At 37.8% G+C, this 144,179-nt stretch overlaps 3 protein-coding genes across 5 annotated transcripts; all 3 read left to right on the top strand.

Moving 5' to 3' along the window:
- Nucleotides 1-22,186: 22,186 nt before the first annotated feature.
- On the top strand, nucleotides 22,187-30,265 carry EXOC1L (exocyst complex component 1 like). Its single transcript, XM_082281523.1, has 3 exons — nucleotides 22,187-22,425; nucleotides 26,016-26,146; nucleotides 27,951-30,265. The coding sequence occupies exons 1-3, from the start codon at nucleotides 22,305-22,307 to the stop codon at nucleotides 28,212-28,214; spliced, it is 516 nt and encodes a 171-aa protein (XP_082137649.1). The 5' UTR covers nucleotides 22,187-22,304; the 3' UTR covers nucleotides 28,215-30,265.
- A 3,554-nt stretch (nucleotides 30,266-33,819) lies between these two features.
- Nucleotides 33,820-61,355, top strand: EXOC1 (exocyst complex component 1). Of its 3 annotated transcripts, none has more exons than XM_082281224.1 (19): nucleotides 33,820-34,104; nucleotides 35,813-35,946; nucleotides 36,779-36,909; nucleotides 38,878-39,037; nucleotides 40,678-40,865; nucleotides 41,485-41,712; nucleotides 41,946-42,078; nucleotides 42,256-42,365; nucleotides 42,900-42,953; nucleotides 47,170-47,319; nucleotides 48,411-48,516; nucleotides 52,503-52,666; nucleotides 54,370-54,477; nucleotides 54,954-55,030; nucleotides 55,510-55,738; nucleotides 56,738-56,921; nucleotides 58,041-58,240; nucleotides 59,732-59,926; nucleotides 60,689-61,355. In XM_082281224.1, the coding sequence occupies exons 2-19, from the start codon at nucleotides 35,823-35,825 to the stop codon at nucleotides 60,839-60,841; spliced, it is 2,694 nt and encodes an 897-aa protein (XP_082137350.1). In that variant the 5' UTR covers nucleotides 33,820-34,104; nucleotides 35,813-35,822; the 3' UTR covers nucleotides 60,842-61,355. The 3 variants fall into 3 exon arrangements, with proteins under 3 accessions (XP_082137350.1, XP_082137351.1, XP_082137352.1); XM_082281225.1 differs by having other exon boundaries at nucleotides 33,820-34,108; XM_082281226.1 differs by lacking the exon at nucleotides 42,900-42,953.
- Nucleotides 61,356-66,412: 5,057 nt separating this feature from the next.
- CEP135 (centrosomal protein 135) lies at nucleotides 66,413-98,426 on the top strand (the record flags this gene model as incomplete). Its single annotated transcript, XM_082281491.1, has 26 exons — nucleotides 66,413-66,544; nucleotides 67,795-67,959; nucleotides 68,992-69,182; nucleotides 69,693-69,860; nucleotides 71,249-71,390; nucleotides 71,806-71,890; nucleotides 72,853-72,981; nucleotides 74,107-74,322; nucleotides 74,891-74,956; nucleotides 75,937-76,087; nucleotides 77,075-77,268; nucleotides 77,742-77,885; nucleotides 78,385-78,528; nucleotides 80,862-80,939; nucleotides 81,098-81,249; nucleotides 83,053-83,168; nucleotides 83,239-83,393; nucleotides 83,865-83,920; nucleotides 84,870-85,038; nucleotides 88,293-88,403; nucleotides 90,114-90,299; nucleotides 91,201-91,410; nucleotides 92,343-92,545; nucleotides 96,034-96,138; nucleotides 96,526-96,672; nucleotides 98,405-98,426. The coding sequence occupies exons 2-26, from the start codon at nucleotides 67,847-67,849 to the stop codon at nucleotides 98,424-98,426; spliced, it is 3,453 nt and encodes a 1,150-aa protein (XP_082137617.1). The 5' UTR covers nucleotides 66,413-66,544; nucleotides 67,795-67,846.
- Nucleotides 98,427-144,179: the final 45,753 nt, after the last annotated feature.

Below are 144,179 nucleotides of genomic sequence, written 5' to 3'. Positions count from 1 at the left end.
CTTTTAAATTTAGGACAAAATTACACTGCAGTCTGACTGCCAATCAGTTACATGCGTAACTCCATTTCCCTTCATAGCCTTATTAGCAAAAAGGTGAGACAGGCACCTTACAAGCAAGATTTAGATTTTGTTCACGAGGATACTCCAATCAAACCACAGAATTCAGTTTGAACTCTGCTGGTGAAAACTCTTGTGTGGTCGTTAATTCTCAAAATGGAAGAGAACCTATTCCAGACAGGAGGGTGTATCCATCCTGACCAGGAGACCACTCTACATCAAGGAGTTATTGACCCACACTATCTTATTGACCTGAGCTGGCAGCTGAGGTGCTTCACACCTCGCGTGGCCTTAAGGCTGGGCTGTGCTGAGCCTCGTTCCTTGGCTGCAGGACAGCCTCAGCCACCTCACTGCAATACTGGAGCCTGTGGGCAGCACCCATTCAGTACCAGCAATTAGATCACCTGCATGACCTTGACTTTATCGAAAAGCATGGGAAGAAGTGCTCACCTGAATATCCTTTATGTCTTATTTTCTGGTAAGAAAAGTATGTAATAGCTCATATGTATGGAAAGAATGGGCCTCTGTCCATGGAGGGGATATGGAGTGCCATGGGAATTTCCATCTGGGGTCTTTCTGATGCTGAAAGAATGCTGTGTGCTCAGCATCTGAAGGGAATTTACTCACCATCTATAATCTTTTTTTATGATGTCTAATTAAAGTGCTATTTTATTAAGTAATTTTTATCAGTCTTTTCTTCAGAAAGAGCCCCCCTCCATCTCTTTCTCACCTCATGAACTCTGCTGCTGGTGAAGAACAGTTTTAAATATGAGTTTGCACTTATTTAAGTAAAATTATAAATTAATACATAACTTCAGTTTCAACTTTTGCCAGGAATTCTTTAACTCAAAGTTTACCTCTAAATCTAGCACCTGAGTGCACCTTTCACTGCCCATGTTTTTTTTAATCTCTCAAAAGGAACACCCAGCTACCTTCCTAAAAAGGTGCTGTTTTAAAAATAGGAAGCACAAAACATTGTCATTGAAAATTCTTGGTAGGCATACATCAATCTGGAAACTGTTGCTCAATAACCTCGTGAAGCCATAACAGAGCTTCATGCTGCCTTCTGAAGCAACTTCCCAGGCTTGGAAAGACCCCTCAAGCCCTTCATGCTTGGTTTGCTCCTCCAATTACAAACTTCTTCCAATTACAAACTTCTTCAAAGACTACCTAGCCTGGAGGTGACAGCAATGCACCAAGTAATTAAAGAACAAAACCTGAGAAACAAATCTTTAATTTAAGGAGTGGGTGGAAGCTCCACATTTCCCTCTGCTAGTGTGCCCAGCAGCAGGGCATGCCTTCAGTAAGACAGAACCTTCTTTACTTTAAAAATGTGCCATCAGGTCTATTAGGGAAAGCATCAATAATTAAAGTTAATGCCTGGAAACTGGCATCAGCTACGGGCATGATGACTCAAGCTCTTGGAGATCCATTCATTACATTCAACTACAAAAGCTAGAAGTTATAAAAAATGCATGAATAAATTCTTTAAGTATTAACACGCTACTTCTTTAAATGTTTGCTCTGACCCAGGTGGCGCTGCTCTGACTTTTTCTGCAGCTTCTTTTCACTTAAATGACCTTAGATTATTGTAGCTGTCTCGCAGGATTAAACAAATTACTCCCTTTAAAATGTATTATTGAAGGATCCTACTTAGTAAGAAATAGAAAATGGTCTTTGGCATCCTCTCCTCCAACTCATTATAACATGATAGATTTCACAGCAAGGTTTATAATCTTAAATTTAAGTATTTTGAGCTAGATAATGCCATTTGCTAAATTCCCTTCTGGGCTTGGCAAAATTAAGTAAAAACAAGCTAAATACTCCAGAATTTTATATGGACCAAGGTAAAGCAGTAGACACAGTGGCACAGTATAACTTTTGGTCACAGGTGGTAGCTCTCAAGTGTCTTTCACATTAAATCAACAGCAATAAAAAACAAAAACAACTTTGTGGAAGTTTGGGCATTTCTGATATGGTGGAGTGAAAACTTTTTTTTCTGTGATTTTTGGGTTTAAGTTTCTAGATGGCATTAATTTCCTGTTTTGATTATGTTTGCTTGTAGGATGGTATTTCAAAATTCTTCACTGATGGGTTAATTTTGGCATTTTTTTCTTCCCTGGTAGGGTTTGGCTGAAGTTTCTAAATTCACAGATTCACAGAGTGTTTTCCACTTCTTTCTGTACTTGAAGCTTTCTTTTCAGAGAAAGAGGAGTCAGTAGTATTTTCCGGATGAAAGAAGAGCCAGATGTTTCAAAGAAAGGGTTTGAACCTTTCTGTTTCTGTCTCTGCAGCCAAATATCCAGAAGTTGCAAGCTACCCATCATTCTTTCTCAAAAAGGTAATCTAAAAAGAATCCAAAATTCCAAAGGGATTACTTAGCATCTGGGTAAAAAGTAACTGAAGTAGTTTCAGCTGTATTATATTACTTTATCCAAGACAGAAAGAGAAATCTGGACATTATAGGAAAGAGATGTCTTGATTTAGAAGGCATATAGTGAAAATTTCACTTTTTAAAATAATCACCATGTTTAAACACTGCTACCAAGTTTCAGAAAGAGCCGGTCCTTAGCTCACATACCTATGTGCTTGTTCTAGGTTTTATGGACCACCTTACACATCTCAAGTGCAGACTTGACTATTATTGACCATTGGCCTACTACCTAAATGTTACAACATCTTTTTTGTAATCCTATTGTATATCCATGAATCAATTGCTGCTGAAACAGTGCAGTACCTTCCTTTTTTTCAAGTACGCATACAGTGGGTTTGATTTTTAAATCCTGTTTACACCCTACACTGCAAAATTATGGGGTTTAATCCTACGATAATTTGAGATAATTTTTTGGTTCTGTAATGCACTGAACTCTCAGTTCCCACAGAAATTAATGATGGTTGAAAGACACAGTGCTCATCCCTACCTCACAGAATTGGGCCCAAAAAAGCAGTGCAGGGGGATTTCCTTCTCCTCAAAACAGCTGAGAATATAACCAAAAGGCTTCCTATAATGACTTAACAATTCACTTCTGGTAACAGCAGCAAGGATCTCGTGTCAGAGTTAATTTTGACGAAGGCAAATGTAGTGAAGTGCTCCCTAATGCAAAGCCCCTTGATGAAAGCACATTAGGTCAGCATTATCAGCAACTGGAGAACTGCATAAAGAGGGGCTGTGTCCAGAAAAGTGGCCCTGTAGGAATGACACCTTTACATCACACAATACTGATCTTACATACTGGTGTAAGCTGCTACATCACATTTGTTCACCTTTTCTGGTAAAAATGCAAAGGCACCATGTCTTGACTATTGTTACTACCACAGAATGAATCCAGTTACAGAATATAAAGGATTCATTTTTGAGAAAACCTCTTCATCTTTTAAAATAACTTCCAGACACATTTATGTATATGTATTTAAACAACACCAAAAAAGTAAATTTATGTGCAGCTTTCCATGGAAACTTTCGAGACTGACAGTAAAATACAAAACATTTTCATTCAGAAACAGAGGTAAATGCTGATGTTTCTTATCAACACCAAAACTGAACAGCCTAGTTACGTCATTTGTTATCTAGTTTCTAACCTAACCAGCAGGTAAGTAACAGTTATTGTATGTAAAGGTGACAGTGTGGCCCAGAAATGTCTTAACAGATGAGGCTAAAAAGATGAGAGTTACAAATTCCATGGTTGTAATACTTCTGTAAAACAGAACTACATTTTAACTCAGTATGATAATTTTACTTTACTGGATCTCCTAAGACTTCTGAATTTTTTTCATTGAATTCCTAAAGAATTCACATCAGCAATCTACACAGCTGAATAATAAACTCTTAGGACATTTGTTGCAGTAACTAACTGTTTATTAAATCTAATTATACTACATACCTTATTTGTTTAAAAGCAATAAAAATGATAAGCCAAGTAAAATTACAGAGGATTGGTATTTAGCATTAAAAACAGACACTGTCTGACCTTCATGTGACTAATAATAGGAAAACTCAGAGCCTAAGCTAGGCATATAATTTCTTTAAAGAACATTTAGAGATGAAATTGATTAAGATATCTTCTATTTTGACCTCAAAGGCATTTTATACGTGGCTTGAAATCCCTTTAATTGACTCTACTACACTCGTAGTGACTGCTTTGTCCAAGAGTAAAAGGGCTGCCTTTGGGAGTGGGTGGGTCTGACATGATTTAGGGACCAGTACTTTGGTACCTAGAATTATGAAAGATACAGCACGTCTGAGTTTTGGCCCAGAGGGCAGAAAATTATCACATTATCATAATGTGTTCAGTATCACAACTCTGAGAACAAATTAACTGCCCATCCTGATGAAAAAATATCCAATTAACATGGTTCTAAAAACCTTTCTACAATCATGTTCCTGTTTCACTCTCTTTACAAAGAGTTTTTGAGTATTAGTGGACATCTTCTTGCTCCACATTTTGTTTTGATCATTATAGGTACGACATAACAATTTCATCACCCTTCCCTTCACAGAAAGCTTCTATACAGCGATAGTTTTATTTAGCCTGTGGAGGAAAAACAATGAGAAGGTGAAGCAAATTTTCTCCCCAACAATTTGATTTTCTAAATCTCTGATGATAATTTCATGGACCCTTAGTATTCCTCTTTCCCGTGGATCCCAAAATATGTAGTGTGCTACAGGCACAGGTAATCTCCAGGAATGCTTCAGGACTTGAATACCACAACTGCAGAAAGGATATTCCTGCAGTGCTTATAGTAGACAATGAGCCAGCAGTGTGCCCTTGCTGCAGAGAAGGTAAGTGGTGTCCCGGGCTGTGTCAGAGAAAGCATTGCCTAAAGATCGAGAGTGGCAATTCCTTACCCTCTTCTGAACACTGGGGAGGCTGCCTGCATACTGTGTCCAGTACTGGGATGCTCAGGACAAAAGAGATATGAGCATACTGGAGAGAGTCCAGTGAAGGGCCATGAAGAAGATTAAGGGACTGGAGCGTTTCTCCTATTAGAAAAGGACTATTTAGCTGGAGAGGAGAAAGCTCAGGGGCATCTTATTAACATACATAAATGCCTGAAAGGAGGCCGCAAAGAGGACAGAGCCAGGCTCCTTTCAGGAGTGCCCAGTGACAGGACCAGAGGCATTGGTCACAAACTGAAATGCAGGACTACCCCTCTGAAAGGAAACACTTTTTTACTGTGAGGGTGACCAAGCACTGGAACGTGTTGCCCAGAGGTGTTGTGAAGTTTCCTCCTCTGCAGTTGTTCAGAAGCTGTCTGGGCATGGCTGGCTCTAGGTGGCTGCGACTGGCGAGGTGGTGGCTCTGCACTGGACAAGATGACATCCAGAGGCACCCCCCATCCTCAACTGTTCTGTGATTCTGTGATAACAATCTTTATATGCTTCATGGGGACTTAGTATAAAAGAACAAAAATATCGATCTTTGCCTGAATATTACAGAATCTTCATTGCAATTTGCATCAGCTGTTACTGGACAGTGCTGACCACTATGTAGCAATATTGCAAAAGGGGGAGTTTACAGCAGATGCTGCTGCTTTGAGATCTCTTCAATATATTTGCTGACTGTAATTGCCATTGCTAAAATGCTGAAGAAGTTTGTCCATGCTTTTTATTTCTTCTACATCAGTTTATTCATGCAAGGGGTGGAAACCTCCATACTGTACCTCCAAATCCCAAGAGCTGAGCAAGCTTTTAAACTCTTTTTCTGTATTCCATTACTTAGTTCACCTTAAGTAGACCAATTCTTACAGAGTTTAAACTTCAATCTCTTTCCCTATAAAACAAAGAACCACAAGCCCTTGCTGACTCTATGACATTAATAATGCATAAAAATGTAGATGGACATCTACCATGTGAGTGGAAGATATTCTCTCTGCTTTGGAGGGCATTTCCCCATCAAAATATGCATAATGAAATTCCTAAGGAGCAAAGAGAAGCGGAAGGAACATTCCTTTAAAAGGGCTAGACTACCACTGTTGGGCCATGGATATATTAAATACCTGTAAATGCAACAAAAACGTTATTGTAAAAAGTTACATTTTTCTCAAGGCCACTTAAACTTTTAAAATGTATCTGTCATCATAAAGAGAGTAGCAAAGCAGCTAGAGGGCTTAGCAGTTGTGGAAGACAGTCACTATCCCTGTATGGACCACTCAAAGCACAGACACCTTTTAGACCCAGATAGGAAACGAGTGGCTGCGTGGTAGCAGATGGAAGAGATGGGTTTTCCTCCTGGATGTATCAAGCAAAGAACAGAGATCTGCAGACATGAAATCGAACCTATCTTCCACACATACAGACCTAGTTTGTCTTTTGTGGAAAGTGATTTACACTGCTATGTGGGTCAATACCTGGCTTTTGAGCTATTACGAGCCTTTCAAAGTAACCAAAGCAGCTTCCCTCCAGGAGCCACAGTATTAGAAGACAGGAGAAAGACTGAAGTTGCCTGGCGGAGAAGATGAGCTACTAGGCATTTTCAGTGTTGCCTGTGGTGCAGTAATTGAGACCAGACCTATTTCATCTGCAAAGGAAAGTTGTGCAAGTACCGTTTTCTGGATTAGCTTCTCCTTTACTACTCAGTTTTCCAAGGCATATGAGATGCTTCTTTCAGTACACAAAGATTTTGGCATTCAGGTTATAGAATCAGAAAAGTTATCTGTCTTGGAAACAGTTAATACTAAGGGAGTGAATTATTAAAAGTATGATCTTTTTGTCTCAGGACACAGGATGATCTCCCACGCTCATTCCTATCTCATGATGAAATGGGATGATTCTCATCCTCTGCTCCTTTGAGCAGCTGTGTCTCAAACAGCACTTTCAAATCTGAAATTAATCCAAAAACCTTGAATCTTAGAGCAAAATACCAGAAAACTTCCTCTGATTTAGTAAGTATGATATTCTTCAAAATTAAAATTAACGTCTTTTTTGGTTAAAAAAACCACAAAACAATAAACAAGAGGGGGAAGGAAAAAGACATTTTTCTTGTTCTGTGCCTCAAGGGCTCCACTGATCTCTTTTGGGTTTTCCTCAGGCTCTTCCAGTTCCTGGATGCAGCTTACTCTTCAGGCTCCCCAGGGATATGGTCACAGTACCAAGCCTTACAGAGTTCAAGAAGCATTTGGACAATGTTTTCAGGCACATAGTGTGACTCTTGGGGTGCCCTGTGCATGACCAGGAGTTGGACCCAATGATCCTGATGGGTCCCTTCTAACTCAGGATATTCTGTGATTCTTTCTCCATTCCTCTCTACAATATTTACACATGGAACAATATAATTTCTTAAACAGCATATTTTGCAGCACAGGAGATTATTATAACACATGTATTACTTTCACAGTTTTTGAAGAACAAGAAAATAGTTTTTGATATTTTGGTTAAATTTTTTTTTTTTTTAAATCCACAAAACCATGACCATCATGAACCAATACACTTTGCCAAAACTTACAAGATATTGCCATTGACAATCCCAGATTGAGTTACATTATTGTAGAGTAGCTTGACGATTATTCAAAGCTCGACTTCTCTCTGAGAATATTAAATATTGACTTTTATTTGCTTAGCATTGACAAAAGAGTCCAATTATAAATACTGAACCTTTTATACCCATCTAGAACCATTATTTGATTTCATTAAATAATTCTGTGAAGTCTCTCCTTGCTTTCCAGTGTATCTTGTTAAACGCACCAATAAGCAAAAGCACTTTTGGGTTATCACTGAAGACCACAAAGTATCCTACAGATACACTGCAGTGTTCTAATAGGGCCAGTAAATTCCCTCATTTCTCCATTCTCAATGGAGATAAATCAAGTTTCTTACCTCAATGTTTCCTACAGAGAACATAATCAATTAACTCCAGTACCTGGCACATCTTGCTATAAAACCTACTGCTTTCGTTAGAACAGGAATACACTGGGTGAATAGAGTTAGAAAACTACTTAGAGAGAATTCTAGCCTCAGGGACTCATCATTTGAATAACAACCAGGACACTTGAAAATGCCTTTAGTAAATAGATTAGAAATGCAAAAAAGAATCCTAGAATGGGCAACAAAAACTTTTGCTTATTTGTAATCTTAAAAAGAAAAAGAAATCTTCAGCTTTATATCTAAAAGGACTTCTATGTTAAATTGTAGTGCAAAGTTTTCCCCAGCTTGCCATTTCTTCCTGTACAGATGTTCTTTCTGTAGAAGTAGAACAAATCTTGCTGTCCAAGGGTCTGCAATGCCATCTACCTGAGTTTTCCCATTCACCAACGGAATTGAAGCTGTGCACACCAAAATTATCAGATACCACTCATCAATACACATTCATGTGTGCAAAAGTGCAGATTTCACTATTCTCACAGGATTAATATTATTCCATTATTAATAAAAAGTATAGAAAGTAATTGTTAAGGCACTGACAAAACTTCTTTGCTTTTGAAAATAAAACCTCAAAGATTTTAAGGGCTTCTTAATTAATTTTTTAAAATTTGAATGTACATATATAAAATCTCCCTCTTCAGCTTTCAGAGGCAAAAGTCTGAGCTTTGAAATTTTCACTTTTTCTGAATTTTCTGAACAGTATTAAATAGCATTCACCTGGTGCATGTCCTTGTCTTATATTAATGGTTCCAATTTCACAGCTAAAGGACACATATATAAAAGCAAAAAACTAAACATGGTGAAATATCATCAGTAAAAAATTATAAAATATTGGCAGCAAAATGTAGACTTTGGAACATTTCTTAGAAAACCAAGTATAAGATTCCTTCACTGAGACTTTATTAAGGGCTGTATGGCTAGCAAGATTACGTCATACCAGGGTCAGAACAGTCCACAAAGTCACTGATACATGCACCTCTCCTGTACAATTACTGTCAAATAAAACAACACCAAAACACTTGATTAGTAGCTTGCAGTCATATTTCCTTCAGCTGTTCTCCAAAACATCAATCACACTTTTACATTAAACACATAAATACCAATTTTCACATAAAGCCTTAGGACACAGCATTCTAAAAGCCTGATTTTTTATTTTTTCCCTGAGGTATTGATCTTCAAGGTCTTTCAAAGACCTAAAAAAGGAAACAGCAAAGTAATTGCAAAAATTCGTTTACGCTGTCTTGAGACATGTCACACATGCAGGCCGTCCTTACAGAAATGTTTACAAAGGAGGAAATTTTCCAGTGTAGCGGGTCCCCCAAACCACAGAGGCATCACAGTTTTCCAGAGGAGTTGAGTGCCTTAATTACCTTTGTTCTCATCAGTAGACAGGTATATGTGCATCTTTTAAAAGTGTATACCTATATATTTGTTTTCACAATAAATCCTGGAATGGCAGATATAGGCTGAGTCAATAACATTAATCACATGATTGTAAGGGCTTATGATAAAAGAGGTCTTAATAGCAGTCATTTGTTAATAGCTGGTGTGCTGGGTGCTGCTCAGCAATCCAGCTGGGATCCACCTGGATGCAGAATAGAGTGGAGATACAAAGTGATTTTTTTGCAGCAAGAGCAAGTATGTGCCTCCCACCTCTCTCCCTGCAATGCCTTGGGTCACAAAATGTCCTATTCAAAATGTCATATATTAAATAACTTCCTAGGCCCAAACATATGATGAGTTTCATACTGCTAAGCCCAGATTCATACAGTCTTCATCCACCTTCACCACAGTTAGGCATAAACAAGTTCAGTTATCCTACAGGGCAAGAGAAAGAAGCACGGAGGAGATCTGAAGACTTGCAGGCACGCTCCCAGGGCTTATCAATACAGCAGTTTTGCACTGCAAGACCTGCTTTTCCCTGTATTCACAGGTTTTTGTCCACATCATAAGCCTTGAACAAGGCAACCCCCTGGAAATTAGAGAGTTTTGCAGGGAAGTGGGAGATGGATAGGATAGGATAGGATAGGATAGGATAGGATAGGATAGGATAGGATAGGATAGGATAGGATAGGAAGCTAAGCAATCTCTTGAATAGTTTGAAGGATTTTAAATTTTAATCATCATCTTTAGCATTTTTAAGAGAGTCCTCTGTAGCACACTAGTTTTACTATGCAGCATAGCATTGATTTTGCTACAGTGGACATTTTTTTCTTAACTACTTTGAACACAGTTTGGGGAGGCTGTGGCTTAATTTGCAAAATATCAGAAAGATAATTGTCAACATTTTACTTTGCAAGGTCGAGAGCCTGAGGTATAATTAACATTTTTTGATGAGACTTTGGGTATGGTTTTATTTGAAAATACTGCCTGTTTGGCAAGTTGTGCAATGTTCTTTCCTCTACATTTGATAAATTATAGCTTGAAGGTGTGTTTTACTAGATTAATACTGAAATGTTCTGCTTTTCTTCGGAATTATTTGTAAAAAAATTCCATGTTTTTATTTTTAAAAGGCTCTTTGAAATTTAAGAAATATTAAGAAATATTTGGTAGAACAGAACACTGATTATACTGCCAGTTCTGTGAACTGACCAAAGAAAAATAAACCAGCTTGCAATAATTTGGAACTGTAAGCATTAGAAAGTGACATCTACTTTTAACAGTCACCTTCGTGATAAGTGAGACAGATGATGTTGCAGCCTCTTAAAGGAGGCAATATTTGTCAATATTTGACAAATGCTATAGACCAAGTCTCATGCTTACAGAAAAGGTTTAGCCTATTCATGTAACTAAACAAAAATCTATTAACTCTAAAAAGCCTATTTATTTTGTATCCACTAAAAAATTGGAATCAAAATTTCTTCTCTCCTTATTTTAATAAAAAAGGATTACTCTATTTACAGAAGTATATTAAAATTTAGACTGCAGAAAAACATCTTGTCCCTCTATGTGTTTCTTGTCCTGCTTAATTGTGAGAAAAAACTTGACAACCCTATAGAGAATGTCTTTGAACTAGTTTGAAAGTCTAAAAAAACTCCCCCACAAGCAAATCTCCTATCTTGAATATTCATTGCCCTGGTATCAAAGAACTGTTTTCACACATCCTTAATTATCTTATTTCACCCTTGTTCTCTCTCTTTACCCTCTCCAGAATGTTTCCCCCAGTAAAATAACAGCAAAGACTCAACCCAAATTGCTGCTTCAATATGACAAATAGCCACAGTTCTCTCAAAGCACTGGCATATTTTAGTACTCTAGTATTTATGTCTAATAATATATACTGAAAGGCCAAGTTTCCCCAGAGTATACACACTGCCAGTGTTCAATACTGTCATCTGCTCTTCTTTCATACCACACCAAAGGCTGCCAAGTGCAGCTCCCTCAAGACTGAGAAACTGATATCAGCTAGATTAGCACTCTCAAACTCAAGGCAGGAGTGACAGCTCCAAGTGAAATAGTCTAAAACATCAGGACTATCAGTAATGTTGCACACTCCAAGCAAATGCTCTTTCTCCTTCTAAATTATATTTGCATAAATACAATGGTTATGTATATGGGGCAGCAGCATTACTGGATTAATTATTTATCAGCAGAAATCTATTTTCCTTACCTGCCTGCAATCTTGCTGGCTTCTTTGCTTGGAGCAATTATTTAGTAAATACTTAAGCTTTTCAAAATCTGTGCTCTGAAACAATAGAATATGCAAACCTTGGGCTCTGCAAACACGTGGGTTGCATCCCACTTTCCCCACAGACACTTAAAATATTTTAATTATAGAAGTTTCTACAGTAGTGATGGGGAAGTATCCGAGACACAAATTTTTGGTTTCTTCAGAAAAAGTCCTGAAGTACATCTTAGTCTATAAAACATATTCTTTACAAAATACAACAACATACAGGTTGTGAAATACTTAATATTAATACTTACTATTTGAATGTTTTCTTCTACACAAACAAAAACTCAACCAAGAGCTACCGCCTTCTGAGTTTCAGCTTTTACACAGCAGCTGATTTTTCACCTGCTCTGTCCGCTACAGAGTCTGTGTCTGAAATGTGTTGAGCTTTCTGGTGTGCTTTTTTTTCTTACTACTGCTTCAACAATATAGGGAAAAGGTAGAATTTGTTGTGATCTGTCCAGGCAGACCTCTACTCCTGGCCACATCTCCTTTAAATGAAGGAGCCTTTATGCAGCGTCAACCAGATCTACAGCAAAGTTGGGGACTGAATGGGTAAAATGGGGAATAAGTCTCCTTGAGTAGACAACATTTGACAACATTTTGTGTCTGACATTGCATACCACAAAAATGGGTAGAAACTATAATATTTCTATACAGGATAAAAAGTAACTTGTGAAACAACCTATCACAGAAGAAACCTTTTTTCTTTGCAGAGGTAAGTCATGGTTGTACATGTTTTAAACTATCCAGAAAAGCAGACAAACCTATGCTCACATTGTCCAGTTGAAGGAGTACACACGGGTTTCTGAGAGATTTCTCTGAAGAGAACAGGAAATAAAGAGACTGACATAAGTAAGGCTGGCATGGGGTAAAAAGGAAATTCCTCCCATGAACCCGTGAAAATAGACGAAACAGAAGGCAGAAACAAATGGTTAGTTTTCACTAAAAAACCACTTACTTCAGGTCTTTCAGAGACCATTGGAACTTAAACTGCCCAATATATAGACAAGCAAACTGGAAAAAAAGGTAGTAAATAATGAGGTAACAAAGTTTATTAAGAATACAAACTTTTTCAGGTTGGCCAAATCTAGAGCTGACAGTGAGTGACAAATAGGTGTCATTTTGATGGGCTGCTACATTTGACAGTGAGATATTCTTCAACAATAGAACAAGCTTGAGGCAAATGTAGGAAGACTGATCAGAGATATAAGGAGAGTGTAAACAGCTTAGGGTCGTCCAGTTTGCAAATTAAATGACTAAGAGCAAGGATATGATATAAGCTACAAAATCACAAACCATTTGAAAACAGAAAGTAACCCTTCACTTCTTCTTAAAAAACAAGCATGAGATGTCCAATGATATTTTCAGATAGTAGGTTTAAAATGAAAAAAAAAAGGAATACATTTTTTTATCCAACATATTAACAGAATTATGGAACACACTGCCAAAGGATGCTAAGGAGGACAAAAGTATAAATAATTTAAAAATTAAGTTAGATAATTTCATAGAAGATTGGTCTACTGATGTTTACTAAACATAATGGACTGAACACAATCTCAGGGTTTGAATGCCGCTAAGGCACTGATTACCAGGACCCAGCTGAGTTTGGGAAAGACCACTTGCATGGGTCCAGCTTGGATTCTTTCTGTACCAATACTCCACTTTCTGTACCACTACTCCAGAGTCAAGGCAGGATATTTAGAAGCAGGGAAAATCTCCCTTTTGGCTTAGTATGACTGCTTTATCTTCTTGGTATCAGAGCTACTCTTCCTGTGTGCTCTTACTATGGAGAATAAATAGACAACAAAAATATTAACCAGGTTATCTGTAAAATAATCACTGGCTTTGAGTAACAGAGTTCTTCCAACATGAGACAGCCTAAGCTGAACACCGCTCAGGGCACTCCTGTCAATGTATCTAGTAAAAACAAAAGTACAAAAAGTTATTACTTGAATGAAAGAAAAATACTTCAAAACATATTTATGTATTATCTTTGTTTTAAATGAGAACAGTTAATCCAATGAGATTATTCATTTGCTTCAAGGGTAAGCAGCTGGAGAGGAGAGGAGCAAAGCAAAGCAATGAAAAAACAGTATACACCAAGGAAAACAGTGGCACACGTGTTGCTATGTGTACATTATTTAAAATGTACATTTATAATTTAAACCATCATAATCATCTGCAACATTCTAGCCTAGAAAACATTTTTACAAAAGGCAGTTGTACAAAAGGCACACATGCAAGTGCATGCAACCATTATTGCCACACACCCAGTTTCCCCATCTCTTGGTTAATGTTACTGACAGACATTTAAAAAGCCACACAAGAGAGAGCACACCCAGATCAGTATGTGCTTCAGCAGGAGTCCGTGCTCTATCAGGGCCCTCACTCCAGAGAAACTGAAACGAGGGTGATGTGGATTCTCTGGTGTCCAATAAGGCATTAATTATGATCAAAACTTCTTCTGTGGTTAGGGATTCACAGCAGGCCTCACCAGCTTGGTCTGATGTCCAAGCAGGGAGTAGGTCTCCTACAGCCATAGTGCAACTCTGCTACAAAATCAACCAGGCAGTAGGCAGAAATTCTTTGGAAACCAGGTTTAATTAGTTGCAGAATAAATTAATTATTTAATTAGTTCAGTAAAAGGGCTTGATTCTGAAATATTTTTATGTTTGGCAAGCATAATGAAAATTCATTAACCTGTTGCAATATGCTTGAATCATTGGGGTGGGAGGACGGATGGATTTGATACTTTTATTCGGTATTGTTTCCAGGCTATTGGAAAAATTTACCAAAATATGAAAATAAAATCAACAGTCTCTAGCTGGATTCACTGAACAGTGCAATTGAATGAATCTTCTCATCAAAACAACACAATGGGTATTTTATACTTTATAACCAATGTAAGCAATGATTTTTTTTTCATGGAAACTGCTTCTGTCTGCTCCAGAAGTACTATGCTGGAATGAAAGATATTGTTTATTCTTTTTTTTCTGTTATTCTAACGTGAAAACATTTTTAAAGGCAAAAATAATTGAACAATTTTGAATTCCTACAGGTGAAGTAGTAGAAAAATTTTATTTGTGTGTTTAATGCATTGTGGATATAAATTTTACCAGACTTCTCTATCAATCACCCACACGGTCTCAGTGTGCAAACTTCACACTACTGCTTCAGGATTCAATCCGGGTTTTTTTTGTACAATAAAATATTGGCCATTTATTTACAATTTTCATATAATATTTTGCTGTGGCACTTTGCACAGCCTATTTGCAACTTCAGAGACCACTAGTAATTCCCCTGAAATGTTTACATAACAGCTAATTCAAAAAAGCCATATAAACTGGTGTTTAGTAAAGATTTTCCCATCAATCTAGATTCTTTCAGCACATACTGCTTGTGATAGAAGTAAAGGTGTCATTGCACTTCTGTAGCACAGTAGCATTGACATTATAATCAATATAAGCCTATGCTTATTTCAGTATTCAGTGTACAAATGAGTGAATGGAAAAGCACAGAACCTTTTCAAACTTTCATTCTCCAGTAGCTGGATGGGGACCACTTGAATTAACCACACATGGGAAGTCTGCAACATAAAAAAGGACTTTGCAGGTATTGTTCTGTGTGACTGGCTTTAAGCAAGAAACAAAAGTGATATTAGCAACTATATTAAGGAACTGAATTTGAATAAGTTAAAATAAAGCATCAAATGAGTCTTGTGCTAGAAAACCTGACACAGTTGTTCAGACTAATAAGGCAAACAAGTATGCATCCATCTATAACAACTTGAATATACTTAAAATAAAGACTAGAGACTGAGATAATTATTTAATGACCAAACAGGAATTTCAAGCTTCTTACACAAAAGATGGCCTTATCTGTGAGCGTTTTCTAATTTTAATCAATAAAGATGCACTTGTTCAGTGGAAGACAAGTAATTACAGCACAATTGACAACTTCCATGTTGATCCTAGATGAAACTAGCTGGCTGGGGTTTTTTAAGACAGCTCTTAGCAAAAAACAAATGGTTTCAAAGGTCTTTGCCAAAGAAATTAGAGCTGTGACCCTAGCTCCTTGGAGTGGTTCCTGAAGGCCAAATCTCTCTGAAATTCTGTGTCTCGTCAACTGCAGCACCTTTTGCAACTGCAGTATAAAATATGTTTGGAGAAAAGATTAATAAAATAAATTAATAGAATTAACAATAATAATTATACAGATAGATCTACTTCACACAGCAAATGCTGGAAGTGGAACAGATCTTTCAGTGGACAAGACTGATAATTTTCTAATTATACAGTCCCAGACCGTCCATGTGCTGTTGGCCGATTTGGGTCAGTGCCATCAGCAGTGTCCACTCAAGGGCAGAGATCAGCCATGCCAAACTAGGTGCAGGCTCCTGGTCTACACTTCCACAGATCTTTCTTTGTCTTCACCCAGTCCTTTACTCAGATGCTAATAGACTATATATATTATATGTCTGTCTACAAAAAGGAGAGAAAAGGGAGGCTAAGAAGTGCAATTACAGGAAAATACTAACCATATGTGCAACAAGAGCTTCTGAAAAGCATCACTTAGACGGTCAAGACCTTTTCCTACGACTAGAAGGCAATGGGGAACTGATGATGTTAAGTGCAATCCAGCTTGTGAACTGAGGCCTGATGCACACTCTTTCCCATCATTATGCAATATTCTCTAGTTCTAACTCAAATTTCAGACAAGAAAAAATTATGAATCACCCTGTAGTTTTATTTTATTCATCTTACACCAATATGTAATTTTAATTTTTTATTTCCAGTTCTTCAGTGAAATGTAAGAATTGAATGAAGACCAAGAAAAAAACCATAATGAATCCAAGTTTTCCACACCAAATGTTAAGGAGTTATCAAGTCCGAAAAAGAAGAAGTTTGCCCTGGACACCTACTCTGTTTTTCAAATGCCCTGCATCAAATCTTTCTCAGTCTATGTACCCAGAGAGTTCCAAGAGCACCTGCTGGGTAAAACAAACAGAGGGTTAGAAATCTTTAAGTACTACAGTTTGGTATGCAAGAAATGAGACTTTATGACCACTACAGAAGTTGTGGCTCAGATTAGGAGTAGACCAGATCAACAAGCAAGATCAAGTTGATGCTGCTGTGAGAAAGGTAAATGATCTACTAGTCCTGTGAATACTTTCATCTGCGAGTAGTTTCTTCCATGTGCAGGACTCCACTAAACTGGACAATGCAGAATAACCATTTGGCTTCAATTCAGCACTCCAGGAAGAGGAAGGTAGAAACTTGTTTAAAGTCAGATCACACAATTTGCAAATGCTGGGTCATTACATTTGTGGTAATTATCCTTGTACTGAACTCTGTACTTTATAATTGACCATTTGAGCTTTTTGACAACAGCAGCCACCTTTGAAAGCATTTGGAGATGTGTCCACCATTCCCTTATCAACATTTTCCCATGACGAGTTAAATTTACTCTCAACATTTTTGTATTTTATTTCTTCTCTTGATGTATTTGACTTTTTGAGTAACTGGCCAGATAAGAACTTACAAAGATCTATACAGAATAAAACATATTTTAAGCCACACAACTGTCAACTATGCGCTCATGCCCTAAATACAATATCCATACAAATTACGCAGTTGTATAGATTCCCGACTCTATGAATTTTTAAAAAATGGATTAGATATCCATCAGAAGTTTATAGTGTTTTAAGAGTGCTTTGCATCACGTTGATGTATTGATTTAAAATATAAATCCACATTAATCTGAAGTAATTGACTATCTACATTAATAATAATGTTCAATTTTCATGAGGGAAGAGAATGTTTCTTGTGCCAAGACAAATGAAATTTATTACTTGCAACTACAGCTGTAGAGATGAAAATCATTATTAAAAAGTATAAAGAGGCTTTTGACAGAATATCTGTTAAAGTTGCTCTGGGTAACTCTGGAAGAAAAAATCCATTTATTAAAAAAATTACAAGAAAATGAGAACATAAAAAGGCACTTTGATTGGTTGACATCACAACCTAATTTACTTCTAATGTATTATCAAGATACTTCTTAACTTCTTGATCAATGTAACTCACTACTACGTGTTCTTCTCTGTATTTTTAGAAAACATGTCACCAAGAAGTACTGTTTTAAACACAGCTGTCAAAATTCTGAGCTAAAATTTCAAAAGCTTTCAGCTGTCAGAAGATTAATGGTCATTTGTATGCATAGAAACTCATAGGATTTAACTTGACTTTTTTTTTTCCCAAACTTTATTCCTATCTTTATAGTTTTACCTCCACAAAGAAAACTGTATAATATTGAATGGGTTATATTTGAATAACAAAGTGCTGAATCCATCCTGCCAGGATTTCATGCTGTTAATCAAATGTGGCTCCAATCCATCAGTGTTATTAGATGCTCTGCAGAACAGGAACTGAAAGTCTTATTATTTAAGTTAATTTACTTACACCCTTAATTTTTAGTTCATAGATGTGTAAAATTCAACGTGTAAATTCTTCATAGAAGAATTGGTTACTTCTTCTTTTGCGCTATGTTCCAAAATATGCTTTCAAACTCCATCCATGACACAGCATCTGGTTACTATTCTGTGAAGAACATGTATGTATTTTCTATTGAAAGGAAAATTTTGGGTTGGATGTTGGTGTGGTATGGGACCATTTATCCCAATGACACTCGTGACTATATTTTGAAAATGATAAACCAGTATAAAGTCAAAGCAAACTTGAGAAATTTGAGCTACATTTGAATAAAATCAAGAATAAAATCTTTTACCTCATTTCTTCCAAGAAAAGTGTACAGTACTGCTTTTTAAAACCAAGTAATTACATCATGCCATTAAAGACATCAGCCACACTTGGAGTTTAGAGTTCTTTACCAGAACTGATGAAATCTTGAGTCACTGTCTGTTTGAGCACCCAAATACCCTGGTGTTGGAACTAGACTCTTTCAATGGGCCCCCCAAAACACTCAGGAGAAAAGCAGTTCTGCAAGAAAATTTTAACCAACTGATGTCTTCTACTTCATGCTTCTATTTTAAAACTGAGTGTCTCAAGCTGTTGTTATCTGAATAGCACTTCTGCACGAAACACTGCTATCTGTGCTGCTTCAAAGAGCTTTCAGGACAACTTAGTTAGGTTTATGCTTCACTGGACAGAGATCTAAGTTTATTGGCACAGCTACAAAAACATGGGAATAACTAGTCATAATTAGGAGCCAGATCATCTATAAATGTCAGTGGGGAAACAGACCTGAGAAAAGTGAATCATTAGTAAATTACAGGGAAAAAATGATGATTGTTCAGAATTAGTTTTCTGAAGTCAGCTTTGGAAAGTACTCTGTACAGCTAGGTCACTGTAGAATGTCATTCACAGCTTCTAGTTTACACTCTAAAATCTCATCTATGATGTTGAAAAAGTGGTCTGGAGACTCCAAGTCGTGAAGAATATTTACAGATAATAAACTAATTGTTAAGAGAAAAAAACGTACCCGGCTGAAACCTCAAAGAGAAACAGCAGCTATTGGAAAGTAAAGCCTATTATAAATTATATTTTTCAGTCTATAGGGATTCTTTGCAGCTTTGAGAAATTATTTTTCATTATGTATTTTCCTTTTCATTATTTCATGACATTGTCAAACAAGGAGCAATGGGAAAGATGTTTCCAGCAAACACTACTTTGTAAGGGTGTGCCAGGGACTGAGAGAAAGGTCAAATGTACATCTTCTGGAGGGCTTCAACATGCAGATGACAGTGAAGTCCCACCTAAACACAGGAGCTATTCTACTGTGCCAGTAATGACTACTCTTAAGCCCACCACAATTAAAGACGATTTTGCTATTGACTTACTGCATTTTGGATCAGGCCTCAAATAATCAAGTTACATGCATATACTAATGCCCACTGGTAGATGCAAAGAAGTAGTGGGACCCATCATAAATATTGTTTCTAAAGCTGGCAAATAGATTTTTACCATAACAGTGTGACTGACAAACAATAAAGATTAAAGAGATTTATCCTTTTAGGACCTGTTGCTACATCTGTTGAAGTTAATATTCTGGGTACAGTAAAGAAAACTCTACTTGGATGTGGGAAAAAATTGTGGGGGAAAGATGGGGAAAGAAGGTACAGAAGTAATTAATATTTAGCAGAAAGGACTACTTCTCCCTTTGTACACCACTGGCTGGGTTAAAGGTCGTGTGGCTTTTACAATCATCTCTAATTCATCTATCTGGACAGTTACATGCCAACCCCAGTTAAATTTGGATGCAAATTTCTTTGCGGCTCTTGTAACACTTAGTTCAGTTTGTTCTGATTTATGTCTATAAGACCCTCATTCAGGTGTGGAATTATCTCAGGAAGTGATGGCTGGCTGGGATGTTGGGTCTCAGTTGATAAGTTGATCCTGGTCCATGTGTATCCTTGTTGGCCACGTGAGTTATAGCCCAGCTGTTGCCTTCCAGACTGCTGGGAACTGGGCTTACACTATGGCAGCTAAGGTGCATCTGAAATCTACTGTGTTGTAACAGAGGATGCGTGAATAAAGAATTGACAGTATCAAGAGCAATAGTGAATTACAAATTTTTATGTTTCCTGTTGAAACATTACCCATTAAAATCATTATTGCACCTTTCTACCTATATACTCAGAGGGGTTGTTTAATGCAGCATTTGAGAATACAATAAAGGATATTGCAGAAGAATATTAATATATCAAGACTCAAAACACTCTTGTGGAAACTTACAGCATGATCAAACTGTGAAAAATGGAAATCTTATTTAAAGAGATCAGATATATCCACCACTTCTCTCTTAGCTCCATCACTTCCAAGATGCCAGTGATGCCGCACTTGCCACCTAGGTAGTTTCTCGGATACCAGCAGAACCTTTAACAAGAGAAAAACTGATTGAAAATTCTTCCAGAGCTGCAAGTATTTTTTGGAAGGTATTTTTGTCTGTACTTTTGTTGCTCCAGAACTGAAAAAAAATATTGAAGAATCTGAGATGCAACATGAGCTACACATTGGCAGAGCCAAAATCAGCTTCCTAATGAGGAGTCTGGCACTGAGTATGAGCACTGAAACCTCCAGCCATGGCACTAGTAACACTGGTGGTGATGAACTGAAGCCTTGGCAGTTCTGCTAAGGTCTGGCTGACAGAGACGGACAGTGAAGTGCAAGCCTGTTTGTATACCAGTCCCATATTCAAGGCATGACCAAATCCCCAGAGTGGGCAGGAACCTGGGCATCCCTGTGCCTCAGATATCTTCTGGACAGTCTCCATAAAAAGGCATTATCCTGATATGCAGATGTCTTGATTTGGAAATGAGCATCTTGCTTGTTTCCTAAAATAAGACTATAAAGGTAACAGATTAAATGTGTCACTAAACCCCATACTTATAAAACCTGAAGCTTAGAGTAACTTTACTCTCCCAAATCAGAGATGGAAATTAATCTATACATCTAAAAATCACAACTGTGTTTCCAAACACATGGGACCAAAAGAAAGCATAAAAAATCAAAACCTAGTTTCTTTTCAATCCTTTCCCACCTGTCAACCCAATATGCTTAGTTCCTATAGCAGAGGATGATTCTCCCTAATTTTATGTCATTTTAACTTGATTCCATTTCATTTCACATCACCAAAGCACCATGTAGACCTCTGTCACTAAATAATTCTAATATTGCCAATTTTTAAAAAATCCTCAGAATCTAAATGTTGTCTTCACTTTAGCACTCAGTTTCATTCCAAGGTACAATTCTTTCCATTTTGCATTGAGATCGTTAAGAATGAAAAACTCAGTAAGGTATTCAGATATACTAAGCTTGAGGATAAGAATTAGAAGAGAATATCCAAACTTTTATAAGCAGCCAGAAACGAGTCCAAAGGGAAGAACTCTAACACAGGCTGCCATGGATACTGGAATTAGAAGAGCACCCAACTCCAGGAACTTTACCCTCACAACTGCAGAGTGGCAGAAACAACCAAAATTTCTGCAAATACACTCATCTCTGATATGAAAGAGCTCTCATATGCGTAAGAGAGCGCCATTCTGGGGATAGCGCCCAGGCTGCACCTGCCCTCTGACGACTCCTCCAGAGGTGAGTTCACCTTCCGTTTATAAGGAGTAGCATAAGATAATTTTCTCCTTAACACTATTAATAGCCAAAAAGCTATTACTGGAGGAACAGTGGTGACAGCCATAAGGCTATCTAATCCTTTATAAATTCTCAGCTCTTTCATCTACTGATGAAACGAATTGCGTTGACAGCTCTCTCTTTTTTGGTAAATCGCCTCTAGTGTGATTACTTTGCATCCTTCCCCGCTCGCTCTCTCCTCCCGTCGGCCGGGGGACAGCCCGGGCGGGAGCCCCGACGGCCCCTCCGGGACTTGTCTCCGACGGCGGCGGGGCCGCGCAGCCGGTCCGGTCCCTGCGCCGGGAGCGCCCCGCTGGCGCACGGAGCGCGGGCGGGAGGGAGCGGGGCGGGGCGGGGGGAGCCGCGGCCCGGCCTCTCCCGGCGCCGGGGCTTTTAGGCGGCTGCCCGGGGGCGGGGGGAAGTGGCCGGGAGGGAGCGGGTCGGTGTCGGCCATGCCTCCCCCGCGCCCCGCGGCCCCGCGCGGCCGGGGCGCAGCCTCCGCCGCGGTGCCCCGTGGCGGCTGCGGGGCGCGGGGGGCCGGCGCCCGGCGCTGAGCAGCTCCGCGGGTGCGATGTCCTCGCTGGTGAAGGAGGACCTGGAGAAGAGGCTGTTCGGACCCCGGCGGCAGAGGCTGCACGAGTTCATCGAGGTGGAGGGCGCGGGCGCCCAGCGCTACTACCTGTGCGCCGCAGGTACGGGGAAGCCGCCGGGCGGGGCCGGGCTCCAGCGGCTCTGCCAGGGGAGGCGGGCGCGGGTGGGAGCGGGGGGACGCGAGGGAACGGGCCGGGGCTCAGCGTCCCCCGGGCCGGAGCGGAGCAGCGCCTCGGCGCGGGGCGGCTGCCGGCCCGTCCCGCTCCGCCGCTCCCCGGCAGGGCACGGAGCCCGGCTCGCTGCTCCCGCTCCGCCAGCAGCCCCCGAAGCGGCGGTCTCCGATTTCTGATTCACACCCGCTCCAGTTTTGACACTAGCGGAGGAACACGACATCTGCCCAGCAGCTGCGGGCAATGCTCTGGCCGTGGCAGTGCTGTGAGCGCCTGAACTGCTCTGAAAAGAGCAAACCCTTACAGTAGTTCTAATCAGGTTTTCCATAGAAAAGTGTAACAATGCATTAACATTGCAGGAAACATTTGTACTTTTTTTGCACTATCCCTCGTCTTTGTCTAATGTCCTGCATATTGTCTCTATGACATTTTGAACAACAAATTTTGGTTTAAATAAATACACATTGAGTGAGTAATTAGCACAAACTTCGAGTAAAACAAGATTGCTTTAAGTGGTAATTATCTGGCTACTTTCTAAATTTCTTTTCAAGTGAATAATCTGTTTCATAGGGGTTTTAGATCAAGGTTTCAGAAAAGCTGGCTTGTTGGGGTTTTAAAATTATTATTATTTCAAACCACTGGAAGATACTAAAAAGAGAAATGTCATCTGTAAGTAGTTAGGTTGAAGTGAATGATTCTTTCAGTCTGTTTCCTCTTTATAACAGGTAGAAATAATATGTGTGCTTCAGACATAAATTAGGTTGGCATCCAATATTCTACGTTCATTATCTTTCTAAATATCTGAAGTCCTTAGAATACATGAGCTGTTTTGCAGATTATTGGAAACCCCGACCCAGCTATGTTCCCTGTACTCCTATAATTTTGGTAGAACAGGCTTTGTATTTTAGAACTATAAGAACAATTTTAAGGAATTAATTCCTGAATATCATAAGGCTTCTAAACATACAGAAATACCAATCTCATTCATAGTTTATGAAACTGTCCAGTAGAAGTATGATTAGTTGCATGTGGTAGATCTATAAGCAGTTCACTCTTGTGGAACATCCAAAAAGGAGAAATAACATCATGCACCTTTAAAATCTTTACTAAAAATTTCTCTTTCAGGTAGAGGAGAATAAACCATTAAAGAAAGCCTCTAGTCAGATTTACTGTTTGGAACTCTCTAAAGATATAAAGGAAAATTCACGTAGAGTACTAAGAGTAGGATCTCTCCCATATCTAATATTAAACTCTCTTAATATACTCAGGCACAGTCGAGTAAGTGGTGAGTAGAGTGGAAATCTGATTCTGAAAGATGGGTTGCTTCCAGCTGCCAGCAAATACTGTGCTCTGCAGTGATTCTGTAGGATCAAAACACATTATCTAAAATCTTATCCCTGCAATGCAACCTCTGTGTATTTCTGTTGATTTCAAATTACCACAACAAAAAAACAGGGAAAAAAACCAAACAAAAAACCCCAAACAACCAACCAAAAAAACCAACCAACCAACCGAAAAAAACCCAGTCAAATTGTAGGCAAAACTTCAGTGGTCTATGCCTTTTGAAATGTGTGTTACAACAAAATCCTGGTGTGGGTAACTGAACCATCTTATTTTTGTGCCATATGGGCAACACTATTTCCTTTCCTTTTCACAGTAGCAAGTCCCAGTCCTTGCATGAAGGCAACAGTATTCTTTCACGAAACAGATTATAAACCCTAGAAGAATGTAGAGCTGAAATGCAACCCCATTCAGGGGTTATCACAATCTGGTATTGGTATACCCAAGAAAAAATGGTGGGGATAACATTTTATTGTCCTACAGACACTGAAAAAGGTGTTTAGTCCATGAAAGTCCTTAGGAAATACTTTGTGCTCTATGAAGGTATTGCTATAGCTGTACCCTCCTCGAGCAAAGCTTTTAGAGCTTAATAGAATGACATGGTAGATCTGAACTCATGCTCTATATAAAAAAAAAAAATTCTCTTTGGCTCTTTTAGCTGAGAGCAAGATCAAGCAGTATGTAAAATGCAGGAAAATGATTTTTTTTTTTTTCTTAACTGAAAATAGCACACCTAAGTTTCACCACTAGGTTCATTATGCCTTACATCTGTGCTCTGTCCTTACGTCACAGGATTTCTGTTGTCGGAGGGGTAGAGCAGTGGCCGTGTGGGGTCCTGGGGGCCCCTACAACATCCCTTTGTATTTTTGAGAGGACTTGGGGCTTGGGCTTGCTTCCTTTTGTTATAACTCCGAGGGAGACAACATATTCCCTTATAAGCTAGCAAACCAACAAACAAAATGGGTGAAACTGAAAGTATGAAGAGAACTTCCTAAGATTACTCTGCTAGATTTGCTTGCAAATGAAAACCATTGTAATTTCTCCATGGAAGATAACACAGTAGTGGTCTTTTGGTTAAAAATGACGGAGCAACTGTGATTGATAGGACTAGGAAAAAAAAAAAGTGATTTGTATTTCCCAGGCAGGGAAGCCATAGGCTGAGAGAAACTATGATCAATTAATATATTTTTCCACTGTTTTTCTTTGCAATGGAAAAAACCACATATGCCTTACATATATACTTTGTTGTTACTTAACCATTTTCTTATAAGAAGGTGAAAAGTAAGAGATTTTTTAACAGAAGGAAGGTAAAACCAACAAAGTTTCAAAACAGGGTAGTATTTAGAAATAAAAGAATTTTGCTCCTGTGTTCCTAGCCTCATGCTATGGTGTCAAAATGCTCCTGCCAGGTGTAGGTGACTTCTTGACCATAACTTGGGCTACCAGATAGCTTGGGAATGTTGCCTGCCCTGCAGCCATCAGCAACTGGATGTGAAGGAGATTGTTCAGGCTCTGGTAGTTTTCACACTCATAATTGTCTGTTACAGAAATCCAGTCTCCTACTCAGCACTCAAGGTAATCAATTAATAATGGTAGCTATTGCAAAAAGCATCTTCATTTTCTTTTTAATCTTGTTTCCTGCCTAAGTTGGAAAATAGTAATTTCTATAAATTTAGCACTGGACAACTGGAAGCCTGAAGAAAATTTTCAATGTTAATTTCATTAAGTGGCCTAATTACATATTATATAGGGAAATAAGAGGTTTGCTTTTAAAAAGTAATGGCTTCATAAGAGAACTTCCTTCAAAGAATGGAAAATAGAGCACAAGTCATGCAAATACAGAACCTTGGCAGAAGTTTTGCAATCTTCTAACTGTAGCACATCAAAAAGACTCCCTCTTGAAGTAAGTAGGATAATGCAGACCCAGTGCCAGAATGAGGCTTTCATTGCACTGCTAGTGAATTCACATGAAAGGCTTTTGAATAGACAAGACTCCATCTTCACAGGGTGGGTAAGGTAAATCATAAATCTACCTAAAGCTGACTGGTTTCTTTCTGTTGTCATGACTGACAACATTGCACTATTCCTACTACCTAGGCAAAATAAAACTATCAAGTCCAGTATCATCATAACTTTAGGAAGTACTTGCTTGCATATCTAAACTATTTTTTTTCTTGCAGTAAATAAAAGTAAAGAAGTAGAAATATGTATGGTTAAACACTGGCGAGTGGACCGAGAGGAGAAATATGAAATAGTTGAAAAGTGGTTTTTGAAAGATCTGGAGATGATTGACGGAAAAGAAGCAGATACTGTAAGTGTTACATTATGCATTATGTACATAGAGAATAACTTTCTTCTTTTGCAATTTGGGATACGAGTATTAAAATGCATTATCTGAAAAATAAAGTTATGTTACCAAGGAATTTTGGCTTTATTGCATGTGAGAGTCTCCACATCACATTGCACTGTTGCAGGGGAAGAGGAAGGCAAGATATTTTTGTTGATTTGTTTATTATAATAGTCTTCATCTCTCTGGTTGAGACCTGAGGCAGAAGCTGGGTGTTTTCTAAATTGGTCATCCTATCTGGTAATAAAAGTTCTCTATCTGCAGCTTCCAGTGTAAACTGCAGTTAACGTAATAGATTTTAGAGTGTATCTCAAAACAAAATTTCATTTAAAAATTTTATGGAGACTGTGACCCTGTCATTTGAATGTATGAACCTATTCTCTATGTGACAAAATCAATCTATAAAATATCATGCAAGTGCATGATAGCTCACAAAATTGTGTCTTCCACATAGCTTAATCTCACATTACTTGCATCAATTCAGTATTTGCCTATTTGTGTGTAAATATGAAACAGCTTTGGCTAGATCTGGCTGACCTTGCTGCTAAAAAAGCACTGATCTCTCAGATACAATTTCAGAGGGTAAAATGAGGCTGCAGTAGTGCAATACGGAACAACACCAAAACTAGAATTAAATCCTATTCTACAAAATCTAGAAGAATATGTTGAGGATAGTATCTTACTGCATGTATGATAAGACGTTTTAATAGCTGTCTCTGTATAATAAATGTAGTCCAGAAGTACTTTTATTCCCTTTGAAAGTGTTTTCACTAGCATATGTAATCTGAACTCTATTTTATGTTCACTTGAAAGAGAAACCAAGAGTCCATGAGAAATGTTTCAGAGCCTTGTTTCAAGGAAAATGACAAACTGGGGTTGTTCTTGCTCTGTCCTGTGCACATAGCCCTCAAGGTCAAAACTAGGAATGAAGGAGACAGAGTGGGTGAACTCAGCTCCAGAGTACCCCTTCACCCTGTGAGCTCTTAGCAGTTTAGGCCCGAGGGGGGAAAAAAAGACAAAACTAATAGGTCTTTACATCCCTTCTCCAAGTTAACTATCTTCTGGAGACACTCCTGTCTCTTCCCCAGACAAGGAAGCCAAAGGATTTCCTTATCACTTGCTGCATGAATTTAACATTCTTCTGAAGCGTTGTGCTAAAACAGTCTTCAGAAATTATTCAGCCTTTCACAACCGGGATGATCAAAATCTGTCTCATTTTTGATTAAAGAAAAGCCTAAATGAACCTCAAACTCATGGGGTAATTAACACTGCTATAAATATTCATAATAGGTATTCATATCCATAGAATTTAAAATAATTTATCTGCTGGTAGGATTAATTGTGTCAAAGAGCCAGAAAGCACTAAGAAATACAACTAAGGCAGGAAGGGCAATCAATATTCTTCTTCTCCCACAGTCATAGACAGTTATAGTCCAAGTCAAGACCTTTTCATATACTGTGTTTTAGGCAACACAACAAATTGATTCAGTTCAAAACAAGACTGTACAATCCCAATAAAGTACAGCATATTGCTTGACCAAACTTGGAGAATTTTACTCAGAAAAACTCCCAATGACAAAGAATTACAGCTGCTACTTTTTAAAATTTTAAAAGACCCTTTAAGATGAATAGCAGAAGTATGTGAAGTCCTTTAGAGCCCATCATACAGAGAAAAGCCCTGCAGGTAGCTGGGCAGAGAACAACAAATTGCAATGCTAACACTGTAATATGTGTAGTACTTTCATTCTCTCTCAATTTTTTTTTTTAGGATAATCCATATTTTGATATGCATTTCCACAAAGTCTACAATATGGAAGCATATAGTTGTGCATCTAAATACACCTTTGCTCGAACACTAAGCAACCTGAATGCGATGTACCTTAAGAAGGACTTCAAGATTGTCAACTTTGATGACACCTACCTAAATGATGATTCAATCTGGTCATCCAGCAATAGAGATTTTGTAGTAGTTATGAAGGTTTGCTTCTATGCTTTCAGCCTTTTATGTCTCTCCCTCTGTCGTTTGTCCTAAAGATGTGTTTTCTAACATTGAGGTGACTGGTTGACTTTCACTGACCAGCATTTCATAAACCATCTGATCAAAAAGTTAGTAAGTGATATGCAGTGTCTCCTTTTTAATGCTACATGTAAGTAAGAAGTGGAGCATACTTTTTACATAAATAGTTGATAATTCATTTATATATGTTAGGAGGTCTTCACTCTAGCAAATACTTATATATACAAGAGACTGGAAACATAGAACCAGTAATTTTCATGGTCAGTGGTGATTGCTTATGTAAGCAGAGTTCAGCATTTGCTTATATGTTCATGGAGGTATAAATTATCTTTCACTAATAACTCAAAATACTTTTACAGCATTAGGAGCATTAACAGTTAGTTTATATCCTGGAAGTAGAAAAAAGAAAGCAATCAATTGAGTTCTGTATGAGAATGATATACATTTCTATTTCCAAATGTGTTGAAACACAGAACTCCGTTAAAGAGATCACACCTACATCCCTACAAGAATCCAATTCTCATCCTGATGGATAGGAGTACTGCAGTCAGGTACCATGGGACCAACTTTTCACCTATGCAGCTATACTATTTTTCCCACAGAACATTTAGTACTTCCTCTGGCCTTCACGTTATTTGTGATACTGTCTTAGAAAACAAATGTTCTTAAGCAGCATTGCTTTATTTGTCAGACCTTTCAGAACTTCCATGTCATTAATGTCTCCTTTCTTGCCCTTCATTGCTTATGAACAGGCGTGGTTAGGGAACAGAAATTGTCTCTATCTCTGAACCAAAAGATAAGAAAATACTATGTAAACAGTAGTAGCTGGCTACTAAAGGTACTTTGTAGGCAAGTGATAGACTTTTCAAAATTCATAGAATTACGAGAATTATTTTCACTAGTTTCTAGCTAAGTGTAAGCATATTCAGTGCACTGCCTAAAGTCACACTAGTACTTAGAGCTACATTTATCAGGGGGTGGAGTCTAGTTTGGAATGTCTCACAAAAAGTAACATCTGGACTTGTGATAGCAGTATACTACAGTAGAAACAGAGGATAAGTTGCAGCTGTGTTGAACAGAAGCTGAAGAGAACAATGTTAATGATAAGAAGCATAGTGTTCCTGCCCAGTGCCAGTCAGCTATATTAGCTGGCTGTTCATCCCATAGTCAATAAAGAAGTGCCAACCCAAAGAAGCTCATTCAGAGAAGCTTCTGATCAGAATGTCCTGCAGGGGAAAACTAGCTTTCTCCTTTGGCAGCCAAGAGAGTACAGGAAGGCAGGCTGTTGACGGAACTGGGTGTGGGCTTGGAGCTGAGTGATGTCAGCTCCTAGTAAATCAGAGGCTGATTAACCAGCACCTGCCATCTCTAAAACGGGATAGTTGTGCAAGGGTACTGTGCTATACTGTGGCTTGTACTTAGCTTTTGTCTTTCATGTGAACTCCCATCCTTAAAAACATTTCTGTAAATGTAGTTTGGATTCAAAATTGAAATAACATCAAGTAAGTGAGAATATATTTGAAAACCTGTAAAATGTACAGCTTTCTACTCTTTAAATGTTATCCTATTGTGTGTATATAGGAAAGCCCATACCTTCGGTTACTTAATATTTGGAAGTTAGATATTTATTCTAGTCATATATTGTAAATTACATTTGTTCTAACAAAGATCTTAGTAATTATTACTGTATAGTAAGACAGCTGTGAGGGCTGTTTATGTGGGCAACACAAATCCTCTGGAAATTTTAAGGACTTAAGTCTTAAATTTGCCACCTAAATACTGTTAGAGAGAAGGATTGTAATTTTAGTGATTGTTTGCATGATACAGTTGCTCTTTAGAGAATGTCTTTGGGATAATCCAGTGCAAGTAGGCGTGCTGTGACATTTGAGTATTAGCTACAAGAAGTATTTGCCCAACATCCAGCTTCCACAAAATCATCTAATATAGAAAATATAATTCATGCTACTGCTATCTATGATACATTGTCTTGTTTGAATTGTGTATTGATTGTTGAGGTCACAATGTTTTCCATAATATTTACAAATTCTTTGCTTAATAGGCACAAGGAAATGTTTTCTGGGTGGAAAAGCTTTCATCATTCATCTTGTAATAAAAACATAGAGCTCTAAAAACGAGCACTTCAGAACATTCTTTTGAAATAAAGTACATGTATACTGAATTCTTGCCCAATAATTGTCTGTATCATTTTAGAAACTGATGACAGGTAAAAGTAACTATAATGTTCAACCATATTTAATGGACTTTCACCGGTAGTTTATACATTTTTATTCTTGTGCTATATAAACATTTGATAGACTATATTGGAAGACACAAACCTGCATTTTATGTGGAAGAATATGCAATTAAAATCTCTCTGGCATTTCTTCTGTCTGATAACATAGTATTTCAGACATTCTTCACTGAGCAATCGACTGAGCAAAAGGAATGGAAAAAACAGGGACATTTATTGTCCATGTCAATTATTTCAGTTACTATCAAAAGGAAGAGCACTATAAAAGATCTTTGTGGACCTAATCTAGGGACTCTTTAGTTTCACAGTTCACTTACAGTTCTCTATAAGATGTCAACTACCAAGTGTAATTGCCTGATTGTGCTAGTCTGAGGGACACTGTCACTTTGTGGTGAGCATAGCACAGCTGTACCACAGGACACAGAGAATATGCTAAATTATAAATGGAAAAGACACAACAGGATAAATAGCCCATCTTTCAGTTAATGCAGAATTATTTCCTACATCACATTTCCTGACCTTGGATAAATGGAATGTAGTTTGAAATACAGTATCTGGGGATTCATCTAGTTCTCCTGGAAGCATTCTCCAAAATTGAATAGGAAGAAACTTAAAGGAGTAAAGGATTAACACAAATGCATCTGTAGCATTCCTATAAAAGGTTTCAACTACACGATGGAATGAATTAATATGTGAGATTGTGGATATAATGCAGATTTTCTTCAGAAGACGGTATCCCGTCAGTTCCAGAGTGAAGAAAATACATGGCAGCCTGAAAAATGAAGAAGAGTGATCATAAGCAAACAGAAATTCATGCTCACATAAGAGGCAGAAAGAGAACAGAAGTTGTCATAAAAGACAGGTGATTTTTAAAATATATATATATATTTAAACACTTTAACCAACATCAGAATTATGAATACAGGGAAACCTATGACAATAGAATTTATTTAAATATTGTATTTATTTAAAGTAGAAGTACGCCTCTCCTGTGGGTTCATTTTTCGTGGATAACTAATCTTTTCTTGCATCTTAAATTAAGCAACTACAGATCAGTGCAGAATTTTAAAAATAGTTTTGGAAGTGAAACAGAACAGGGAGCCTGTGCCTTTTAGGTTATTTTTCATACTTCTTCTCCTTTGTGTTTTGGAGTCACACACATACCAACATACTTCTTTCCAACACAAGCCTATGTTGTTTTCCCTGTCATTTACCTATTTCCCAATACCTTCAGCATATAAATCTTTTTCTAGTAAAGTGAGTGATTGTATTATGTAATTTTTAGTATGTAATTTAAGACTATTTTGTCATGCCTTAAAGTCAGTATTTGAATATCACACGTCCTTTGTACAGAGCATCTGTGGAAAGCTGAATTAGGAGGGGAGAGGATGGCACTGTGCATATTGGAAGATGATCTCATGTCAGTTTTAATGTGTAAACACATTTTAGCTGTAAAAAGTGCATTTTGGTGTGGTTTCTTTTTTCTTTTAGCGTAATTAAAGCTGAAAGATAGGAAACTAGAGGGTTCCGTCTAATTACAACAGCTTTATGAAATCTTGTCCAATATTTTTTGGCTGCCTTGTCCAGTCTTTATAGATCTAGACAGAGACAGTCACATTTTGTGGCTAAATTGAGAAATTACCAAACTATAACTTCTGTTTTAACCATGGCCCTCATAAATGATATATTATAGAATTATATAGCCTGTTGTTTTGTAAGTCAGAAAATAAAAGTACATTCAGCAAGACTTAATTGGTCAGTCATATTTAATCACTGAATATTCTGGGAAGGGACATGCAAGGATTATCAAATCCAGCTCTTAAGTGAATGGCCCATATGGGGCTCAAACCCACAACACTGCTGTTAGCACCATGCTGTAATCAACTAAGCTCATCTAAATTAGTACTTTCAATCAAGTGGAAATATGATACAGGAATTACAGAATCACAGTTTTACCTGTTAAAAATCCACTGTTGGCAATTTACAACAATCTCTTGGAAAAGATGTTTTCTGCTGTTCTTTATTGGTCATGGCCTGACGGATACATTTTATCAGCTACACACTAATGTGAATACATCATATACAATTCAAGTAATCTGGAATGATTTCAGTCTGTCCTTAACTCTGCACTAAATTACACCAACAATCCTAAAAATTAGGTAAGTGTATTGATCCTGTGGAGAACCTCTATCACAACGAAGTTTGAACTGGAAGGTCGTTCCAGTTTTCACAGAATTCAGCAGTGGCTACAAGTAGCTATAGCCAATTTGGACATCAGTTCTCATGGTTAGATGCCAAATCCTAAATATAGTCCCAGCATAATTTTTCCATCTGGATTATCACTGACACTGAAGACTGTTAATTAGTCCAGGCCTTTCTACCTAGGAGCAAAGCAAAAATCTGAATGCTGTTCACATTCTGTGAATATGAGCTGAACGTGAGGCAGGGTGTGCCCAGGTGGCCAAGAAGGCCAAAGGCATCCTGGCCTATATCAGAAATAGTGTGGCCAGCAGGAGCAGGACAGTGACTGTCCCCCTGTACTCGGCACTGGTGAAGTCTCACCTTGAGTATTGCATGCAGTTTTGGGCCCCTCACTTTAAAAAGGAAATTGAGGTGCTGGAGTGAGTCCAGTGGAGGGCAACAAGGCTCATGAAGGGTCTAGAAAACATGTCCCGTGAGGAACAGCTGAGGGAGCTGGGTTTGTTTACCCTGGAGAAGGCTCAGGGAGGACCTCACTGCTCTCTTCAACTCGCTGAAAGGAGGCTGTAGTGAGGAGGGCTTCGGTCTCTCCTGCTGTGCCTGCAGTGAGAGGACCAGAGGAAACGGCCTAAAGCTCAGACGGGGAGATTCGGGTCAGATGCTAGAATTTCTTTCTCATTTAGCGTTGTCACGCATTGGAATAGGTTGCCCAGGGAGGTGGTGGAGCCAGCATCCCTGGATCTGGTACTGGGTGACAAGGTTTAGTGGTTTAGGGGTTGCAGTGATAGTGCTGGGTGATTAGCTGACTCGACGATCTTAAAGGTCTCTTCCAACCTGGCTGATTCTATGAAGTTACGTTAATCCTCATGCTGTTGCCAAACGGAATTACAGCATGTAGTCAGAGATGGAAATTGTAATTCGAAATTGAGATGGTGCGACACTGTAATGCACCTTTCAGCGCCAGGTTTACCTGCATTTCTTTTGCGGACACGTTCGCCCCCGGGCAGCCCCCGCCCCTCGGCACCGCGGCCGCGCCGCCCCTGCAGAGCGCTGACGCCGCTTCCGCTTCGGCGGAGCCGCCTCCCCTCCTCCCCGCCAGGGGGCGCTGCGCCGACAGCCCGCCCCGAGCCGCGCGCCGCCGTCACGTGGGCGGAAGCAGCGGCGGGAGGAGCCGCGTCCCCGCCCGGCGCTCCCGTTCCCGGCGCTTCGCTTCCAGCGCTTCCCGGCCCTGTCGCGGCGCCGCGGTGAGAGCGAGGCGGTCCCGGCACCCTCCGCCCCTTCCCCCGTCCGGGTGGGGGGCTGCCGCTGTGCTCCTCGGGCCGGCTCGGCCGTGGCCGTGCCGCCGAGCTTGGCGCGGGGCGGTGGCGGCAGCGGGTCGGGGGCGGCTTGTGCGGGACTCGCAGGTGGGAGGCGGTGAAGCGGTGTCGGGCGGGCCCTCGGGAGGCCGCCGCTGCTGTAGGTAGCACTTCTGAGTTTTCCTGTTCTGATTGATCTTTTGATTGATTGCTGGGGGTGCTGTGGTTGGGCTGCGCCCTTGTGTCACGTTCTAACCCGGTAGGATGCAGGGGTAGCGTGTTTTCCTGTTTGCATCCTGAGAGAGGCCAAGCAGTGCTGAGCAGCCTTATCACATTGCTGTGCCACATCTGGCGTGTCTTTCCTGGGCAGGCCGCGTCTGTGATGTGATGTCTCTGACAGATTTCACGTAGCCTTTGCCTGGAACATTACAGGAAAAAACGCAGCAATGTCTAAAGGGATTTATCTGAGTCTGGTGTGGTCTCTGCTTTCTTGAAACTTTTTTTCCTGAGGAAGTAGCTTTATTTCCAGCTCCTTAGGCTAAATTCTGTGCTCCTTGAAGACAGTAGAATTCAAGTGTGAAAAGCTTAATTTTGTGCTTGGTCCTGGCATACTGTGAAGGTTTTGGTGGCTGTGACTAAAGGGACTGAGTTTGTAATAGAAGTTGAACTGTACGTGAGAGCTGGTCTTGGATCTTGGATTTATCATGTTATGCTTTATGGGAAAGGGGTATTCTGCCTAACCTGGACAACTTGTGTTAGCACTGAAATGGGAGAGTTAGCAATTTGTAGCAGTTTGATTGTGACTTAGAGCAGAAAATAAAAATCCTAAATGAGGAAGGAAAGAGGCATCTGAATCTGAAATGCAGCAGATTTTCGGTATTTTGTGTGTTCATCTTATGCATCTATTGAAGAGTAACAGGAATGTCAACCTGGTACAATTTGGGAAACAAAAGGTGGGCCCAGCATTGGATGAAGAGAAGGAAAGTTATTAGCAGCTATGGAGTGGTACATTGCCATCATATAAACAGTGTGCCCTGAGCTCTGTGCACTTGACAATACTGCTTCCACTTTGGCATAGTGGCCCTTGTTTTCCCAAGTTCTTGAGTTACTAATCTTTAAAATTACTGTAGTGCCCAAGATTTTATCTTTCCCATATCATAGAAAGCAACTCAGGCATCTTCAAGAGAACAAGCCAACCTGAAATTTATCTCCATATATTGTCTTGACATCAAGCAGTATAGCGTGTCATGTGTACTAATGCTTTTAATGCATTGTAGAATTTTAAGGCTTAGTTAATATTGAAGCTTCTGTATTTAAATAAAAACACTGAAATGTGATGTCTGATGTGTTTCTCTGTTCAGTCTAGATAGAATCTTTATGTAGTGTGAGGAACTTTTCTGAATCAAGTGAATATTGCTAACTCCTTAATTTTCTGGAGCTTGGTGGGGTTTTTTGGTTTTGTTTGTTGTTTTTTGTGCTTTCTTATGTGATTGAATTCTACAAGCTTGAGTATTGGATGGCCCTTTTGTTGTGATTCCAGTTTCAACTTTTTTTATGTTAATGCGTAATATTTCCCTTTACTACAAAGAAGCTTTTTGTACTCCATTAAATTAAGCTGAAGGATCATCCCAGTGTTAATAAATTACAGTTGTCTAATTGAAATAAGAGAGTAAGCCTCTTTTGGATTTTTTCATAAAGTGGTCTGGTTTTCTACCCAAGTCATGCCTGTCTAGATTATGATTCATTAAGTTACTTGTAAAATTGAATTTTAAAATTCTGTAGTTGCTGTAGGTACATGACTGGTTCTTTTTTGTGTGTGTGTCTGTTAAATGTGCTTGAGTTTATTTTTACTTCCTAAAATCTTTCAGCTGAGAGAAAATGACTGCTATCAAGCATGCTTTACAGAGGGATATTTTCACTCCCAATGATGAACGTTTATTGAGCATTGTGAACGTGTGCAAAGCAGGCAAAAAGAAGAGGAACTGCTTTTTGTGTGCCACAGGTACATAGGAATACCACACTGTATTTCTTGTCTTCACCTTTGTTTTTTATTTGGTTGCATTTGTTTTAGCTTTATGTACAATCCTTTTTCTTGACCTGTATAAAACAGGTGCTTTCCATTCCTAACGGAGAAAATTAGCTATAGCTTGTACTTTCATTATTGCTTCTACTAAAAAAAGAAACAAAGTCCACTACTTTTATTTACAGATCTCATTGTAATTTGTAATGAAAGAATCAAAATTATTCTTTTGGGTCTGGTGGGCTTTTGAAGCAGGCTTAATGTAGTGCTTAAAACAGGGTTTAGTAATGATCTGGCCTGATAAGCCTAAATAAAATGCTTTAAAGAATATTGGTTAGAGTCCAAGGAAAGGCACAGCAACTGAATTGAGTTCTAATGTTCCTTTAAGTGTATGTTTATTACATTTTATCTCTTCAAAAAAATTAGGTGCTTTGGGTTGATCTGTCAATAAATTAGCTTGCTAGAATATTTTTTTGACTAAAAAATGCCTGAAAATGTTCTTATTCTGACTATACTCTCCATTTGTGTCTGTGCTTGTCAGTTAAATGGTCATGGTCCAAGATGTGCTGTATCAAAGAAACAGCTGTAAATTGGGTTCATTACCTCACAAGATAGAGATGTATACCTGTTTGACTGAGACTTAAACTGAGCTATGGTTATTGTGGATGAAAATGTTTCAAAGGGTCTCTTTCCCTCAAATAAATACTGTGAAATCTCCCCCACAGATAATTTGTTTCAGAAGTTGAAGTACAGCACAAACAGATGTGAAAGTAGCACGTGTGTTTTGAAATTACTCTCTTACTTCATTTAATAGTGACAACGGAACGACCAGTCCAAGTAAACGTGGTAAAAGTGAAAAAATCTGACAAGGGAGATTTTTACAAAAGGCAGACTGCATGGGCACTTCGAGACCTTGCTGTTGTTGATGCCAAAGATGCTGTTAAAGTATGTGTCACTTTTTTGTTTAGTCCTCTGCTCATAGCATCCTCTTGGTTCCAAATTAGACTTAATTTCTTTGATATAGGCTGCTTTAGAAATTAGACTGATAACAGGTTAATTAAGATGATACATTTCTGTGCTGCCTGTACCTGCATTTTCTTTTAGCCTTTGCAAAAATACAACCCTGGTAAATTGAGTAAGAGTAGTCTAGATATGCTTGAATAGCAGTAGTCTCATTATCTGCCCTGTTAGTTGTAGTGATCTCTCAGTGACTGTAGAGAACATCTGTTTCAAGTCTTACATAAATTTTTTCTCCCAAGCTTAATTTCCAGTAGGAAAATTTATGACTGTTCTGCTAATGATAGTCATAAGTTTGTCAAAATGTCAAAAATGTTCTGCTACATGTAATGTTTTTTTTTTACTGGGACACTTAAAATGTTCTTAATGAGCAATAAATAAGCTTGAGGGTGAGCTGGAAGCACACAGTCCTGATATGGTGGACTTTTCCACTGAACAACAGGAGCAACCTATTTTTGACCACTTAAATTCATTTGTTGTCATAAACTAAGATTTACAAGCAGGAGGGGAAAAGCCTTCATCCCACAATGTTTGGTTTTATGTTCTGGTAACTGGTTATTTGGAAGAATAGCACAGAAAACTGCAAAGTTGAAAAATCTTTGATTTCCCCCTCGCCAAGTATAGGTTTGTTATTCCAGTAATGGTTGGCTAGATTTTAGATGTTCCTAAATACCATGTTGGAGTATTGCTTCCGTCAGGTTAAAATTTTACTGTCTTTCAGGGCTTTTTATTGCAAAACAGAATTTCGCAACAGTTTTCATAAATATGCTGTGATGTGTATACCACTGTAATGACAGATTTTGAAATTTTCATTTAAAAACCAAATGTGGAATGCCAAACTCCTGCATTAAAAAATGGTAGAATTAAAGTTGATAGGTACATTGTGTGTTTTGCTTTCCAAACACGGACCTATGCAACTGTGTTGATGCAGGCATCTCCTGTGCTAGTTGTGAGACAAGTCAAATTTTACAAAAGAATACTGTTTCTTTAGAAATACATGGTACTTGTATTTATCAATATGAGCTACAAAAAAAAGAACTGTTTTTATTGTAGTATACAGAAAATAAAATTTCCCATCGTGTGGTTTCTTGCGCTGCCTGCTTCTACAGATAGTAGTGACTATAGAATAAGTAGGAGCAGTGGCAGATTTTACAAACTATATGTAAGTAAGAATTTAACATGTAATTGAGGCAGTAACATTTTTCATCAAAAGGACCATGTAAAATGCTTGTAATTTGATATTTTAAACAGGCTATTACTAGTTACAGTCCATACTGAGTTCATAAGTGATTGTTGAAAGTATAGTACTTTATTCAGTTGTTTTCAAAATAATGTTCTTGTCAAGCAGTAAATCTATTTGAAAATACGTCTATAATTGTTTTTTGCTATTAAAATGCCATTTTTTTCTATCCTGTTCAGTCCTATTGAATACTGTCATACCTCTAAAATGTGTAAGGTGCTCATATTTTTTTTTTTCTTCTTGCCTATCTTCTTAAGTATCCTTGAATTGTGGTTTATATGGTGTCAGTCCAGTTAACTCCAGTTACCATTTTTATATTTAGAAGGCATTAGTCATTCTGAGGATGGTGTTTCAGGGCAGACAGCACTGTCAAATGTTTGTTGAAAATCTTACACATCTCTGTATTGTGTTATTTTCATCTTACCTGGCTTGACAAAATGCTTCCGTCGTAGCCTGGATTCTGGTTTTTCACTATCACTATTTGAGCACCTTTATTAAGGTGCATGAGGGCCCTAAAATTGCTGTATGAGCTTAAGGCTGGCATCTGTGTAATTTCATTTTTATCCTGTCATCTCAATAATTAAATGCGTGGACAATCTCTGCTACTTAGAGAATCATTTGACTGCGGAGCCTGTAACACATCTCATCTTTTGCAGGAGAGTCCTGAATTTGATTTGCATTTTGACAAAGTGTACAAATGGGTTGCAAGCAGCACAGTGGAAAAGAACACCTTCATTTCATGTATCTGGAAACTCAATCAGAGATACCTTAGAAAGAAAATTGACTTTATTAATGTTAGTTCACAGCTGTTGGAAGGTAAATTTCTACAACTGTATTTGAAGTACGAAGTTTAGTAATTAATGATGTAAAACAGATATACTAACAAAAAAAATCTTAATCCTGATGGGTTTTTTCTTTTTAACTTTATATTTTCTAAGTCTTCAGATAAGCAAGACGACTATATAGCAGATTTTCTGTTAGAAAACTGAGAACCAAGGCAAAATACTTCATTAACAAAGTTCTAAATATTGATAAACTTACTGTATTTCTAAGACATTCTGTTTCTTGAACAAAATAAAATCTACCTCCAAGATCTGTTAGGTCTAAATGTGTAACAAATCTGCTTTTGTTTTCATTTTCATTTCCCCGTGAATTAGAAAAATGCTTTAAAAAGTGAGCATCTATAGCATTCTAGGAATTAGTGAGGTTTTATCTGAGATTTCTAGTTCATTAGCTGTGAGGCATGTGCTAAGTTCTGCTGGACCCTATTACAATTTATGTGACTGATTGGTTGCAAGGAGGGCTTTGCATCTTGTTTGCTTATCCTGTAGTTAGTATTTTTACGGTCACGTTATCTTTCCATAGTTGTATTTTATAGTAAAGCCTAGTAAGTAAGAGTATATCACATGGAGTCTGTCAGAAGTGGTGAAACTACTGGTATTAAATACTAGACTGGTGTGTGCAGAAAAATTTGACTTAGAAATGTGAAACAGGAAGGATAACGTTACTGTGTTTTGGTGTTGACCAGAATTTGTTTTAAACCAACATCTAACATTTGAAGTTTGTGCAGTAATAAAACATTCAAACTTAGTGCCACTTGAAAGTGTACACACTGTTCGTGCTTTGTCTAGCTAACATTCTCTGCTTCCTTTCCTCTGCTTTTCCATACCTTTTAATTCTTCAGAACTTCCTAAAGTTGCAGAAGGTGCGTAACACCTTTTTCCTTTATTTTGCCTTGTAAGCAATTTTCTTAAATAATATTCTTTTTGTTTGTTTGTTTTTTTAGTGCTTTGGTTAGCTTATCAAGTTTCTAGAGATAAGAGAGATATTTCAAATGTCCTGAACACTTTCTGTCTGGACTGTGTTAATATTCATTTGTCAGCCTTTTGAGTGGCTTGTTAAATTAATTGAGCACTGCTGTGAGAAATCATAGTTAATAAAAGCATTGTTTGTTTGATTTGCACTTACCTCAGTACTGATTTTCCTGCTGTGAAACTCATCTTGAGCATCAAGATAACATTTATTGAGTGATATACATCTTAATCAACATCTGTGTTTCCCTTATGCTCTGTCTACCAAAAGAGAGAATCTAACTTGCACTGATTTTCCACTAACAAATCAGTGTAACACTAATGTATTCTGATCCTGAGTACCAGTGTAAGAGGTGAATAAACTGAGACTAGATTTGTTCTTTGCAATAAAGGAAGGTGGGTATTTGTATTTTGCTTATGTTGCAATTTGGAAAACATTGCTGTTTGGAATCAGTTCTGGAAATCGTAATGAAGCTTGTGGAAGACTGAGACTTGAAAAAAGTGTTCATAGGCAGCAGGTGCTTGTTGGGAGAGTTGTTTAATGGATTAATTTACTTACAGATAATTAAACATACTTAAGTACTCTTGAAATGCTTGTGACTTTCTGGACTTGATAACGTGTTTTATTTTCCTTCTCCGCCTAAGAATCTGTTCCAAGTGGAGAGAATCAAAGTGTAGCAGGAGGTGATGAAGAAGCTGTGGATGAATACCAGGAGTTAAATGCAAGAGAGGAACAGGATATTGAAATAATGATGGAAGGGTGTGAATATGCTATTTCTAATGCTGAAGCCTTTGCAGAGAAGTTGTCAAGAGAGCTACAAGTGCTAGATGGGGTAAGCATTCCTTCTAAGGTACAGTGTGCCAGCATGTTCAACTGCTCTCTTTGATACTGACCACATAGCATTCTTTGAAAAGGTAGTTAATGTGATCTGTCACATATTTAAATGTAAATGTTTCTTAGACAACCCAACATTCTAGAGGTTATTTGGAAAACTTAGGAGATGCAGGGGGTATAGATGTAAGGGAACCATCAACAACCTGCTCAAATTATCAAGTTGTGTGTTTCTTGTATATTTGGAAAATGGCTGCTGTCATGGAGACAGCTCATCTTGCAACAGAAAATCTGACCTTATCACCTACCCTGGTTTTTTTGGAAGTAAAAATGTTCTGGTATAGTAGGGATTACTGTTGGGCTTTTTGTTTTTCTGCAGATCAATACTTCAGCTCTAAGAACTTGAACAAAGTTTTGGGTTTATATGTTATCTTTTTGAAATAAGGAAGTGTCATAGATTAAGGAACTTCTGTGTTCAGTAACACTATGGCTTATCTTACTTTGTTGATTTCATCAAGAGTTTTGGAAACTATTTGACAGTAATAGAGGGAGAAGGAGATATCAGAATGCTTTTGAGATATAAAAATGTCTTCTAAAATGTGGCTTTATTTTCTGTACAGGCAAATATTCAGTCCATTATGGCCTCGGAGAAACAGGTGAATATCTTGATGAAGTTGTTGGATGAAGCTCTAAAGGAAGTTGACCAAATCGAACTAAAGCTGAGCAGTTATGAAGAAATGCTTCAGAGCGTAAAAGAGCAGATGGATCAAATTTCAGAAAGCAACCACTTAATTCATCTCAGCAACACAAATAATGTTAAACTACTGTCAGAGATAGAGTTCTTAGTGGTAAGCATTTTTATTATGTTTACTATGGTTGTTCTCTTAAGGTATAAAATTCTTTTGGGTTGCTACCCTCTTTAGTATGAGGTTCCTTTAAATAATGAGCTTATTTTTCTGTTTCATTGTTGCACTAATTTCAGTAGTTATGATGATGAAATTGTATTTATCCTTCTTGGTTCACTGGCATAGCAAACCAACTTTTTTCCAGCTTATGGACAATACTATCCATTATTTTGTAGAATCACATGGATCTGGCTAAGGGCCATATAAAGGCCCTTCAGGAGGGAGATCTGACATCTTCTCGAGGCATTGAGGCCTGCACTAATGCAGCAGATGCCCTTCTTCAGTGTATGAATGTAGCTCTTCGTCCAGGTAATGTTTTTGTTAGACTACCATCTGACAAACAAAATTTATTATGGTAGTGCCTTTCCAATTAGTAGCAAGTTTTGTTCTGTTGACTGAAGGAATTGTGACCTCTGGTCTTCTTGGTTCCCATATAGAATATATTACTTTATATTTTGCACACTCTAAAGTCCTTTTTGTTTGTAGGACATGATATGCTTCATGCAGTGAAGCAGCAGCAGCAGCGGTTTAGTGACTTGCGTGAGCAGTTTGCACGGAGACTCGCCAGTCATTTGAACAGCGTATTTGTTCAGCAGGTATTATTTCTTACTATTGAATATGAAATTTTGGGTCACAAGCTTTCCTGGAGAAAAAAAACAGTCTATCTAAAATTGTCCGTGTTCTGTGCTGTAATCAGTAAATGCTAGAAGCTCTTCAGGCAGAGATGTTGCTAAGCATACCAAACTATAATTGCCTACAGAAGTGTCTTACATTTGAGAAAACCCCCAAACATCTCTTTTTAATGGGATTGCTATCTGAATTAAAAGCATTTTGTGATATATAAGGATTTATTTTAATTGTAGAGCTTGATTATTGATGAGAAAAAGCACTGACCTTTTTTTAAGGATGTTAGAGGCTGAAAACATGGAAGGTCTTGCTGTCTGAAACTCAAGGACTATAAAAAAAACCCCCAAAACAAAACCAAACATACAAAATAAAATGTCTGAACCCTGGTTTTGTTCCTTAACTTAAGTTGTTCACAAAACACTGTCCTGACACTTGTTTCTTAAAGTCTGGGTGGTTTTTTTAGCTTCAGTTTTTTAATTAATGTGTTTTTTATCTTCAATTAGTTTACTCAGACCCTCCTTCAGCTCTATAACAGGTCCTCCTATCATTCAGTTCCAGTGAGTACATTGAGTTTGGTACAAGATTTTCTAACTAATTTTTTTTCCTGAGCTTGAATTATCTAACTAGCAGCTGCATTTTTGACTTTGCAAAAAGAAATGTGTCCTTACTGATTACAGAGCATCAGACTTGCATCCCTTTTCACTTCTGTTATTTTTGTCAGCCCTTAAGCTTTATTTATCTGTTTATGAGCTAACATTCCTCTGATCTGATCCCCAGAGATTGCTGAGAGACAGATGGAGATGCATGGAGGAAAAATATTTTCAGTAGTAATATGTGTACAACAGTACAGATACTGCTATTGTGTGAAATTGCAATACTTGTAAATAAAAAGCAGTAATTCTGGTTTTATACATATTAGCACAATAGAAGTTGAACCGTTCTAAATTTAATGTATTAGACTGTGTGCAGAAAATGGAATAGAGTAACACTGGATAATTGTATGGAAAATGGCATTTAGAGCCTGGCTTTTTATGGCAGAGATAACTGCTTCCTACATTTTCTTCACTTCGCAGAAGAATTCCAGCTCCACAGCATATTAATTTTTTTTGCCTTTAGCTTCTTTTCTTAAGAAGGTATTTTTCCTCTGTCACTTTTCATATTTTGAATACCTGAGTATAGACTATGTGTCCCAGCCCTTAAATGAGCAAGTAGAAGCTATGTTGTGTAAGTCCTGTGTAAATGCATCCACAAAGTTTGAATATTGGACTTGTGTATGGAAGTGGCTGTTTAGCAGAATGTCCTTCTGATGTTCTCTTCTGAGGATTTTATTTTTTAAAAATGGTAAGCGATTATTATTACTGTGTAATATTATGTGTATTAGATGAAATTCTTATTCTTAAGACACAGTTCAGTGCTCTCTTAAGGTATATTGAGAATGCTATTACCAACGGGCAGTTTACATTTTTGAAATTCTGATACTAGCAGTGGCCTCACATTGTTTTTCATACAAACTTGCCCTTGAAAAGTTTTGCCTTGCTGTTAGCTGTGAGGTATTAATCAACAGATAAAACTTAACGACTTTGCTGTTAAGTTTAAGCAGGAAGAGTTCATTAACTGCAAGAGATGAGACTCTGCAAAGCTTTTTCATTGTTGTAAAAGAGGAAAAACAAAGGTTTTGTACTTCATTTTGAGATACAGGTTCAAGTGTTGGAGGTACAGCAATGTTTGTGTTCTATTACTAAAATGGGCTTGTTTTGTTAGTTTGAGGAATATAGCAATTTCTTAGTCTGATGATGTTGAAAACTCCCAGCTCCAATACTTTACCTTTAATATCTGAAGAGTTGCATTATTTGTTTATAATGTTTCTTAAAAAAATAATTTAAAGCACTTCAGAAAAAACTAAGATAAAGGTAAAGAATTCAAAATTAAAAAGACAAAAGAAAACATGATGATGTCTAGGTGGCTGTTAATATTAGCAAGACATTCTGATTTGGAAATCATTAGATGGAAAAACATAGTTATGTTTACCTTTGGGCCTAAATATATTTCCTTGAAAGTATGAAATTGCTCTTTATTTTTTGAAAAGCAAAATAACTCAATGCTTGATTCAAACTCCTCTTGTAAGGTACTAAAGTCCTTTACCTCCTTTACATTGAAAGGAGAATAAATATTAAAAATTTTAAACAGAAATGCAACTTCAGATTGCCATTTGCTGCAGTGTTAAAGACTGTTTACTAACATTTAATGTCTTTGTGTTTATTGTGTAATACTAATAATTGATTAAGCTGTGTGTCTGTTACTTTAAAGATTTTTTAACAACCAAGTTCAGCATTAAAAGGCAACTGGGCTTTTTGCCTTTGAGATATGAAGTAGGTTGAAGCTTTGAAACTGTGAAATAGTTGAATAGCAAATTTGAGGTTTCATTTGGTAATGATTTACATTATGCATAATGAGAGAAAGCCTGTTAATTAGGTGGGAAAGGTACATCAAGAAGCTCCATAAGCTTTTAGAGAAGGCTTGAACAGGACATAATTTACTGTAACCAGAATGATGAGTCCTGTGGAAAAGTTGGCCTGGAGAGAGAAATTTACCCTGTCAGGGAATTTGTCATCTAGCTTTATGAAGAAAGCAACTACTAACCAGAAAAGTTGTGTGCAATAAAGGGACATGAATAAAATGTTTGCATGAAAGAAGCAATAAAAATTTAGATAGCTGAGTATTTCTTAGCAGTAATATGAACAAGCATTTGGACCGATGTAGTTGATGAAAGCTGCGAAAGCCACCAGGTAAATTACAGTAAACCATAATGGACTTGAACATTAAAAATGCATGCTGTAGGAATGTAACAAACCAGGGGTAAGCGAGTTTCTCTAATTTCTTCTTCGTAGAAGCATATCAAACATTTGTTGAAAATATTTACTATATGTATGCCCAGAAGCATGCCCACAGTATCAAGAATGACCTCAGTAATCACAACAGCAGCTGTGTTGCTAATGCTGGCTGGATTCCAATTCCAAATTATATGTTCCAATAATTACACTATGTTAGCTTTTTGTTGAAGTCAGACTACATGATTGGTTTTATAAGTGAGATTTATAGTGTCACCCTTCCTCATTTTCTATGAGAATAAATTAGTGAAGTTGGCCAGGACTTGTTTCTTTGGGTCTATTTGTGAGTCAGTTTATGTAGTTAAAAGGACAGGGGTCAAAGTAAGTTCATGCTCATGTTAGATACAATAAAGTCCTGAAACAGGTTGCCAAAGAACTTGTGGGTGCCCCATCACTGGAAGTGTTAAAGTCCAGTTGTTCAAGGGTAGCCTGGTCTAGTGAAGGTGTCCCTGCCTGTCATAGGGGAGCTGGAACTAAATGGTATTTAAGGTCCCTTCCAACTCAAACCGGTCTATGATTGTATCTAGTAGTTCAGCTTTATCCACAAGATGGCAGTGTTCAGGTCGCATTACTTAGTAAAAGTTAGTATTTTGCAAATTAAATAATAGAAATTTTTTTAAAACAAGTCTGTGAATGTATTGTGGAAGAGCTTTCTCTAACCAAAGGCTTGAACTGATTCGTACCTGGTAGAACAGAAAAAGGGTAAGACAGAGTTGCTTTAGTTTTGATCCAGACTGGCTTCTGTTCCAACTTAGAAACATGCAAAGGCATTTTAAATGGTATGGCTTATTCTGCTAACTTGTCATATCCAAGATGGAACTATCAGGAATGCTCTCAGGGACTGACATTGACTAACCTGCATAAACCTCCTGCATGTGATCCAGGAATTGGAGACCAATTAGTACAATCTTTGTGTGCTGCCATAGCACAAACTATACTTAATGTAAGTTCTGTTGCTGTATTTACTGCAAGCCCAGTAAAAAAAGACTTTACAGAAAATATTAAAGCCATTTGGAAATTAAGTCTTGCCCTCCATTCTTTTAACTTAGGGATAGTGGTTGTGTGTTCTGCTGTGTGGCTGCACAGAGGTGTTGCCTTGCTTGCTCTTCCTGAATTGCTCGGGAAGCTTGAGTTGCTTAGTAAGCAAGTGAAAGCTTAAAAAAGCTAAATCATATGTTCTAGCAATATGATGGGATCTTTGCTTAATGGAGGAGCATGAAGTTAATAGCTTGTGTTAAATAGATTGGTTTATGCTGCACGTTGTAAACCGTTTAGTAATGTTCACTGACAGTGGTTGTGTGTGTTTGTTTGTGTGGAGAGAGAGAGAATGTGTGTGCACTGATGTCTTTAAGATTTGATCAAGGAAAGCTTGCCCAAAATGAACTAAAGTATGTTGAATTGGAGCAGGCTTTCAGAGGAGAGGTGTAATGCTCATCATTAACACCTGTTTACTGGGAACTTGAAATTTGTATATGAGAAAAGCATCTTTAAACAGAAGCAGCTATTTTTTTAATTTAGAGGAATAAAGTGATAATCTCTTAAAATTTTTCAGGAACAATTGAATGCTGGTCATTAAATTTTCATTCAGGTGTACATTGCATTCTTGTCCAAAAAGTGGCAAAGCGACTCACCCTGAAGGCAAAGAGCCTTAAAATGAACAAGCTTATTAGGATGTACTACCTGCCATGGCTGTAATATCTTGGTGTGTGTATTATGTTTGGTGTCCTTTTCAGTCTGCATCTCTAGACCTTGCTTCTATGCAAGGTATTTTGAGGCTTTCCTGTTTGTCTGAAGGAGATACTGTCTTTATATTAAGTTTTTCAGGAAACTTCTAGTACATCTGTGTAGTGCTTCCGGATTTACTTTAATACTTTTTCTTGTCAAGGGTCACGATCAGAGTTCCACTCTTGCCCAGCACTCTGCTGAATTGACATTACCCAATCATCATCCATTTCACAGAGATTTACTTCGATATGCTAAACTGATGGAGTGGCTCAAGAACACGGATTATGGAAAATATGAAGGGCTAACAAAGGTATGTGAAGTGCTCAAATGATGCTAGAGAATAGACATCATAGATGGGGCTTGAGAGTCAAAAGAATTGCCTGTATGTACATGTCATTCTAATATTGCTATCTATTAAATATAACTCACTGCTCCTCTTTTCTTTTATTCCTTTTTAGAATAGGAAACTTCATTTTTTAGTGTTTGTGGTATCCTGCTCTGTTTGTTTTTTTCTCAAACATCCTATTCTGAAGTATCATAAGATACTTGTCTTAATATTTATGTAAAACAAGTTTGTCGTTGTACGGCCTAGTAAGAAAAATAATTAAGCTAATTCCAAATTTGTGTGCTTATTGCCTGTGTAACATCTCTATTTCAAGAGATCTTCATTTCACTTGGGAGTGTCAAAAACTTCAGAGGTCTCTTGTACAGTAGATTAAATAGAAATATTTTTCCCTTGTATGTAGGTAACTTTTAACTACCTTGTTTAAAACTAACCTGCAGTAAAAAAATTGCTACAAAAGTATACAAAATGTTCAGGTAGAAGTAAAGGAAGAGTTAGTCCTTACAAAACAAGTCTTTTTCTTTTTCATTTAAGGTACTGTCATTCTTAAATTGAAAGATTTTAATTAGACTTTGAAAATGACTTTGAAATAGTTATTAATTTGCCTTCAGTGTAAGCCAGATAGTGAATGGTTGACATCTTTGTGATCTTCTAATAAAAAAATGTGAGAATTGCATATATATGTATGCTTTTGGGGGCACAGTAAGAGTCTGATAAAAGAGATTTTAGAGAATGGTGCTGAATTCTTACCATTCTACCTGTGAATTGAATTCTGTGATGCTCTACCACTAGTAATCCTATTTACATGTACTACATTACATATTTTTCCTTGTGGAGAGGAAGTAGAAGTTTCTGATTAATGCTCAATGAATATAAGCTGCTTAAATATCACTACTATAATTTTGTGCATGCTGCATAAATATATAGACTTACGTAGTTCAAACCAGTTTGTTATTTAGTAGGACTTGAAAACTCACAGGTTTTTAAGAATTATTTACCTATAATAGAAGAAAATCGGCATGAATACCTCTTAACTAAATATACATTTTTCTTTTAAGAATTATATGGATTATTTATCACGACTTTATGAAAGGGAAATAAAAGATTTCTTTGAAGTTGCCAAGATCAAGATGACAGGCACAACCAGAGAAGGAAAAAAGTTTGGTAAGTTTCCAGAAGGCACATATCTTGCTTTGAAATCTTATTATTTGCATATAAAACACTCACTACGACACCTAGGGCTAATTTTGTAATGGTGTAAAATTCTTTACTTTTGGCAAAATGGAAGAAGTTGGATGAAAAATATGATTGGTAAAACTTCTGACTTCCACAAGGCCAAAGTAGCACAACTGAAATCCTGTAAAATTGGTCAAAATAAAAGTATAAAATACAATATTTCTCTCAGTGTTCAAATCTACACTCACTTTTTATTACTTGAACTATCCCACTTTATTACCTGAACAAATTTGAAAAATCAGCTCTTGTAGTTAACAGAAGTTTGGGCAGCGTTTTTTTGTGTTCCTTCTGCTGTTATTTCTGCTTTTGAAAAATCTTGGGTGGATTGTAAGAAGTGGTTTTAATGCTGATTCTGCCTAATAAAACTTACGTATTTTAATGTGTTTTTTCAGGGGGATTTACCTATGTAGCCGGAGACTAGAAATCATAATTTGTTAATGTGTAGGTATTTATATTTAAGGGAGTATGTATTCCTGCTAGGATTAGTCTAGCATGAATATGGAAGTGAAGCTTAAACACAATAACCTGGATACTTAAAAAGCAACAGTGGTATAGGCATTTTTATGTATTGTCTGTGTTTCAAAGCTTTTAAAAATATTTATACTTGCCACGGTTCACCGGTTTGCAAATTCTGAATTCCAAAATTATGTGCAGTAAGTAGTAAGTTCTGTCAGCCTCTTTTGGCTTTGAAGTTTGATGGTAAGAACCAGAAAAATGTAATGAAAGGAAGAAAGCAGGAAGGTGGTAAGGCTTGTTTGAGAGAGGGAAAACTGGAAAGATAAGTTTTGGCAAGCTGTTGGACATGGAAAGCAAGAGGCACCATAAGATGTCATTGTCAGAACATTTAAAATCATAAATCTTAAAAAGCAATCTTACTGCAAGAAAAAAAAACCTTTAGTCTAATACAAATTGATTTCTGAAACATTCTAAACACTTTGTCTTGACACTTGTTTTGTGATTTGTATTTGTGAAGAGACAGTTTTCGTGGCCGTTCCCTAACTTGTGTAAATGTTACCAGCATATCAGCAATCAGGCATTTTGGAGAAAGAGGTCCTTCAATTCACCAGAGTAAAAGCTGCACTTTGAGAAGACCTCTGTCATGTATTTGTGCAAATTTATTTATCTTGTAATGCCTCGTAAGGGTGTACAATTTTGAAGGCTTCTGTGTTCATTGTAGTGATTGTACTACTTCAAAATACCTCACTTCTAAACTTTTTTAAGGAGTAGTGTAGGTGCATAATGCTCCAGTTGTACTCAGATACGAAAGATGACGTGTTTCCAAGCTGTGTTGGTGTGTGTTCTTGCCTTTTTTTTTGTGCTTTGGGAATAGCACTGCTGTTTGAATGCCTCAAATGCAGAGGGGATGCTGGGAGAACTCTGGCATTCTGTGCTAGCGCAAGGTTCTTTGTCTGCATTTTTATGGCAAAAAAACCCAGTCTGGGTCATGAGCATTCACACTCGTCTTAAGTAGTCTTTTTTCTTTTTTTTTTTTCTTTTCTGATGAAGCCAAGACTTTGATACTTAAATACCATAAAGTCAGTGTTGGAAAGAGTGCTACTACTGTCATATGTTATATGATGTAGCTTGCCAAAAGCCACTAAGGCTCCTTTGATTGTCCAGGGCCTGATCTTTGTAGTTCATCACATTCTGTAATAGGTCCCATGTGTTTAGAAATTGGGGATGATGAAGAACTGGGACCAATGCATGACAGTTGCATATGCCAAATATATCATACCTAAACCTTTTCTTATTCAAAATCTGCCAAAATCCCCAAGATCTAAAAACCAGACTGGAATTAAATTTGAATTTGATGTTACAATTATCAGTAGTATTGCCTACTTGAGAACATCTGGTATTTAAGACATGTTTGTGGCATTTAGAAGTATCTACTCATTCTATTACAGTAGGTTCTGCTTGCCTGCTCCATTTTGGGGGGCTTGTAGCATCCATCCTCATCAAGATCTTTTTAATACCACATACTGCTTTTAGTGTATGTATGCAAATGCCTTTTACTCTAGGGATTCTATATTTTCTAAAATGCCCATTTACTTTAAATTTTACGTTGAAGTCCACTTGAGGAAACTTCAATTCTGAAAACAAACAGGAAAAATATAAAAACCTCTTCATAAATTTTTTTACTGTACGTTTATTATTTTCATCCTCTCCAAATTTGCAGTCATCTGGTTTTGTGCAGCATGAATGCAAAAGATGTATTCTCTATGTAAACACCCTGATTTGCAACAACTATGAAAAGGTTAGCCAGCTTACTGTCAATATGAATTACTTTGCAGTAATGGTACATGTTTTAAATTGAAAAGATGGACGATATCTCCGACTCAGTAAAAAAATTCCATAAGTACATTTTAATTTCTTCAAGTCTGTTATTGATATGATTTATCTTGGAAACTGAGTCTGACAAATAATTTAATGGACTTCTCAATTTGGGAGAACTCAGAATGTGTTATCAAAAATGTTTTTCAAACATACTATATAAGAAAAAGCAAATTTTAATACCTGGAAACTTGCTCTATTTTCCGTGTAGTTTAGATACTGAATTTCTAGCATAGTACCTCTCCAACTAAATGTGTTTGCAATGTAGTTACTTGCTGCTTATAGTTCTCTGCATGTTTCTTTCCAGTTAGAGCTTAACTTGCATCTTGTGCATGGTTTGTGCAAACTGCATTTTAACTTGTCTTTGTCTTTGATGCTTGCAACCTAATCCATCCCAGCTACACTGCCTCGAAAAGAAAGTGCTGTCAAACAGGAAACTGAGAGTGAGTATAACTAGTTGCATTAGTTGGTATTGTCAATGCATGTGTGTCAATGTTACGATGTAGTGCTGCATCAGGGAGAATCTACCTAACACTGAAGCACTCTGTTCAGAATGAAATAAACATTAGCAGAATCACCAGGCTTGCAAGGCAAAAAGAAAGCACAGCTGTAATTCCCAACATAGAATTTGAGAAGGTTTGCACATAAAGGCAGTATCTTTTGGTTTTCCCATGCTACTGGTTGATAGCAAAATATGTTTGTGCCTGAGAGCTTGTCATAGTTTTCCACTCTACCAGTAGGTTGAAGTGACAATTTAGATTAGATCTATAGACTTTGTCTTGTGTCCCTAGACTAGATACCAACACAGCAATTAAATGAAGCTTGCAGGATTGCTTTTAAGTTTCTTTGTGGCTTAGATATGACAAGTTTACTTGGAGATCAAATATTGATAATTTTTTGGTCTTTTTTTGTTATTAGCTTTCTCTGTCCTGGTCCAACATTTCTGAAAAAATTGGGGGAAAAAGAAATAAAAAAGAAAATACATGCTTCTAGGAGAAGGCCCAGCAGTATCATGAAGAAATGATTGAATGTTAATTAGGATCAAAAGGAAGGGAGAGCATTAGCAGCAGAGTTACTATGGGATTGTAGATCCAGCAAAATAGCTGGAACAAACTGTGTAGATAAAAGGATGTTAACAGCAGAAAGATCAAGTTCAAGATGAAAAAGTGTCTGTGTATATAAAACTTCTTAATATTTTTCCCTCCTGTGGTTCAGTTCTTCTGCTTCTGGCAACCTTTGCCTAAAATACATTCACAAAGATCATAACTGGTCTTAGCTTTCCAATCTTCAATCCCCATGTTACTGTATTTTAGAGTTTTGTTCCTTTTATACCTTTTTTCCATACTTTACAATGAGAGTTTAAATAGTTTTATTGTACTTTGAAAATTGCTGAAGAATCTCAGTTACCTTACATTGAGAAAATAATAACGTTTACAGCAAAAGCATTATAGCTTAGACAAAAGTTGTTTCATTTAATATAGGACTACTAGCAGCTCTTGATCTCCTATGTTCTGTAACAAACCTATTCTTGAGTACTTTATTCTGCCTTCACTTTCCTCCTTCATAGTGTCTTTATTTCACAGGTCTTCATGGAAGTTCTGGGAAATTGACTGGGTCTACTTCTAGTCTAAATAAACTCTCTGTTCAGAGTTCAGGAAACCGTAGGTCTCAGTCATCCTCACTGTTAGACATGGGAAACATGTCTGCCTCTGACCTGGATGTGGCTGACAGAACAAAATTTGATAAGGTAAAGCCAAAATATCACATAGAATTCCTGCTTAGTTTTGTATTAGAAGTATCTTACATATCCTTCTTGTATAGTTCAAAAATCTGTACTTTTTAAATCTTAAAACATGTCAATTTCAAAATTTGTGTGTACCATACATCTAATAAAGGCAGTTCCTAAGAAATACGTAGATCACAGTATTATCATCAGATTATACGATTCTGTTTAGTTCCTTTATATGCTGTGTATGATCTTTAAAGAATATCAAGGATAAAAAATGGTCTGTTAAGTTTAAGCCAAATATGAGTTTTTAAGCAAATAGGAATGGAACTGGTGGATTCTCAACTGATTTTATTTTTCTCAATTCATTCAGTGTTCTAGGACATTTTGCCAGTATGTAAGCAAAAGTGAAAGACAGGGAAGATAAGAATTTTAACCAGGACTTGGGAGTGACCCTAAAATTTTATTTATACTGGTTTCACATTAGTTACCATCAATTTTAAACTTTAACCAATAGCACGAAGTTATTATTGGGGTGTCCTTATCCTGTTTTAAAACCTGCTGTCCTCAGCATCTGTTGACTTTTTTTTTTTAAAAGTGACAGTGCTCACCATTTCTTGCGGAATTAACTCCTCAGTGCTGTGGAAGAAAAACGAGCAGTTACCAGTCGGAGATAAAAAAAATTTTGTTGTTCTCTACTGAATTACTTCATGGAGATGAATGTTTTTCTTCTGACCTCTTCAAATCGTTGCTCAGTCTTTTTCTGGGAGGAAATAAATGCCTGAAACAGTATTAACTGTGAAGTTACTACAAACCGGTAGCAGCAACATGTCTAGAATTAAAAAACTAACTTGTTAAAACAGGTTTATACGATTATTGTGCTATTATCTTCAATTTCTCACTTGTATCTCACACCCATTGGGGATATGTGAATGTGACAGTATACATGGAGTTGCAAGCAATTGAGCTGACCTACTAGGTTGTTGGGGGTTTGTTTCCTATGGGAATTTTCATCAGCATGGATTTCCTATGTGCCTAGATTGCTTCAATTTATGTAAATTATTGCATGTCTTAATCTTTAAGTACTTGCAGAGAAATTTCTAATAGACTAGTATGTCTAACATCTGACTTAGAATTTCCTTATTTTGTATTTATAGAATTAAATTACTGTAATTAATTATTGCCAAAATACTGTTTCATTTTAGTTTAAATCTAAAAATTGTGTTGCATACTTCAGTACAAAACCTACTTGTTTGTTTCTGTAGCAGCTATGTGGAAACTTTTTCTACTTTTTCTACACAGCAGTTAACTTCTACATACACAGTTGACCTGTTTTTCTTCCCTGAGGATTTTGTCTTCCTCCACTCAGCAACCCAGGCAGAAAAGATGGTGGCAGACCCCATGACTTACTATGAAAATGTGAATGTTTCCAATACAGCACAAAAGTGCTTCCTCAGGCTGTGACTAGAAAACTTCTAGTTATGGAAGAACATAGATTGTTCTTTTCTTCACAGTATTACATGGATAAGAAAGGACTGTGTTGAAGATGCAGCTATTGCTTTTAAAGATCTAAGTACAAGCTGTTTCCATTTCTGTTAAGTAGTAGTAAGCCTAGTAGTAAAGCTTAGTGAAGATAAAAGGTCTATGCAACAAACAATTAAAGTTAGTATTGCTAACTGTCCATAGTATTTGGTGTGTTGATAAAATATTTTGACTTTCTTTAGATTTTTGAGCAAGTATTAAGTGAACTAGAGCCTCTGTGTCTGGCGGAACAGGACTTCATTAGTAAATTTTTCAAACTGCAGCAACATCAGAGCACATCTGGAACAACGGTAGGACTTACATTCTCTTGTCACTGAAGTAGAAAGTATTGACCAGGCCTCAAAAGAGACCTGTTTAAAAGAGAACTTTGGTATTTATTGGCGATTATGTGGTCCAGGTGATAAGTAATTTCTTTTTCTTCAGGAACTGGCAGGATCTTTAATTTTGGCTGATCAATACAAAATCTGTGAAAGAAGGACTGGCATGTTTCCTTTGCTATGGCTTTGTCTTCTCATAAGATCTCAAGAAACACTTCATCATGCATTGTAGGAAGACAGTAGGGAGTAATTGTAGATAGTATTGTATTCAGTGGAACATGACTGGAAAATTACCAGAACCTTGCAAACCGCTCAGTTTTCCACTCTGGAGGCAGGGGGTGGTGGGGGTATGGAGCTAGTACCTACAGTGGTTTTGTCAGATACAGTAACTGCTTAGATATAGAATTGGAGACAAACCTTATCATTATATACATTCCTTGTTCTTACAGAATGAAGTGGAGGAAATGGATGGAGTAGCTTTCTCTCGTTCGTACACTTCTGGTGTTCCACAAACAGTATCATCTGAGTATGTGCTGCTGTTTATTATTGATTCTTAAGCCTATGTTTGAGTTTATCTGGCATATAAAACTTTTTTCTCTAAAATCAGAAACTACTCCCTTTCAGTGAAAATGAACAGTGAACTTTTAATTTTTACCTAGACACTGAGTGTCAGTAAAAAGAATTTTGTTTTATATAGGATGGGTGTTCCTGTATATAGTTGTTTAATTCTCTTAATAGTTTGCAAATTGAAATTAGGCACTATAATATAGAAAATATGCTTAGCAAAGTTCTGAGAGTGTGTGGCAGCTTCCACAGAGAAAATACTTTTTGGAATATTTTATACCTGTGACTATTGATTTTTACTGTGTGGTATTGACTTTCTGAAAATCATGAGACTTGTTGAATGCAAATAAGACTACTATATCAAATAAATATATCAAAAACCATGTAAAATAGCCTAGTAAACTGTCAGAGTAATATTTTCCTCTTATGCATTTTTAATAGGAAGGACATGATCCGACAAATGATGACAAAAATATTTCGTTGTATTGAACCTGAGCTGAATAACCTTATAGCACTGGGAGACAAGATTGATAGCTTTAATTCCCTTTATATGTTAGTTAAGATGAGTCATCATGTATGGACAGCACAAAATGTGGACCCTGCGTCCTTTCTCAGCACAACACTTGGAAATGTTTTGGTGACTGTCAAAAGGAACTTTGATAAGTGCATTGTAAGTTCTTTAGTTATTCTAATTAAGCTAACGGTAATATTATAGGAAGCCCACTCCTACCCAGTTTGATTTTACACTTCTGTATACTTAAATTCTTGCTTTAAATTTGAAGTGAAAATTAGTAACCTTATTGCTTTTCTACTTGCCAAGCCTTCGAATAAAGGGTGGTTGTGTTTCTTCTTTCCTCTCTGTTCCAGTTTTCTTCAATAAGTAGCTATTTGTAACAAATAAGACCACTCAGTCACGGTTCTGAGCTAGTTGACATTTTTAGTTGTTTGTTTAAACTTGTACTCCGACAGAGATTACTGAAGTCCATTAGGTAAAATATAGCTCTCTGCCTTTTTACTTGCCAAAACCAAACCTTGGGGACTTACGAGGGTGTGAAGTCTTTTGGCAGTAGCAGAGACAGCCTCTACTGTCTGAAACTTCCTTTTGCTAATAAGGTTACGACCATTATATTGAATGTGGCAGGTTTACTGAAAACAAAACTTTGTTTTATTGTCATAAATGTAATTTGACTCTAGGCAAACATCATAAAACTGACCATTCTTGATCAGTTTAATACTTAAAATATTTTGAAACAGATTTTTTTATTACACTCATAAATAAAATTTCAATAGAAGACTAAAGAAACTTCCTGCAGCAAAAGGAATTGTTGGCTTGGCCAAACCAGAAAAGTGAAGTTCCTTGTTAGATTATAAAATGAAAATTGTTAATTGCTTCTGGTGCATAAATTTGGTGTTTTTTTCATTGGGTGTTTTTTTGGTAATACTAAGTAAATAAAGGAGAATAAAAGACCATCTTTCCTTTTTCTGTTCAATTATTTTATTTAACAAAAGTTTTTAAGCGTAAAAAGGGTGAAAGGCTGAATAGATGTACTAATTGAAAGAACTATTTCTGTGTTTGGATACATGTCAATTTTTCAGTATGTCTGCATTTTTCTTTTGATACTTCTTACATGATCTGGAGCCTAACACTTGTTCTTCTTTTAAATTAAAGAGTAATCAGATGAAGCAGATGGATGAAGTAAAAATTTCAAAGAAGAGTAAAGTTGGGATCCTTCCATTTGTTGCTGAATTTGAAGAGTTTGCAGCCCTTGCTGAATCAATTTTCAAAAATGCAGAACGACGAGGAGATCTAGATAAAGCCTACATAAAACTTATTAGAGCTGTCTTTGACAGTGGTAGGTCTTCCAAGGCTGTCATAGTTTCTAAAATAATTGTTTCCACCTGCTTACATATAATTTTGCCCCAAGTAACTGGTGATTTTTTTAAGACTGTGCTGAAATTTTGGTTGTCTCTGTTATTGTAAGTGAGCAAGTGTAATCCTTTTGATCGTAGTATACTTTTTAGATACTTCCCTTTGTACGTACCTGTAAAGTAACTTTGAGTTGTGTCAGAGGCAAGTGGTTAAGACTCTGAAGAGGGAGAGGAGATGGCAGCAACATGGCATGCTCAATTTGAAGCAGCTTCTTGTCTTTTTTCCCCCCCTGTAAAAAGTCATATAGGAAGAACAAATCTGGCAGTAGCAGATCTTTCCTAGTTGGTAGTTCAGTGTTCTGACTGGAATGAATCTGTGGTCATTACTGATACTCTGGTGCCCTGGATCACTTTCATGATGGGCATCCCGGTAGTCTCAGCAAAATGATTAATGGATGAACAGGCACAGAAACTTAATTGCTCTTGGTTGAAGCTATCCTCTTTCAGCCCACTTTTAGGTGCAGTAAGGGAGGGATAGGCAGAATTTTTTTTTTTTTTTTTTTTTAGGGGAAGGGGAAAATAAAAAATCTGTGTGCAGGATTATCCATTTTTTTTGACCATAAAGCTAATGAGCAAAAGCTGAGATTAAGAAGTACATTTAAAAAAACCCCTCTATTTTATTGAAGATTTTTGTCCTAGTGAAGATGGGAATCAATTTTGCTGTGACTTTTCTTAAAAAGGTCTATCACATGAAACTTACTAGGGATACTGAAAGCATGCCTGTAAGCCTCCCCAGAATGTGACTTGTTCCTCACATCTGTAAATGAGACCATACATACTCACTATTTTGTACCTTTTTATAAGTGACTTTTTTGCCATATAAATTTCATGGTCTTAGAGCCTGTATGAATTTGTTTCTTTTTTTGAAGGCTCTTAGGTAGCGTTTTATTTAGTGGCAATTCTGACAACTACTCATACAAATGTTAATCAGTTACATGAAATTCAAAATTTCTTTTTTGATAGTATTATGGTTATTGGTTATGTTTTTCTGAATTTGGTTGTCCTTTTGGTATTTTAAGTATTTTGCTTCCTGTTTCTTTCAGTTGAGAAAGTAGCTAATGAAAGCCAGAAGACACCCAGGGATGTGGTCATGATGGAGAACTTTCATCATATTTTTGCAACACTTTCTCGCTTGAAAATTTCTTGTCTGGAGGCTGAGAAAAAAGAAGCCAAACAGAAATACACTGATCATCTTCAGTCTTATGTAATCTACTCACTTGGACAGCCTCTTGAGAAATTAAATGTGAGTATATCTGAGCATTCATTTAAATGGTACAGAATAGTTTTTGAATGTTTAGTTTGCACTATTTGATCTCTTTATCACTGCATTTATCATAATCTCTTATTTTATTATTTTGGACTGGAGCATGTCTGGCAAGAGTACTCATGAGGGTAACAGTCTTGGATGAAAATAACCAAATTTTTCATGGCAATTAATAGTACTGGCTAAACATCAGTGTCTTAAGCAAATGGTTTTGAGGAAGAAGAAAGTGAGGGGGAAAGTAATCGGGAGTTTTGGGATAATCTTCCTCATCTCAACTGCAGAGAAATTTGCTGTAGTTTCTGAGCAGTTAAACAAGAAGAAAAGTTATAGGAAAATTCTGTATGTCTGAAGTTGAACTAAATGTTAAACTGAGTGGTGATTTAGGTTCAGACTCAGTTCTGTCCTCTTGAATGTCTCCCACTGTTCATGGCTTTTTCTATAAACAGGATTTCAGGCATCCATTTTCTGAGACATTTAAGATCTCTTTTTGAAAATTAAAATGCTTTGTTGCTGTTTCCCACTTTTGGGTTGACTGACCAGCACCTAAGCTGTCACGTAACTAACTGCTGCTCAGTCCCCCCTCTCCAGGGGAGACAATAGGAACAGCAAAAGAGAAAAAACTTGGAGGTGGAGATAAAGACAGTTTAATCAGAGAAGGGGAGAGAGGGAGACGGGAAAAAAAATAAAGTAAGTGATGCAAAAGCAGTCATTGACTACCTCCCACAAGCAGACTGATGCCTGGGCAGTTTCTGAGCAACAGCCACCTTGAAGCCAAATACCAACCCTAATTTTTATAGCTGAACATGATGTTATGTGCTATGATTTGGTCAGGTTTGACCTGTTCATCAATAACCAAAACATTGGTATCAGCCCTGTTTTAGCCACAAATCCAAAACACAGCATTATAGGCTGCTGTGGAGAAAATTAATTAGAGTTAACTCTGTCCTAGCCAGACCTGATGCACTGTTGAGGCTGAACCTGCATGTTCACAGAAATACTTCCCTCTACTAAAATATTTTATATTTACTATGTTGAGAAAACCAGTCAATGGCAATGAGAAGGGAGGGCAATTGTGAACAAATATGCTCGTGTGTAATTACGGTTTAAATAAAGATGCTCAGGTGCTTAGTGAGTTTATCCAAAAGATCCAGTATTTGGATCCCTGGCTATTAGCTCATGGAGTGAGGTTCTTAAGGCCGATTGGTTATTAGTTACAAGGTTGCAAAGAAAAGCTTGATTGCTTCTTGAAATGATTGGTTTCAGTTTTATGCTAGTTCTTGGAGTGCTGTATTGTTGGTCTGTGTTTTAATTTTTATAGCTGAGCAGTACTTCATGCCCAATTAAAAAACAAAAATTGGGAGAACACAACAGTCATGAAGCAGAATCAAGATTTAACCACACATATCCTTGTCAAATTAAATTAATTAGCTCAGATTTATGATAGTGACTAATGCTGTTACTTGTTGTTAGCATTTTTTTGAAGGTGTTGAAGCTCGTGTGGCACAAGGTATACGAGAAGAGGAAGTAAGCTATCAGCTGGCTTTCAATAAACAAGAGCTTCGTAAAGTTATAAAGGAATATCCCGGTAAAGAAGTGAAGAAGGGCTTGGATAATCTCTACAAGAAGGTAGATAAACATCTCTGTGAAGAAGAAAACTTACTTCAGGTAAACTAAATCATGTCTTAAAAACCCTATAATGTTACAGGGAGGCTTTTTATTATGGCTTTTGCACATGTATTCTGTGAGAATTTCAGCATAACTCTGAAAACACAAATTTTGAGTGCAGCTTTTTGGTTTTTTTATAATCCCGCTCTGTTTCTATTTCTTTAATATTCATTTGAACCAGAGTGGTGGAGATAAAGTTCAGAAGGAAACTTCCTTTATTATTTCCTAGCTGACCATTAATGGGTGACGTCTTCTCTGAAAAATATACTGGAAATGTTTATTTAAATGAATGAGTAACCTGATGTGAAATTTAGCTGGTGCACTATAGCAGAATACTTTCAGTTATATATATTTTCTGATAGTTGTATTATCTAATGTTTTTCTTACATTCCATAAACTTTCTCACTGGAGTAAATGATAAATAGACTTGAGTTAAGCTTGTTTAAACAGCTTTTTAAAGTCTGAAACATGGATTGTTGCACTCTTCTGGTTCAGGGTGTTTTCCTGAAAGACAAAGCAGTGCCTCTGTTAGGAAAACCTCCCTGTCTTCTTTACTATTTTGTGCTTTGCACGTTTATTACAGGTCATGTCAACATTACCAATCTTAATGGGTAAAAACATCCGTCTTTTTTTAATGCAGCAACCCCATGTATTGAACTTTATTAGCAGTCTTCGACTGTAAAATGACACCTGAACTGAGAATTGATTAATGTAGTGTATTGTGCCAGTTGACTTTTTCCTAAAGTTTTCTCTCTTTGGCAGGTTGTGTGGCATTCCATGCAAGATGAATTTATACGACAATACAAGCACTTTGAAGGGCTGATAGCTCGCTGCTATCCTGGATCAGGAATTACTATGGAGTTCACTATACAGGATATTTTAGACTACTGCTCCAGTATTGCACAGTCCCATTAAGTTCTAGAAAGGGAAAGAGAAGCTAGCAAAGTGTGTGCCTGTGTACAAGGGAATCAAACACTATAAATGTTACTGGGTTTTAAAAGGTGGATTTCCACATGTGTGTAGTTAACTGCCCTATATGTTGAGTTACACTCCTGCTTCAAATGCCTTTCAGGGCAAAATGAAACCTTCGGGGATTTGTTGTGCTTCTCTTGGACTGAAGTACTGTTTGAAAGCATTAATTCTGTGAAACACTTTGGATACAGTTTTTCCCTTCTGTAATATTCAAATACTTTTATTTATAATCCCTTCTCTTGCTAAAAGCAGTAAGCACTACCTTCAGAGTATGCCAAAAGAATACTACTGTTTTCACTAATATTTTGCATCTTAGAAATTATGTAAGCATTGAAGACTGTAAGATATTTTCCCTTCCTTGTTCTAAGAAGTATGGATGTAGAACTTTATGCAGTGGGAAGACTGAATTGATGTTGAGATGTAATGTGACTACGGCTAGAATTCTTAATTAAACTATGTTCATCATATTCTTTATTTCTGTGGAGTGTTATTTCAAAAAGGTGAAAATGCCTGAAGGAGTGAATGCCATTGTTTTGCTTCTGGCCATTGAAGAGTTGCTTCATTTCTGCACGTGTGTTTTTCTTGCTTTTAGTAAGTATGATGTAGTATCAGTATACTCCCATGTCATGTAAGCCCTTCCTCCTTTTGGAGCTTCAGCTGCCAGGAATTCAGGACCTAGGTTTTCTGTACAGCTTGATGAAATTGCCAAGATGTTGGATAGAGGTGGGGTGTATATAGGATAGAAACAGGCACATTAAACATGCTGACAGAGGTAAAATGTTTTTTGAGATGTAGATGCAAAAATAAAACACCGGGATGAATGAGTTTTTCTGCTGAGTTTTGTAACAACAGTTACAAACTGTAACTGTTTGTAACAGTTCCACCTGCTCGGTGGAACTCAGGACCACTGGGACCTGGATTTCACAGATTCATAGAATTGCTTTTGTTGGAAGGGACCTTAAAGATCCTCTAGTTCCAACCGCCTTCCATGGGCACGGACACCTCCCAGTAGACCAGGTTGCTCAAAGCCCCATTCAGCCTGGCCATGAACACTTCCAGGGATGGGGTTTCCACAACTTCTCTGGGCAGCCTGTTCCAATGTCTCACCACCCTTACAGTAAAGAGCTTCCTCCTACTCTCTTTCAGTCTGAATCCTTTGCCCCTTCTCCTGCCACTACATCCCCACGCAAAACGTCCCTCTCCATCTTTCTCGCAGGCTCCGGGGGCTGGGCTGGGCCCTGTGCGCAGAGGCGAAGCCTGTTGTCCCGGGTCTACCGGAGCCCAGGAGCCCGCGGGACAGCCGCTCCTCATCCCGCTGCTGGGCCCACGGCAGTAGGAAGCGCTCCGCCCGCCGCGCGAGGGCTGCCGGGCCGGGAAGGGGCGGGCCGGGCCGGGCCGGGCCGGGGCGGGCGCTCGGCGGCGCGGGCGCGTCCCCCCCGTTGCTGCGGTGACGGGCCGGAAGCGGCCGCTGCTCCGCGCGCCATTTTCAAAGGTTCCCCAGCGCCCGGACATCGCGGCCGCTCCGCAGCGGCCCCGGCTGCCGGCGCCTGCTCTTAGTGGTAAGTGTGGTGAGGGCGGGACAAGTGGCGTAAACCTGTTTGGAAAGGGGCCGACCGCCCCTCTGTAGGTACAGACTGGGGTTGCTGGAAGGTCTGCAAGTCTTCCCTTTTAGGGAAACGGGTGATGAGCAGGCTCATAATCGGAAGAGTTTTCTTGTGCTCCGGTGTGAACTTACAGGTTATGGTGACAGGCTGCCCAGGAAGGTCGTGGAGTCTCCCTCTCTGTAGACATTCTAAACACGCCTGGACGCGTTCCTGTCACCTGCTCCAGGTGACTCTGGCTTGGCTGGATAATCTCCAGAGGTGCCCTCCAACCCTAACCGTTCTGGCATTCCATGACATTTTAGCGAAGAAATCTTTTTTCAGAACAAGTATTTTCTTCCCATTGGCAAGGTGCTGAGACTTCACAGCAAACGTATTGTACGAATATCTTAGAAATGAACTCCCAGCAAACCCAGTTGGAAGCAAACTTTCCTAAAGCAGGTGCTGGCTCACTGGGTGTATCTTGAACGTGTTGTTAGAGCAGCTGCGGGTCACGGCACAGCCCTCAGCTGTACAGACTGTACACGTATTAAGGCGCTGCAGTAGTCAAATGTTTGGTACCACTGCCTTTGGTACCTGAGCGAACAGGATGTGAACAAAAAGGAAAAAAAAACCTTTAACGTGTAAGTTCTGTTGAATGAAAAACTGCATTCGTCCATGGCCAAGATCCATCTTTGCTCTGCTTTTGTATTGTTACATTTTCTTGCTGAAAACACAAGTGTTGCATCTGCAGCAGTTAGTAACCTTTACTCACCATCAATTTTGCTGCATTGTTCTCAGAATGAAAGGAGGGCTTAGTCTGCTAAACATTTTCTGTTTTGCATTCTACCTTTAATAGCTAATCTAATACTTATAAGCATTGCTTCTTTCACACAATTTTATGCCAGCTGATTCTCTACTTAAAGCCTAGAGCAGTTGGCTCCACTATTGCCCATCTTTCACCTCAAGGTTCAATTTTAGACATTGGTGACTTAAAACAATAAGAAACAGTTCTTAGGTGCTACATATGTCTATTTCATAAACATCTGTATCTTCAAAAGACTGCTCACAGCCATCCAGGCATGTCATAAAATGCAGCATGTGAATGTTGTCACCTCTAGCAGTCTTCATGAGCAAAGGGAGAACAAAAAATGAGGCTGTTGGCTCTGAATAATCTTCAGCGAGCAACTGAGAGATTTAGACATATTAATAAATCCGGTTTAGGAAATGCCTCATTTAAAGTACCATTCAATTTTCTCTTTTCTATTTTTCATTGAAAATGGAAATTTGATTTTCTTCACAGCAGCACTAAATTGCAGGAAATATTTAGATGATGAATGGTGTGAACTAGTTATGCAGCTAATGTAGCCTATCTCATGGGAAATACCAAAGTTGTTGAGAGTGCTTTCCAGTACTTTGCAAACTTAAAGACATCTAGTACATGTGACATACCTTTCATCAGGACTCAGTTGTCATTCACAAGGCTATTAAGCTTCTTTAAAGAAAAGCATATTCTGAATTGAATTGAATTGACTGGGTGCAAATAATATAAAAAACTTGGATTTCCAAAAAGCTTTTTGAGAAGGTTCTTTACTAAACACTTAAGAAAGCAGGTTTCTGTCAGAAATGGAGAAAAGAAGCTAGTGATTAAAAAAGAGAGTAGAAAAGTACTACCTTACAGTGAATGTGCAGAAGATTGTCTGCTGTTTAATACTGACTAGTGATCTGAAAGAATGGGTTAAAGAGGAAGGGACAAAATTTGCTCATTATATGGATGTGTTAAGTGCAATCCAAGGATTGCAGAGGAGTTTCACTGGACTGAGTAATAAAATTAAAGAGTAGTGTTAATAAAGGCAAAGTGATACATGCTGTGGTCTCTAAAGTGGCAGTAACTGCTCAGAAAGTTGTGTCACTGTGAATGCATCTAATCTATGCTTTAGAGCAAACAGACAAAGTGTCCTGGTTTCAGCTGGGATAAAATTAGTTTTCTTCCTATTAGCTGGTGCAATGTTGTGTTTTGGATTCAGCATGAGAATAATGTTGATAGCAGTGTGGTGTTTTGGTTGTTGCTAAGTAGTGCTTGCTCACAGCAAAGGACTTCTCAGTGCCATTGAGGAACTGCACAGAAAGCTGTGGGGGAACATAGCCAGGACAGCTGATCTGAGCTGGCCAGAGTGGCATTGCACACCACAGAACTTCATGGCCAATATATAAACTGGGGGAGTTACCCAGAGTGGGGCTGACTGTGGTTCGGGGGCAGGCTGGGCGTCAGTCATCGGGTGGTGAGCAATTGTATTCTGCATCTCTTGTATCTCTTGGGTTTTATCAATCTCTCTCTCTCTCCTTTTTATTCCAATTATTATGATTATGTTTTGTTTCAAGTATTAAACTGTTCTTATGGCAATCTACAAGCTTTGCTTTTTTTTCTCCCTGAATCTTCTCTCCATCCCTGTGGCAGTGGGGGGAGTAAGCAAGCCGTGTAGTGCTTGGTTGGAAGCTGGGGTTAAGCCATGACAAACACTGATCAGTAATGTGAAAGAATGGGTTAAACAGCGGGGGACAAAATTTGCTCATTATGTGGACATGCTAAGTGCAGTCCAAGGGTGCCAGAAGACTGGACTGAGTAATGATGCAGGAATTAAGGAGCTGTGTTAATAAAGGCAAAGTGATACATGCTGTGGTCTCTAAAGTGGTAGCAACCACTCAGAGAGATGTGTCACTGAATGCATCTAATCGATGCTTTAGAGCGATCAAAAAGGCAAATGGTAAGTTAGGAATCAATATGAATAGTGAAGGCTGCAGCCAAGAATCTCTATGGCTGCTCAGAGGAAGGTCTATCAGGTACTGTTATAATTATTTCAGTTCAACTTTAGGCCCTTCAAGTCCCTGCATTATAGGCTTATATAAAGCAAATGTGTGTAGGAGTAAGATTTGACTCATGTTTTTTAGGTTTTTATACTCTTGCTGTGGCAATGGTCAAGAGACACAGGATATTGTGTCAGACAGGACTTGGATTCAACTGAATCAATGCATCCGTTCATATATTAATTTTGTATTTCCAGAAAAACAAATTTTCCTGATGTAGAAGTTATTAGATACTTTTTCATGTCATGGTAAGACTAGTGATAGACTAAGTTTAGGATACGAGATTTAAATTTTGGTAGTCTGTAATGACAGAAGTCTGAAATTACTGACACATAATTTCTTTCCAACAAAGGGTGTATGACAATTATTGTCTTTGAAGACTTTAATATCTATGTTAAGCTTTCTGAAGGGAGATGCCTTTTGGACTTATACTACTACAGCTATTAATTTCCTGGGATTATTGTGGATCAGATGTAGCTTTGATATAAAATAATGTAAGATAATACCCTTTATGGTTTGATTCCAGTGGCAATAATGATAAATAAATGAAATAAATTTCAGGTTTTAGGAAGGAGAGTGATTCAACCAGCAGTTTGTCAGCACCTCCCAATATTAGATCATGTTTAGGTAACTGTACCTTAAATGCCCGTTGCAGGGGTTTAGTTAAATTATGTATGTACTTCCTAGCCACAGTTACTGGAGTGCTAACATATATCCATTTATTTTTCTTTGCAGTTACTGCAGAAAAACTCTATTCCCGTACAAGCTGTGACAGTTTTGTTCTTGATATTTCTTCTGTAAAATTTTCTCAATTTGATTAGTAAAACAATCTTTGCTCTTTCTAAAACACAAGATTTCAAACAAATCTAATGAACAATTTTAAGGTAATCTAATCTTTTTAACTGATACAAGCCTTCTTAAAGAGAAGATGGGCTCAGGAGTTACCAGTTTTCTTCTGTAGTAATATAAGATGTATTCCTGAGACTCAGTCTAGACACAGTAACACAGTCACACTTTCCCTGAATTCAACACAGAATCTTCAACTTTAATGCAGGAATACCAAGAACTTGTCACTTTAATCTCTAATCTTTGGCTGTCAGAGGAGTATGAAGAGCATTTACTACACATCAGGACACTGACTTCCACTTAGCACACTGGTGGAAAGTGTGGCACCACCTCCTCCTTCAGCCATCCCAGCACGGTATGTAAGGGGTCGTTGTCCGTGCCATTGCTTAGTTAATATCCCAACATTCTGAATCTCTTCAAGCAAATATTTTTGGTAGTACCCAGAACAGATGCTGGGCTTATAGGGCTGGTGATTTTCTCTCATCTACAGAGCAGTACCTGGTTACCACAGGCCTGTTGGTAGACTTCTTTGTAGTGTTTTAATAAAACGAGATGAAATCTTAACTTTCCAGCATTAGATATGAGAGAAACACACACTTTTTCCTCACTTTATTGTTAATAGTTAATTTCAAATACCTGCATGTATTTATTTCTTTTTAAAATCTGGAGGATTGTGATGATAGTTTGGATTATCTTTATATTCTGTTCCTTTTGTATGACCTGCAAACACCACCTCCTTGAGTTGGTAGTTTGGCTGCTGAGGTCTTTGCAGCCAATAGGTTAATACTGAAACTTCTGAAGACATTTGAGGGAAAATGTTTTACAGAAATAACTACTTTTCAAAAATATTTCTAACTATTGAAGAGATGTTTTCACATATTAAGAAACATAAGCTTTAGTACTTGATTTGTTTTCTCATTCTATATCTAAATTCAGAAGGACATAATGTTATAAAATTTCTTCTTGCCTCAAATGTACTTGAAAAAACCAAAATTATCATTTGGATTCAGACACAGTAATGCTGATCCAGTCCCCTTTAGATCAACTTAGTAATACAAAGATAATTAATCAGTCAATTGAAAAAACCCCAACTCTCGTCCTTGAACTGTATTTTCCAGAAAACGATACAAGTATGACTATAGTATGCCAGTATTTTTTATCTTTCCTATTTTTTGTCATAGAAAATAGATGTTCAAAGTTAATCTGTCTTCAAGATTTTACATATTTTATGTGATTTTAGAAATGGTTGGCATAAGTTATATTAAGTACTGCTTGCAAACTTTGAAAGTAAGATTTATAGAAAAAAGCATGAGTTTTTGAGAATAATCTGTCAATTTGTATTGTGTAATATACAGTGATGACCATGATTCAAGAAAATCAAATATAATGAGAAAACTAACTGCCAAGGCAAATACTTATTTTTAAAGGAATATCTAAATATGTTTAAAACTTTTCAGTTGCAGTGATCCTTTTCTGATTTGCTTAAATTTTAAGGACATTCTTATGCACTGTATTTCCTACAGAAAAAAAAGTTCTTTTCCATTACTTTTTTCTATATTTTTCCTTCTTTAAAGGACAGATGCTGTAACCGACAATCTTTTGCAGGTATCCTGTTTTTCTTGACTGTGGCAAAAGCAGCTTTGGAGGTGTGTTTACAATGAGTGCAAATGCAGAGCGAAGGTTCATTAATCTGAGGAAACGTCTGGATCAGCTGGGCTATCGGCAGTCACTGGGAGTGGAGAGTTTACCTTTAGTGGAAAAGCTTTTTAGGTATTCAAAAGGAGATTCATTAAAAAAATAGTAATCATATAGTAGGTATTGTTTGATTTTTGACATGTAAGGAAGAAGGCTTAATCTGAGGATTATTTTCTAGCAATGTTATTTCAAGGGTAACATTAAGTTCCTGTAGTATGTACGGGATTATGACATAGGTAAGTATATACATACTTATGACTAAGTATGATGAAGTCAAATGTGTTTGCTTAAGTGATGGTAACATCTTAAGATTTAATTTAATTCAGTAGAATTGCTTCTAAGGATCTGTGGTGTAGGAAAATTCAAGTTTTCTAACCTCATAAGAGAGCTGAGAATAGTCACTTGATATGTGCTTAAAAGGACACTTTTATAACTGGTTGTATAAACAATAATTACTATTGCCTGTTCTGTGACTTAAAATAAAACATTCACATCTCCATTTATAATGACCTTATTTAGAGAATTTAAAATTTGTTATCTCTGTCCTTTTTACAAGACACATAACAGAAAAACCATGAAATTTTCAGATTGCCTTCTTATTATATCTGCCATTTTGTGGCTTTGATATTATTAGAAATATAGTAATTTCCATAGTAATCCAGTTATATTTGTCTAAACACACAAATGTAGCTATTCTGGTTCTGTTACTCTCTAGAATGTAATACAGATGGAAGAACCATAGCTAGACAAATGTGAAGTCATCTGCCTTCAACATTAAGTCTCATTCTTGTGTCTGCCAGGTAGATTTACTCTCTCCATCACTACCTTTGATGCTTATCAGAGGTAAACTCCTGATATTTATCAGCTTTATGACTATTTTGTTTTCTATTTTTTCTCCTGTTCATTCCTATTTACTGTTTTTTTAAACAGATGGTTCCTATCTTTCAGTTTTTCTTACATGACATTAATGTTTTGTTGCCTTTGTTTGAACTCATTTGTCCCCCCTCTTGGGGAAAAGGTTTTGTTTCTTAGGTCATAATAAACATTTGCATCTGCAGCGTGAAGGCTGATAACATTGCTAAGACATCTGATATTCCTTTATCCTAGTGACTTAGTTCATACAACTGAGAGTTTGCGCAAATCAAAGTTATCTTCTGGAAAAACTGAAAAAGAATGCAGCAATTATGATACTGTTTTGGAACCTTATAAAACAGAGAATGCTAGACTTACCAGGGAAAATAACGATCTACATTTAGAAATACTAAAACTGAAAGAGCATTCTGATCGTCATGTTAAAGGTAATATACAAATGATGATGCACTTTTGTAATCCTTGCATGCCAAAATAAAATTGTGGCTAAATCCTTGATCTGCAGATTCATTTATCTGTACTAATTACTGAGTGTGAGTGGTCATGGAATTTGGTGCCTTCAAGGAATTAAGGTTCAAGCTCAGACATTTCTTTTGCTGTCAAAAAACTTAAGTTCTGCAAATTATTGTTTTAATAAGACATGAGAATGTTAGAAATCTTAACATATACTTTCAATACCTTGAAATGGTATTTTTTAATTGAAAATTAAATTCTGCTGTTAACTGTGGCTTTGTTCCACAATGAGTGTTTATCTGTAAAACATGTATTAAATACGTATTTTTGTGTGTTTGTTTGTAAATATATGCACATATGTATGTGTATTTGATAGTTTTATGCTATGGAAAAAGAATACAGGATTCTCTTTATGCTTATTTTGGTGCTACTAGGAAAAACAATAGTGAATAAGAGAGATAATACTGCTTTTCTCTCCCTTGAAGATTTGAAAGCTTCCTTAAGGAGGGTTGAACATGAAACATCTGACTTGAAATTTTTGAATAACCAATATATACATAAAATTAAAATGCTGGAAAAAGAGACCAAAGCCAAGACTGAAAAAATTCAGCAGCTTCAGGAGAGGAATCTGCAAGCAGTGGTGCAAACACCTGGTGAGTGTAAATAATCACAGATATTTCAACTTTTTTCTGGGCTTTTTTGGATCTTCAGAACATAATATTTTTTCCTCTAGTAAGAGGAGTTATTGTGGTAAAATATCCAGTAGAGTAACATTACCCTTTGAAAGTTTTGGCTCTGAATTCTATAATTTCTCTATATGAAGTTTCATTAGGTCATCACTTGCGTTAGGGACAAATTTGAATGCAAACATAGATTGAACAGAAGACTATTAAGTTAAAATGTGACTAGAAAGCTATTAATCAATGGCTATTTTTTTTATTGCTGCATCTAATTTAGTCAGAGGCAGATTGTTTGAGCCTTGCGTATTTTTGACAGGTAATTGATGTGTAAGTGAGAAATTCAGATTTTTGGAACCAAGATCTAAACACAGCAAGATGCAAAATATGTCTACAAATATTCCAACCCTCTAGAAGCTTACAGTATTTAAAGGTTTTTTTGATAACTTAAAATGTTCTAGAAGTTACTTTGAGGTTAATGTCTTTCTCCAGGGTTTCCTTTTCCTTAATTTTTTTCAAGCTAAGGGACATAGAATTATTTTGTGACATTTTGAAACTATCTTTTTTTTCCAAGTCATTGAATTATATACGTATTTTTGGCATCTAAGGGAAATCAATGGATCGCTAGGAAAAATTAAAAGTCCTCTTTATTTTTCCATACCTTTCTGCACTTCATGTCCTTTGCTTCAAAGATGACATATTATGCTTTTGTTTGTCTTTCTGCATACTTGCCCTTTGGTCACCAGTCTTCTAGGATTTTTCTATACTACATCATCCAATATTCCATGTTATTATTTAATCATATGATGAAGAGTAAATGTTCTGTCTGGAAATAATACTATGTTTTGCTTTTTTCTAAATATGTTGTTATTCAAGCTAATAGCATGCTCTGCTTGATAAGCAGTAGAATATGATATTCACTGAAATGACAACAGAGTAGAAGGAATAAAAATATTACTAAACAATGCAGAGGTTAGTTCAGTCATAAAATAGTTCTTAAATGTGAAAACCAAATGTCTTTTGTGATGTTTTGATTTAGCTTTTTTAGTAAGCTAAATCACTAACAGCTTCAACAAGTTTGAACTATGGAATATTTGGGATCTTAAACACTGGGAAAAATTACTTGTACTAAACTTCGTGTGTTTCCTTACTATAATAGTGGACTTTGACAAAACTGATACTAACCTGCAAGAATGGTGTTGTCTAGAGTATGTGAATTTTATCAACTTACTGCAGAAGGATTAAAATGGTGAAATGTGCCCGTTCAGAAGCAGTAGAATAAACAGGAAAATTAATTTTGTATTAGAGAAGATGGTTCCCTTGCTTTAACTCCAAGTAATATGCCTCTGGTTTTGGGCTTTTAGGTGGCAGGAAAAAAAGCATTCCCTTCAGGCGTCAACGCATGCAGATAGACCAGCTTGTGCCCCCGTCGAGTGTCAGTGCCTACCCAGTGCCTCAGCCAGAGGACCCTTACATCGCAGACCTCCTGCAGGTGGCTGATAATCGGTGAGCCAGAGAGCTTTGTGATTTTGAACTGTGGGTGTGTCTTCAATTCTCGCCGTCCTACTCTTTTTGGTTGATAAGTTAAATTAATCTGCTCCCAGTTGAGTCTGTCACTGGTAACAGTAATTGGTAGATGATCTCCCTGTCTTTATCTTGACCCATGAGCTTTTTCATCTTTTCTCCCCCATCCTGTTGAGGAAAGGAAGTAAGACAGCATTTGGGTGAGGGACTGGCAGCCAGGCAAGGTCAACATGCTACAGTATCTCAAACAACTGCTTCCTCATTAATATTTTGCATGAACAAAACTATTTCTTTGTGAAATATTTGGGTTCAGGAGCAAAGAGAAAATGCTAATATTGAATTGCGTGCATACAGTTCTTCCATGAATTCACATAAAAAATACAGTACTACATTTCAGAATTCAAGAACTGCAGTCAGAAGTAGCAGAGCTACAGGAAAAACTGGAGACATCTGAATGTGGAATGAAAAATTATAGCAAACAGGTATGTTTATATCATCATTAGCAGTGGTATTATTGTTTTATTATTATATTAGTATTATTGTTATTATTTGGGTGTCATAGCTATGGCAATGGCCTTTGTTTTAAAAACCTTCTTGGGAAAGCATTTGTAGGGCTTGTGAAATGCAGTTATTCTAACTTGCCTATGTTGAGCAGTTTCTCTCCTCTGCTTTTGGAGACAGCAGCAATGGCAAAATACTTGTCTGGTGATTTTGCTGATACATTTTGTGTATTGAAATTGCATTAAATAAGCTAAATTTGACAATCATAAGTAGAATTTGTCTACATTTTTTTCGTGCATTAGTGTTAACTTGTCCAAAATAGTAATTTGATCTACATAAATCTTAGGATAATTTTTTCACTGCTCGGACTGGTTATATTTTTAAAATTTTTGATAGTTAATTTATGAGCAACAGATTTTACAATATTTTAATGAGAGTGGATTGGTATGTACAATCTTTAAGTAATGGAATTACATCAAATGTTCTTATGTTACTTCTTTCAAAATCTAGGGATTTCTTCTTTCTTCACATTGGTTTTCCTCTTCCAATATTTCCTTTTTTCCAGTGACTGGAATAATCACTGAGTTAACTTACTTAGAAGTTATTTCCCTATCTTTAAGTGCTAGTCTCAATTAAGTTGCAGCATTCATTAACTTCACATTAAGTTAAAATTGTTTGGTTTTCTTCAAGAATGTAAAACAGTAGGAACTGTTTCAGTTTTTCCTTACAAATTGTATTTGATTAATTTAGTTCTCTTTCAAAGATATAACGTTTTTCAGAAGAACTGAGAATAAAAAAAAAAGTACATATATATATATATACAAGTTGAAATTGAATTTTTAGTTGCTTATCTTTTTACTGAATAATATGTGTGTGTTTATTTAAACAAAGGGTCTATTAAAGGGTGTATAAGATACCACAGCATTGATTTTGTCCCTCAAAGGTTGAGATAAGAGACAAAGAAATCGAGCGCTTAACACTGGCATTGGATGGTGGGCGTTCTCATGAGGTTCTCTCGCTGGAATCGAGAACTAAAAGTAATGAGAAGCTCATTTCCCACTTGAATTTACAGGTAATTCATTTGTTTAGTCAAACCTAAAAATATTGGTGATCCAAAACACCCCACAAAACTTCTAGCTCTACAAAAAATCACTATAGATATAAAATCAATCAATTGAATTTGCCTTTCTTTTTAGGTGGCAGTGTTTCTTGTCGAAGGAAATTTCATTTCCTGTTTTAAAAGTCTGTCAGAAAGGTTTTGGTAAAGAATTCCATGAACTCACATCTGTACGGAGTATGTTAATCTGAAAGGATGCAACAAATTTCTGCATACACAGTTTTCAGCAAGTTTGAAAATCCTTTTATTTGGTTAGAAAGTTATTGCATACATGCCATTTATGCTTTAGAAAATAACAATGGTGTATGCAATTATGATAAGGAGTAACCCTGTAGATACTCTCATGAGAGAGTGTGGAATCTTCCTCATGGATCTCAGATGGTCCCCACCTTTACTCCAACACAGGCTTATGAGGAAAGGGGAAGCTTAGGATAAAGGTGTTTGTATTTACTGTGCATGTTAACATGTTTTCAGTACTGGTCTCCGAATGAGAATTTCAACGTGAGCTGGAGTACAAATCAAGTAAAGCATATCTCTGGATTTGTACCATCAATTCTCTGGCTTTTCTCATGTGAGTTAGAGGTTTTGTGTATGACTGTGCATGATGTACAGTGGCATGGGAGCCACGTTGAAGAGTTTGTTGGCTTAGGTTCAGTGCTGCAAAAATACAGAATGAGCTGTGACTTGGGAGCAGTAAAGCTGTGCTCAGTGATCCTGAATTAGTAAGTCATGATGAATACAAATTGATTGTACAGGGATTGAGCCCAGAGCTGCATGAAGCTGGTTTTGTACCATCAAGACTATTTGCTCAGCCTCAGTCCCAATATACCACTTTCATTTGACAAGAAATGTATGGTTATCTTTCTATAGCAGCATTCATGACTATGAGAGAGCTCATAAAACTGTATTTCTTTTTCAGGTTGATAAGCATTAAGTTCTAAAACTAGAAAATCTGGCCATTTTTAGCAAGATATTATTTTACTATGGATGTAGAGATACTGTATTTCAGAAGATTGGGAGGAACTTTTGCTACCTAGTTTAACAATGCATATTAATATTTTAATGAAAAATGTCTTTCAGATTGAGTATCTTCAGCAAAAAAACAAAGAACTTGAAAATCGCATTGAAGATCTCTTGGACACTGAACAAAATGTGACTAGTGAGGTAGTGGATTTAAGCAATAAAAACGAAGAACTGTGTCAAGAACTGAATGAAATAGATCACTTGGCACAGCAGTTGGAAAGAGACAAAGAAATAGTGCTTGAGACTGCAGATAAGGAAATAGGAGAAGCAAAGGTAATCACTAACATGTCACAGATTGAAGGATCTGCTCCATTTTATTTGGCTTTATATCTTCTAATTGCAATGCAAGACCTATTGGCTACTGAAAGGAAGATTAAAAAGATTTTTTTTCTAGTTTTCTTAGCATCACACAGAATTTCTCATTTAGAGTCGATTAATCACAACAATTTTGTCTCTTTACTGTGTTAGGTTAGATGACTTTAGTTGAGGGTCAATCTGTTCTTTCTTCTATTAGCTTAGTATGAAATAAAATGCTGAGATACTTAAAGCTATTGCTAGGTAATGTATATTTGCAACAGCAATGAATATGTTTGGAGGGTTTTTTTCTATGAGGAGTCATGCAATGATTAATTTAATTGTTGTGCTTCAAATGACCATAGGTGTTTATATCACAAATTTTTTGTGCTTTCACTTCATAGGAGCTTTAATACTTTATAATAAGGAACTAACTATACTTTATTTCTTACCAAAATAGTCTGCTTCCTTGTTTTTTTTGTAACAAAGGAATTGTTGTCATTTTGAATATGTAACTTTTAACATATAGGTTAATTTTGGTTGATAGAAAGAAATTGAAAGAAAACACAGTGAAATACAGGATCTACAAGAAACAATAACAAGGCTTAAATCAGTAAGTAAAAATATTTTCAGTTCTTGTTTGTACCATTTTTATCATGCTGTCATCCATGTGATTGTTTCATTTATTATAAAAAAGTATCAATTTAACAATTAACAACAGAACTTCTGTAGTACTCTGAAACTCTGTTGTAAGAATTACTAATTAATGAGTGAAAGAGTTAGAGAAGCTACATCATATTGTTGCAAAAATAAACTGAAAGAAATCTCTGTAGACAGTATGGTTGATTATGTCCTTATTGTACATTTCCTTATTTCTGAAGTTATAATCTCCATTTGCCACAATCATATTTGTCACAAATGAGTTACAACATCCTAGAGGATCTTTATGTTTAGAAACTCCTTTGTCTTTTAAATGACATGTGAAAAAGTATCCAGTACTTGGCTCACTCAGAAACAAAGCATAGGGCCAGATGAAAAACATCACTATTATCAATTCTTTGAAGAATTGATAATAAACTCTTTCTTTAGGAATATATAGGAACTTGTGTGTTAGCTGAGTACAGGGTTTTGTTTCAGTCTATCTAGTGAACTTGGAAATACGAGACTACTTAATTTTCAGTGCATCGCAGGAAAGATGTGCCAGCTAGCATTTGATTGGCTTCAGAGTTGCATTGACTGAGATGCTGTATTGTAATGTACTTTAACACCAACACTGTTACCAAATGCTGTTAAAATTATTTTTTGCTTTAGTTGTTAATTTTTTTTCCTGTGTTTGTATCCCACTATCCTACTGGTTGGTTTGCTTTTCTTGTTACTGATTGCAAACTGTGTAAAAAGTAATGTTTACTTTGATTTAATAAAATATAATATAAATACAGTGAGGGCCTGCAACAAATGTTAAAGCATGAAGCATCCAGGTCAACCAGAAATAAACAGTGCTGTACATCAAAAGTTGAACAAAATGTTAAATTTTTTTCCCCAAATTTCTCTATTGGCACTTACAATTTTTATAATTTAAAATTGCTACTTCAGGATTTGTGCTCATGTCATAAGGAGAATGAGAGGCTGAATGAGGAACTCCTTGGGAAAACAGATGATAAAGTGAATCTTGAGCTGTTGTTAAACCAGCTTCAACAAGAGAAGCAAAGGCTGATAGAAAAAACAGAGAACTTAGAAAGAAAAGGTAAATCTTCAAATGTAGATTCTTGGAAATTCCTGTAATTTTTGGAATAGAATACTTAACTAGTTAACATACAGTTAATAATACTAAAAGACTTTTGATAGCTGTAAATTAAAAGAAGACTGTAGGTCTCCAGTCATAATTGAAGTGAAAACTCTTGTCATAGAAAGATATTTTCATTCTGTATGTGAGAACTGAAAGTTGAGCTTTTTACTGTGATCCCACAGGACATCCTTTTCCTAATTCTTTGGCAGTTTCATACAAAGTAATTTCCAAAACTCTTTTTATTCTCTGTTTTTGAAAAGTGAATTCAGACTGTTTCTTGAGACATCTATCCACTTAGATCTTGAAAACCTCCGGGGGTGAAGATTCCACAACATCTCTAAGCAGCCCATTCTAATGTTCCTCAATTCTCAGAGTAAAATATTTTTCCCTGTATTGTTTGTAATTGCTTGTAGCAATTAATTGCCACTGTTCCTTATTTACCTACTATGCACCTGTGAAGAAAGTGGCTCCATGTTATCTGTAAGTCCCTCCTGGTACTGTCAGTCTGCTGTTGGGTCTCCAGCTCATCTCCAGGCTGAATAAACCTAGTTCCCTCAGCTGTTCCCCCCAGAGCAAGTATTTTGCTCCCTGACAGCTTGCAGGGCCTGCCTTGAACTTAATTTATCTGCATCTTTCTTGTACTAGGAGGAGCAAACCTTAGCAGTCTCGTAAGTGTGATCTAATGAGTGCTAAATAAAGGGTAAATAATCACATCCCTCTGTCTCCATTGATACAGCCCAAGGTGCCGTGAGGCCTCTGCTGGTCTAAGAGTACTCACTCGTGTTTAGCCTACTGTCAGTCAGGACTCCTACATCCTTTTCAGCAGGATTGCTGCCTGGATGGTTGGTGGGAGTTAATCCATCCCAAATGCAAGTGTCTTTGAGGAAATTCATGACTTTCCTGTAGAGTTGGATTATTTTTAGTCTTTTTTTTTTTGTCTTCCAGAACGAGAACTTGTCCTAGAAATCGAAAGAATGAGATTAGACTGTGGTATTGCCCTAGGAGACAAATCTCCATCTCGTCTAGATGCATTTGTAAAGACCTTAGAAGATGACAGAGACTATTATAAGCGAGAGTTAGAATATCTTCAGAAAATGATAAAACGAAGGCCTAGCCCAAGCCGCAGGACTGCAGAGAAGGTGAAGTTCCTCCTGTTGAACAAGTGGAAAAAATACTGTAAATACTGTAGAAACATTTAAGAAGCCATCAGATATACTCTCAACTTCAGTGGCATTAAATGACTGTAGTAGTTTTCTGTACTACATTCTTAATGCAAAAAATCAGCTGAGAGACTCCAATGAACTTGCCTTTTTCTTTCCATGTTACATTTTTCAGTAACATTGATTAATTATTGATCAGTTTATTTGAAATAAATAGAATAAGATAATAAGCAGAAAAAGGTTGAAATCTTATTGCTTGCTGCTTTCCTTTTTCTTTTTAACAGTTAGTTCTTGTTTAGATTATACCACCAGTGCCAGGCTTTTTCTTGCAATTAAAATTATTTTGAATATATTTTTTATGTATTACTAATAGAAGGAGTTCTTTTTTGGTATTAGTTCTCCAGATGTTTTAATTAGCAAATTTTAACATAAATTTATTGATCACTTTTCAGAGTGAAGAGCTTAAATCAATCTCCAGAGAAAGAGATGAGCTGCGGTCCATGTTAGACAGATTTGAAAAACACGTGATAGAGATTCAGTCCAATGTCAAATTATTGACTGCAGAAAGAGATAGATTAAATGTTCTTTATGAGCAGGTAAGAAAAAATTGTTTATAGTTAACATTGAAATAACCAATTAACACTTGTACTGTTGGATATTTAAAATGAAAAACCTAGTAGAATAGAACCAGGACTAATAAAATACATGCCTATTTTTATTACTAATTAATAAAATCATGTATTCTAGTTAGTTTTATTAACTTGAAAGCCGTTATAAATTATTATACTGGCATTTGGAAATGATAAACATCAGAAAAAATCAGTATAATGCATGAGAACGATGTGTAAAGATACAGCAAGAATGCAAGAAAGGAGTAGTTAACTGATAAGAGAACAGTGAAGTTAGGCTATGCTTGGGACAGTAAAAGAATTATGATTATTTTGACAGTGTAAGTTGTCATACCACTTAGTGATTTAGGGAATACATTTTAGTTATCTAGGGAAAAATAAGACTGTAATAGGTTATTGTAATAACAGCATTTTGTTATATTACAGTCCATATGTATGTATGCTAATGAACAATAATCTTTTGAAGTCTCTGAGTGAATTGAACAGGATGAGAAGAGAAGCAAAACACAATTTAGTTTCTCAAAGTCACGTGGAAGAAGAAAGAGATATTGCACTGACTGACTTTAGAAGACTAATGGCAGAAAATGAAAGTCTTGGAGAAAAATTAAAGGTGAACTTTTATAGCTTCATTGCTTACAGTGAGGTGGCATATAGGGAAGGCTTCTAAAATAATGCTGTGTTTGTGTTTGGCCATTTGTCAGTTCCCCTTTTCAATACCTTTTGATTTCAAACCCATTTGAGAGAGCTCAATGAATTTATATTATTATCTATTATTACTATTATTATTATTATTATTTTTAATTGCCAAATTTTCCTGTAAACACAGTCCCAAGCTGGGAGCTGGAGGAAAGGAACATGCTTTAAAGTATTTAAGGGCAAATGTGTCATCACCTTGTGTGTGAGACCTAGATATGGAGGCCCAGCCACGATATTTTTTGTGTATGCACTACTTTGAAGATGCTTGTGTGTTGTTGTTGTTGTGGAAGAAATCATGCACTTCACTGACAAGCGAGAAGCAACAATATATTTTATTCACTTAAGGCAATGAGTTTTAAAAATTCAGTGGTAAATGCAACGGTGGTTTAACAAGATTTGATGGCAAGGTGCACTTTTGCTGCATAGAGACCAAGGTCAGACAAAACTGTCAGGGAGACCCTGCCATTGAATCATGAGGGTCAGAAGGGTCTTCTTGCCTTACAAACTCCTCAGAGGAGTGTGGCTGGATCCTGAAGGATTGTAGCAATCCATCCTTTATGTCACTTAGCTAATATTCCAGCATTTCAGTGTTCTGATTCCCAATGCGCTAAGGATTGTCTCTGCCTCGACAAATAATCTTCAGAGGCTTCCTGGCTCAAAGGGAGATTGGAGATCCTGGTGTGCAGCCTGCTGCCACGCAGGAGGGCTCAATGGGCCTTGGGCCATCCACTATTCATGGACTAAGATGATTGACTTGTATTTGCATATCAGCAGCCACATGCTCATCTAGCCCTCAGCTGCTGCTGAGCAAGATTTCCAGCCCTTAGCTATGTGCTGTTAGCTCTCATTCCAGAGTCTCCCTTAAACTGGATGCAGCTATCAGGAGGGCCACTAGTGGCTATTGCTTGACCCAAAAAAAGCAGTGTGGCTGGGTGGAGCACACTGTCACCGTCACATATGGTTCTTATCCTACAAACTGGGTACTTTATGGGCTTTTTCATTTTAGCTGATCTGTAGTTACCATTGCATTTTGTAGCAGAGTCTATTTTAAATGGGACATAACTGAACCATGAAACAAATTCACTGCAATCCAAGTTCCTTTATTTTTGACCTTTAAAAAACTATTTGTTAATGCTATGATTTTCCTGTTAATCTGACCTTGACAGGCAGCCCAGGAAAATGGTGGAATCACCAACCTTGGAAATGTTCAAAAAGCATGGGGGCATGGCACTTAGGGATGTGGTTTAGTGTTGAACGTGGCAGTGCTGGGTTAATAGTTGGACTCAATGTCTTAGAAATCTTTTCCAACTTAAATGATTCTATGGTTCTATGACTGTGTGATGTCTGGTATTAATGTGCATTAATGTCTTATTTGGTTGTAGTCAAGAGCATATGATTTCAGGGGGGTTTGTTTCCCTGACTTCTTTATTGGTCATTAATATAATGTGTGGAGGTTTTTAAAATGTTTTGAAAATTCAGAAATTTAAAATCATTTTAATGGACTTATCCCAAAACAACATACATTAACAGTGACTGTATGATGAATGCTTCCATAGCTGGACTTTACTACCAAAAAAATAAAGACCTGTTGTGTATCTGAATTCAGTGGCAGTAAATCTGACCTCTTTGCTTAAAGCATGTGCATGCAGTGGGGTAGAGATGTGTTTCCAGAAGAAAGCTCCATCCTTTCTTCTTGTAGGTGACTACCAATGTTTTATATGTGTGCCACTTCAAACTACCTTCACAAACACACTAATCTAAGGTATTTCTAGGAAATCTGAGAGTTTGTTTAATAATTACACTGCAGTTATGCACAGAAGTCAGGGAACAGATAAGTAATCTTAAAAGTTTCTTCATAGGTTTAGGGAAAGGCCAGTTAGCTTTGTAGTGTGCCTTACATTTTGTAATTAATACTATTTGAATAAATTTATTTAAAATGTCTTAGGGCACTAAGATATACGTGCATGCAACCTGTAGCTCAGTAAACTCTACAACAACTCACAAATATTAATTTGGTTGGGACCAAATATAAATATACTATTTAAAAAAATCTAAACCAACAACCAAAACCAAAATCAGTGATGTTATAATGTATTTTCAGCTAATATTCTGTAGTTTTACAGAGAGAGCTTTGCATTTGGTCATTCATCTAAGAATGTAAAGCAGTATTTTCTGAAACATGAAGCTTAAATTCTTCTGATCAAATCTAAAAGTCTGTCTTGTTTCATGTAATTCTGTATTTCTCAGATTCATCAAGAAGCAGCAAACCTTGAAAAATCAAAGCTGCAGCATGATATTTCAGAATTGGAGAATAATATGCAAGGAGTAAGTGCATTTTTAGGAAGTAAGATTTTATTATTTCTAAACTAGACTGTTCCAGAAATTAATTTTATCATCTGTTTTCAGCTTAAATTTATTTGAAAGCCAAGTTGTGGTAGCTTTCTGCAATAATAATGTGTTTGGTTATTTATTTTAAATTGCAGCTTGAGATTGAAAAGTGTGAACTAAGGACTACAGTCTCTATCCTGAAAGAAAGAATAAGCTATTTGGAAAATGAATTAAAACTGAAGTCCAGTAAACTTGCCCAGACTTCTGATGATTCTTCTCAATTTAAAGCTGAGATTTGCTCACTTCAGTAAGTCTGATACAAAATGTGGTTAACTTTCACAGATGCTAGGATAATTTTGTTTATGCTGTGACTGTATAGCAGAGTTGAGTTCCTGGGAAAGACTATAATTATAAATATTTTAAAAATCACTTGGTACTGCTTGTATGTTAAGGAAGAGTAGGTGTAGAAGTGCTGTGGTAGCTTTTCACAGCAAGCTTCTCTTGGACTTATTTGATGACCAGATACGCTGATAATTTTTATGGCTCATCCTAGAATTGTTTCCTCCAATAACCATGTTCTCTGCTTATGAATGTAGTAGAACTGAAAATTTCTGAAAGGATTTCCAAACACCGTTGAAAGGAAGACAGATGCCTTTGCAAACAGCAGCAGTAAGACTTACAGTTTTGAGGATTGACATCTTATGATCCACTGACACAGAGTCTGTGGGGATTTGACCAGCTTGCTTGGAACTGGAGGATTCAAGTATCCACGTGTATTTTTAAGGCCTATTTAAACTTGCAGCATTTTTTAAACTTGTTTTAGCAAAGAGCTCCCATCAGCTGCCTAAAAGTCATAGAACAAGAAAAAGGCTTAAAGAAAGTGAAAACAGTATTGAATAAATCTGGGCAGAAATTTGAAAACAGAGGTGGAAATGAGAGCTGTTGATGTAACAGATCACTACAGGGTAGGTAATGCTGTAGATGACATCTTTTGGGTGTTTTACAAGGGAAACCAGGGTCTGTGTTGTATCCCTCATTCCCCACCTGAGCAGTACTACACTGTAACAGCCCAGCACCTGGGGGATTACTATGAAGAACTGAGGCTGAGCAGCAGGCCTTGCAGTTTTCATCTAATGCTCCCTATTGCACAAAGAGGGCTCTTGGTAAAACAATTAGTGTATTTGCTGGTAAAATTGTGACAACAATCATAAAAATTAAAAATCTTGTTAGGTTCCTTTAATTCCAGTGTAAAGCATTGATACTGCAAAAAGAAGATAAGGAATAGGGCTACAGTCATTTTAGCATTTGGTTTTACTTTGTGCATGGTGGCAATGCTGTGTTTGCCCCCCTGCCCATTTTTTTTCCCCTCTAAAGTTTCACTCTGAACTGGATGAGAGTAATCTTTATTCAGAAACATGCTGTGTTCTTTATTGCTGAGGTTTTTTAAGAATAAAAAGTTTCTCTAGCTTTTGTGGGATCCCACTTGAGAGGGATTTTTTCTTTACCTGTTTCATAAATAATCCATTTAGTTACTTTGGAGCTTTGTTTTGTTGGGATTTTTTTTCCTAAGTCACTTTGATATTTCTTTCCAAGAAAAACAACAATGTAGGTAGATGATTTCATATATCTTTCATGCATTTTATTTTTTAAAAGTAGGATCAAAACTGTAGCTGTCAATTTGGTTGTTTCTTAAAATGTGGTATGGCCGATAATCACTGCTAAGAGCTGCATGTCAGAAGCTTTATAAAGCAAGAGTCAAAAATACAAGTAACATGATGAAGAGTAACAGAAATCAGAGGAAGTGAATGTTTCAGGTTATCATGGTGGCTCCACCAAGATTCCATTACTCCATTTTGCTTTGATGTTGAAGTGGACTTGCAGCAGGGGTCCAGAGCAACCAAGTGGTGTTGGCCTCAGCAATCCTTCACTCCTTCCTCTCCTCAAGGGAGAGGAGGGGTTAATATGACACAACCCCATGCTGCTGGTTGGTTATACAGCCCTGTCAGGAGGTTATGATGGAACTGCTTCGGCACTTGAAGCAGCTTAAGAGCAGAAGTTGAAGAGCTGGAATAGGTCCCAAACTTCTTTCAACTCTAGACTGATTTTCCAGGCTCTTAAATGACCAACTCCAGAGGTCTGTTGAAGATTTACAGCACCGACTGTCCCTCAAAAAGGATGAACTGCAGACAGCTCATGAAGAAATTGTAAAGCTGAAGGAGATAATAGGTAATCTATAATTATTTTTGTGCTCATTTCCTGTTTTTAAAATAGAAAGCACTTATTCTTTTATTTTTAGATAGCTTAAACCAGAGGAGCACTTCACAGGATGAAGCAGTCAGTGTGCTGAGGAGTACAATTAGTGTTTTGGACAAAGAAAAGGACAGTCTTCAAGAAACCGTAGATGAAAAAACAGAAAGAATTGCATGCTTAGATGACAACTTAGCTAACAAGGTATGTCCAGTAAAAGTAAAAGTACTACTTTGCATTCCACCTGGGGATTTTAAAGCAGTTACATTTTAGGGAGACATTTTGCCTTGATGACAAAGTCTGTGCAGAGCACATAAATGCTATGCTTGGACCCAGCCGATGCACAGTCTATTTGCCAACTCAATAGCACTTTAATTAGGAATGTTGCTGTATTCCCTAAATACTCCAAGAAAATAAGGAAGCATTTGTTCACATTTTGCATGTGCAGGCATTTATTTAGATATAAAGTACTAGCCTGAGGTGACAAAATCTATAGCTGACTTCCATCTTTTTTGATGACAAGACAATCCTTTCTTGGTAAAGAAAAAAAACTTGGAAATTACTTATTAGTGAAGAATTAAAATAAAGGTTTACATTAAAAGTTCTTTAACTTGAAGTATTCTGTTATGTTGCAATATAATAATACCTAATATGCCTTTTGATTTTTTTTAATAGGAAAAAACAATTGCTCATTTACGTTTAACACTCTCTGAGTTGGAGTCCTCAACAGAGTAAGTAAAGAGTAGGATGCCTTCTTTGGAGGCTTTGTTTTATGTGATAGTTTCAAAGTGAAAGTAGATGGCTATTTTAGTTATTTTGATGAAATTGAGTCAAGTAGAGGAGTGTAGTGTGTTGAGAAAGATGTACACAGCTTTTGAAGACACTTCCTCTGCAATTATATTGCAGGCTGCTGAGAAACGGTTACAACAATAATTAACAATTGCTTGTCTGTATTCATTTCCCTAAATTGGTAATGTTTCCTAACTCTTAGTCAAGAAGTAGCTTTCTAGCACTCCACTAGATATTGATTGACCCAGGTAAGATTCAGAGCCAAACTCTTAATGATTGGCAATTTCATTCTTCTAGCTTAAGCTACCAGTACAGTCTTAATTTATGTAGTTTTTAGCGGGGCTTCCTCTGATCTTTCATTCTTTCCTCTTTTTAAGCATGACTTTTTAAACCATAGCATCTTAAAAGAAAAAATTTAAACACCAATATTTAAACATTTGAAGACCAATGTAACTGAATATTTGCTACATTGATGCATGAACTATATGTGACAAAAAAAATGCAAAAGTTTAATTTATGCATATTTATATTTCTAATTTTTTGTTTAATCTTTTCATTACTCTTTTGATAATTGTCCTTCAAGTGTAAATTATTTGTCTTCCTTTATGGCTTATAAATATGCAATTACTGTAATCACTACTGTAAACACAAATAAACACAGGTATCTGTAATTGCTCTTTGTCTAATAAAATACATCTTAGCAGATACATCTTCAAAACTGAAGATTAAATCCATTTTACCTCTGTATATTGACATTTTACATACTTAGTTCACGTTATATTTAGACTCAGTTTGTCATCATTCAGAGTGCAAGAATTTTGCCTGATTATTTTCAGCAGTATGTGGTATAGTACAAGAAGGAACAACGTTAATAATGTTTTCACTTGATAGCCAGATGCAGAACATGCTGAGCAACAGAGACCGTGAGATATCCAGCTTGCATCGCCAGCTTGATACATCCCAGCTAGAGCTTGCAGAAATGGAAAGAGTAAAGGAAATGGCTCTGAAAGAAAACAGGCGACTGCAAGATGACCTGGCTACAATGGCCAGAGAAAACCAGGTATAAAGACAGTACATGGTACTGCTGTATTAAACCATTTATGGTTTGCTTGCATCAGAACTGCTACATCCTCAATTTTGATTGATGTGTTTAATGATTGGTATTTCTTGAGCACTGGGATGTTGAAAATCACTAGGCAGAAACTGTAAAAGCAGTACTTCAGATACTTAGATATAGTCAATGCAGTGGGGGAGAAATAGACAAGCTTTCAGTCTGGTCACCTTTCCTCAGATTAAAAAAGAAATCTAAATAAAATAAATCTAGGATGTTATTGTTTATAATATAATGAAATTATGTTAATTGGTTATATCACTTGGCAGTTGGTATTTAATTGGTAAAAACTGGGTTTTATTATCTGTGGAAGTGATTATTGAGAGAGAGAAGGAAAGCCCAAAAGCAGACATCAGATTGTCAGGTAAAAGTGAGAGGGAGAGGAAGGAGATTGGTAGCACATCTGAATTTGTTCTGGTGCATAATGATTCATTAATTTCATCCATCTAGTTTCCATCATCATTGGATTTATTGACTGAGGTATGCCATATTTTGAGATTAGGATGTTTTGGAATGTAGATTGTAATGTTTGTGGTCTGTGAGCATTGGCAATGGTGGCTTGTATCTCCCTGTAAGGAGGTATTGGCAGGGTTTTAATTTCCAGTCCTGGCAAAGTTAGTTGCCATTTGTATGTGTTGCTCTGCGGGAATTTTGCTTTCAGTGATGAATTGGAAAAGGTTAATTTTGGAGGAGGAAATATAAGAGGGCTTAACAGCTGCAAGACAGAGGGGTTCAAAAACACTTACTTTTAGGGTTCGATAATCCTGAATAGTCTGAATTCGTCTCCTGATTTCAGGAATGGATAAGGATTCACAGTCCATGAGAATAGGAGGGGTTCCCTTTCCATTATGCTGAGGTCGTGTGGGGTTTTTAGATGATGAATTTAAAGGTGTAATCTATTTCCCTGGAGAAATGTTCTTATTGGATTGTCTTTGCATTAGTAAGGTAGGTGTCATGGTGAGGTGGTATCTTGTGTGTATATAAATATACAGGTTCGGCTGTATGTTGGAGCTTTTTTGGGGAGAGGCAGGGTGTGTGTGGTTTTTTGTAGAGATCCTGTTCAGGTACTCTTGAGTGCTTGCAGAGCTTTATATTTTTATTTGTATTAGTTTTATATGATTTTGTCTTTCCTTAGTTCTCTGGTAGTTTAGGATCTTAATGTACTTCCTTGCTAACAGCTGGCCAGTCAGTAGCTTCTCAGGCCAGAAAGCAGGTGGAGAGTGGGTTATGATTGCCTAGTGGATACTGAGTTGGTTCATGTGTATTCATGGTCAGATTTCCAGCTGGAAGGTATACTAGTCCCTCTTGGCTGCTGATGTCATAGAAAATAAATACATTTCCTTGTAAAGTGCATGCTTATAAAGGCAGTACTTATGTCAGTTGTACAATTAGAGTTGAAATAAAATCTTTATTGTCCTGAGAAATTACTTTTTTGCGTAGGGTATCATTGAATATTTTATTGAACTATCTGAAGCTGATGAGCTACCTGAAGCTGATGTAGGTTAAATAAAAATTTTGCAAGACAGAAATAGTTGAGAGATTCAGTGGATTAGACTGTTTTATTATTGTCATTATTGTCCTTGTGACATCTTCATCTTGAGATGTTCTTCAGGGGTCCTCAGTTAAACCAATCACTAGTGTACTCATTCTTTCAAAAGTCTAAGTGACTTATATAGGATATCTCCATTTGCACTCTTTGCTATCCTCATTGCTCCCTCTCTTCTTCCTTGGAATTCTATGAGCATGGGATCCATGACTGGAACAGCCTGAAATACATTCAGTTTGTTAATCCCTTGCATAGTTGGAGGAATAATGAACTGGTTTTGTGCACCAGCTGGTTATTGCTGAGCAAAAGCCTCTCAGCTCCAAGTGCATGATATGGATGTCCCTGTGCTGTAGAATATCTGTATGGACAACATATAGCGAAAATGTCCAGTGTTTTATAGGGTATTTTATATTATATATATAAGATATATCTTTTAATGGGCTAAGCAACATCTTTTATTGGGCTAGGCATCAGAAAGTCTATGTAGAGGGTATGTGAGTGTGATCTGAAGAGCAAACCCAGAATTTTGTTGCAACTCATTACATTCAATTTGTGTAGCAAATACAACTATAGCAGCTCCTCATGAGACTCAAATGCCTTTTACGGTTTTGATCCTGAGATACAAATGTTTGTTTGAATTCACTGTAAGTGCCGACACTAAAAACAATCAGGGCCTTGTTGACTAAACCATTTATTTCAGTTCTCCTCAAGTCAACCACGCTGAGTCTGATGCTAGAAAGTATAATATAGCAACATGTTTCAAGGAAGTGATGTAGGACCTTGAACAGTTCTTGCAAAACCTACAGTTTAATATATAAGTATGTGGCTGTATTATTGAAATTAGACCTGCCCTTCACAGGTGTCTAGTAAGATGAAATATTGAATATTATCATAATGTGATGACTAAAGCTTTCCCAGTGTTTGGGAAGGCTACTACAGAGACAAGCAGACTGATTTCAGTGTATGTTAAATAAGGCATACAGTGAAAAGCTTGCCACTAATGAATTAATATACCACAAAAAGAGGAAGGGAAAGAAATAAGGCGGTATCCTGTATTTCCCTGACATTTGATCATGGAGGTAGAAAAAGATACTTGCAATTTTGGCTCTCTGGGCTAAAGTACTCAGAGGGAGATAAGAGCTGAACCTGACAGGGACAGAGTTAACAGCTCAAATATCTGAAACAAATTCCATGGTGCATTTTTGATGTCTAAATATGATCTTAGTAATGCATTTAGTTATTTTATCTTGCAATTCTACTTTAAAATAAATGTTCTTTTGTTCTACAGTTGTTTTTCTATTGATTTGAAACTTCCCTTCACTCAGGAGTAGGGAATTTTAAGGCTATAAAAATTTCATCTCCCAAACATCAGTATGTTGAATTTTCCCAAGATTGGTAGGGTGTGTCATCTGGGAAGCTGCATATTTTATGAACTGGTGTGATAGTCATTGTTTTTGTGATTTTTCTTGCCTAGAAACTCTTTGGTGTATCTAAGGTAACAGGGGATGTTTCTGAACCCTACAAATCCCAAAGAGCTTTGTAAGTAGAATAGAAAAAATTTTGGGGCATATGCAATTACTTAATTTAATCTGATAGGGTATTATATAGTGCTTAATTTACTGCCATGCACAATTTTGCCTTTTTGCAATCTCTTTAGGCTGTCAGTACCGAGCTTGAAGATGCAATACGTGAAAAAGAAGAAATGAAAACCAGGGTTCATAATTACATAACTGAAGTCTCCAGATTTGAGACCTTGATAGCTTCAAAGGTAAAAATGTAATCTGTAGGCAGTCATTACTGCATTCAGTAAAGCAGAGTAAGGATTGCATGGTTTGGGTGCTGTTCTCCCTGCCTGTCCCATTTCCTTCTTTTATTTTTCCTTCTTTTCTTTGCAGTGTTTCAAGCTAGTAGTGAGGGATTCATATTATTAGATCTGAAGCACTGATTAATTCTAGCACATCACAATTTCATCAGTTGTGTTTCAGGTGGCCATAATCCTGGAGAATGACAAACATGTCATGTTTGAGTGTTGTTTTGCTTTTTGGGTTTTGACCAGGCAACCAGTAAAATAACTGGTACTGTTTCATGATTGTAGGCAGCTTATATGATGATTTTAAATATTTTACCCTTTTTGAAAAGAAAAATTTTTACCTGTAGTTCTGCATGAAAATGTAAAAGTAGTACTGTTAAAACAGTGCTCTGTTTAAATGTCCTTTATCCTGATACTTGGATTCAAAAGTGTGATTTACGTGATTTAAAACTTATAATCATTTAAAACAAATAGGATTTGTGTCAAGAGAACATGAACTGGCAAATTCATTATGTGACTTTGAATTGGGAAGAATGAGTTTTGATCTGACTTCAACTTGCATGTCTAGATGAATGCATGTAGAGTCAACCACTTTTACAAGTAGAAACCGTAGCATGGAAGAAAAATTAAGCTCAGTAGTAGGTTAGCTTAGAACTATGAATTTAAAAGACTTGAGGTTTATTTTTTAAGAATTTCACAATATATCATATGTCCAAAGTACTTCAGCTACAGATGTGGCTACATCTTTGGCAAATGATAATCCAGTTATTCAAGTCAGGTACCAGGAAACTGCAGAATATACAGCCAGCAACCAATTATGAATGCTTGATTTCAGGGATTTTTCTAGTATTATATCTGGAAAATTCCTGTGGAGATTTACTTTTCTGCAGTGTTCACTTGCTTAATCACAAGTTTTTATTTCCTAATGCTCCACCTGATCCTGTCTGCACCTTCCAAGTTCTGGAGGATACAGAGAAGGAATTTCAGAAACAGTAGCCTTTCTCATTACATAAATCTGATTTATACTACCAACATGCATATCCCACTGCACATTACATGAGCAGGGAAGAAGGGAATGAAGGTAAATAAGAAAAATTTATCACTGCCTTATAATATGCACTTGGCCAAACTAAAATTCACAAGCAACATTTGTTCTATCACTGCACAAATGATGAGCACTAAAGCTCACATTTTTGTACCTCTATGATAGGCTACATAGATGTATATGCTCTAATAGATTACCAGCATTTCAGGCACTGCCATAATACAAATATTTATAAGAGCATGGTAACTCAAAGCTGAAAATGGACTCCTGCTGGAATTCCTTGGAAAGGACATCACAGTGTATCTCAGTAACATGATCCTTGACAATGCAGAGAGATCCACAATAACCCCTCTCCTGCGAGCCTTAAAACTCATTAACAACTTTGAAGTGTAAGTACTTGCATTTTAAGAAAACTGAATGCCATCACTGTATTTATTTGCTTTTCGGACTTGGAAAGGAGATTATTCCTTTTAGTAGTTGCCAGATAGTGGGATTAAGAAAATGAAGGAAGTCTTACTTTCTGGGGGAAAAACAGAAGAGATACTGTAAGGAGTAGGCATGAAATAAGATCAAACAACTTGAGGGTATGTTGATCATTGCAGAGCGATTTACTGTTTCATTAGGAAAAAGAAAACCAAGAATTGTTAGAGAGGTTCCGGATGCTCCATACACAAGCTGAAGACTGGGAAATGAAGGCTCATCAAGCTGAAGGAGAGAGCAGCTCAATGCGACTTGAACTCCTTTCAGTAGACACAGATCGGAGACATCTTCGAGAGAGAGTAGAATTTCTGGAAAAAGAGATTCAAGGGGTAATAACTTGTGCAATGAAATTCCATCTAGGAAAGTGGGATACATTCAAGTGCTTTTTAATAAGGTCAATGTATGATATTTAATGCCTTAATGGAAAATGATTTCTCTATGTGATTGTTTCAAATATGAATGCTGGAGTTTTTGAAACAGTAACTGATTTGGTTTAGATGTGCTTTCCTTCACCCCCCAAAATTAGAATCATGGCAGACATTTTCATAGTTTTACATCTCCTCTGTTGGGTTATCATTGTTACTATGACATTGTAAGAAACTTCTGTTTAGTTGCTTCAGAATATTTTCATATAGCTTTATGAGTACTTTGCAAGCTTAGTTCTTATATTTCGTTGAAGCTTTGAATGAAATATTTGAAGCATTGGTGGCTGGAGTCAAGGTAAAAATCTGGTAGACATCCAAATTCAGAACCAGGATTCCATAATACTGAATCCTAGACCAATATCATAGAACATAATGAGGTTTATATTTTAGAAACAATAACTTCATAGAGATCAAAGAAGTTCTAGAGTATAATTGCTGTGGATTGAATACATTTTGTCTCATCATTTTAATTAGCCAGAAAGAGTTAGAGACTATATTGTAAACTGAATTAAAAATAGGTTGTATGTTTGCAGTTTAAGCTTTTTAGTTCTCTGAGGCTGGAATACAGCCTTGTTCTGTTCTTATATAGTACTTATATAATTGTTCAAGTTGGTGATTAAAAATTGCAAAGATGATTTATTAGTTGCCCTTAGCTGTGTTTTAGGAGGAGGGAAGGAATATTAAGTTAATTGTATAGGGAAAGTTAACTTTGAAGGGAAAATAAAGTGTTAAGAAAACCCAAGTTATTCAACAGGAGACTCTTAAATTTAACATTGAAAGTGTATCCATATTTGGTTTTGTTTAGCATATTGTTGCACATCAAGTATATGAATCTCAGATCTCCTCCATAACGAAAAATGTGACCAGATTGGAAGAGGAACTTAAACGTGAAAATCAGGATAAGGCTACTGTGTTGGCAGACATGACTTCTGTGAAGGAACTCTGTGTGAAACTTGAGGCTAGCAAAGAACTTTTAGCTCGACAGCTGACGTCCAAAAGCATGGATTGTGAAAGGGTAAGCGGCGAAGACAAATTTAATTTGCTATAACAAAGTAACTTCCTTTGCTTTTAATAGTTTTTGGAGAAAAAAATTACTTCTGAGAGCAAGGTAAGTTAATTTACATCACTAGTTTTGCATTTTTATATAAATTATAAATTTTACAATGTACAGATTTGTAGCTGTGGGTTTTGTACAAAAAGAGGGAGTTTCTTTGATTCATTATCACTGCAAAGTGTTGCAGGTGTAGTTTTAGCTGTACTGCAGACAGATCACATATATTTTTTTTTTGTTTTTAATTTACTCAAACTTTATAAAAAGCAAATAGTGCACTTCTTGATATTAAAGACCTTACCCTAATGGCTTCTTTTCAATTAAATTGAAATTTAGATACAGCTGGAATTCATTGAATATTTTGAAATAGTTTAAACAGTTCTAAATATTCATATTTTTGGAACCTTTTTCTTTACAGCTGATTTTGTCTTCATTTAGTGACTTGGTCAGGCTTTCTGGGACTGTAATATTCAAGACCTTGTTTATATTCACAGAACTGAAGAGGAAAACAATTATTCCTACATTTTCAGCAAAAGCCAGGAGGCTAATTGTGAGCTGACTTAGTCAAATAGAATGAAGTATAGTAAATACTATTTTTGTACCTGTGCAAAGTACTTTGTTAAAAGCCAGTTCGTGTTCCAGGTACTTACCTAAACAATTCCAGCGCTCAGTAATGTAGCTCCCAGTAAAACATTTGATAGAGGTACAGCTTGAATGGTTTTAAATTAAGTCTAGTTTAAAATAATTACAGACTTACATTGTTTTATAAGCTCAGTTTCCTATTCTTTTTTATGAAACTTAGGATCATTTCAGTTTCTATAACAGCTCTTCGCAAAAATAAAATTGTCTGTGTTTGTAAATTAGGGTATTAATAACATATAAAATTTGTGCCTTAGGTTCTAGGAGAATTAGAAGATATAAAATCAGAAGTAGAGTTGCTGAAAAAGCAGCTATCCAGTGAGAGACTTACAGTTCAGAATCTGGAAACGTTACTGGCTACTAGTAGAGACAAAGAATTTCAGAATCAATTAACGTCCCAAGAGAAAGATACCGAAATTCAGTTACTGAAAGACAAGCTAACACTGGCTGAGAGCAAACTGTAAGTTTTAACAAGTGTGTGTGTGTGTGTGTGTGTGTGTGTGTGTGTTATGTGGTTTGCAAAAGAACTATTTCTTTGTGACAATACTCATTCACAAAATCTGGGTGTTCAGTATGGCTGAGCAGATTTTTGCTGCAATGTCTTTTGACCTTTCCTGGCATGTTTACTTAAAGTTTCTTTACAGGTCTTTCATATTGCTTTCAATTAATCAGCATTTTGGTGGATGTTAGTTTAGTGCAAGTAGTAAATTTAAGCAGGACTTCCAAAGGAAACATCCTCTACATAAAATTTTAACATGTGTTTACTGCTCACAAAAAAAACCCCAAGTATATTAAATTCATGGTAAATGTGAATTGCTTATCTACTGAAGATGCCTGATGTCCCTGCTTTGATTGAAGAATCACTTACATAATGAATAGTGAAGTCATAGTGCTTTAAAAAAAGCAAAAGTACTTTTGGTGCTGTTGATATTAACTGTTAAGGAAAAAGTCCTGTATCACTTATTATTCCTTTGAAATTCAAACAGAACTAAACCTGACAGACTAAATGTGGCCTGCAACTTCTTATGCTGTGGATCTGCCTAAAGAAGCAATAACCTTTAACAACACTTGTATAAGAAAGACTATAATCTGTTCGGAACAATGAAGTTAAAAGGGGAGGTATTTTGTTTGTGTGAAATTCATGCACAAGAGAAGATTTAAAAATTCCTCTTCATATTATGGAGCAGGGAATTTGAAGTTTCCATGATGTGTCATCTTAGAATTATTTGGGTTAAAAAAGACCCTTAAGATCATCAAGTGAAGCTCTTAAACAAAACCTGCCAAGTATCATGACATGATAATTCTGAGGATACATCAGCAGGGACTAGTGATAGCTATGCATTAAATAGCAAGAAGGAGGAGTAGCAGCTGAATGTAGATGGTGGTGAAGAGTAAAGTCAAAGAAGAGCTTCAGACAATGAGATATACCCATTTAGTAAACACTAATGTAGGGAGAGAAAGGAAGTGTATGGAAGTTCATAGAACAGGTAATACTCCTTATGAGATACAGAATGTAGCCTACTGAAACAGGTAAAACTGTGTAACTTGGTGACACAGATGTGCTAGAAATATGCTTCTGGTTGATTTATGTAGAGGCTACAGCTTGTGGCTTATGATGGTCCACCTCAAGTAGCAGTGATCTCAGTGAATCTGGAGATGACAACATTATTGATTGCCCCTGCGGAACTAATTGCTTCATGTTTTAGTATTGCTGATTTTTGTTTACTTGGGGAAAAATTGTTAGTTGCATACAATGAACATAAGATAATAGAAAGTCCTGATTATGAAGTTCAATGTGCAAGTTAGAAAAATCACAGACCAACAAAACCCCAAAAAACAAACAATAAAAAAGGAAAGAAGGAGTTTTAAATTAAATTTAATTCAGTTACTTTGTGTACAAACATTATAAAACTCTGTTTAACTAAGTGGATAGTAATTTTTTTGCTATTTTGTTTTTGCACACATTGTAGGGTTCATTTGTTTTTTGTAAATGTTAATGCTTGCGTTGTTAATAGGGTGGGATATTGCAGGAAGAAGGAAAATGTTCTCTTGGAGAAAGAGTAGCTATTATGTTGAATTATTTTCCACTGTTTATCTCAAAGGTTCTGCTTGTTACCAGGCAGGTGTTCAGGTGTGAGAACTGGTTGTATATACCTTATTTTCTACTATTTGGTTTGTAGTAGTTGCAGTCTAAGAAACAGGAACTTTAAATGCTCACAGCTGTGACTGAAGTACGTGACAATTATATTTGTGTCTTGCAAAATACAAAAATTCATTTGGCTTGGCAGAATTTCAGTTCTAACTGACAAAAATCATGTGCCAATATTTTTGAACATTATTTAAAGTTTTGGCTTTACAGTGCCTGTCCTTCCACTTTATTTAGAAAATGGCACTGCTACAACCTCTGACTTTAGAAGTATTGTCAGAATTAAGTTTAACTTGTGAAGTTCTCCAGTGCTGTATTTATCAGTTCTGTAAAGAGTAAGTAGTTGTGTTACTTTGAGTGCTGCATGGGTGATAGTACAGTAAAGGAGATCCTGAGGCTCTAGAGTGACTAAAGAATTAAATGAAAGCTATGTGTATCTACTGTGAAAGAGACAGATGTCCTGTGAAAATTGTGTATCATCATGTAAACTTATATGATGATTACTGTGCATAAAGGGTTTTGAATTTAAATATTTCTAAACCTTGGAGTGATTTACTTAATGCTCTTAATTTTGTTTAAATGTCATTGACATGGAATAACCTCAGAACTCACAAACTGTTTGCTTTCTTTCCTTATTTTACAATAATGATATTGGGCCCTGAATTCTTACCTCCATCCTGAAAGCATATGCCTGTCTTTGAAGGACTTATAAGATATCATCAAGATGTCTTGTCTTCTGCATCTGTTCTCAACATACTGGATCAAGATACCATTCTAGGAATTTTACTGATGAATAGGGACCATGGGAAAAAATATTCTGCCATTCTATTTGGAACAAATCTCTTGAGTAGTTTTCATCTTCCTGGACTCAAAGACCAGCGGGTGCCAGACAGGAAGTCTTTGGCTGACCTAGGAGTGGAACTCATTTTTCAGAATTCCAATCCAGTGCTTTAGCAATAAACTAGTACAACTTTGCTTCTCCAGAAGTGACTTTTGAGCACTCCACCTCATACTGGCTTTGAAGACTGTATGGAATAAAACAGCTGTCTAGATTCTCATTTAGACAACTTACTTTGCATGCAACGATTTCTTTTTCTTCCTTTATAATGTAATTAATGGTATTTTGCAACCAAGAATTGAATTGGCCAAGCTGATGATTTACTAAGAAGTATATGAACTATGTTTCTGAAGACTTTCAAGGCTCCTTTTCATTTTGATTCTTGCAATTGAAACAGTTGGCCCCATAACAGTTGTAGTTAACAAGCTTTCAGACTCTGTGTTTTGCTGGTCTGGTATTTGCTTTAATACAATTTTTACTTAGATTTTATTCAGTTGTATTCATGGATAGCCAGATAGTTTCAGCCTACTTGATAAAATTTTTACTGAAGCCGTTATCTGTTATGTTTGTAATTTTTTGTGGATATTTACTGTTTTTTTCTTCTTTTTTTTACATAAAGACCATCTCAAATTGCAACAGAGGATAGTAAATCAATAAACTAATGTTGTAATTGCTTTGTCTGGTTTTATAAAACATGTTTGTGTTTACCTTTGTCTGAAAAATAACATGATGCAATCAGGATGTAGTGAGACACTTGCCAGTTCTCACTTCATTCTCACCTTAGGTTCTTCCAGAAGCATTCTGTTGTGTTCATTTGGTTCTTGCTGCTTCTGATTTGTCTCTGACTTAGTCTGTGAAACAACATGTTCAGTATCTGGTTTTGTTTTATCTTGCTCTAACTTCTCTGGGCTCCTAGCTGACGTTGTTCAAAGAAAAAATTGTTGCTTCTCCCGTTTTTTTTTAGAAGCAGCAATAATAGAGAGGTTTCTGTACTTCGAAGTAAATTTGCACAGCTGCAGACTGACTGTGATGTTTTAAAAAGGAAGCTGACAACTGAACGATTTGAACGGTAAGATGCTGGTTTTTCAGGGAGTTGGCTCTCCCTCCTTATTTCTTCTTTCTCACTTTTAAAACTGTGCTTTTTTTGCTTTTTTCAGTAGTGAGGAACTTTTATGGAAAACTCTGTTCCTCTTGTCATGCAAAGTCTAATATTTTCATCCTGAAAAATGCTTAATTAAAAATGAAAAAAATCTTATGCAGCTTCTGGATTTCTTCTTAAGTTTTGTGTGTTTACCACTGCCTCTAAAAATAAAAAAAAAAATCCCTTCTCATGAAAACAGGAATAGAATTGAGTGACTTTACAAGAAGATGAGACTTTTTGCAAAGTTCTGTTTTCTTCCTTTAACATCCTGCAGTAGCAAGGTGTTGTGTAACTGAGGTTGCTGTTTGTTGGCAGAGAGCGAGCAATTCAGGAGATGCGTCGGCACGGCCTCTCCACATCCTCACTACGGGCTTCGCCTCCCCTCAGCTCCACACTGAGGTCTCCCTTGCGGTCTCCAGAATGCAGCACTGTAAGAACAACTGATCAAGCAGCAGCTGAAAAGTAAATGATTTGATTTTAGCAGATCATTTCTATTTAAGAGTTAGGTTTAAACTGTTTCCTAATAATCTTTTGTGATCATATGAAATAGTTACACACTTCAAATGTTTCTAAGTTCTGCTTTTGCTGTCTCTCGTACTATAAAATATTGATTGCAACCAATAAATGCAAAGTGCTCTCCAAAGACCACATAATATAATGGATTCTCATTCCTCTTTTTGTTAATGGTCTTGCACCACCTGGCAACTTTCAAATATATGTTGCCTGTGTATTACTACCATTAATTATATCCAAATATATTTTGCCAGTTTATTGCTGTTAATAGTTATCTCCAAACAATGAATGCTTCATATTAAGAGGAATGCCATGAAATTCTCCTGGGTTCAGCAGTGAAGGAAAGACACTCCACAGAAGAGTCCAACTAAACTGCATTTGAACCCTACATGTTAGATGAAACTATCTCCAAAACAAGTGCATAAAAAGAATTAATACATATTTCATTGTTAGTGCTTGAATCTATGAATGTCTAAGATTGTGATCACTGTAGTCCATAAAAAAATCAAAATCGGCCTCTGTTCATTTTCACTGTCATTTTTGTTCTTTTAGGGATCATTGTTGTTTTAGATGATGCTGGTTGTGGGTTACAAGCCTGATTATTGACTGTAGATTCCCCCGTCCTATATTGCATAATAAATTGCAGTGAAGAGGAGAAGGGCAGGGAAAGATAAAAGTTTGTTGAGATATTGTTGTAGGAAATATGTGTGCTGTGACAGCTCATGAATCTAGCTAACAGATTTAAAAGTTTATTTTTGTTGGTAAATATGTATGGCTTGTTCTCAGCTTACTTTTGTTAAGAAAGACACGGGTTTCTTGAGAACTGAGCTCAGTATGGCATGAACCCACATTGTCAGCAATTTTTCTCTTTTGTGAGTTTTTGGGTAAAGCAAAAAGTGGAAACTGTAGCAAATGAGATACTGACAGTGGGGATGAAACAGCAATTATGCCTTTTGCTCTAGTGGTGAGCCCCTAGGCATACCCTGTTATGTTGCAAAACAACATTTCGACTGAAATGATGACAGAGAATGTATTTCTGAGAATGAGTATCATCAGTAGAGAATTGCCTTTAGTCTTCCTTGCTTTACAGTGAGTCCTGAGAGCAATAAAAAGTCCAGTTGCTATGCTTGAAGGATACCATGTGGTGCACTGTTTTTATCTAATATTTGTATGCTTACTTTTAACAATGTCAACTCTGTACCATATCTTACCAGCAAATAGCCCATTTTCATGAAGTATGTATTTTTAAAGAAGCTGGTTTTTAACAACTGAATTCACATGCAGTTGCTATGCATATCTTGCCTTTTAAACATATTAATTACAGTAGAGTGATCTCAGCAGTACTGTTACCATCTTTCATCTTATTTATTCTTTCTTGGGAGCTTACCAGAGTAAAGTGTACTCTGTAGTTACTGTTCTGTAGTGTTACAGCTGTCTCTCTCTAATTCAATTTAATCTTCTCAAGAAATTTTCTCTTCCTCCTTGTCTCACTTTTATTTTTGTAAATCATTTTAGCAATGGGTCAATGGTGTAGAGTTTTGGGTAATATGCTAATAGTTGATATTTGGGAATAACAGAAGAGCATGTGGGGAGCCTAAAGCTAATTATTACATTTTATCCTAATATTAATTAGTAAAATAAAATAGTTACCTTTATTTTGACATCTTTTCTTTCTCCACAGAAATGTGACCTTCAAAGAATAACCAGTAACTGAATAACTTGAGTAACTGAAGCATTACCTTGTTACAAGGATATTTTTTTTTTTAAGTTATGGATGCTATCTTGTATTCTACCTCTGTTTTCTTCAAATCAGTGATTACCTTTGAAACCTCTGAGAACAGGTGAAGTAATTGACTTTGCAAAATTCTGCTTTCCCAACTCGCAGCAGTGACTGGCCTTTTGCTGTCTGTTTGATAGGTTTTATATCAAGCCTAGCTAAGTTTTATTACTATTTTGGAAACATAGTAATTATAAGAAGGAAATGAGTACTTGATTTGACAATCTCTTATTTTCATTTCACTATTTTATTTGTTTGCTTATCTCATATGATTGCGGAAGTTTATTCATCTTGATGTGAGTAACATAGAATAACATCCCCAACTGTCTTAAAAATACTGAGCCAGTGTATGTTTTATACTCATGATGATTTCCTATGTTTATGCTTCTAACAAATGTTTTCTGTTTATGGGTTATTCTTTATGGTATTTAAAAGCATTGGTTATCTATTTTGTGAATGCATTTTGTTTACTGTACCTTAATAAAAAATAGGTATCAGTTATTCTTTATTACTGTTTTTGTCAACTCATCTCCTTTTGTTTAATCTTTGTGTGAAATTGCATTTTAAATATCCCCATATTTAATAAAAAGTGAAGAGAAAATTTTTTAAAGATGCATTGAAATACTTTAAATATAAAAAAATTCTCAAAGCATTTTATATTCAAACTTTTGAATCGTATCTGGAGATATTTTTCGAATTTTGGTTTTAAAAGTTCAGAGCAAAATTCATGGAGTCATTCACACAAGCTCAAGCTGTTGGAGAGGTGACACAGGACTTTATGCTGTGACATATGTATTAGGTAAATGAAGTGAGAACTAATCATGAAATATCTGGTGTGTTTAGCAGAGGAGCATTTCAAACAGTCTTTGAAGAAAGACGCAATTAGTCAGTGCAATCTTATGATAGGCTCTTTATGTCCATCTATGCAGGTAGTTGTATCTCACATCCTTCTATTCAGGAACATACAGTTTTCTAATAATTACACGCCATCAGGGTGACACAATGTGTATTCAAAAGAATTATCCAGAGCAATAGAAATGGGAGGATGCATTGTTGCACATCCTTGCACTGGCCAACAGGTCCTGTTCTGCTTGCCTAACATCCAGTAAAAAACTGTGATTACCAGATAGCATTACAAGCAGCTCTAAGGTGTAAACAACATATTCAATAACACAGATTTTATCTAGTTTGCACTAAGATGGTTACACTTAAAAATGATTAAGAATATTAACTGGAAATATTGTCTCGTATATTATATATTAAATTTTACTGATTAAAACCAGCTTAGAACACCTATTCAAAAGTACTTGAAAATACTTGTATCACTTTAGCTTTCTGAGCCATGGAAGGAACTGTGTATTCATGGTGGGTACATCTTACACGTTTTACTTTCTAGATCTTTCATTTGCCAGTTACAGGAATGAGGAGGTGCTTGTCTAGCTGTTACTCACCTATTAATACTGTTTGTAATTAAGTCAGTAGTTTACACTGATGCTAATTGGTGTTAATTATTCAGGGTGATTTAGTAAGAAGGAGAAAACTCATGTTCTGCTCTTGATGTTTTCAGTGGTGACTTTTAAATATCCTATTTTGTAAATAAACCCTTTTAAATTAGAATTATTTTTTTAAAAAGCAAATGTTCCGCTTCATTGAAAACAGTGTATTTCATCTTACTGAAAAATGCATATTTTGATATTAGAATTAAAACCATAACATATTAATAGCAATTCCTACATGGATATATCAATTATGAAGAACTAGCAGCTCATTGAACACAGGTGTTATAATAAAATTGGTATCATTTCAGTGACCAAAGCCTGTGCAGGTTTCTAGTATTAAAACATTACTAATATTCAGACTGTAGTATAGCTGTCAGTGTGCTTTCTTGTTACTATTATTTTATATGCATTTTTATAAGCAACTAGAGTAAAACGAAAGTAAGTTTTAAACATTCAATTCATGAAGTAGAAAACAAGCACGAATTTGTGGGAGATTTAAATCTGTGGACTACTGCACATGCCATGTATGAAATGAGCCTTATGTGAGCGAGATGTTAATGTGGCTCACCTGGACTCTGCTCCAAGAGGCTTCCCTGCTGTTCTCACCTTCTGGAAGATCAAAAGCACCCTTGGCTGCTGGGGTGTAGTCCTCAGCTGGGGTGAGTTGCAGGGGGAGTGTGCTAGACATGAAATTGTGATAAAACTCCATATACTCAAGTTGTCTTGTTTTATTATCTGCAGTTGGGGAGGGGGGAAAAATAGCTTTAGAGAAGTAATAAAGGAGAAGCAATAATCGTTGGGACTGTTTTTCTACAAAACAGTGGAAGTCTCTCGTCAGAAGCAGGGGAATCTAGAGATAATAAAAGGACAGGTGTTTTCAGTGTATTAGAACTGAATTGCTCAATTAAACATCATAATGTGTTTCTGAGAAATTCTTAGAATTAGTTGGTTTGGGGTGTTTTGCTTTTACATTATGTCCCTAAAATTTAGATAATTAACCTAAATATAAATAAGCAATTCTAGGGTTCAGTTGGAAACCGCAATTTGTTCTTTTTTTGTCACCCTCAATCTGAGAAACACTGACGTTCCTGTGTGATGCTAATTTTTAAAAAAAGACTAAGATTAGGGATTCAGTCTTCTGATTTAAAATATTTTATACAGAAATTGATGTATGTGTGGCAGCCTGACCTAGGCCAATGCTGTTATTCGTAAATGAAACCTGCAGATTTTGGGTTGGTTTAAATCATTCCTTGGGAGAGAACTTTACACTTCTTTGCTAACAGTGTAAGAAACCAGTGGTGTGTGGTTTTGGTACCCTAGTCTTACAGCTTTATATAAAAAGATCTTCCAGTTTCATTTCATCCTCTGACCCTTCACAGGTCCCACAAAGATCATAGTAGCTGCAGCAATATTAATTCCTGCACCTAAAGTCTTACCATTCATCCTGCAGTGTAAATGCTGTGGGGGAGAGAAAGCCTTGATGCCGTGCAAGAACTGATCAGCAATAGCTGAAATGCTGGTGGTGTCAGGGGCTGCTGTGTTACCTCAGGGCTTTAGCCAGAGAGGCAGAGAACCAACCCATCCATCTTCTGTCAGGCTGCAGGGTTATCTCTGCCACAGCGCAGCAGCAGAGCTCCAGCTGGGCTTCCAGCAGATTGCCTGCACAGTGGCAGCCCCTGCCTATGTATGGGCTGCAGACATGGCTTGCCCAAGGTAACCAACTCCCCAGCATACAGTGTCTTCCATAAGGCTCCCAAGACAACATGGACATGCATGTTCTTGGAAAGTGCAGCAAAGAGCCCAAAGATGATTAAGGGATCGGAGCATCTCTCACATGAGGACAGTCAGAGCAAGCTGGGGGTGTTGAGCCTTGAGAAGAGAAGGCTCGACGGGAGAACATCTCCATGGGTAACTGTGGGTGGGAGTGGGAGTAAAAGTGGGTGGGAGTAAAACGTGAGGCAGTCTCCTCTCAGTTGTATCCAGGGGAGGTACAAGACAATGAGCACAAATTGAAATACAGGGAATTCAATTTAAACATAAGATTTTAATTTTTTTTTCATGAGGGTGATCAAACAGTGCAACAGGCTGCCCAGAGGGGTTGTGGAGTCTCCACAGAGGTATTCAAAACCCACTGGGGGACAGTCCTGGACAGCCTGCTGTAGGTGACCCTGTTTTGAGCAAGGGTTTGTTGGACTAGGCAGTCTTCAGAGGCGCAAAAATCCTGGGGCTCTGGGAAACTTTCCTACAATTCCACACAGTGGTGTGATCAGGTAAGTGCTTATCCAGCTGCGGTGAAATTGACCCTTATTATCTCTATTATGATCTTTGACATTTTAAAAATTCCATCTATAAAAATAATTGCTGTTGTTTTGTCTTGATATTAGTTATATCTATGTTAGACATCAGGTGAGTTTTGGAATTTATCATGCTATTAGCCTCTCCCTCCTTTGTGTGCTGCGAGCTCAACATCATCCAAGCAGAGCTGCCCCACCAGTGTTGTCAGTGCTTTGTCCTTTACCATTTCAAGGTTGATGGTGCAGGAATTTAACTAGAATGGCATGACAGCAAATGGAGGAAAGGGGGGGAAATGAGAACATCAGTAGCTTCTCAGTTTAAATACTCCTGAGCAGAGATGCCTGTATTTTCATGACTGCAAACACAGAAATTAGTTTCAGCATGGTTGCTCAGCTGTGAGTCAGTCCAGGTCTGGAGGAGCAGATATTGCTCTTCGGGGAGATTTCTAGTCCAAAGGAGAACATTGACATCTGAACTTGTTTTTATTTGGAAAGACATGTGTGGGTTGATGAACTATAGCTGTGTCTGCAATCTTTATCTGTACCCATTTTCTTTGCATAAATACATAAAGATGTTGAATGGGAGGAAAGGCACTCCCGGCTTGCTCCTGGCTTTTACATGGCGTCTTTGTGCCACCTAGTGGACCTGTGTCATATAAATATATGCAATACCTAATGTAAAGGTAGCAGTCAATGTACTTAACAGTCACCTAAATAGATCTGGTGCATGAGCTTAAACTTCTGAGTTATATGTGCCCTGTAGACTGTGGCTTCAGTTGTGATGGGACTGAACAGGGAATGGACTGCACTTCCCAGGGCTTGTTTGACTAGTCATCTCCAGAAGACTGTGGGTGAAAAAGTGATTTCTAGCAATGAGTGTTTATTTCAAAGTCATACACTAGTTTTTTACACAAATATCACTTTGATGCAGGAATCACCGAGCTACGGCTCACTAAGGAGTGGGAGAATATCAGTAAATGCCCACCTATTCTTTTAAAACCTCTGGTATCAGGCACAGTCAGAGACCAAAAAAAAAGGTGTTTGAGATAGCAATTTGGGCCAACCCAGCATGGGTATTACAGACCCATTTCCTTTTAAGAATATCAGAAGGACCACTTCTGACTGGGCCAAAAAATTAAGGAGCAGACAAAATCTAAAGCTGCAAGACCCTTTTCTCCAGGGCCTGTCTGAATCTGGAGAGCTGGCTGACAAAACACATCCTTGTCAGTGGTGGAGGATCATGGATTGTGTGATCAACTTTGGTTCCAAAAGTGGAAGAGTCTGGATGAGACTAGGTGCAGCATCTGCTTTTGTCCCTGGGAAACTCAGGAAACAGGTGTCCAGCACTGGTAAAATCTTGCAGTAGATAGCTGAACTGGAAGAGTGGGGCCGCAGAGCATCTGATACAAATACCGGATTTAAGGCTATGAGAAAGAGGGGAGGCTGATTTCTGTGCTTCTGTGTTGGCAGACAGTTGATTTATTTTTTGTTTCTTGTAGTTCCTCCTATTTTTTAGTAAATTAGGGGGTAAGTATTTGCCTACCTACAGCATGGGCCAGGCGCCAGGTTCAGACTTCGGTCTTTCTGTGAGAAGAGGACAAAAGGGGGTTCAGAGCGCGGTGCATCTGGAGCTGCGGACCTCTCCTCGTCGGGCAGTGCAGCAGTGCTGGGTGCCGGTGAACGCGGATAAACCCAGCTTTACCCCTTCCTTGCCGACACCACGAGCCGAACGCTGCTCGCCGCGGGGCGAGGGCAGGGATGCGGGCAGGGATGCGGGCAGGGATGCGGGCGCGGCCGGGGCGCGGCGCTGCGGGGCGCCCGTGAGCGGCGGCGGCCGCGCTGCCATGGGGCGGCCGCCGCGGGGGCGGCATCCGACGGGCTGGGCGGCACCGCTCCCGCAGCAGCCACCGGCGCTTCCTTCTGGCAGCAGGGAGAGGGAGCACAGGTAGGACCCTGCGCCCCACCCCTTCTCCCCGCTCGAGGGCCGCTGCGGTGCCGGCGGCGGGAGGGAGCCTCGCCGCAGACCGGAGCTCCGCAGCCGCCCGCGGGGCTCCGCATCCCGGCCTCGCCGCTCCGGGAGCGGTCGCCGTGCGGGGGTGTCCCTGCCGCTTTGTGCTGCCCGGTCTGTGCTACATGTGCCCTTTGGCTCGGCAACGCCAGCGGCGAGCAGCCCAGGGGCAGGAGGCTGCGCCGGGAGGACGGCCAGAAAACCCCCCCGTAAGTAGTTCCCTGCCGCTGTTGGGCTGCCTTTGTTCGGTGGAAGGTGTAAGGGGGCGTGCGGGTGATTTTCAGAAGGTGTCACTTCACTGCTGCCGCGGAATTCAATGGCTGGGCTGGTTCTCTCCGATTCCTTCTGCTTCCCCTTTGTTAGCGTTTTCCCGGGGAGTCCTGTATTGTTTCAGCTTCGCTGAAAAAAAAGCAGGAGCTGTCAAAGAGATGACTTTGTTCCCTGCGATGCTTCTCCAGAGCAGCGTCGCTTTGTTCGAGCTCCCGTAAGGCATTTGTCACACAAGTGCCGCCGCGCTACCGTAACGAGCCGGCTGCGCTCGGCGCCGGGCGGGCAGCGCGGCCGCGTCCCTCTGCCTTACCCTTCCCCACCAGCTGGAGCAGGTAAGCCAGAGGTAATACCATTTCACGTGGGAAACCGTTGTCTTGCGCCATCTCCTCACTTAGAAAGCGGCTCTTTCAGCGACAGAAATGGTTGTAACGAGCATCTTTTCGATGTCATGGAGTGATTTTTAATGAATGACGGTTTGGGTATTTTTAATTAAGGATGCTGGTATTGCCACTAGTCAGTTACAAATCGGTTCTCCGTAGCTGTAGTATGTAAAACGTTATCATGCCTCTGCTCTGTCATTTTAAGTGTAAAAATGCCCAATTAAAAGCACAGTTCAAGGGGTAAATAGAGACCTGGAAACCACAACTGTGCATCCTGAAAATTTAATATGCCTGACAATAATGGCACTGAAAATGATCTGCTGTTGGGGGGATGGGACCACGGAGAAAGGGAAGAGTAATTTGCAACCACAGGCCTAATAATAGATATTCTGTCGATAATAGATATATAGATAATACAATTTGTTACACTCCCAAACAGATTTTCTGTATATACCTTAAACGGTATTGTGTGAAAAGAGCTCTCTTCTTAGACTCCGGGTTATTTAAGCTAGCTGATAGCAGTAACATGTTTTAACAGATTAAAGATGATAAATTAGAGCCAGAACTGAATTTTATTTGGTATTTAGTAATGCATGCTCAAGAAATTCCCATCACTGAAATAAATCTAATTGCACCTTGCATAGACAATTAAGTCTTGTAACTATACCAAAACATTAATCAATGGGTGTAAATGTTATCGTGAGTTTCTTTAACAAAGCCATTGATACTGCAGTAGTTAGCAGTTCTGTGTATTCCTTACTTTGGGTGGTTTGAATCCAGGTCAGGAATTCGTCAAATAGACAAATTCAACTCTTCCTTGGCTGCTATCAGTTTATCAGATTAGAGGTTGTGTTTGAAGATTTCATTCCAACAATTAGCTTGAATTGAACACTATGAAGCATTTCGAAATTTTATATGAAAGTGATTTGTATATTTATTTGTATTCCAGTTGGATAATTACAAGAATTACCTTGGAAATATTTATTGGTAAACATGGCACATAGCAAAGAGGTTGCTGCTGGTTGGTGTTGGGTCTATTTTTCTCCAATAGGAAAATTTATCTTAGCATATCCTGTTCTAAAATTAAAGGCTGTTTTCAAATATCCACTTGGGCAACCCTGCATTTTTAGAGAGAATTGCTTCACACTTAGGAGCAAATATTGGTTTTTTCCTACTTACTGTATAACAGAATTTTTAGAAGTGCACTGGTAGCAAACACGGTCTGAAGTATGAATGACTTGCTTGGCCATGTGCTAAGACATTGACTTTTTTCTTTCTTTTTTTTTTTTTCCCCCCAAAGTTTGTTCCTTATAGGTCTTATTTTGGTCTGTTTTTTGTGAGGTTGCACAGGTAGCAAGCATTTGTGAACTGGAAAGGCACTGGGTAAAATGTTTTTGGTTTTTTTTAACATACAGGTCCTTAAAACCCTAATGAAATTTATTAACTATTAAAAAATATTTTTTGGCAATAATATTTCACTTTAAATACAGATACTAAAAAGCAGCCATTTTGCTTTCACACTTCTGAGTACAGCAATAAAAATAAGTTAAGCAGTTTCTTCTGCTTTGGCTCTTAGTCACCCTGAATAGTGTTTTGCCAGGTATCTCAATCACTGAAAATGGATTTGTCTGGGAGTAATGTAGTTTAGAGTTCTTTCAATATTTCTACTACAGATGTGTCATATAAGCTCTTTTTAAATAAAAAACATGGCATAATAAGTGTTGAGTGAAATGTGATGATGAATTTATGAATATGAATATATTTGGTTGTTGTTTTAGAATGAAATCTAACATAAACAGAATTTTTAAATAGACAGTGTAAGCTTGAATGACTATGTTTTGACTTTTTGTCCTCACAAGCCGTTTTTTTAATATTCTGAATTATTCATATTTTAAAATTGCTGACTCTGATAGTTTAGAGGGATTTTTTTTTCCCTCCCACAAAATCAATGCAATCTTTATTCCATAAGGGCCCAAATAAGAGTACCATGGCAAAAATGGATAAGCCTACTATTGGCATGTTAGAAAAGTACAGTCAATTTCTTTGGAATCAAAAGACTCAGGGCAATGTTGTTGCATAATAGCTGCCATCAGCGTGATGTAAATGTTGAGATGCTCTAAATGTTGAGATGCTCTAAACACCTGCACGTTGTCATTGAGCCAATGTATTTGAACAAGATGTAATAAAGTTGTATAAAGTGCACTTTAAAATAGAATTAATTGGTATTGAGTAGTATGATAGAAGGCAACCTAAAGTTGTGGGGTTAATTTTAATCACATTAGTGCTTCCACTGGAGGGGCCAAATTTTATTTTTTATCTGTTATTTAAATCAGTTAGTGATGGATAAAAAGTGTGTTTGTTTCCATGGAGACTCCATGAGTTCTGCCTTTAGGAAACAATCATTTGCTGTGTAGATCTTACACTTATTGTTTCCCATCATTTCCTGAAGGGATTTTCACTCCTTTTGATTCCCTGCACTGCATATTACACAACTTCTCTCTTTAAGAGCTGAAATATATTTTGTCAGAGGCATGCAGCATTTATCCTTGCTTCGCATTCAGCATTTTCACTTATACTGGTGAAGCCTTACAAAGAAACAAAATTGACTTGTAACAAATAATTTTTAATTAATGCTGTTCAAGACCAGTGCATCACATGGGCCAAATCACAGTGATTTGGTAATTAAGTTTGGTGGGAAGAAAAATGTAAAGATCTTGCTGCATGTCATCCTGGGTAAGTGGCTTATAGTGCTGTTTTGCCACACATTGAGTGAAGCTGATTCACATGCCACTACAAATGTGTAAAGCACATTAATACATTTTTAAATACAGTTCAGTTTCTTCTTTGTATGCTGTGTATCAAATCACAGGAGTAAAAGTTTCATGCCTCTAACAAGGCCATTTAAGAAAATACTCTCATATGCAGATGATTTTAGTCCAATTAATTCACATCCCAACAGTGTTTTGAAATGGCTTTTCATTTTAATGATAACACATGTGAAAGGTTTATTTTCTTCTCCATTATTGCATTAAGAAAAACACTAGGAAAATGACCCAAATAAGTAAAAACTTTCCTCACTTTAGTGTTTGGGAGTGCAAACTACTGTCCATTTTGCTGGCATGCTTGACCATCTCTTTCATTACTCAGCATGTTTTGAAAGTCAGCTGTCAGACTTGGGCAGCTTCATAAAGCAGCTCGGTCTGTGATTTGTGGTGAGGCTTCTGTAGGAGGATGCTGCACGTTAAAGATTATGTTTACTGTTAAGTTGAAATGTGGAGGGAGTGTGATGAAAAGAATTGAAGTGAAATGAACCATACAAAATTCTGACTTTTATGTTGCTCTTCAAAGGAAGTTGATTTTCTTCAAAGTAACATGCTGTCTTTCTCTGTGGCTTTTAAGAAAGCCGCTTTTGAAACTCTTCAGCACAGAAAAAAAAAAGAAAAAGGTACAATTACAGTGATCTGTGGAACAGTTTGGGCTAGATGGGAAAAATAATGATAGAAAGCCCTGCAAATCTCTTTATCTTTGGGTATCTGCTGGCACATACTTGAGATAGTTGGGTGGAGCAGATTTATCTGCCAACAAAGTCAAACTACCTTCCATGTTGTAGAACCTCTTTTCTGTTGCTTATAATTTTGGCAAATTTTAGCCATGTGGTCTGTAGTTCATCACATGTATTTATGCCTCATGTTAAATTTTATTTTAAGTAATTAATTAGTTGAGAATTAGACTAGTTGTTTTGCCTTGTTAAAAAATCCCAAGATAGTTCAGAAACATGGTACTGTTCTGTTTTTTCAGCTAGGCTCCAGATCCTGCTAAGGCAGTGTCCTTTGTCTGATCTTCATTTTAACTGTCTTCATGAAAATCTGCCCAAATTTTCTGTCTTAAGTCTACAGAATATTGTTGTTTTTGTACACTCACGTGTGAAAACTTTAGCAAATAAGATGAGAGATTACATGTTTATTCAACACCCAGCGCTACAGAGTATTTTTAACAGTGACCTCAGTGGTACTTGCTACATCTGCAATAGCAATTGGAGCAGGACTGTGAGTATGCTGGAAACAGAATTAAAATTAAGGTTTTCAACAAGACAAAGGTGTTGTAGTTATCAACTGTATAAGGAAGGGATGGGGCGGTAATTCTTTTATGGTAGATTACTCAAGTTGCTGCTGCAGTAAAAACAAATATTTTATGTTGATACATAAGATGGGACAACAGCATGAAAGACATGAGAAGTCCTCCTCAACTGTGACACCATGTACGGGTAGGCTGCACACTTCAACAAAAATGTGTATGAACTGGAGAGTATCCAGAGGAAAGGAATGAAAATAATTAAAAGATTTAGAATATATGGCTTATGAATGAATGTTGAAATGTCTGGAGTTGTTTCAGCTCAAAGAATGAAGAGTGTCATGGTGAACAAGACATGATACCTTTCTAATGTCACAAAGCTCTTGTGAAGCAACATTCTTCATGCCTGTGCCCAACCAGATGACATGTCGTGGGTTCAGCACTTATAAGGTTGAAGTAATGGAATAGATTACTGAATTTGGATTTTCATGATTTTAGCATCACTAAATGTTGTTTGAATATTAATCAGGAACAGCATAAATATAGTAGAATTCTTTCTGGAGCAGTGTGGTGGAATGGATTACTCTTCGAGGTCTCTTCTAGTCTCCTGAATCTTCAACGTCTATGCACTTGGTGCTGATCAGATTGTACCTTGTTCTGTTATCAGTGCTGTGTGTGGCAGCCTGTATGTGATGTCTCCAAAGTGAGCAGGACGTGAGCAGAGCAGTTCAGAGCTTTCACTGTGATCTCTTTGATTTGGATCAACTCTGACATCCACTCCTCTCTCCTTTCATAGCGATTCCTCTGCTGGTGCTTGGGCAGAAAGTGTGAGGGAGGAAAGCACCATGGGATCCTTGGAAGAGCCTGAGATCCAGCTGACATAGGGAAGAGCAGGTTTGGAGAGCATGGGTACATGCTCTGGGCTAGTAGGATAGCACTTGAACATGGGACATGGTGAATGTGAAGGGTAGCTAAGACTTTGGGACAGATGACTGGGACTTGTGAAGAGTAGGATACAGAGTGAGCTGGTAGCTGGGAAGCTGGGTTACTGGCAGAGATATACCAGTATACCAGAAGCCTTGACTGCTTCAAACTGGGATTGACGAAGTAAGAAGTCAACAAAGAGCCGAGGGAGGTGAAATCAATGACTGGGAAAGTTATGTTGGAGACTGTGGGACAGAAGTAATTAAAAGCTGGAAGAAAATGACACAGTCTTTCCTCTCAAGATTATACTGTCTTCTAAATCTTAGCTGAGAGCCCACGATTTGATCTTAGCATTCATGCTTTAGGAGACCCATCATAAATGATTTCTTGGTCTTTTCAAGCAGGGAATGACCACCCGTTACTCCAATCAGGTAACAGAGAGCCATCCTGGGGATGTAGAGACTATTCTGTACCATACTGGTCTTAGGTGGGTGAGCAAAATAAAAAATGTAAAAGAAGCGTTTTTCAATTTATTTTGTTTTTTGGGGGTTCTTTGTTTGTTGTTGTTTTGGAGATTGACAAGTTTGCAAGTGAAAGAAAGGAAGTGCCAGGACTTCACAGAGCTGTCAGAGTTGTAAGTTGATTAAAAAAATAAAAGTAAGCTGATTTTTTTGTCCTTTCCAGATCCTGTTCCAAGCTTGGTAGGTATTTTGCAGTAGCCTGTGCTGGCCCATCTGGGGGCTAGGATGATGAACAGTGCCATACTGCTCTCAGCCTTGAAGCTTTGGCAGTCATTGCTTCATCTACTGCTCATGTTTGGAGGAAGGACAGACACCCTCAGCTCATATATGTGGGTTTTGATGTTCTTCCCAGCCACCCTGTTCCAACATCCCCTGTTGACAGTGTAAGGGTGGGTTGTACTAAGGAGCCCTGCTGTGTTTTTTCTGGCAAGTAGATTAATCTTTCAGGCACCCACACAGCCTGCTGAACACTGTCACGAGTTACTGGGATCTGGTAGCCTGATACCAACACCTGATATCTGACAAACTGTGTGCTTTGGGTTATTGTGTTTCCTCAGACAGGAGGCCAGGAAAACACCAATGTAGGTAAGCTTTGGAGCACACAATGGTTACTTCAGATGTGAAGTGAAGGCTGCATTTGGCCCAAGGTTACAACTCCTCATGCACCTGCCTGCTGGAACACCCTTTCCAGCAGTTAAAGGATACATTCCCAATGCCCAAAGTTCCCCATTCCTGGCACTCTTCAGGAGCCTTTCCAGACAGAGGCTGCATCAGTAAGAGGCAGATGGGCTGGCTGTAAGCCAGAAGGGTCACTGAAGTAATTCTTTCTCAGCCCAGGTGTTTTTGTGGGACTGTTCTACATTGTCAGAGTGAAAGAGAAGCTGAAGTCCCATTTGTGACTCTGACAAGATGCCGAATGCTTCTGTTTGCCAAACAGAACTGTGACAGTGGCATTAGCTGCTAGACTGCATTTTCCTCATTCTATTTGCAGTGTGCTTATTTAGAAATTGTGGCTTGTCTGGTTTGAGAAATTACCTTTGTAATGCCCTGGCCCACTCGGCAGGTTTAGCGGAAGGTAGTTTGATTCACTCTGGGCAATACATGGCAGAAAGAACAAAATTCTCAGGGAGTTTGACAACAAATTTTTACTTGCAAATTTTAGAACTTTCAGGTAGAATAAAGTACTTGGCAAAATTTAAAACAACATCCAGACAAAGTAAGGCACTTCACACACTTAGCAAACTTTAACTTGGTGAACTATAACTTATCCAGACACAAGGTACTTACTAAGGTATTGACTGGAATTTTTTAGTCTGATTTACAATATATTTTGAGAAGAGAGAGAGAGAAAAGTATATCACCACCCTAGGATCCAATGGAGTGTGCCAACTCAGCACATGTGTTGCTGTCCTTTTTCCTGCTCTGGTCTGCTGGACCCTCCCCCAGGACTGTGCTTTAGTGTTTCCTGGGCCAGGCTGGCACCATTTTATGGCTCACCACAGGCCATGAGGTCAGGCTGCCATTTTTGGCCAGACCAGAGGCTGACTAAGGCTCAGTGGGGTTGGGGTGTGGAGCAGCGCATCGTCCCACGTACACAGAACTCACCCTGTCCCCCCAACACTTCCCACCTGGCTGTTTTGAGCCAGTCAATCGTTCCTCTGGTCTCCTATTACCTTTGCTACTGGAGTCAAAAGTTTGGGTTTTTTTTTTTTTTGAAGGGTTTGTTTACATATCTGGACTACTGTAAAGCCTTTGACATGATCCCTCAACATTTAGACTGGGAAGAGATGGGTTTGATGGGGGGAGTGCTAGATGAATAAGGAACGTGTTGGACCATTGCATCCAGAGTCCTGATGGATATTGGTGACCAGTGGTGACCCTCAGTGGTCCATATTGGAACCCCTGCTATTTATTATGTTCTTTAATGATAGGATTGACAATAGGATTGAATGCAGTCTCGGCAAATTTGCAGACAACACCAAGCTGAGTGGTGCTATTGGCACACCTGAAGGATGGGATGCCATCCAGGGGGACCTGGACATGCTCGAGAAGAGGGCCCATGGGAATCTCAAGCAGAAACATCCTCCTTGCCTCCAGTGTGCTCTGTAGTATTAACCCTTCCCTTCAAGGTTTTTTGGCCCCATGTCCAGTCTGTCTCACTGACCACTTTTGAACTTTGGGAACCTTTGACTCTCTGAGATTTATACTCTTTTGTATTGCTACCCATCTGGGGCATGGGCACAGCTGACCACAGGTGTCTGATCCCGTTTCTCCCAGGGACCAGACTCACTCAGTTTTGCCCAGGCACACAACTAAACTGCATGTCAAATTTGTTGTGTGCATTTGTTTACGCAAAGCTTTATTTTGAAGAGCAGTACTCTGTAATGTGCGACAGAGTCCCGGGTGTCCAGCAGTAAATCCACAAAAGCCCAAGCAATGACTCTCTGTTATGTATACGCAATCAATTCTTTACGGATGGTACTATGGACCCTGCTGCTGATTATGATTATTGTGTAGCATTTACAAATTTTCATTCATTAGTTTTACCACATGTAAGCTACTAATGCAAGTTCCCCACATTAGTATCACTGTTGTCTTTTCATGTTACGTAGCTTTTAGAAGGTGTTATCCTTAAGTTTGACCCTGCTTTAGTTGGAGAGCTATAATAATTAGCATAATTTAATATTTGTTTTCTATATAAAGAAAGATATATTCCATAAATTCTAAGTATTTTTATACTGTAGAGCTGTGACTAGATCTGCATGGCTAGAGCCTACATGTGGCACACTGGTGATACAATACTGACTGCACCAGAAAGGTTTGTGAGGAAATGAATCATTTGGTCTGCAGAGCAAAGCATGACTGCTGTGTCGTAAATCAAGCCTTTGTTTCTAAACAAGAAGAAAAAATGTTGCCTAGCTGCCCATTAAGTCAGCTTCAGTTTTTCAGTTCTCTAACCTGTTAATTCTTATCTCATGAATAGTAATAATAATTTAAGTAATGTTTTGAGTGCAATATTGTGTGTTTGTATGCCATTGGATACATTTGTGCAGTGTTTTGCTTTTTCTGGGTAGAGCATGCCAAGAAGATGTCTTATGGCTGCCTATAATTCACTTCACTCTTCCTCTAATGCATTTGCTTTATTTGGGTCACAGAATCATAGAATTATTGAAGTCGGAAAAGACCTTGAGTCCAGCCTCTGACTGAACACTAGTTGACTGGCTTGTCAACTAGATCATACCACTGAGTGTCACATCCAGTCGTTTCTTGAACATTTCCAAGGGTACTGACTCCATTACCTCCTTGGGAGCCCATTCTAATGCTTGACAACTCTTTGAGAGAAAAACTTCTTCCTGACGTCCAACCTGGTGTGGCTTGAGGCTGTGTCCTCTTGTCCTGTTGAAAGGCTTCAAACGTCAGAATGAGTTAGCCAAATTATGAGTATTCTTATTTCTGAAAGGCAGTTGATGTTCTAAATACCTAAACTAGACATTTAGGATTTTTCTTAAAATGAAATGTTAAAATAAGAATTTTTTAAAAGTTTCGGTAATTCTAAATGAATTTGAAGGAAATTGAACTGGATTGCTAAAGAAAAAAAATATTTTTCAAAGCAACCCTGAAATCTTAACCTTGATTTCTAGTAGGGAAAGAAGAAAATCAAACCGAAAACTATTGACAAGGCTTTTTTTAATATTCATTTCACCTTCGCAGTGCAGTATGGTTTGGGATAAAATACTGAGTTCATAATTTAAAGTTTTAGAATACTGTAAATTCAGCATTTTCAGACTATGAAGTTGCTTCATTCACAAGGAAACAGAAGAACAGTGGGGATAATAGGAGAAACACCTCAGCAAATGCTTTTGCTTGGTTTTATATTTTGTCGTTTTGTGAATCAGTTTGATTCCCTTCAATCCTGCCTTCCAAATGAACAAGTAACACCCACTCCCCAAAGAATCCTGCATTTTTTTTTTCCTCCAAAAATGATACAAGTGTGGAAAGAATTCTAACATTAACAGTATTTTTGTAAATGTAGATTCTACATCTGTGGTTCTAATTACTAGGAGTTATTGAATCATAGAATAAAGTATTTATTAAAATATAACACAGTAAAGGTGTGTGTATATAAATTCACAAGTATGTTGTTGTTAAATACAATGTAATACATAATAGAACTAATTATTATCCCAAATAACAAATTAGGGAAATCACTTCATGCATCATAATTTCATAGACCAGCACTAGACTGCCTAATCTCAGTTCTGCAGTCCTTGTGTAAATACCAGCCTTATAGCAGCTGCACAAAGAGCAAGATCACTGCACTGCCATCCTAAAGTGCCAGTGCTGGGAGAAGTGATTTCAGCAGGGAGAAATACATGCCAGCATGGGAGCAGAGGCAGTGCATGCAAGGTTTCACTACATGCTCGTTGGAGTGGTGCCAGGTTTGCTTGAGGAAAGAGGCAAAAGCAGTGTGTGTTTCTATTACACACTTCAAAAGTGAGGTGTGTGAGGAGGTGGTGGAGTCAGCTCGGCCCCTGGGGAACATGAGTTACTCTTCAATGTACGTGTTTATTGCTGTGTCTTGAAGAGCATCAGTGGTCTCACATCTGAGAGACTTGATCCAGTGGGGAAGGTAGCTGGTGTCAAAATTTAAAGAAATAGACAGCCGTACCAACACAAGTAAACCTACAAATGGTGGCACGACAAGGCTGCTTGGGGGTGGTGCTGGGAAGGGCTCTAGCAGTATTTAATCATTCAGACTGTTATCTGGTGACCTTCTCGTGTGCTGCTTTGTGTGTGTTTGCTTTGGTCTCTGTGCTCCATGGCTGGAGCTCCTGCTGAATTCTGCCTCCATTCCCGATGCCTGCAGGGACTGCAGTGCCTGCTTTGCTCTTCTCACAATTAATTGCAATTACTCATTGCTCTCTTGTTGATTACAAGTTTCAGTTCTCTCCTGTGATTTTAAACTCAGAAGTTTGTGCTAACCTACCAGTCTGCAAACAAAGAGGACATTTGGATACCCGTTTTATGCCCTTTCCTGAGTGCAACTGTGGTTTTTTTAAAGCCCCATCAGTCTCATTTGTAGGACCTTGCATTGTTGGTCTCAGTCAGCAAAAAAAAGGCAGCTTGGTCTTTGTTTCTAAACAATCTTAGAAAGCTGCAGGAAAAACTTCTTGTTAGAATGAGCATCAAATTTCAATGAGCAACCTATAAAATGTCAGCAAGTAAGCTCTAAACTTGGAATAATTTATAATATTAAAAATAAAACAAAAATACTTAGTGGTGCTGCATGGTAAGTAATAAGCTACATTGATTAGAATCATGTAGTGGTTACCATGATATGGGTAAGCAGATAACTGATGTCAGACTTTTCCTAGAGAGCTAAGAAGGTGAAGACATTAATTTCTTTGAGAAACCTCTATGAATATTTTTTTTTTAACCTCTTGGTATATGGGGATGTGAGGCAATTTTCTGTTTCAGTAAAAAAAGAGAGGAATTAAAAGCTCAGTGGCTGTTTTCAGGCTTTTTATTGGGTGATTTAAATCAGGAAAATACAGACTGATTATACCATGTGCTGGCACCTCGTAATCTGCTGGAACTGGTAACTGAAGAAAGTGAGTTCTTTTCTTCTTTTACTGTTCAAAGATTGCCTCGAAAATGTTCCACTGATGTTTACCTTTGATATTTCAGTTAAACACTACCAGAGATCCCCTGTGAAGTGGGAAGCAGATACAGATGGCTGCAAACAACTGCAGGTGTCCGGTAGTCAGCTCTTGACTTCTGATGAAGGTTTTTAGGACAGAAATGTAATGTCACCAATATGCTGAAATGCCTCTGTGGTGAATCCATGGGTTTAAGAGACTGCATTTTGTGAGGTTTTGGATTTAGTAGAAGAATGAATATCTTATGGCAACTTTGAGCTTCAGGAAAGCGTAGTGTTTTATTCTTTGTTACTTTTGCATAAATCTGCTTTCAGAGCTGATACCGGTGTGAAGTACAACAGCTTCCATGTGCGGGTCCTAGACACGGGTGACATGGCAGCAACTTTGTCCTTTCATTTTACTCCTTCTCAAGAGCCTCATGAATGGATTAGAGAGGCATTTTGTGCTTGGACAGAGGTCTGGCTCCTAGTATTTTATGCTGGGCTTTCCTAACCTTTGCCAGGATCTGGAAGGTTGCTTGACCAGTGATATTGAAATAATGTCAGAAGTAAATAAATTAACTTGCAACTGCTTAGTAGGTTTGAAAAACAGGGAGGGCAACCTCACTTGCACAAGGTTATGTACAAGAAAGAGGCTACAAATTTTGCATGCTCTGTCTGGTCCTTCATCCTTCCAATGGATAAAGAAGTATGCCAGCTTATTGTTCAGTTGATAGCCGTGTAATTTGATGTGTGTGGTCAGACTGGGGAGAAAGCAGCGTGAAAGCACAGAGGCTGGGCTTTAAAACAGCAGTTTGCCACTTCAGGTAATTCTCGAGGTAATCTCCTGGTCTGTGCTGCTGAATCTGGATCCCCCTGATAAATGGTGTATTTATTTTACATGTGGGCAAAACGCATAAGTGAACAATAAATAACACGACAGTTTTCTCACTTAAATGGCAACAACTCTGATTTAAACATAAAGTACAGGACACCTTTCTGTCCTTGCATAGACCCCCCAGTCCTGGCACAGGCACCTGCTGGCCCTGTGCCCTGGTACCCAGCTGAAAAAAAGGCAGTAAAGCGCTGCCAAGAATGAGGGAATGCCTCTGCTGGGATGGCTCCACCGGTCAGCAGCTTTTATCCTCCCTGCAAAATGCTCTGTTAAATTTATAAAAGATTAAAAGGAGAAGCAGCACTGTGCTGCACATTGATTTGCTTTCTTGTCAGCCAAATGTGTTGTCTCCACCTGACCGACCATGGTACTTTTGCTCTTTTCCTTGTAACTTGTGCCTAATTTATTCTTTCCCCTTTTTCTGATGAGGGAATGCCTAAGATCTTGCCAATGTGCCATATATACTGCCTCATTCTTTAAGTTTTCATACAATTTAGTCTCATTTGACATGGACTTCTCTCAAAAAATAATTGGTATTCTTGTTTTTCTTTTATCTCCTCCAAGCTGCACAAATATTTTTCATCTCCCCTGGGATTCCAGTGTCATAACATTCAACTTTTTTTTTTTTTTTTTTAATTTAGGAAGAGACAAGTAACAATCCCTCATTTGCCTTGCAAAATGCTCATTATTTTCTAAATGTTTAAAGAACTAATGTTCATCAACAGTCATTAATTTTGCAATACAAACTAATTTATTAGTATCTTCTATTTTCAATGTGTACATCTGTTCTATGCCTGGGGAGATGGGTTGGTCTAAACCCAGATTTTTTTCTAATAGAGGAAACCTTGGGACTGACAGTGAAACTCAGGTTCTTCCCAGTGCTTTGGAGTGTAAATAAACACTGTGCCTCACAGCAGACTTCACAGTAAATAGCAAGGCCAATAAAAATACACATCTGCTTACAAAGGGGATATTTTCTGTTCGTTTTGTGTGCAACACATCTAGAGGAGGACTGCAAAACTGGTTCACGGTATGAAATGAAATGTTTCCACTATGTAAGTTATTTGTTCTTTTGCTTCACGTGAAAACACTTTGAAAGAGGGTGTAATAAAGTAGTGCCTAAGGCAGACCTAACTCATTGATTATCTTTCTACTGTCTCTGTTTTTGCTCAACTATGGCTTAATGTATTAATACCATACTTAATACACTGGCTTTTTAATATTCTAACAAATTATAGGTTAATATAGGCTACAATGATTTGACATTTCTAACTCTAGCGCATTGTGATCACAGAATCATAGAATGGTTTGGGTTGAAAGGGACCTTAGAGATCATCCAGTTCCAACTGCCCTGCCATGGGCAGGGACACCTTCCACTTGTAATCCTGTCCAACCTGGCCTTGATTATGATATGAGACATTATTTTACCAGATAACAGATTAGTAGAGAAGAATATTTTGCTTTAGGAAAAAGAATTTCTCTCTATAAATTCTAATGTCTGCTAGGAAGACTTTAGAATAGAGGAAATTCTATGTGTAGAATATATGTAGAAAATAATACAGAATATGGAGAATAATATTTTTTCTTTGCAAATACTGATGTATGTTAAAGAACTACTAAATTCACATCTTAATATTTCCCATACTGCTACAGATCTATTCATAAAGCCATTTACAATGAGTTCTTTACACATTGTTTTCATATCTGGAGGACATAAAGGTCTTTCTTTGGTAACATATGTTATTTAGGACACAGGCCTGGCTTTAGAAGTCTAGGATGATTGTCAAGATAACCTATAATAGACCTGTCCACCAAAGGCACTAGTCAGCATTGCTTTCTGCAAATACTTTCCTGATCACCTACACTATTACTGTGTCTTGTAAAAGACATGGGTGTGTATATGTAAATATATATACACATCTGTTTAGGTGCATCTGTCGCTCAAAGCTCTTTTTCTTCTGTAATAGATGAAAATCTTTTCTGACAAGGTTCATAAACTTCATTCAAAATCAAGTAATCCGTACCTAATCATATTTTACCTCCTTTTTCCCAAAGGTAACAGATGGTTTTTTGCTCTGTGCATCTTCTTCCTACATCTGTGTCTGTTTATAATTATGAACAGTTGAATATAGCAATAATGTTATGCCAGTTATTGTCATAATAAAAAATAAGAAACAATATAGAAATATTTTCCCCTGCAATATAAACTATGTTTTTATTGCTAGCAAAGGGAATATGATAATTAATACTTTCAGGTTATTTGCAGTTTCTGGTAATTAAATGTGAACTCTAGCTGGTCTCCAAGTTGGCAGGGAGCGACTGAGGGAGCTGGGGTTGTTCATCTTGGAGTAAAGGAGGGTCAGGGGAGACCTTTTATCTCTCTACAAGTGCCTGAAAGGAGGGTGGAGCCAGGTGGGGGTTGGCCTCTTCTCCCAGGTGACTAGAGGATGAGTCCAATAGGACAAGAGGAAATGGTTTTGAGCTTCACTAGGGGAGGTTCAGGTTGGACATCAGGAAGACTTTCTTTACAGAAAGGATTCTTAAGCACTGGAACAGACTGCGTGCCGGGAGGTGATGGAGTCACCATCCTTGGGTGTGTTCAAGAAACAACTGGATGTGGCACTCAGTGCCATGGTCTAGTTGACAATGTGGTGATCAGTCCAAGGTCGGATTTGATGATCTCAGAGGTCTTTTGTTATTTTAATAATTCTGTTATTTTTACAGCTTCAGGCTGTGGGCACTGTGCTAAGGAGGGGACATGCACTTTTGGGTTCCCAGCTGGCTGGCATTGTGGTGTTCCCAGTTATGAGTGACTGATCTCAAAGGCTGTGCAGACATTTTTAGGGCAGCACTCTGCTAATCATCAGAAGTGCTGCATTCATTGAAAAATGACTGGTGAAGGTATTTAGCCCTGTCATTCACACGGTCCAATTAAAACATTTCTGATTGAAGACCTTTATTCTACAGAGTAAATACAGCAAACACAATGGGCTGTCCTGATCTATCTGAAAAAGAGAACCTTTCTCTCCTTGTCTGATGCATGGACAGGGAAGCTGAGGCAGTGTGGGGGTTGCTTTGTGGCCAGACTCTTCAACTTCCTGGTCTCAATCTTGTCGCATTTGCTGGTCCTCTCTGAGTTATTGGAGCTGGCTTTGATGTTTGTATGCAGGCTCATATTCATTGCAGTATGGCAGCCTTTCCTCTTGTGCAGAAAGTTTAACCCAGGAACAGCCATTTACTTGTAGGAGCATGACTGTGTATGTCCTTTTTATCCCTGACATCTTCTGGACTCAAAGCAATGGGCATCTCATTGGCAGTGGGATCTGGTCATGCTGTGTGCCCAGTTACTGGAAAGCATGCTCCTCTTTTTGCTTGCTTTTGTAAGGCAGTACTCTGCTTTCTCTCAGCTGGCAGATCTCCCACTGCCAAGAGCCTGAGTTTAAGGTACTGAAGTAAGGAAGTGTAATTTCGGAGGTTGATGACATTTGGTATTGAGAAAAGTGGTTTCCAATGCATTAGAAAATACAGAATGGTATAGAACTCTATGATGTACCATATACAGAAGAGCTGGAGTCTCCTGTATGTGTGTGTGCATATAGAGCTGTTTTCTAAACCATACCTTTTTTTTTCCTCATTATTTATGTAACCAGGAAGACTATTTCAATTTCTTTTTCATTAGTGGGACAGCAGTGGGCTTCTTGAAAAAGCTAAATTCTTATCAAAAAAGGGAAAAGTGAAATGGTTATCACAGGAAATAGGTCTTCTTTTCAGGCAAGTGGTGCATTTTTTTTCTGCACCTACTAATTGCTGAAGAATAATGCTCACCCAGATCTATCTTCTCCGGCTTTAGAAAAAAGCTTTCAGAAAAGTGGGTGACAGATTTGATCTGAGAAGGTATTTTAAAGCTGATTAAATTGAAAGGTATCATGAATATTTTTTATTTCTGTTTTCTTTTATGATTGAAGTTGTTTTGTAACTGATCTAGGTTGCATAAAATTTAAAGTACATACACTGTTTATCACATTTTTTTCCTTTTCTTGCAGACAAAGCTTATCTATGTGTACATTCAAGGAAAGAAATACAAGTGACTTAAATGCCCAGTGGGGGATGGCAAATGACTCATGACATTAAGTCAACAGATGAGGAATACCAGGCAGGTCATGACCAAGCACTGACAAATACAGAACCGGGTCAGAGTCGAATGCCTTTTTTGTAGTTTTGGCTTTTATGCATGTGTAATTTTAGACCAAGCAGTTAAAAATTGTTTTTCTGCTTGGTTATCTGTGAAAATATATGCAGCAACCTCTGTACTGCTTTGTCTGGTAACTCAGCAATTTGATTACATTGTTTAATGCCTTTGTGCTTCTCAACTTCTCAAAGTGGTCTGTTGGTGGTGTATAACTGCAGTTAAATTTCTTTTGAAGACATACATAAAAGCAGAGAGGGTCCTGGAGATGTTCTTGCATCTTGGGTTATACGTTTGTAAGTGTCTGTGCATGCACATGTTTAATATGCATGACATATTTGTTCTGGCAGTGTCCAGTCTGCCAGCATGGCCACTGATAGCAGTGAGGCTGGAACTGCATTGGGCCAGACCAGTAAAACAACAGCATTCTCTGGTCAGTATGGGAGATATGGGATAACAAGGCTTGACTCAGACAAGAATTCTGGGTTTGTAGATGAAGTGGGATCTGCTCCTTGCTAGGACCTACAAGAAGTGATGACTTAGTTATGACAGTCCAAGCCAGATGTTAAATTTACTGTCTAAAACAAAGAAAGAGGTCTCAGTGATATGCCTGGGAGCACAAATTCACCTGAATTATGCTGACCTCAAGCTGACTTTGTCTCTATGAAGAGGAAGCAAAAAAGAAACCAACTTCCTAGAAACTGTTTTCTTGTCTTGCTGAAGGATTCATGAGTCGACTAAGCAAATCTAGATTAGGAAGAAAACTTGGAGCATCAGCTTTAAGCCTTAAATTCAGAAGAGCACCGGAATTTTTGAAAATGAATCCCTAGCTCTCTTAGTAATTTCTGTGCAGAAAAAGGCATCCCTTCTTCCTATCTTCATAATAAGCCTGGTATATTTTCCTGCCAATACAGTATTCTGGCATATGTTAAGGGTCAGTGAGTCTTTGCATTGGATTCTTATTGGTAATAGCAGTGATTTCTTTATTTTTCACTCAAAGATTTCCTGGTATTGAGAGATTCTTTCAAACATCTGTGCTTTAACTTGATTTCTAAAGATCTCTTTCTGCTCTGAAAAGGTTTGGAATGGGCTTCAGTGGATTAGTGATGCCGCCTAGTATTGAGTATGTTTTACAGGTACTATATATCCAGAGTTGCTGAACTACAGAAACACCCTGTTTTACTTTTTAATGCCCGAGGCAACCATCTAATGTATGTAATGAATAAGACAAAAGTATGAAAAGAAAATGGTGCAAGATAACAAATGAGTCACAGGAACTGCCCACTGCAAATGAAGAGCTTTCAAAACTGTGGGGAGAACCAGCAGACACTGTAACTTGCATCATAAGCCATTACTGGTTTTATATGACATTTTTTGTGCTTTCGTGATTTGCTATGCACATTACAGATTAAATGTGATCCACTACAGAATTTGGAGTGCATCAAGCCTCTCAAAGGAAGGTTTGCTGTCAAGCAGCCCCAGTTTGCCCTGCGTGCTTTCCATGCACAGCAATCATTTCAAGTTGGCTCTTCGCAAATGGAGTTAACAAAATGTAATGTCAGAAAACAGTTTTGTTATTGAAAGCAGCTATTGTGCTGTGCTAGAAAACAGACTAAATCAAGCCATTCTGGGGCACGAGACTGTGCTGTGTGACAAGCTAGAATCTAAATAAATGCATTCTGTCGCCCCAAGGACAAAGTCACAATGCTGCTTGTATGGACTGCAGGCTTGGGTAGGATATCAGTACAGGCATCAAACACATGCCAGATAAAAATGATTTTTTTGTTCTTGGTGGGCAATTAGGTTGTTCAAACCTTGTGTTTGCCTGGGATTTCTAAAAGGTTATCAGCCTTACTCAACAATCTACCAACATTGTCAGTTTTCTATCCAGATAAATGAGAGATGATTTTTGACAGTTTTTTCTAAAATGCTGCATTTCAAGTGCAGATTAATAGGCTGCTTTTCCACAAAAGAACTTTTGAAAAAGAAAGCATGCTCTCTGTTTTGCAGTGAACGTGGTGTCTCAGAATTCAGTAGAAAATGCATACTTATGTGACAGAGAACAGGGAATGTCCTCATGCCCTATTTGCATAATTGTCACCTTGTATGAAACAGAAGTCATTTATCATGAATCAGATCTGTTTCTGGGCTTTTTGCAGGCTTGACTTCAGCATGGTAAATGTTAATGAAGACAACTTTGTTTCTTTCAGGGAAAATCCTTTCAATAAGTCTTTCTGTGTATTTAAAGGAGTAGGATAGAAATCTTCAGCAGGTTCAAAGGAACAAAGATTTGGTTAGGTTATTCTGTGCATTTCAGATTTTCTAGTGCGTTTTAAACTCAGAAAGCAGAATATACAAACCCAGTGTGTGGATACACTTTTGGCTAAATCAGGATCCTGTTCACTGATAGTATGCAGAAAAGAAAAACCTCATCTTTAAAATTAAAGTTTAGACCTTATGTTCTAAACAACTATGATGTAGAATCTAATTCTATAATTTACATTATACATGTCAAAATGTTTGTAGTAACAGCTAAAGAGAAGTGATGTGTGGAAGTAAAGAAGGAAATGTAGAATGTAGGGTTACTGAAGAAGATGAAAGAGAGAAAGACTTTGTGTGTGAATTTTTAATATCATATACTGTTCAGCTCAGTTCCTATATGTGAGTCTTTTTGAAAATGTCACCTTAACATGACACTGCTTTCTTTTAAATATGTACTTCAATCCTGTCTCAGTTGCCATTAGTCAGCCCTTATGAAGTTTTTAGTTCTTTATACACCGAAACTCTTTCAGTGATTATTTTAGCCATGAGTCTCCTGCAGCACTCTCAAGAGTGGAATCTTGCAGATGCAGCTGCAAGGGCTGGGCAGGAAAAAAGAACCTTTTTCTCTGGTGTTTGACCGTGGGAAACAGGGAGGTTCATCTCCGGCTTTGACTGGGGAAGGGAGGCTGGAGCAGCAAAATTTGGAGCTACCCTCCTAAACTGCTGAAACTTTTAAAAAGCAGTGTGTGCATGGCAGTGATGGCCAAGCCCAGCTGGTCTGCTCCATGTCTGCCTACGCAGATTTACAGCTGATGGCCTTGTAGGGTTGCAGGGCATTTTCAGTTAGTGTAACAAGATGTTCCCTCTCCTTTTCACCAAGATGATGAACCTCCTTCTGCTGTCTGGGTGGGGAACTTCGTTGGGCTGCCACCTCTGTGCTCTCTGACCTGCACCAGCCTGTTGTCAAGGTCTGGATGGTGCCAAAAGTTGGAAAGGTTGCTTCTGCTGCCAGGAGCATAGACAGCACAGATGTGAGCAGGAGGAATGCTTTCTGTGTCCGAGCTAGAGCTGGCATAGCTTTGTAATAGAGTAAGGTCCTACTTTGCACAGAGTGCAGGGTACTCCTTCTAATGAGAGGATATCTAAGGTTTATTTTCTTTGTAGATTGGGAAAATCTGATATTTTTGTCATTGCTGTCTAGTCTGGACATCGTGATTGAAAACACTGCGTCAAGGCTCCAGTTGTCTATCTACAATAGTGCTACAACTGATGCTTCTCTTTCGGGGCATGGTGGGGGTCAGCAGCTGTGGATGCCTTTAGGGGGAAAACTAGTTCATAAAAGAATATATAGATCAGATTTATTTGAATTTTGTCTTCTAAAAGTGTACATTTTGTGGATTCTTATACCAGTCTGCTAATGCATTTCCCCATTTATGTTAAGAATTGCTTAGTGCTTGTTGTTTTAGGCAACATGTGTAAACAAGAAGTGTTCAGAGCACTGAAGCCGCTAACGTAACAAAAAGAGGTTATAGAACAAGTAAATCTGGATAAAGAAAAAAAAAATCAATGGGTGTGTTTTGGGGGGGGTCCCTTTAGCTGCAAATATATACTGTCTTGTATAATAGAGTTCTCTTCACATGAAGCACTATTCACATTATGAATAGCCTTTTCAAGCAAATATGGCTCTCTGGCATAAGCAGTGAGAATTGCTATGGCTGTCAGCATCTGTTCTTTTATTCTCAGAACAATTTTTCCATCTAACACTAGAGGCCAAAAGGATTTTTAACTATGGTGTAACATTACATTGTAGTTTTCCTACTACAGTCAGTCTGGCAATAAAAGTTTTTTTCAATGAGAAAGTGTAGAAAGTAAGATTGTTTGCATGAATCCAATGCAACAAACCTCTTCCTCCACAGCACTGTTAGCAGAGAAAGCATTCATTTTGTAGAATGACACACAGATTTTATGTAAATAAGAGGCAGTTCCTTCAGAACAGATGTTTAATCCTTAATGAAACTATTTTCATTTATCACCCAGAAAAATGATATTTTATTCTAAATAATTGCCTGACTGTGACTGACTTTTAAAATGCAGAAGTCCATGAGCAACATTTAAAAGAAAAAGCCCTCTTTGTATGAGCTTTTTAAACAAGTGCATACATCGTTTGTTCTTTGTTTCTAGCACAGTCTCTGCCAGCATCTGTGTGAGCTTCACCAAGGAAGCATCACTGCGGTCTTTGGAAGCTATTCCGGCCAGCTCTGATCCTCTGTAAAGATTTGTGGTGTCTGGTTGTAACACCCCATGCAGGAGGCAGATTTCCAAGTCAAAGTTAATGCAGCCCTGGGCAGTAAGGTCCAGGATCTATTTTACTCCTTCAGCAGGATGACCAACAGCAAGGAGGGGAAAAGCCTGCAGGGTGCTATTGGCTGAGGTGGGTGTCCACATAGAGAGGCGCTTTTCCTTCCTCCTCAGTGGTGGGAGGCTGGATCTGTTTCTTGTGTCCCACCAGGAAGCCAGGTGAGATGCAAAGAGGCTGAGATGGCAGCAAGTGGATTTGCTCTATCCCAGGTAGCACTTTTGCTGCTGCGAGAAATCTCCGCTGGTGCAATGATTGTTGGCAGGAGCCTCCTGTCCTCCTTTTGGTCTGGTATGGATTACACCTGCCTCCAGCTTTGTCTCCAAATCATAGATATTTCGGGTGTCTGTCGCCAAGGCATCCTAGCAACTGTGACAAAAATAAAGGTGGGTGAGTGCAAAGCTTTTGCTAGAAAGTGGAAGAATTCAGAGAGGTTATAAAGCTTTGTTCACTGTAACGCTCTCTGTCAGCTGAGATTGCTGAAGTTCCAGCAAGCCACAGGCATGGAGCTGCCACTGCCCCAGCAGAGAGGAAGGATGTTGAAATAAGCACCCACAACCTGATGGGACAGGTAAATTTATATTGTTTTATTAACCGAACTCCATTTCCACAGCAGAATACTTACTGACATCAATGGCAGTTCAAAAACCCTAACAGTTTATATGTTTCACTGATTTATTATTATTATTGTTATTATTTAAACGTTTATTAGCAGAACAAGTAGATTTTCAGCCTTTCATAGCAGTTGCCTTGTGTACTTTCCTTTAGTCCCAGCTTACTCGTTGCTGTGTTAAATTGATATAATGGCACTTTAGGCAGAAGAAGCATTTGTCTGCCTCTAACTGCTGTTGCTCTGCACATACTTTCTGTTTTGAAGAATGGTAATCCTTTGTATTACACAATCCTCTTATAAAAAAAATAATCCTGGTGTTATATAAGTGATAAGTAATGTGTCCTTAATATATTATCGTGGGTGGGAAGGTTTCATCACGAATGCTTTTATCTGCATAACTATCAGTGAAAATGAGGGGGAATATCATAAAAGTAAGACTCACACAATGTCATTAGGCAGCCAGTGGTTCAATCAGGCTGTGAGGGTCCTGTTCCAGACCACAGGTTTCATGTACTTTCAGATCCCCTTGCTAAATACTGCTGCATATTGCTGTGCCTTCCTTTCCGTAAGCAGTGATGTTTTTATCAGAGTTCACATCTCTGCTGTAGAAGAATTTTCGATAAAGTGCTCAGTAAGTTTAATTATTAAGAGGCAATGTCTGCACTTAGATTATGTATGTTTCCAAATCTGGAACTGTTCTTGAAACAACTTCTTGCTTTTTGTAATGCTTGCAGGATGCTAGGATGTACTAACTCTGGATAACACCATCTGTGCATATAGAAGATTTTTGAATGCATGATAGAACAACCTCAACAAATCCTTAAAGGAGTATTTTGGGGTTGTTTAATCCTGTAAATCAAAGTGTCAGAATGATGCTCTTCCACCATAGCAAGCCACTGAAAATTTATTAAATCTTTAAAGCCTGCTTAAAGAAAAACAATACTTCTGCTGCATATTTGATCTTATTCTGTGCTAATAATTCTTCTTGACTCTCCTTTGCCTTTGATTATTGCACTGTGTTCTTGCACACACAAAGAGTCTCATTTGTTTAAAGAAATCCTTTATTTAAACAAATGCTGTGTTGTAGTTTTGTCTTTTGGATTAGAAAAATAAGATTATTTTCTGTTCATTAGGGAAACTTGTCTTTGTAAGAACGATGAAGTCATTATCATCTCATACAAAGTCATATCTGATTTTTTACCCAGATGTGAAATGTCTTTACTAGAGTGATGGTTCCACACCAAAATAATAAATATATACAGGATGTCATGCTACATGGTGTTATTAGGCTGTTAGTTTCAATTAACAAGAGCAACTGGAAAAGCAGTCATTATTTCTGTCTACACTGTGTAGGACACAGAACGGATCTGGAATCTCACAGGTTAAGTGAAGTGCTCTTAGACTGGATACACAGGAATCTGTTTACACTTTGAAATGCTTCAGAGTTGGAGTGTTGTTTCGCTTTCCTGAAAGAAGAAACTTGGAACAGTAATGATTATGTGAAGACCAGTTAATTGTCCAGAAATATATTCAGTTTAAAGAGATTATGTTTTATTTGTAGAAAATGCAGAAGATAAACAAAACAACCTATTGGACCATAATACCAGGTTCTGATTTAAAAGTTGTTTGCATGCTTACAAACAGTTAACATTGCTTTTTCTTTCCCCCAAATGTCTGCCTTTGGTTAAATGAGGACTGAAAAGGGACACAAAATTTGTGCAGCCAGCCAAGTTGTGCAGTCAGGCTATCCAAATGTCTTTTCTAATCTAATTACGATAAGTTTTTGGGAAACTGACTGAAGATCCTGAAAAAGCTCATCTGCAAATCCTGCTTGATACCAGTCTTTGGATGGTATCATAATCCTGCTTGCAGGATCCAAGTTATGCACTTCTCTGGAAAGTCATGCTTGGGATGCCATTCTTCCTATCTTCCTCTCATTTCCTTTTGCATCCCAGAGCAGTAGGAAACCCCACCTGCTGCTGGCTCTCACTGACAGCAGAGAAGGACAGGTCCAGCCTTCCATCTCTCCCACTAGGAAGGACCAGGCAGACACAGCAGTTGTAATCCACAAAGTCCTTCACAAATCTGCAGACACAGCTCTGGGGACTGAGATCCTTACTGCCAACCAGTTGCTGGGGTGGGCTTTGGAGATGGGAGAGCTTCTGTGGATTTTATTTGGAGTTGGTGGTTCCAGCACCTACTGACAGCCCAGCCTTGGAAAAGCCTGTGCTCTGGTGATGGTAAGATCTCATAGATCTTAAGATTTCTGTAGTATGTGGTCTTTGTAGGTCAGGTGAACAGGCTCTGGTTTTAGAAATTTGTCTGTCTGTTAGGAATGCTTCGTGGAAGGAAAAAGTCTTAAGACCTCAGTAACTTGAAAACACACAGGAAAAAGCAATGCTTGCCTTAGTGGTTTCTGTGACAAGGAAAGGGAAATCCTTTGTGGAACAGAATGACCGAATGTGGTTGCGCTTACTTGGGTGTCAGGGGCCAGTAAATCCACTCTGAACTTTTCTTAAGATCTGACATTCCATGCAGATGCTTCAATGAGTTTTTCTGGCTCTTTTTGGGTTCAAATTTTGGGGTTTTGATCAAATATTATTTTCAATGCTTTCCTTCCCATCTACTGGACTAGCCTTTTTTAAAAATTCATAGAATAGCTTCTATATTATACCTTGAATAGCTGTCACTTCTAGAAAACATCTTCCTGTTGGAAGCAGCACAAGGTCTTTACATGCTTTGCCATGAGAAAGCTGTGCCTGGTGGGGGGGTTCTGTCACTGACAGTATCCCACACCTTGGGATCATAATGTCAGGCTTAATGTGACCGTCTTTTGCTGGTGGCTATCTGTCACACTTAATATGTGAAGGCCTCCTCTTTCCTGTCAGACATTCAGCTACTGGAATGCAGGCAAAAATGATAGATCCACTCTGCATTTGCCCTTGGCTCCGGATGAAGTGAGCTGTCAAATGTTCATCCTTGTTGATTTTGATCCACAGCTGGACATTGCTAAGAGGCAGCCCACAAAATGTACCACAAATATCTGCAGGTGCCCTTTCCCAATCCCTGTATTTCCAGGGCACACCGTGCTGTTCTTGTTCACAGTTTCTCAGCTTGGTGCACTGCCTTGTGTTCCAGGACACTGTGTTGGGAGCAGCATGCTGGGAGTATAGCTCCTCACAAAAAACTATGAGGATCATCAAGCTTGTCCTATAAATTGAAACAGATTTTTCCATTCAAGTGCAAGAGGATATTCTGTGTTCAGGTGCCTCCATTGCTTCTCTCATGGTCTGTTGATCCTGGCTGGACACTGGACACTTGGTGCCCACCAAAGCCGTTCTGTCACTCCCCTCCTCATATGGACAGGGGAGAGAAAATATAACAAAAGGCTTGTGGGTCAAGATAAGGGCAGGGAGAGATCACTCACCAATGACTGTCATTGGCAAAACAGACCTCGACTTTGTGAAAATTAGTTTAATTTATTTCCAATCAAATCTTAGTAGGATAGTGAGAAAATAAAAACTAAATGTTAAAACACCTTCCCCTCACCCCTCCATTCTTCTGGGGCTTAATTTCCCTCTTCTCCTGAATTCTCTGCCCCTTTCCCTCCAGAGGCACATGGGGACACGGAATGGGGGCTCAGGTCAGCTCATCACTTGTTACCTCTGCCACTCCTTTGTCTTCAGGAATAGGACTCTTCACACTCCTTATTTCAAATTCCTCATGCCCCACACCAGGTGCCAAAAAAGACTGTGGTGTGTTGACCTTGGCTGGATGTCATGTGCCCACCAAATGGCTCTATCAGTCCCCTCCTCAGCAGAACAAAAGAAAGGAGAAAGTCAGATGGAAAAAATCTCATGGGCAGTTTAATAAAGCAAAGGCCATGTGTGGAAGCAAAGGAAGAGATTTATTCATTACTTCCCATTGACAGGAGATGTTCAGGTACTTCCCAAGGAAGCCGGGCTTCAGTATGTGCAGTGGTTGCTCCAAAATACAGACTTTTTTGTGAATAAGAAATGCCTCCAACACCTTAGCTTTTACACCTGAGCAGATGTCATTTGGTATGGAATGCCCCTGAGTCAGTTCAGGTCAGGTGTGTACCACCATGGCTGGGGAGTCCAAGAGAGATCCCACCCACGGATCACACATGCCGTGCCAGCCGTTTGCTGGAGAAGTCATTGCTGGGAATAGATAGGCACTGAGCTGACCAAAACACTCGGCTGAGAACAATCTCCTCTTGAGAAGTTCTACTTTTGTTAGTCTGGATAGGAAATGCTTGAACTTTCAAAGCGTCTTATTCTAAAAGTTGTTGCTATTAATTATATTGCTTTAGTTAAGCTGTCAGGCAGTCCTGGGAGTTACGTAATTAAATTGCATTTAGCTGTTCAGGTAAACTTTAGTAAGCTTAGTATTCTTTAATGTAGCTTTTTGGTTGGGGGACTTTTAGAGCTGAAAGGCTGGAGTCAAAAGGCTGGATTCTCTTCCGCCTGGAGAAAACTTATGTTGGAGGATTGCACTCAAGACCCGTTTTACCTTTTAGCATCTTAGGGGAGGGTGTCCCTCTCTATCTTCCATACTGTCATTCTGTGAGGGTAAGACAGAAGTCCATGAAGGATTTGCCAAGTTCCAAAATGTACTAGTTTTTAGGGTGTTCCTAAGACTGACTCTTTAAATAAAAGCCAGTGTAGGTTTTGAAGAATACAGCAGTTAAATTTTAAGTGCCAAAAAAGACACTCCTGGGCATGGAATCGATTTCTGTTTAGGCTCTGTGCGAAGTGTATTAGGACATTAGCAGTTGAAGACAATGAGGTACCTGCTCTGCTGTGCCAGGTAAAATGTTTAGTGAACTTTTGACATAGAAAAAGACACTGTTTTTTCCTTTGAGACACAAAATGAGGAGGTTTTCTGTTTTTTGGAAAAAAAAAAAAATTAAATGTGGGAAGAAAATACCCTGTTTACCCTCTCTGAGAAGGCAGCCATGCAGATAATAGATTTGGCATTAGATAAAACAGGGAGGTGAAAATAAAAGACTGGAGTCAATTCTCTATTACTTGCATAGAACTGAGAAAGTTTTGGTGTTGTATTTTCAGCAGCACTAATAAAATTTATGAAAGCTTGGAACAAACAAACGGTACCAACTCAAATAGCTAAAAAAGATACTTTTACCTGTAATTTGTAGCAAACATGGGAATGCACCTGGTTTCTAGCCAATAAATATGAAGTAATTACTGCATTAAAGATAGAAGGTTTATCTTTTTATGCTGCAGGTTCCTTCTCCAATTACATTTGCTTAACATAATTTAATAGACGATGAGTTAGTATTTACACATGAAAACATTTAAGATGTAGGGAGCATTTATTTAATACTTTCCCCTCCATTAAAGGTTTCTCTACGCTTTTAGTATCTCAGTATGTTTTAATGTAAACCACTTGTGAAATCTTTCCCACATCTGTTTCTCAGGATATTTTTAACAATTTTACAAACCATTAGAAATGCACGACGTGTCTTCATACAAAGTTCTCCTGGTTTGCCTGGCAAGCAGAGGGGAACACAGTGGTGCTCCCACTAGGTGGGGCAGCATCCTGTCACGTTTTTAAGAACTAGCACACTCATGTTTTCTTCTGTGAGAAAGGACAATTTTCCAAAAGCCTGTGGGAATGTGTTGAGAGCCAACCCATCTGGAGCAGACTAGCTTAGGAGATATCGCCTCTTATGGCTCCCCTTGGATAGTTATCCCAGTAGTTGACACAAGAGCCTGTTCTTGGGAAACACTGACTTTTTTTTTGCCTTGAGGTTGATGGAATCCGTGCCTGCAGAGCTGGAAGCATAGGAGCACCCCTGTGATACGGCCCAGCTGACTGCCTGCACCCCATCAGCTGTCTGCCAGGAGGGAGGTGGGAAGGGAGCTTGTGAGACTAGCAGGGAGTTTAGGACTGCCACTCAGAGACAGGATTTAAGTGGGGTGGCAGTCCAGGCTATGTGTGTATGGGAATGTGTGTTTTAAGCTGAAATGCTTAAAAATATTTAATCTGAAAATACTTAGAAGTGGCCTTTGCTTCTGCTTGTACATGGGATTTTTCCTCATAGTTCTGGAACTGCTTTTGGAATAGGTCTGTGAGTGCCTGAATGGAAAAGATGTTTTGTGTCCCTTTGCTGTTGAGTTACCATTAGGTGCAGGTGCTGTTGATGCAGGGTACTGTTCTGAACTTGCATTGCACCAAGTGCCCTGGTAGGAGTAAGGAACCAGAAACATAGTTCCGGTTTTTGGGTACCCTGCAGTCCTGAAAGTGTAATGGATATAGAGAACACTAGAATGTGCTGCAGGAAGATTCAGACCTATGGGGCATGTGTCATTTTCCCTTTCTGTACTTTCGTGGGTGTTTCCTTAAGATGTCTCCATTGACTGTCAACAGATATGTATGAAGGAGTTTGTTGCCTTTTTCCTACAAGAAATGGGATGATTCAATGATGCAAAGGCTTATGCAGATTACAATGTAGTTTGTTCTGCAGGTTGTCTGAACCTTGCCTTGTCACAACGCTTGCCCAGTTTCTCATCCTTAAATTGAACTTTAATGTTCCTTCGATGTCAGATTCTCACTCTTCTAAGAGTTTCTGTTTCAAAACAAACTGCTCATAATTCACAGTACTCTGTCAGCGCTTCTGGGAATAAATTTGGCTCTTTTTTTTTTAAGCCAGTGACGATATTTTTTCTTTTTCCTTTTTAAGATGTAATTAAATGTTTCACTTAACAGCCATTTATTCGTGATTATTCTAGCCTATCTAACATTTCTGAATCGTACATATCAGCCTATGAAGGGTGACAGAGGGATAAAAACACTGTATTATTTAACAAAAATCCTTATTAGAAAAATAATACAAATCATTCTTTATGTAGTGATGATTCTGCATGTGGTGTTAGAACAAGGGGGAGTGGTTTTAAAGTGAGAGTAGATTTAGATTGGATATGAGGGAGAAATTCTTTACTGTGAGTGTGTTGAGGCACTGGAATAGGCTGCCAGAGAACTTGTGGATCCCTGTTCAAGGCCAGGTTGGACGAGGCTTTGAGCAACATGGTCTTGTGGAAGGTGTCGTTGCCCAGAGAGGAAAATGGGTTTGAAGGTGACAGCATTTCAAAATTGCTTGAATTCCTTCTTTTAAAATCACTCTTGTCTCTTTAGGGTCTGAAGATTTTTTGGATGGGAGGATGATGGGTTATTGACTTTGTTAGAGGTAAATTATTTCACAAATTACTTTTACAAGTGTAATACAAGCCCAAATGATTAACATTTAACATACTATGATATTCAGTTATGAAAAATTGTGGCAATAGATGGAAGAAAACCTAGAAATTGAGATTTCAGTGAAAAACGTGAGTGGATGGGATACTGTCCAATACTGTTAAAAGCAAAACACTAATTTAAATATGTCTTAATTTTCCTGCTACTCTGTCATTTCAGGGTAGAGTTATCAGTATCTTTGTATTAACATGACTGGACCAATACTAAAGGTCTCTTTTACTTTAAGATTCTGGGAGCATAATGTTTTTCTGGGAACAATCATGACATGCCTGAGCAGCTCCCCCTCTCCTCTCTCCCTCAAATTGCTTGTACATGGTCTAAATAAAATTCAGGTTCCACTAAAGATATTTTTTTAATTTCAAAAAGGGGAGAGATATTCTTTGTATTTTCCTCTGACAGGCAATATTTAGATATCAAAGAGAGTGAAGCATTTGAGCCTTTTTAAATTATTCAGGACTGCCATATATTTTACATGAGAAGATATTCTTGTATATCTTGATTAAGCATAGGAAACTGGTCTAATACAGTATGCATTCATTTGTAGAACTCCAGATCCTAAGAAAGGAGTGTGGTATATGTATGTACATGATTTTATATATCCATATATATATATACACACACACACACACATTTATATAGGTTATAAATTAATATGGATTTTATTTATATGATGTAATTATTGAGGGGGACTGGAAACATTAGTTTTCATGACTGGTTACAGGCCGAATTTTCTAGTATCATAAACATCAGCTAAGCTAAGCTATGTGAACAGGGCCAGGAGCTGGACTTGACAATCCCTTCCAACTCAGCATGTTCTCTGATTCTGTATGACAACTGTCTGCAGAGAAATATGATGTTGTTCAAATGTAAAACTAGCAGGAAAAATAACTGTTGGCTATTTTAATTAAAAAAAGTTTACGGAAGTATCTCTGTTTAACTCTGTTTCAACTTTTTCCCTCGAGGAAAACAGCTTGAGTCACACTTTCTGTCTTGTTGAGGATAATTCACTTGGTTGTAATCTTTAGAAATAAAGTAAGAATTGCAATAAATGTTTAATCCTAGTGCATAAAACCCCTGAATTCAAATATATAAAATGTGATAATAGAAAACTAATAAAATTAATGTGTTTGTTGATGACATACAGATGTTCCACATATGTACTTGCTAGGCAACAGTAGGCATATTCATTATGAGATGCTTCACCAATGCCCACAGACTCATGACACTGTGGTATATACATGTTTGGAATTTTTGACCTGTAACAGGGAATAGAAATATTTATTTTAAAAAAAAAAGTATTTTAAAGAAAGGTCAGATTACTCCTCAAGGATCAGCTTTTATTTGTTGTTTTTTTTTTTTTTTCTTTTTAATCCTTGAGGAAAATTCAGTAGTTCTTTAAAGCATGAAGACCTGATATTCATTTTTCTCTTTTCTGAAAAACTCCCAGGCCTGTTTTTTTACAAATTATCAATGTCAAAAAAGCACAAATAAGTACCTTTGTATAAATAAGCTCTTTCACACCGCACTTCTGCAATAGATATGGAATCCTCTGGCTTAAAGCTTTAGCCTCTCCACTTTCCCCAGAACATGGCTGAAGTAGGCTGGTAGGCTTACTAAATTCTGACTTATTACCACTCATCATGGGAACGCTCTAATGTCTATCTCCAGAACAAAACAGAATAAAATAGGTGGCATCCCACTGCTATGAAAAAGAAGGGTTTCATTATGAATCATTCTCGAATCACCAAGTTAAAATTAGTGTCTTTGGATTTCATCAATGTCAGAAATTTAATCCTACTGGTAGAGTGGAAAATAGAATTGATTTGCATCTAAAAATATTCAGAGTAACCTTATTTACAAAGCAATCCAACTTGGTAGATGTACTTCTAAATGTGTGTGTGTGCCTGCTTATATACATCTAAGCAGCAGCTACCTTATTTCTAGCATAATCAGTGAAATAAATAACCTTTAAATAGTTTACATATTTGGCTAATGAACCACAACTGAACATGGAAATCACAGGTTACTGTCTTTGGCCATTTATTGTGATTCCACAAAAAATTTTTTGTGCCAGCATGGCTGCCTTTGTCCCATGGCTGTGAAGCATGGGATAAAGTCTCTGGAAATGGTGCCACTGCACGTGAAACTGCTGCTCACTTAACCTTTTTGCTATCTAGTTAAAGCATTTTCTCTGCAAATAAAGTAAAGCCAAAATTAAATTACCTGCAACAACTGCATGCATTACTCCTTAGCTGAGTATTTCTTGTGAAAATATCAGTGCCTTACTCCAGAATACATAATTTTCTTTCATAAACTGTGGTCTTTTGGTGAGATGTGGGTTTCTGTGTGTACGTTTTAAAAGAGTCTATTACCAGAAGTGTGGTACAGCAGTTGTCCAGTTCAGGAGATCTGAAATCCACACATTGCTGACAGTCAATGACACACTGTATTACACCAGGAAAATATATTTCTCAGTATTTTGTCAATATTTTGGGCTTCACAAAAACCGAGAAATGTGTGTTCCTTTCCCTGTCCCTTCAGGGGAATAATCCCCCATCTCCTGCTATTCAAACACCAGCAAGAAAACCTGCTGCTTGCCAGTGTTTGTTTCTGTCCACCTTGAATATTTCTTCACAAATTGATTTTATTATATCTGTGGAGAGGGAAAAAAACCTCACCCAACCAACACAGTTGTAGCCAGTACAAAATCTGTGCATGGTCCAGAAAAGCAAAATGTTCTCACTAGGACATGTTGGAAGAAATCCTGGCTTTATATAAATTAGTGGGCGTTGTGCCACTTACTTCAGTTGGAGCAGGCTTTTTCTCAGCATGTACCATTTAAAGAATACTGAAAAATTCGGACCAATTTTGGTGGACCAGATGGTTGTGTTTCAACCTCTGATGGTACAAAAGTAATTCATTTAACTTTTTGGCATAAGGGCTGCATCTTCTCAAACTCAAAAATAATGTTTGGAACTAGAACTTGAACTATTATGATAAAATGAGAAAACTGGACTAATATAGCAACATAATGATGCTAAATTGGAAATTATTACATGCCTCAGAAAACAACAACAATTCATAGTGACAGTCAAGTTTTCTTCCCTAATACCATGTTATTTGCAATTGATGGAAAAATCAAATCAGAAAATTGTTTTATGGCATAACTTATTTAGCATTTCCAATGCCTATTAAAAAAGAAAAAAGATATATATATATGTGGATCGCAAAATGATCCCAGTTGTTTGACTGCAGTGGATTTAGAAAATCACATTTGGTACTAAAACACCACATAAAGACTTCAGGTCAGTATTGAGGAATGCTCTGCACACACCTGAACACTCTTTAAAGCATGTGACAGCTTTTAATTAGATTACCTTTTCAGCATTTATTTTTAATTTCATTGCTGCAGAAGGACTGGTATTCTAATCTAATAAACTGTACAAAGGTTGTTGATTTTAACTGTAATTTTCTTGTGAAAACAAGATACATGTCCAACACTTGTTTTAGATTCCTTGCCAAGACCCAGAAATATAACCTTAGGAAATGACTGTGAGGCCGCCATTGAATTGCTCTTTCCCACAGGAAAAAAAAGAAAAGTAATTAATTTAATGCAATTAAACTTAATTAAATTTAAATATTAAAAAGTTTTATGTAGTGCTGGAGCACAGAATGAGTTATAAAGGTGATTTCCAGATGCCCAGGGAAAGAGAGCCCCTTCCTATCTCGATAGAGATGGGCTGCTGAGAGTGCTGGGGTGCCAGAAGTCAGTTTCTCTTCAGAGACTTGCTTCAGTAAAATACTTAAAAGCAAAATTGGGTAGTTTCATCAAAAAACTCCACAGGAATATGTAGAAGTCTTCCTATTTAGGTTAGATTTCATACCTTTGATGTTGTTTTGTTAAAATGAACGTAAGCGTACTTTCTTTGTGCAAGGACAGACTAGGTTGAAAACAATGTAAAATGTGCCCTGTGCTCTGCTCAGTATGTAAAAATCATAAAGGAACTGAGCCGATAGTGATGTACATCACTTAACTGGGGCATACTTAATAAGAAAATCTGCTTAATTGGGCTTTCTTCCAGAGAAGCTGTTCAGGCTGAGACCGAATGGAAATGACTGCTGCTTAAAAGGAACATTATGAACAACAACAAAAATCTCATCTAAATGAGGGTGTATTTGGATAGGAATATTGTATAGCAGTAATTAACTGGGTACTTAAATAGATATGAAATATAGGTGTCTTTTTCTTAAACAGAAATAGACAAATAAAGATTATGCTTTCCTGTAGGTCTGCCCTTACAATTTGTGGGATTATATAAAAGGCATCATAAAACAATCATGGCCAGCAACTAAATGAATCCTAAATATTCCCTCTTTCTGTTCTGCTTTCCTGGCCTGCATTCACTTGCTCACAAGGCTACATCCACAGATGATTTTAGACAAGTGACAGTCATTTCATCTCTAAATGTGATGCTTTGATCCTTGTTATTATGTCTTAGAATGCCTTAGAGCTTTCATCCAGTTCTGCTCTGGTGGAGGCTTAGCAATTTGTTTCAGTAGCAAAAAATATAAAACAATACATAGATTAGTGAACAAGTATCACTTCAAGTCTTGTGTTGGGCTTCTGTTCAGATCTGACACTTTTGATTCAAATTGGACACTTCCAATCTACATAAATCTGTCTCCTTAGAGGTATTTTCTAAATGCATCTTATAAATGCATCTGTCTTGGTGACAGGTTCCTTTCCTGCTTCTTGGGGTACTTGTTTTAAACAGTGCTGTATCCTCTGTGTTGAACACTGAGCCTCTTTTGTGTGCTACAATTTTCCCCAAAGCACTGATGTCTCTGAGCCGCAACATATATCTGCATCTCTTATTTAGGAATGTAATTCTGTGGGCCTCATCCTCATATGGGGAGACAGGATTTTGATGTCTTTCTTATTCTTAATGTTTGATTTCATTCTTGTGAAATGTACTATGGACTTCCAGAATTAGAGGAGGGGCTGTCTCTATATGTCAGCTGGCATGAGAGATTTCTTTAGGCAGGCCGTGGTCTGTGCCACGGCTGACTTGGGAAACATGGCACAGAGGTTTAGTGAAAGAGAGGCTGGGCAGCAAGCGCTGATGTGTGAGTTGGTATTGCCTAGAATGTGGTCCAGCTCTGCTACACTGAAGAATTCTACCTGTATCCATGATATCCTCTTAGATCTGGCTGCAAAAGTGATGAGATTAGAGACTAGATGTCTTTCCTTGAAGGAAAGATTGATTTGTTGTATGAAATTTTACTGTGCTTTTTGGCTTTAATATTTTCATTCAAGTAACAAACTCCAGATTTTCTTGATTTATAGAGGGAAAGAATTATGAAGAAGTAGTGTTAGAACTAAGTTTAGATGCTACTACTTGTCCATATAAATCTTACAGCAGGTTTTGGGTGCTTGTAACTGTGGCCAGGGAGAACCTGCAGCTGTTTGCCACTGACCCTATAGAAAGAAAAGAACACATGGACTGGGTCTGTGCACAAAGTGGAAAGAAGCAGGCTGGAAGATCTAATGCCCTTTTGCTCTTCTGCTATTCAGCAGCCAGATGAGCTGCTTCTTGCACTTGCAGGAACCTAAGGCTCTTTGGAGGGAGTGGGAAGCAATGAGTAGGTCATAGACTGCCATGTATGAGTGCTTCTACAGCTGTGGCCTTTCCAAGTTCTCCCCTTTGGATCTGGCTCCACTGGATATAATGATTGTGTGAAGGCAGGATAGAACGAGCTGTGCAGGATCATGTATTTTCCATGGACTGCTTTGAGAACCACATTTTTTACTTATATTTCAATGTGATAAATTAACTGTCTTTTAAAATTATATTTAGCCAGCGTTTCTAAATGTGTCATGGTTCAAAAGGAAGTAGTTGGACTTAGTAAACTAGGGTCTGAGAAAAGATGCTCTGACCCTTCACCCAGAGAAAATGAAAATGGTGTCAACATCTACTCCTAAGCAGGAGCAAGGGCTGGTCTTTATGCAGCAGTGTCTGCAAACAGCAGAGAACTGACCAAGGCCGAGAATTTTAAAAATAAGCAATTGCCCATGTCATTTAAAGGTGGGACTTGGTGTCATTTTGTTTTGCCTTATTTTTACTGATAAATTACTAGTATTCGAACTCCTTGCCCCTGCTCCGGTGAGGCTCTGTTCAGTGTTGCCTGCACAGACACAGGTATCCGCAGTGCAGGATGGCAGCTCTGCGTGTTGGGGACCCTGCGGAAAGTTACACAAGTCTGCAGAGATGGCACCTCATGAGACCCACCAGGCAGAGCCTTTGCTCTTCATCTGCAGCTGTAGTTAATTCTCTTTTGTGGTAGCTGCTGTGGGGAAAGGGGAAAAACATGGTTAATATTAGTTTTAATGCCAGGAGTCTGAGAGTCTGATACAGTAATACGGAAAGTCTTGTAAGAAATCTAAGCTGTAGATATATCAACATTTCTACTCTCTTGAAATTTGCATACCAAACAAACCAAAAAATTAAGGAACATGAAAAGGACATGGGTTGACAGTTTAGCTTTGTAACAGCAGCTGACATAGTCGTTTATTTGCTTATGTTTAAACTGATATTTCTATTTCCAATCCGTGTTTTCTAACCATAAGAAATATCCTGAGCTACTTCACTGTGGATGTGAAAAGCTCTGTTTTATTTGCTCCTGAGAAGTACTTTCAAGTTAACTGGAGACAGCAATCTCCCAAAACAGAGAACAGCCAATACTCTTCTTGTCTGAAGTGTAGGGACCTCAATGACGCCAAAGGACTGAGCTCTGTGAAGTGAGGATACAAAAACTGGTTTGTGCCCATCAACAAATTTCTAGATAGAAAACTATTGGTTAAAGGTTATTGCCCCCAGTACTAGTCAGCAAAATTAGGGTCTGGTTTCATTTGAATGATCTGAAATGTCTAAATTTTTCTGTCTGGTTTTTATTTCTTAGGCTAGTGTAGCTGTCAGAGAGTCGTATTTTCCTGCTCCAAACATATGTGGGTGTATGGGAATATGTAACACAATTAATTACCCAGAGTGGATGACATTTCTTTTCTTTACAGGGCTGAAATAGAAGTCAATTATCACTTTAAAATAGCTTGCCTTTCTAGGCTTCAAACAAATAGAGAAGAATATAGAATTTGCATGTGATGACTGTACCCTGTGAAATTCTTTCCCCTGCCTGCATTTGCTCTCTTTCATGTTATTACAGCAAATAACAGTGTGTTACAGGGAATGATATACTGGCTTGATATAGAGGTCCAGGAGATGGGAAGAGCCTGCTTTTGCCTGAGCCAGTTCTGCAGGAGGAGTTACAAATCCTGTTGCTTAGCCTAGATGGTAATGGAAGACCAGAAAAACTGTCTGAATAAATTACTTCAAGGCACAAAATAAGTGTCAGAGCAAGACTAAGCCTTAAATGTTCTACAGCGCAGTAAGTATGTGCAGAATATGAATTGTTTTAGTGTTGAGCAGTAAATGGTAAAAGAATAAAGACAGAGAGATCAACTGTAGAATAGTTTCTCTTTCTGCTCAGAAAGGTGTTTGGTTGCCACATACAGAGAGGTTTGGGCCTTTTGCCTTACTACAATACTGTCATCACGAGCCACTGCTTTGCCCCTCTGGGAGTGTTTGCCAAGAAAATAACATGTGTTTATTCAATGTAGTTGTGGCTACCAGTAGTTGATTTAGAGTACTGCTCAAATTCCAGCTTTGTTAAAGAATGTTTATACTTGTATCTTCTGATTTCATTGGGTTTTTTTTTTTTTTCAGTTTTCATATGTTTTCAATACACAACTTTCAGGGGGCTATGTAGAAGCAATTTGGCATTTTACCTTCCTTAGCCTTTGAGTTGCATTCCACTCCTGTGATGGGCAATTATGACATGCATTTCTATCACGAACACATCTCACTTCAGCTTTGAAACTGGTCACAAATATTTTGTTTCCATATATTGTGCTTTTTCCCCCCATATTCTTATGGTTTTGTGTCTTTGTGGGGTGTGGGTGGAGGGAAGGATATTTTGTGGATTTGACTTTTCCCCCACGACCAGTGGATACATACTAGTTCTCATTCAGCTACCCATTATCTTAAATTAACTCTTCTCTTACAGCTTCTACCTCTCTGATGTGTTTCTGGAACCTCTCTGCCACTCCCTGTTTGCTTTAGTTTTACCACTTTACAGAATCTGGGGTTTCTGTGCTGTTGTCCCACTGTGTGGTGCAGAACAGACACATACACAAAGATTTTGGCTGGCACGGAGGTATCCTGTTCCAGAAACCAAAGCAGCAGCTCTGTGCCTCAGCTGACAAGCCTTCCTCAAAACATATGGTCATACTAATGTATGTCCTTGTAGGATGGGAGAGGGTGTCTCCATGTAGGAGCCACAGCAGCAGTATAAGGATCTGTTCTCCTAAAAATAATTAGGCTGCTAATGTGATTTGCTTCATTTCTTGCTGCCTCACCTTTTGAATGCTTAGACACATCATGGCTAGTAATCCTTTCCTGCCATTTAAGGATTAGTGGTGTGCCCAGGTTGGAGTTTCATAACTGACTCTGGACTGCCACTAACCTGGATGATGTGCTAGGCAGATGTGTTTAGAGCTGGGAGAACATGGCAGCTGAAGTGCCACCAGAATCTGAACATAAGTCCTGTATGTTCTCGCTGCTCATGACAACATATGTAAGCAGAACATCTTTAGCTATCACAAGATCACTCTGTTCCCTTTCAAAGCAGTGGCTTGTGCTGCTTGTGTGCTGCCACCCACTCAACAAGGAATCTGTTCCCCTGGCATTTGGTTTTTATTTCTTTCTCTTTTAAAATATAGTGTCTATCACTTGGGAAGGTGTCCTTTCAATGGCTGTTTCAACACAGATTAACAAATAAAACTCTCTCAACTAAATGGACCTGCTTAAAGGACAGTTGAAGTTTGATCCATGGTTTTGGTTCATCCCCAATTTCTGGATCCCAGTTTTTCAATTTCCCCCCCTCTCCTTGGGGTGTTCAGCCTGTGTCCATAGAAAACATAGCTGAATAGCTGAAAATTTCCTGTAGTTCGTTCATAGGAACAGCAGAAATACATCAAAATGCTAAGCTCACGATATTTAAAATCCTGAGATTAAATGAAAATGTATTATTCTTTTAAAGGGTTATTCATTGTACCAGACGTGGGCTCAGCTTGGTTTGCTCAGAGGCTAGACATACCACAGGTAATGTGAAAAGTGTACTTGCTCAAGAGTGCAAATGAGAATGGAATTGGATGCATGAAAAACAAATAGACCTGCATAACCATCTCACTGCTTGAAAAATTGCACAGGTTTTTATCTGAATTTTAATGTAGAGTTCCCTTACTGCTATTTTCCTAGCTGTGGTATAGCAACCTCCCAGACCTCAAAAGGCTTGAGTAGCCCCAAAAAGTCTGACTTGTTTTTTTCTCTGCAGCACAGTAGATTGCTTCACATAGAAAAACACAAACCTGTCACATCAGAGTTACATGCTGTCATGTGAAGACTTACTATGGAAATATTTTTTAAAGAATTTTAGAAAGTGACAGAGCTGCAATAGAGTATTTTAAGGTCCTGTTATTGAATGCTAAATAATATGTCCTTGTGTCCAGCAGGCTATGATGAGGCAGGTAATCAGGACAGTAATGGGCATTTCATTTTTCAAATTGTTTGTGCAGGGGAAAATTGGTAATATTGTGAAACAACAACTGTTTCATTGAAAAGTCTGAAGTGCTGACACAGACATAAAAAAATGCTGTGGTTCACTGGCTCGTGAGCAAAGCAGCTCAGTATTGCTAAGCATGCTTTACATTCCTTTACTTGCTGTCATCAATGTTCTTTGGCCATCAGAAGGCTCAGGGACCACTATTTGGGAACACTGTTCTATCTTAAAAAGGGAGATATTAAGTAAGTGACTCAAGATGAAGATAGATTTGTGGGTATTGACATTTGCTAGATGTTGGTATAGAAACAGAATAATGTATATTAAAAAAAATGACACCTAAAACATATTATTCTCCTTACTGTCGACAGAAAGTGGTGTACTAGTTTTTGATTTTAATGAGTCAGCCAAATTAGTAGTTTACCAAAAAGCAAAAATCCTTATCATTCTAAGGTGTGAAGATCTGGGTGTAAAGTTTCTTCTGGTATTTTCTGGTCAAGCAGTTAAGAACCTGTTCAATATTCCTAAAAGACCTTGCTGTTTTGAAATCTTATTTTCCTGACCTTCAAATTGTTGGTTTTCTGGTGTTAGTCATCAGCGTACTTAAAAGTCCTCTTTTAGAAACAGATAGCTGCATTTATTTTCCTAATATCAAACTATGTGTAGATGGTTGCAAATATTGGGTGGAACTCTTGGGAAATACAGTTTTTGTCCCATTCTCCCTCCAAAATTAATACTGTCATGAGACAAGGCTTTATCAGTATGGTTTTACAGCCTAGAGAATAGAT

This window comes from Coloeus monedula, assembly GCF_965178545.1.
Source record: "Coloeus monedula genome assembly, chromosome: 5".
NCBI classification, from domain to species: domain Eukaryota; kingdom Metazoa; phylum Chordata; class Aves; order Passeriformes; family Corvidae; genus Coloeus; species Coloeus monedula.
Note: the sequence above shows the minus strand (reverse complement) of the source record. Positions and strands in the feature narration are given on the sequence as shown.

Bases quoted from the DNA above. Each gene is read 5' to 3' on its own strand.
- EXOC1L (XM_082281523.1), top strand. From the start codon at position 22,305: ATGTCCTCGCTGGTGAAGGAGGACCTGGAGAAGAGGCTGTTCGGACCC. The intron at 22,426-26,015 runs GTACGGGGAAGC...TTTTTCTTGCAG, and splicing joins CTACTACCTGTGCGCCGCAG to TAAATAAAAGTAAAGAAGTA. The intron at 26,147-27,950 runs GTAAGTGTTACA...TTTTTTTTTTAG, and splicing joins ACGGAAAAGAAGCAGATACT to GATAATCCATATTTTGATAT.
- EXOC1 (XM_082281224.1), top strand. From the start codon at position 35,823: ATGACTGCTATCAAGCATGCTTTACAGAGGGATATTTTCACTCCCAAT. The intron at 42,079-42,255 runs GTAATGTTTTTG...TTTTGTTTGTAG, and splicing joins GAATGTAGCTCTTCGTCCAG to GACATGATATGCTTCATGCA. The intron at 55,031-55,509 runs GTATGTGCTGCT...CATTTTTAATAG, and splicing joins CCACAAACAGTATCATCTGA to GAAGGACATGATCCGACAAA.